Genomic DNA, 125,399 nt, shown 5'->3' with positions numbered 1-125,399 from the left:
CATGTCACTTGCCTTTTTTTACACTGATTTCCTCGCAATGCTTGCGGTAGGGTAAAGCAACCGCAAGCACTGCGTTAGCATCTGATGGTGCTCGATGCACCAATGTTTTATGACACTTCCTGGAGATGACGTGTGCTGGTGGGCGGCTCTGCCTGTGCGATTGGGCGTACGCTCAGACAAAGTGGCCGCTCGCTAAGACATGGTGGGCGTGCTTATGCCTTGGCGAGCATTCACTTCCCGTGGTGTCACTTTGACAAATTTGCATATACGCATCCAGCGAGCGTACGCAGATAGTGAGCGGGTCTGAATCAGGCCCTGTATCTCTACTTACCAAAATCTTCTCAGACGGTCCACTCACTTCTGCTGCCTCTTCTCCCTCTCACTCGGCCATCAGGATGACAGACTGGCGTTGGTGCTCCTGATCGCGGAAGAAGGTCATCAAGCTGTAGTACCACAGCGTTGGATGATAGACGTCGTCGGTGGCTGCTCCTGACCGCTTGGAATCGTCCACTTTCTTCCGTCCCTTGATGTACACCGTGCGCAAATTCTGGATTTTGTGACTGACTGTTTTGAGGGTAGCATCCTAAACAAACTTTTTTGGTGTACTCCAACAACTCCTCCAACGCTGCCAATTTTTGGGACTTAGGGCCTCATTCAGAGGCGGTCGGAGGATGCAAGCGGTCGCTCAGAAACTGGGCGACCGCTTGCATCCTGACCGCCCACCTCTGTTGCGGTCGTTAGGCTGTGGGTTAACACCCACAGCTCTAACGACCGCTCGGGTGATGGTCGTGATGGTCAGAGACCATCGCGACCATCGGGGCTTACTACGAGACCCTAGGGTAGGGTCTCACTTGTCGTAAGCCCCGGAGAGCTTCTGGCTCTGTCAGAGCCGGAAGCTCTCCACTGACATCACTAGTGATGTCAGTGGGCCTCCCCCAAACGGTAGGCGTTCCCATGGGAACGCCTCCGTTTGGGCTGCAACCCCCCCGGCCCGCCTTCCAAACGGGGCGAGTTGTCAATCAACATCGACAGCACGCCCCCTTTGGAAAAAGACCCGCTACGACCGGCGCTGTCAGTCGTAGCGGGTCTCACGCATGCGCACGAGGGAGCCAGCTCCCTTGTGCGCATGCGCACTTGACAAACATCGAGGCGGCCATGCGGTCGTAAAATTCACTCGCTACGAGGCTCGTGCGTGCACACTGGCCGGCCATCGACCCGCTTGCGAGCGGGTCTGAATCAGGCCCTTACTGCGGTATTGTCTACAGCTTATTCGCCATAGACATTCTTTGGACTGCAGGATCTCCAGGAATCCAGTGACAAATTCTCACTCGCTATCCATAGACATTTCTAGGAAGGAGAAAAATATGGACATATACAGTTTTAGAAATAATTGTAAATAGTTTTGTGAGTTTTAATGTTGATTTAAAAAAAAAAATGTGGGTAGTTTTTTTAAGTGTTTGTTCATGTTATGGTATTTTTATATTTTTTTTACAGGGTTTTAATATGTCTGTTATGGTATTTAAATGTTTTTTTTACAGGGTTTTAATGTTTGTTTATGGTGTTGTAATATATTTGTTATGGTCTTTTAAAATGTTTGTGGTGTTTTCATATTTTCTAGGTATTTAATAGGTGGCCCGTGACATTGGTGGGCAGCGGGTGGCTCACACTGGGGGACAGGGTGTATAACGCATGGCCGAGCCACCGCCCGCCTTATATAAGCAGGCGGTAGCTTGGTCATGCATTTATAGGGGGACAGTGGGTGGCTCACATTGGTGGGTAGGTTCGTGGCTCACATTGGTGGACAGGGTATATAATGCATGGCCCAGCCACTGCCCTCCTCATATAATTGGGCGGTGGCTGGGTCATGCATTTATAGGGGGACAGTGGGTGGCTCACATTGGGGGACAGGGCGTATAATGCATGGCCCAGCCACCGCCCACCTCATATAAGCGGGTGGTGGCTGGGTCATGCATTTATAGGGGGACAGTGGGTGGCTCACATTGGGGGACAGGGTGTATAATGCATGGCCCAGCCACCGCCCACCTCATATAAGCGGGTGGTGGCTGGGTCATGCATTTATAGGGGGACAGTGGGTGGCTCACATTGGTGGGTAGGTTGGTGGCTCACATTGGTGGACAGGGTGTATAATGCATGGCCCAGCCACCGCCCGCCTCATATAAGCGGGCAGTGGCTGGGTCATGCATTTATAGGGGGACAGTGGGTGGCTCACATTGGTGGGCAGTGGGTAGGTGGGTGGCTCACATTGATGGACAGGGTGTATAATGCATGGCCCAGCCACCGCCCACCTCATATAAGCGGGTGGTGGCTGGGTCATGCATATATAGGGGGACAGTGGGTGGCTCACATTGGTGGGCAGTGGGTAGGTGGGTGGCTCACATTGGTGGACAGGGTATGTAATGCATGGCCCAGCCACCGCCCTTCTCATATAAGCAGGCGGTGGCTGGGTCATGCATTTATAGGGGGACAGTGGGTGGCTTACATTGGTGGGCAGTGGGTGGCTCACATTGGGGGACAGGTTGTATAGTGCATGGCCCAGCCACTGCCCTCCTCATATAATTGGGTGGTGGCTGGGTCATGCATTTATAGGGGGACAGTGGGTGGCTCACATTGGTGGGCACTGGGTAGGTGGGTGGCTCACATTGGTGGACAGGGTGTATAATGCATGGCCCAGCCACCTCCCGCATCATATAAGCGGGCGGTGGCTGGGTCATGCATTTATAGGGGGACAGTGGGTGGCTCACATTGGTGGGCAGTGGGTGGCTCACATTGGGGAACAGGGTGTATAATGCATGGTCCATTCACCGCCCGCCTCATATAAGAGGGTGGTGGCTGGGTCATGCATTTATAGGGGGACAGTGGGTGCAGTGGCGTAACTATAAATTTTGCTCCCCCATGCCAAAAAAGTTTCAGGCGCCCCTCCCCCCCTTCCCCGCCCAAAGATCAGACACACCCAAAGACGACGTTTAAGGTGTGTGGTTACATGATACAGTAACGTGCCTTACACATTATGACACACTAAGTAATGCCACTTATAACACAGTGTGCCACACCGGAATGCCCCTTACAACACATTATGCCACACAGCAATGCCCCTTACACATGCCACACAATAATGCCACGTATAACACATAATGACATACAGTAATGCCCTTATAACAAATTTATGCCACGCTGTAATGCCCCTATTTCACATTATGCCACACTGTAATGCCACATACAACACATGCCACACAGTAATGCCACATACAACACATTATGCCACACAGTAATGCCCCTTACACATTATGCCACACAGTAATGCCAAATACACATTATGCCAAACAGTAATGTCCATTACATCCCACCCTGACAGATCTACTTCACCAACCCTCCTCTCTGCTCCTGCCAGTCTGTCACCTCAGCTCAAGACAAGTTGCACAGTTTTTATGTCCGTGTAGAACCAGATTATTGGGCACATAGGGCCTGATTCAGACCCGGACGCAAGTGGCCGTTCGTACGTTAGGTGAACGTAAAGAAATATTTAAATTCAGGCACACGCTCGTATTTTCGTTCGCATCAAAACATCCTCCCCAAACTCAGGCGACCCCTCCTCTAACTAACGAGCGTGCCAAATAGCGAGCGTACATCCCCGAAGTGGCTTGAAGGGAACGCACGCACTAGTACTACCCGGAAGTTGGCCTGAGACATTTCGATTAACTGCTCGTGTATTCTGCCTACCTCCCTCAATCGTAACATGCCAATCAATATATCAATTAGCTTAATTGGTGTTTTCTGGGTTTTTTTACACAATGCAATAAACTTTATTTATGTCCGTGTTTGTGTTTACCCGCAGAATACGTACGGCTTAAACATTCGCTTTTATTTGTCAAAATCCATGTTAACCCCTATAAACTAATTGGTATATTTGTTTTTAGCCCCGCATATTTCATGGAGTTCATTTTTTAATGTAAATTTGCTTACGCAGGTCACTGCATTAAGCCTATCATAAGTCTCCTCAGATTTCTGGCCCTGTCGAACACATGACTCATACACTAACCAATAGAATTGCTCCTGTTAATATCCTAAATACATTAGCCAATCAGAAAATTTTTGAGCACTTTATCAAAAATTATTTTTTTGCCAAACTCCATTGCCATCATGAGAGCCTCCGCATTCACCAGGCGCGAGCTGCTGGTGCTTACGGAGGTGATGGATCGGCGGATAACCAGCCAGCCTCCACCCATCACCAACCGGGAGAAGCGATCCGCATATGCGGAGGTTCGGGCCCGCCTGCGCTCCTTCGGCTCACGCCGCCATATCGGGCAGCTGGAGCGCAGGTGGTCGGACCTGCAATGGCGGACGCCCCGCTTGCTGGCATGCTTTCGCATGCAGATCGCTGCGAGTAAGTTTAATGGTTTGTGGTTTTCATGTTTGTCTTTGTGGCCCTAACTGCATGGCCATGTTTTCCCTGTCTTTCATCTTTATTCATTCTCCTCATATCTGCATGGCCATGTTTTCCCTGTCTTTCATCTTTATTCATTCTCCTCATATCTGCAAGGCCATGTTTTCCCTGTCTTTCATCTTTATTCATTCTCCTCATATCTGCATGGCCATGTTTTCCCTGTCTTTCATCTTTATTCATTCTCCTCATATCTGCATGGCCATGTTTTCCCTGTCTTTCATCTTTATTCATTCTCCTCATATCTGCATGGCCATGTTTTCCCTGTCTTTCATCTTTATTCATTCTCCTCATATCTGCATGGCCATGTTTTCCCTGTCTTTCATCTTTATTCATTCTCCTCATATCTGCATGGCCATGTTTTCCCTGTCTTTCATCTTTATTCATTCTCATATCTGCATGGCCATGTTTTCCCTGTCTTTCATCTTTATTCATTCTCCTCATATCTGCATGGCCATGTTTTCCCTGTCTTTCATCTTTATTCATTCTCCTCATATCTGCATGGCCATGTTTTCCCTGTCTTTCATCTTTATTCATTTTTTTTTTTTGGGGTGGTTTGGGGGTCATTTGAATCTGAATTTGTTTGCGGATTGGTGTTGGATCTAACCACAATTTGTTTACCATCTTTTAGGGGCCCAGCGAAGACTACGCCATCAGCGTCCCGCCAGACGGCGAGCACGGCCACTCTCCCCCACCCCCAGCCAACACTCCAACTCCACTCCTTCCCCTATTCCCCCCTCCTCCCCAGCCTTCCTACACCCTCAGGCAGATTTTGCTGGACTCCTTCCCCTCCGTCCCAATTCCCCCTCTCCTCCAACCACCCCTCTTCGAATGACCCCCTTTCCCGGAGTCGGTCATTACTCCGCCCCGATCTTTGGGGAATGGACCCACCTCCGAGGAGGACGATGGAGGGCCTTCTGTAGCTGGCGTTGGGTCTTCCGGTATGTTTTTTTTGGTGTTTTTTTTTCAACACAAACTGTTTGTTTTTTGTTTTTAATTGTATGTTTTGTGTTTGTGTAACACAAAAAAAGTGGTTTTGGTGGTTTGCCGTAACCTGTTCCTGCTGTTTTCAACATACACATAGCACACCTGTCTGAATTTGGACATAGGCCTTGTATTTTTGCCCTACACCATTTTAGTGTGATGAATTTTATTTTTTTATTTTTTTTATTTAAAAATTGTTTTTTTATGTGGTTTCACTATTGTTGTATTAACCCCCAATTTTTTCTCACCCACAGAGGAACAGAGGCTTCGGGCCAATTTAAGAGGATGTGTGGCCCAGATGCACAGCCAAATCATCGGGGTGCTGGTGGTCCTTGACCGTATGTCGGTCCTCCTTAGGGACTAGTTTTTTTTGTGTTCACCATTCTGTTAATAAATTGTTTTGTTTGAAGTTACGTTCTGGCTCATTCGTTTTGTCCCAACCACATATATAAAAAAATTTATTAGCAACATAACAAAATTGACAAAGTGGTCACTCACAAACAAAACACACAGTGATAATCTCAAATACAACACATACCAAAAAAAAAACACAAAAAAAACAATCAAGAACTGGTTGACGAAGGACCATGCCAACGTGATTCCACATATATGGTGTGTCAAGAAGTGTTCCCGAATATAGCCACAAAATATCCACATACAGGTTTGGTAAGGGTAGCAGGAAGTAGTCATCATTGGAGTGCCAAAGATTATGTCAAAAAACGGAAGAGGGAGAAACAAATTAGCCAAAAATTAGATGCTCTCCAAAAAACCCAACCACATTAGGTATCAACACTGGTTTTTGACAAATAATTACCTAAAAAATCTGGCCACCACAGCATCGCGTATGGCCCCCCCACATACTGACCTCCGACCAACCTCGGGGGGGCCATCCTCAGGTAAGGCATCCTCTGGCTGCATTGGGACACCACTCCTTATGGCGATGTTGTGAAATATCCCACACAGGACCACAATTTTCGAAACCATATCCGGCAAATACATGAGTTCGCCACCAGAGCGGTGGAGGCATCTGAATCGGCCTTTTAAAAGGCCGATACAGCGCTCCACCACTTGCCTGGTGGCAGTAAGTGCGGAATTATACTCACTTTGTGGCCCTGGTGTGGGAGCCAAATAAGGAGTGAGCAGCCAGGGCGTGCAAGGGTAGCCAATGTCTCCTGTGAAAACGAAAAGACAACATCAGGCTCACTCTGTATGTAGCTTAACATTGTAAAGTACTAAAGGTCTCCACTTACCCAGAAGCCACGCATCACCAGCTTGTAGGTTGGTTAATTTGTGCCATATCCCTGATTGCCGGATGACGAAGGAGTCATGTGCACTTCCTGGTAATTTTGCATTCAGGGACAGGATCTGGAGGGAGGCATCACATACCACCATTACATTGAGTGAGTGATAGTGTTTCCGGTTTCTAAATATTGCCTCCAGCCGTGCTGGAGGCTGAAGTGGTATGTGAGTACCATCCACAACCCCTATGATGTGTGAGAGGCCAGCAATTTGGTAAAAATTGGCCTTGGCCACACTAAGGGCACCCATATCCAAAGGCATTTGAATAAAATGATGGAGGTGCTTGAAAAGTGCCTCCATCACTGCCCTCAGGATCCGGGAAAAGGAGGATTGTGAGATGCCCGCCACTATTCCCACTGTTGTTTGGAACGATCCTGAGGCACAGAAATGTAACACCGCCATTAATTGCGTAAGTGGTGGAATTGCTGTAGGACTGTCAATTTGCCGCTCAAGATCACTCTCTATTAATGAGAGAGTGTCTATGATGATTTTTGGAGGAAGACGGTATCGTCTTAAAACCTCATCATCTGGCATTCCAAAAAGGGTGACACGTGTTTGAAATATCTGGGGCCTTGCACGCCTACGATGCCTACGCCTGGGACGAGATTGAGGTTGGTCGGCTTCCGGGAGCAGGGCCAGAACAATCCGACCCAAATCAACCTGAAATGACAACATTGGAAGGTCAGCCTTTTTACAACACCCACTAAAAATACATGTGACTTTGCTTTCAAATACCATCCATGCTTACATGCCGGGGTATAGTCATGATATGTTGTCACTGCAAATAATAACAACAAAAATATACATCATTTTATGCTGGCCATGTCATTATCACAAATTTAAGCAACACAAAACATAAAAGGGGACACACACACATTTGGCACAAGAGCAAAATTACGTTACACACACTACGCCAAATAGAGGCCAAATGTAATCAACCAATGCTCCAGGCGACAAAAAACATTATTAAGGGTTGAATACACATTTCACAATGCGCAAATTAGTTCGCAAATACAGGGCACAATAGCAAGTAGTAAAAATGCGCTAATTAGTTCGCATATACAGGCCACAATAGCAAGTAGTAAAAATGCACTAATTAGTTCGCATATACAGGGCACAATAGCAAGTAGTAAAAATGCGCTAATTAGTTCGCATATACAGGGCACAATAGCAAGTAGTAAAAATGCGCTAATTAGTTCGCATATACAGGGCACAATAGCAAGTAGTAAAAATGCGCTAATTAGTTCGCAAATACAGGGCAGAATTTTGGCGGCCAAAAATAATTACAAAAAACACAGAGTTCGATTTGGCAAAAAACATCGTCACATGTGGAAGGCCAAACAAAGTTGCGTACAGACAAACAAGAACATTCCCTAAACAATTTAACACATGAACTTACCAAGAGCTAATATCTAAGAAACCGGACCAAAATGTCTTTGGGGCAGAGCCAAAAAAAAACCTACGAGGGATGAAATGACGAAATAAAAAAATGAGACAAAAAAACACCACAATGAGAGACAAATTGCACCAAAGTTATACTTCCCCAAACTTACCAAAACTGGAAACGATCCAAAAAACCAAAAGTGAAAAAAAAGGAAATGAACACCAAGAAAAACCGCTAACACCAAAAAAAAAAAAAAAAAACGCAATCTCCAAAACCAGCCAACAATCAACTCCAACCAACGTAACCTCCAACATTCAATAAATGCCACCTCGAGTCGAAACGCCACAACCCATAAATAGTGTTTAGTTTCCCGCCCAAATTAAGGAAGGATCAGAGGAATGCACAATCAATGATGCGGCCGCAAAATAAGGACGCATGTATAAATACGTCACAAGACAAAAACACAATTCTGGTGTATTTCAAGTTGGAACAACACACATGGATACAGACCAGGAAAACAATGGACAACAGTCCCGCGGTAAGTATTTCATGCATTTTGACTCAATGATTAATTCTACACATATTATTGTGCAAGTTGGGAATTTGAGATTTCTTCAAATTACCCCAAATAGGTGAGGAGGATGACATGGAAGAGGCTGCTGGGCCCAGTAATCCGGGCAAAGCTGCCAAAAAGAAAAGGCAGCCACAATTCACAAGAAAGGAGATGGAGGTTTTGATTCAGAAGTGTGTGGACATCCTGCCACAGGCAGACAGGAATATGAGTGCAAGCCAGAAGTGGAGAATGTGGGAAGAGGTAGCTGTGGAGGTCAATAGGGTGGGGGATTATGTCCGTCTAGCCCGGGATGTCAAACGGCGGTAAGTAAACACTTGACCACCCTAAAACCAACAACCCAATCACATAAAAAGTAATGGTTCCAATTTAACCCACAGATGGCAAGACTTCAAATATCGGCTGAAACAAAAAATGGCACACAGGGCTAGGCATGCAAGGGTGACAGGTGGAGGTCCCACCCCTGTGTCATTGGAGTTTACAGATTTAGAAGAGCTGGCACAGGGGTGTGTGCAGCCTGTGGAGGTGTTTGGCGTGTCCAACATGGATACGGACATGCCAGACTTTGCGGCTCCTCATGTTGTCCCAGGTAAATGTTGTGATGTCACCAACTGTGAAATGTTATTGTGCCAATATGTAGATTCTAATGTGAGTCTTTTCTCATTTTTCCAACAGAGACACAGGCGGATGAGTCTGCTCCAGAGGGGAGCTTTGGCCGCAGAATTTCTGCTGGCTCTGCAGGGGAGGAACCAGTACATCCGGCTGAGGACCCTGCAGAAGCCAGTCCAGGGCAATCCCCCTCGCAGGCAGTGTCCCTCCTCACAGAACTCAATTTAAAATCGGATTTCCATACAGAGATTCTGCAGAGGATGGACGCCAGTCTGGTACAGGTGGCTGAGGCCCTGGAGCAAAATGCTGCGGCCAACGAGAGCATTGGTAAGGCCCTGGCGGAAAATACCAGGGCCAACATCCGCATCGCCACTGCCCTGGAGCAGCTCGTTCGCCAGCACATGGTGGAGCCGACCTCCCTTCCTGCCGGAACATCAGGATCCTCCACCTCTGGCACAACATCAGCCAATCCTCCAAATGTGCCTAGCCCTGTGCCTAGTCCAGAGGACACAACATCTGCCTCTGGACAGGCCAGCCCGATGACATCCCGGACCCGGTCTGGCGCCCTCCCTCCCCCAGCCAAACGGGCGAAAAAACGGTGACACCATTGGCTACTTTTCCCACACTCCTTCTGTGCTTGCCTCATATTCCTTTCTGGGAAAAACTTCCCTCTCCTTTCTTGTGAATTGTTTTTAATTTTTACATTTACGTTTATTCAAAAATTATTGTTTGCACAATTAATAAATATTGTGGAACACTGCCCAAAATGTTGTAGTTCAATATGTTTTTTTTTTATGGGTGGATACAAATACATTTTGGAAAAATGGACGACTTTGTATTCTGACATTCTTTACAAAATGGGTTTCTTTTAATCCTGGCCCACAAGCCAACAACGGTCAAAAACACAAATTACACATTGTAAAAAAAGTGTTCGTTAAGGAACGTTTTAAACATTACCTAAGGAGTAAAAAACACCTTGCAAACACAAAATGAGGGACCAAACCTAAACATGATGACATTATTGTTACAACAGTCCAAAAACGAACACATTGCGGCCAAAATACACCCCCACAAATGTACGCTAATTGATTGTGTAATCCTGACATTAGCAGCTATGATTTCCACCTGCGTTCGGTTTTGTGCTATCCAAAAAAACTGCTTTCCAAACACATACCAAGCCGGTTTTCAATCCAACACTAATTGAGTATCTGACAAGCCGTGATTAATCGATGCAACATCGTGGAGTGCCGGGACGGAGGAGAAGGCCATCGCCACTGTGGTCGAGTTATCCAGCCCCTAAGCTGTGCGAGCATTTTGAAGGGAAAGAGGATCATCCAGTGACGTATGAGTTTGTACGAACACATTTGACGTTCGCATTTGTTAATGTATGTACGCCCCAAAAACGCCTCGCCACGCCTGCGTTTTTCCATCTCCACCCCCGTCAATGCCCAAAAACGGCCTGTTCTGTCAATCACATTTGACATGTCACTTCCTGTACGCTATTTGATGAACGAGCCAAAAAAAACTCGCAATCAGCCGTACGCACATGCGCAGTGTAACACCGGCGCATGCGCGGTTAGTCAACATCGGAACGCAACGAGCGTACTGCCTCTAACGAACGGCTCTGAATAAGGGCCATAGTTTATAACCTGTGTATCAAGTTAGTGCCCCTTATACAGTGCCCCCTGTAGTTGTGTCCCAAAATGCAATGCCCCCTATACTAGTGCCCCTTATGCAATGCCCCCTGTAATAGTGCCCATTATGCAGGGTCCCCTGTAGTTGTGCCCATTAAAGTAGTGTCCCCTGTAGTTGTGCCCATTAAAGTATTGCCCCCTGTAGTTGTGCCCCATATGCAATGCCCCCTATACTAGTGCCTCTTATGCAATTTCACCTGTAATAGTGCCCCTTATGCAATGCCCCCTGTAGTAGTGCCCATTATGCAGGGCCCCCTGTAATTGTGCCCATTAAAGTAGTGCCCCCTGTAATTGTGCCCATTAAAGTAGTGCCCCCTGTAATTGTGCCCTTCTAGTAGTGCCCCCATAGTTGTGCCCCTTTTAGTAGTGCCCCCTGTAGTTGTGCCCCTTCTAGTAGTGCCCTCTGTAGTTGTGCCCCTTCTAGTAGTGCCCCCAGTAGTTGTGCCCCTTTTATTAGTGCCTGCTGTAGTTGTGGCCTCTCCTGTAGTTGTGGCCTCTCTAAACCTCTCCCCCCTCCCCCCGTCCGTACTTACCTGACTTTGCGTGTTGTCATCTGGGCTGTCTCTCCCGCTGCCACGCTGACTGGATCTAAATAGATCCAGCAGACGCGGCCGCGCAAGTTCCCCAGGTCGCGGGTGACGTCATGACGTCACCCGCACACTGCATTACTGGGAACACTGGCCTCTGAAGTGATCGGAGGCTTCCTTAGCCTCCGATCACTTCAGAGGCCAGCGCTCACAGTCGCAGTGGCGTAACCACTGCCCCCGTCGCCCCCAAGCTACCCGGCGCCTCCAAGCCACCGCGAGGGCTGCGGGGGCAGTAGTTACGCCACTGAGTGGGTGGCTCACATTGGTGGGCAGTGGGTAGGTGGGTGGCTCACATTGGTAGACAGGGTGTATAATGCATGGCCCAGCCACCGCCCTCCTCATATAAGCGGGCGGTGGCTGGGTCATGCATTTATAGGGGAATAGTGGGTGGCTCACATTGGTGGGTAGTGGTGGTGCATTAATGCAGCAATATACTTACCAAACAAATAATGTCCAGACTTGGGTGTGCAGGCTCTCAAATCACATCCTTCCTTCTTCAAACCACAATGCTGCACAAGATGGCGATTGGGCGTGTACAGGGTCCTGTCAGTTAAATTAAGCGACGTACGATGGATCGTGCGATACATCGTGACTAAAAAGTACTCACGATCGGCACCACATTGTGTCACAGATTGGCAAATCTGCCCTACAGTACGGCAGATCTGAAGATGCGATGTACGACCAGCAGGTACACGCATCGGCAATGTGAGTGGAAACTGTGTAAAAAATCACCAAGTGTTTAGGCACCTTTAGAGAAGAAGCGCCGGGGGTGTGGTGAGGAGAGGGAAGGGATCTCCTCCTACTCTTTTCCGGCCGGACTGCCTATCTTCTCCCGCGGCAGCCACCAGCATACTATTATGAGTCAGTCTGACTCATTATAGTACCTGGTTTTCCACTGACTGCGGGCCTTTTCATTGCGGCGGGCTCTGGTGCTGCACCACCATTAGTTCCTCATGACCCTGGAACGGCCCTGCGGCACCCCCTCAAATCTGTTGCCCGGGGCACACGCCTCCCTAGCACGCCCCCCTAGTTGCGGCCCTGCCACCCCCCACTCTTCAATTCCATTCTTCCCTATTGCTTTTAACCCACAAGACTGGCATCTTCCAGTGTTTCCATAGGCAAACACCTTAAAAAAAAAACCTTTAGTTTCAGCTCCAGTTTTTTACTCACCCAGATCATGCTTTAACATGTATCCTATATATTGGTGCCTCAGATTAAGATCTAGCGTTATCTTACCATAAAGGCAAGATTATTAAATGCTTCTCAGCCCTTGGGCATACTTCTTCCTGCAAATCCTTCACTCTCTTGGTTTACGTGGCACTGCCCTCTCCTGGATGTCTTCCTACCTCTCTGATCGTTCCTTCTCAGTCTCCTCTCATGACTCGGTAAAAAACTAGGAAAGGGGGAAAGGGGGTATTGTTGCACAGACAAAAATGGAACCTGAAATATAATTCACTATGACCACTATTCCTATTAATAAGTAGCTGTATCTAAAAAGAATGTACTAAGGTAGTGGTGGTGCTCACTAGAGTCATGGATAATGAGGAAAAAGAAAAAGAAAAACGAAGAAAAACTCTGTGACGTGAGCACTCTCTGAAATATTGGAAGCAACTAAAACATTACTTTTATTTCTACAATTAGAATAAATGTCCCATGTCAACTACTGGGTATGGCAATTTAGGTAATTGGATACTAACAAGACAAAAAGTTATGCAGACAAAATTAACATAAACAGACTAATGGAGCGTACACACGGTCAGATTTGTCAGACTTGTCAGATGAACAACTGAACGATTAAACGATTTGAACGATTTGAACGATTGAACGATTTTTGACTGCATTAAAATGAATGGAATCGTCCAAGTCTGACTGCAAACCCATCAGATGTCAGATATCGTTATCTGACAAACGGGAACGCGCATCGTTGATCGTCCATCGTTCAGGCATGTCAGATATGAACGATTTTCCTTCAGATATGAACGACTGAACGATTTTTAAATCGTTATCGTCCATATCTGAAGAAAAAATCTGATCGTGTGTATGCACCATAACATGTATACTAAAGATTAAGGGTGACATCTTGCAGATGATACATTGTAGACATCTTATTTGATATATTGTATTATTTATCTGGTATTACACATCTGTGGGACATTAGCCTCACATTTACATGTATAGGACAATTACCTCATGTATGCATAGGACCTGGTGCTCTGAGGTCCCACATTGACACCTTATAATCAGTGATTGTGCCTATAGCTGGAGTATCATTCATTCCATAAGAGTTACTTAACTAACACCACGGTGTTAATTCTACTTGCCTAATAACAATGTGCTGCTCCCTCATTAATATATTTCTGAACAAGTATAACAGATTTTCTTTGATTATATCTTTTTTTCTTTTCATATAATTGTTCTGAATTCTCATATTGTTTGATTGAAATACTGATCACTTAAGTACTTACTATTTGAGTCTCCTGCTGTGTATTGCTCTGAATGTTTAGGTATAATCTCAGATCAGTACTTCTCTCATCAGGTGTCCTATGCCTTGAGTATGACACTTGAAAGCAGAAAGGAACACCTGAGCAACATACCGCTCACTCTTTATTCTTCATAGGGTATAACCGTCCTTGTCATGCCACACTTCTCACCAAGGGCTATCAGGACAGATGATTTGTGGTAGAACTGAGAGTATCGGTCCTGTTCCCGAACTATTCTCACATTCTTATCTCTTGAGAATATAGACTAGCCAATCAGGCTATTTTTTCATATTAGCCATCACACCTCCATTAGCATTAGTCTCATACTATTGTATCCTTTTCATTGATTGGCTACCATCTCAGAATAGTGGTCCTGTTATTGAGCGTCCTATACGTTGGTAAGACACCCAGACACTGGGCCTGATTCAGACCCGCTCGCGAGCGCTCGCAAGCGGGTCGATGTTGGGCCAGTGCTATGGGTCTCGCTACAAAGGGGGCGTGCTGTCGGTGGTGAGTGACAGCACGCCCCCTTTGGTGGGCGTGCCGGGGGCGTGGCTGGCCAGACGGAGGCATTCCCTACCGTCTGGGGCCGGCCCCACTGACATTACAAGTGATGTCAGTGGGAGTGCTTTTGGCTGTGATAGAGCCAAAAGCACTCCAGGGCTTGCGGCAGATGAGACCCTACCACAAGGGTCTCGTCGCAAGCCTGATGGTCGCAATGGTCTTGACCATCGCGACCATCTTTTTGGCCGCTCGCTATAGCTGTGGGTGGTCACCCACAGCTATGCGAGCGGCCAGGAGGCCGCTCTAAAATCAGGAAGGACGGCCCTGATTCAGAGCGAGCACTCTGTCAGAGCGTCCGGCTCTGAATCAGGGCCACTGTGACTATGTCTGAGTAACGTACCACTCATTTCTGCTGTTTCCAAGGGTGCATGCATGCAGCAAGCTCTTCAGCTGTCCCATAGATGACCTTGTTCAGGTGGGACTAAGATGAGTTCCTAGCAGCTACTTTTCTCCCTGACTTGTCTGTTTTTTCCTCTTTGAGGTTATTAGTGACTGTGATACTTTATTTCATGAAGAGCTTCTATGTGCTGCTTCTTTTTCAATTTATGAATATCAACTATAGTGTATTATGATCCCATTAAGGTTTTTCTGATATGATTATTATCTATCTTCTTGATATTTCGCCAGATGTTCAGCTTATTGTAATTAATCTTGAACTGTCAATTTATGTTGAATTGTCATATTGAATAACATCTCTAATATATGACTCTATTTTAAGTTGTTAGAGGCATATATACCTTTAGATGTCACCTAATCCTTAGTATACATGTTAGTCTGTTTATGTTAATTTTGTCTGCATATCTTTTTGTCTTGTTAATATCCGATTACCTAAATTGCCATACCCAGTAGTTGACATGAGATATTTATTCTAATTGTAGAAATAAAAGTTATGTTTTAGTTACTTACAATATTTCAGAGAGTGCTCATGTCACAGAGTCCTCTCATGACTCCTCTTCCCCCCCACTTCCACTAACAGTAAGCGTTCCCCAAGGTTCTGTTCTCCTTTTCTCCTTATATACGTCCTTTAGGTGAACTCATACACTCTTTCGACCTCCAATATCATCTCTGTGCTGATGATACTCAAATTTACCTTTCCACCCCTGAGCTCTCCCCCTCGCTTCTTACACATATCTCCAACTGTCTTTCTGCTGTCTCTTCATGGATGTCCCAGCGCTTTCTTAAACTTAACATGTCAAGTCAAGACTGAGCTCTTCCCATCCTCTTCCACTACCTCACTTCCCACAATTACATTATCTATTGATGGCACAACTATATCCTCTAGCCCCAAAGTGCGCTGTCTTGGAGTTATCCTAGACTCCTGCCTCTCCTTTAAACCACACATTCAGCACCTCTCGCAGTCCTGCCGTTTCTACCTAAAAAATATCTCCAGGATTAGACCCTTCCTCACCCAGGATGCCACTAAAACCCTCATCCACTCGCTGGTCATCTTCAGATTGGACTACTGTAACTTCGTAGCTGGCCTCCAAGTCTCTCATCTCCCTCCACTACAACTGGTCCTCAATGCTGCTGCTCGGCTCACCTTCGTCTCCAGACGTTCTACATCTGCTTCCCCTCTCCTTCAAACTCTACACTGGCTCCCCTTCCCCTTCAGATGCCAATTCAAGGTTCTTACATTTGCCTACAAAGCCCTCACCAAATCCTCTCCCACATACATTTCTGACCTTTTCTCCCGCCCGCCCACTTCGCTCAACAAATGCATGCCGCCTCTCTTGCCAACTGATTACTTCCTCCCACTCCTGCCTCCAAGATTTTGCCCATGCTGCTCCCTACCTTTGGAACGCTCTCCCTCTCTCTATCAGACTCCCCACCTCTCTACAAATCTTCAAACGGGCTCTCAAGAACCACTACTTCATCAAGGCCTTCCAGCTCTCATCCTAACCCACTTCATGCTCTTTCCTTCCTATCTTCCCCTTCTGTATCACGCCTGTCTGTCTGCCCCTCCCCTTTAGAATGTAAGCTCTCACGAGCAGGGACCTCTTCCCTCAGGTGCTTCTCTTTACATTTTCTTTTACTTCTTACTCCCCATAAGGGCACCTAACACTTGACTGCCAACTCCTTGCTGCTTATTGTGCGTGCTTTAATTGCTATTGCAGATAAATCGAGTCCTTGTCCTGCACTATAATTTACTTGTTTCTTGTTCATTTATTAGTTTTATGTACTATGTAAGGTGCTGTGGAACACTTGTGGTGCCATATAAATAAAAGATAATAATAATAATTATTATGGAAATTAGTGCCAGCTGAACTTTTATCTATGGAAGAAAAGAAATGTAGGCACCTGATTTTGTGTGGGTTATAGAAGGCTAAACCATGCCACTGTTTTTGATGCCTATACCATGTTCAGGAGAGATGAACTGCTGTAGTGTGTAGTCCAGGCCTATTATATAACCACTTTTAAGGGGACCCGCCATATGCCCTGCGCTCTGTCCAGTCCTGCCCCATGTTACCGCTACTCCACTCCCTGCTCTGACTGCTGCTCATGCCATGCACCACCCTCTTCGCTACACCCTGTTCGGTAATCCCAACACCTCCCCCTGCTCCCATACTTGCCCCACTCCTGGTGGCCGGCCAGGTCCTCCTCTCCTGCAGCGCTGGTTCTGTCCTGTTTCCCTCGTAGTGGGAGTCATTAGATGGGGAGCAACCTGCCTGGCTCCCACTCCGCATGCATGTTGGGGACGGGACAGACCATACCAAGTTATTATATAAATTATGGATCTCAAAAGTGGGTACTGACAGATCCCTTTAACATCTGAGGCCTAGGAGCAGTTCACCTTTATCACCCCATTTGAGTGGGTGGTTGATAACCCTTTATCCCACAGGGGGAGATGTACTAAGCCTTGGAGAGATAAAGCACCAACCAATCAGCTCATAACTGTCATTTAACAGGGTATGTTAAAAAATTTTATTTAGGAGCTGGTTGGTTGGTAATTTATCTCTCTCCAAGGCTTAGTACATATACCCTGCAAACTTAAATATAAAATGCGTGGTCTGGGGAATACGATGTGTTTGTGGTGAAATCGATCATGTTGGAGGATAAACTATAAGACAAGACACGCTGAGGGTTGCAATTTGTTCTGTATAAAAACAATTGCATTTGAGGTAAATTATGCGATAAGTATGTGGTGTAAAGCTGGGTACACACTAAACGATGTGTGTACCCAGCGATTCGACACACGACCCGGCTGCCGACGGGCCGACATATCGGGTGGTCCGTACACACTGAGCGATCCGGTGCCCAACTGCCCGATATGCTGCCCCCCCGCATAGTGCTGCATGGGATCGTCAGGCGCATGGTCTGGTCTTATGCTGCATACACACGGTCAGATTTTGTTAAAGATCTGAATGATAACGATTGTAAAAATCGTTCATATCTTTGACATATAGAGCATGCATCGACCAACGATGAATGCGTTCCCGCATGTCAGATAATGATATCTGACATCGACTGTGTTTGCAGTAAGATTTGGACGAGTTCATTCATTTTAATACTGTCAGAAATCGTTCATCGTTCACGGAATCGTTCAAATCATTGATGAAATCGTTCAAATTGTTCATCGTTCTTCGTTGATCTAGCACAGTGGTTCTTAAACTTGGTCCTCAGGAGCCCGCATAGGTCACGTTTTCCAGGTCATCCAGCTGGTGCACAGGTGTATTCATTACTCACTGACACATTTTAAAAGATCCACAGATGGAGATAATTATTTCACTTTTGATTCTGTGAGGAGACATGGAAAACATGCACTGTTTGGGGTCCTGAGTACTGAGTTTGAGAACCTGTGATCTAGCAAGTTTGACCGTGTGTATGCACCATTACATAGACCCTCCAACATGACCCCTTTCATCCGGTACAAAAATCTCTGCTCCTGGACTTCCTTCTAAATTGATGATTGCAGACACCTGTGGTTAATCACCTGTCTCATCTATTACCTAGTTCAACACAGGTGTCTGCAATCATTAATTAGGTGGAAGTACAGCAGCAGAGCATTGTGTACCGAGTGGGAGGAGTCATGTTAGAGGGCAGGTTTAACATGCTGCACATAAGTTCAGGCGATGAGGTTGACGACCCCACGGGAGCGCACACTACACATATTTTAACGATTTGTGGTCCGATGTGTCGGAATCTGCAAAATTGTTAAGCTGCATACACACACAACGATTTTGTTACCAATGATTATATGAACGATTATCTGTCAGATTTTTTAAAGTGTAATGAACGATTTATTGAACTACACACAATTTTTGTAACTTCTCTTAATGAAAATCGTTCAGTTGGTCAGTCAGAATGAACTACAAACGGGAACGCGCATGAACGATAATCGTTCATTGTTATAACTCAGAAGCTGAACGATTTTTTCAACGATTGAACGATAACGACGTCATTATAGTTAAATAGTTAAAACAATCGTTACGTGTGGATGCAAAACAGGAATGAGTGTCTTGGATAGCGCTAATTGTTAGTAGAGCCTTATTGAGAAGGGGATATATATAAAATACCCATCTGATTCAGAATTAAAAAACAATTCAAGAAACATCACAATGAGGAATCGGGGTCCAGATAATGTCTCACCAATGTGGTAAACTGCGGTGGGCTAGTGCTAAGAATTAGCAACGGGTCCCGGGCCTTAATAGCTCGGCACCACCGCAGAAAGCTTGGTAGTCCAAATGGAAGCTGGATCCCCAAATGTTCCTCCTGGTTCACAAACTTACACCGCAAGTTAGAAGAGCCTTCTCAATAAGGCTCTACTAACAATTAGCGCTATCCAAGACACTCATTCCTGTTTTATTCTATTTGTTGAAGTTGGTATTACTTCATTTTGTGTACTTTGGAGCTGCAAAATTGTATTTTTTAGTGCAGATTAAGGGCTACTCATTTTTTAATACTGTTACATGTGTATGCACCTTTAAAGATATTGGGTGAGATGTACGAAGCCCAGAAGCGGTATCAGCGCACGTTATGTGCACTGATACCGCTTCTCCCCGATGTATGATCAGGGGTCTGGGCGGTAAATGACAGGGGTGCTATGCCCTGTCATTATCGGCGCTGCTATCTACAAGATAGCAGCGCCAATAGCCTGGGGCCATGTACAAACGGTCATACCGCATGACCGTTCGGCCGGCTGTAGTTATCGACAGCTACAGCCTGGCGCCAGCCTATCCCCACAGCAGGGATAGCGCGTCGCTGCTGGGGCTGCTACCGGCTCCAGGCTGCACGCGGGGATCTTGCGATACTTGTGAGATCCCACGCATGCTCAGTGGAGCCGGCCGGGACAGAGACACAGCGCATCAGCACTAGGCTGATGCGCTGCGGTCTCTAGCAGGTAGCACCGGAGGGGGGAGTTAACGCTCCCTCTCTCCGGCCGATGTGATGTTCTTACATCTCATTGGTAGTGCTTCCTGCTTCGCCTCGGTAAAGAGGCGAAGCGGGAAGCGTTATAGTGGCACGGTAAGTGCCGCTATCATACATCTACGGTAGATGTATGATAGTGCAGGATGTTAAGCTGGGTACACACTACACAATGGGGTAGATTCCCCATTGTGTAGTGTGTACCCAGCTTAACATCCTGCACAGTCCCTACATTATCCTTTTTTGATAAACATCAATCATCATCAAACATTACTGACTTATGACTGATCCACAGATATCTCTGAGAATATTAGTATGAAAGAAAATACATTTATTTAACTGACTTGAGTTGCTGTCCTTAGAGCATCCAGTCTTTAATATAATTACTGAAGTTGGTCTTCGGAAAAATGGCCGCCGTGATAAAGACAGGAAGTGACATAGCCTAAGTCCTCTCTGCTCTTTGCCCACGGAAATTTCCTGCTTGCTGAACATGCCTGCGGATCAAAGCACCTGGGGCACCGGGGGGCCACTACTGTTCGTGCGGACCCGGGGGCCCCTGACTCCAAGGCGCCTCCTGCTCAGTTCCCCGCCGGCGCTGGACTGGGTGCTCTTGGGTGTCCGGAGCAGGAGGGCGCCATTACCTCGGGGGCCACTACTTGTCCGGAGGGGAGAAGTGCTATCTGAAAACGGGGCCATAATTCTGGACACCAGGCCCACCTTGCAGGGCATCCTGGGGCCACACACTCGTCTGAGTGTTATCGAGCTGAAGGAGGACCACAGTGGGATGGGGGGAGATGGGAGACCCCTGTGGGTGCAGGAAGAGACCATGGGGGTGCAGGAGGAGGGGAGAGACCTGGAAGGGCAGAAGGATGTAAGATCCCGGGGAGGGCTGGATGGCCGGACACCCCTGGGTACGCTGGAAGAGGGGAGACACTGGGGTGCATTGGAAGATGTGAGACCCCGGGGAGGGCTGGAAGATGTGAGACCCCAGGGAGTACTGGATGACAGGAAACCCCTAGGTGTGCAGGAAGAGGAGAGACCCTGGGGTACACAAGATGATGTGAAACCCCAGGGAGGACTGGAAGAGGGGAGCCTATGGGGGCAACAAGAACGGGTCCCCCGAGGTGGGCAGCAGGAGGAGAAATTTGAGGTGAGGCATAAAAAAGGGAGATCCCATTGGGTCCAGGAAGGGAGCATGAGGTGGGGAAACGGAGACACAAGAGGCCATGGACAGGGCAAGTTGGTAAAGTGCCCACAGGAAGACTCTGTACCCATAGGGAGGCATTTAGGTGGGATGGTCGGTGGGTCAGCAGGTGCTGTGAGTTCACCTGGTGGAACACATTTTCTGGATTTTAGTGCGTTTGGGTCAGATATTCACATTCCACTGGTTTCCAGCTTTGCTCGAGGAACAGGCCCTTTAAGACTCCGTGTGGCTCCTGTAGATGCTGAATCACTAGTTAGGGCCGGGAGGCTGCAGGAAGTGGGGGGGCCTTCGGATCGGGGTTCCGCATTGTGGGTAAGCAAGAACCAGCTGCGGGAGCTGGGTCTATTTCACCGTGAGTGGGTGTGGGTGTCCTTACCAGAGGAGGACAAAAGCACAAATGTTGCCAGGAAAGAGCCAGCTCCAGTGGACACCTTGGCTGGAGGGAGAAAACATTTAGCTATGATATTAGCTGCAGAGCTGTGGCTGGGGCACCCCCACAAATACAGCCATCTTCTGAGTACCCCGAGCATGGCAGGACGAAGTGCGCCCACATGCACTGGCAGCATTGCAGGAGGCACCGCAGTCATCTCTGCTGTTCTCAGTTTTAACTTGACAACTGGAACAAGTTCCGTCAATGAAGTTCTCATAGAGGTGAGACCATATCTCAGGACTGATTGAATGTAATAAAGGAACTGTAGAAAATGCGTTTCCCTTCACTGGTGTAATGTTCTTCATGTTCAGTGCTAGGGCCTCTATTATGTAATATAACAAACAACACATCATAGGCCTGTATTCAGTTTGAGGCGAAAAGTCCAGACTTTTCGCCTGTTTTCCAGGAGGAAAAGTATTGTGCGCGTGCCCCCTGATCCCCGTATTAAATTTCAAAGGACGCGAAAACGGGACCGGCAAAACTGGAAGCGGCAAAAAAACCTGGGAATTTTTGGGAAATCATCCGTGGACCCCCCTAAAGATGTCCAGAAATGAGAGATCACTAAATAGCCGCAGCAGACGCATACATGCGGCTTTGTAAAGGTGATTAAGAATAGCATTTAGGAAGTTTTTTGGGGAAAAATAAATATGCCCATCAAATTTGGGGTACATGAAAATGGGTGCAAGCATATTTTTAAGTCCCTAAAATGATTTAAAAAAAAATCTTAAAAAATTCACCTGCCGCTACTACCCGCAATGAAGAAAACACCTGCCGCATATATGGGAACCCCTCTGGAATTAATTTAGCTATTTTAGAAGTTCCCTATTTTTATTTTTTTTTTCACCCCCAAAATTAAAGTAATTTTTTGGGGGTGTCCTGATTTTTTTTTTTTTTTTTACTTTTTTGACCCAGATTATTTTTAGGGGACACTCCCAGGGGTGCAAGCTATATATTTTTTTTAAGTCTGCACCCCTAAACCCAATTCTGCACTTTTTTTCGCCAGCTACCTGGAGGAAACTTATCCCCGTTTTTTACAAATACTTTTCGCACCGGCGAAAAGTCTTTAATTGAATGAGGGGAAAATTGAAATAGGCGAAAATGACGTCATCGGTTTCCGCCTCAAATTGAATACGGGCCATAGTGTGGTGAGGAGGCAGGAGACCTGCATGACCCGACCAAGCGAATACATCTCTTTAATTGCTTCATTAGGGTAAAACACAATGTTATTAAAGTGAGGATATGTGATCGCAAACTATAGCAATCCAACATGTTTTAACCCTTCGCAGATATCAGCCATGTCCATGTAATTGCACATTTTAATTGATGGTATTGTCTTAGGAAACCCAAAAATGAAAGTATAACTGTGCATGTTGGCAACAGCAAGTGATCCACAAGATGGCAGTGTATTCAGAGCTCTAAGGGCAATAAAGAGTATTCTGCATGGGTGCAATAAATTATTTCCTTGCCTTCTTTGTAAATGAGGGAAGTAGGGTGACAATGTTGTAATTTACAATAGGACAGCAGCTATGCCTGAGTGTATAGCAAATGTAGATGTCAGAGGAGCAAGCAGGCAGTGTTCTGTGCTCTGTATGTCAGAGCTAGTGACCACGGTGGGAAAATTTTCTGGGGCTCATGCAGAGTAGAACACTAGGGGGTATATTTACTAAAGTGTGGGTTTTTAGAAGTGGAGATGTTGCCCATAGCAACCAATCTGATTCCGCATATCATTTATGGGGTTGTAGTCGGCATCCCTGTGTGCTGGATGCCGACGGTCTGAATGCCGGTGCCAAAATCCCGACAGGACGGGATCCCGGCACCAGTATCCCGACCGCCGGCCTCCCAAAGGTAAGTACCGGGGAGTTAGGGGGAGGGTTAGGACGGGTTAAGATTAGTGTGCGGGGAGGGGGAGGTTAGGTTTAGGTACTAGGGGGGAGGATAGGGTTAGGGTAGGGGCTAGAAAAATACTTACCTGTCTTCCCTATGGGTGTCAGGATTCTGGCTGTCGGTATTCTAACCAGCGGCATCCCAACAGCCGGGATTTCAAACCCAACCCAATTTATCTAGCACCTTCTAGAAGATAATAGCTAGAATCTGATTGGTTGCTATGGGCAACATCTCCACTTCTAAAAACTCGCACTTTAGTAAATATACCCCATGGTGTCTGATTCTGAGTCGGGTGCAAGTCCATATGCGGACAGATCCTGCGGATATCTGCAAACTGTGCCTGTGCTGTAGAAAGTAATCGCCGACTGCACATGGGTTGGGCCACGCATATACGCACACGGACGGTGATTGAGGGCATGGACGGTCTGATCTACCCATCGATGGACTGCTCTTTCTGAGAGACGGGCCAGAATAGATCCGTCTTGGAGCGTCATGGCACTGTTGTGGGCGTGTATGGCCAACCAGTGCTCATTCGGTGAGTGCGACGTAGATGAGACAAACGCAAATATACAAATGTAGTCAAGGCCCTAGATAGATAGATTAATAATCAATTAACAGGGTGTGATAATAGCAGCACACCTAGGAGAGGTATGCCAATCCTCTATGGAAAAAGATAAATCACAAATCTGGGTGGTGCTTATACGGAATCGGTATGTTCAAATCCCAGCAGCGGCAGCCCGACAGAGGAGGAAATCCCGATCATCCCCAGGTAAGTATAAACTATCCTAATTTTACCCCCTAACCCTCCTTTAGGGTGCCTAACCCTCACCACCACCCCCCCCCCTGCCTGTGCCTAATCCCCCCTCTAAGTACCTAAACCTAACCCCCCTTCCCCGCCGCCTAAACCTAAGTCCCCCGGGAGGGTGCCTAACCCTCCCTCCCCCTAGCCTAACCCTAACCTCCCGGGGGGTGCCTAACCCTACGTCCCCCCCGGGAGCCCTAAACCTAACCCTCCCCCCACGCGGCTGTCCGCACCCGGCATCCCTTCGATCGGGATGCCGGGCGCCCTTCTCCCGGCGTCTGTAAAATGACAGGCGTCTAGATTTAGACGCCTGTCATTTAACCCTCGCCGGGATTAAGTAGTCTGGAAGCCGGCCCCATTCCGTCTGCTGGCTTCATAAACGTATACCGCTTATACACACGCAGACACATTTATTCAGATAGAAAAAGAGAATTTTAATTCAAGTAGCACATTAATGACTCCTGGGAGTGGGTCAATAAAAAGCAGCTTGTCACAAGCAATAACATAAAACATATAAACTACACATCATTTAAACACGGGCCTTGCCCATAATATAGCTGTCTCGCTTGGTATCAGCACAGATAACATAGAGACAAATTAGGTATCAATCACCATTGGTATGCTAGGTGAAAAAAAATTCCTCTCTTTGCTCCAAAGAGGGTAATTTTAACAAGCACACAATTAAAAATGTCCTCTAGGCTGGGTACACACGTTCAGATTTTCTGTCCAACCACCCAACTAGTTGATTGGTTGGAATGAAAATCTGGTAACGTATGGGAGTAACTGATGATCAGCAATTTGCTCCTAAATGCCAGAAAACAGATGAAAATGGCCGTCAGACAAGTTTGTTAAATGTTTGATCTAAACAATTTGTTCAAACAACAGTTTTTGTCCACTTTCCGGCATTCGGGAGCAAATTGCTGATCGTCATTTGCTTTCATACCTTACCAGATTTTCATTCCAACCAATCAACTAGTTGGATGGTTGGACAGAAAATCTATACGTGTGTACCCAGCCAAATTTAGTGCTAGTCAGTCAGTCTCAATGCAGCTGACATTCTGAATCCTGTAATGTAAATACAACGGCAATAGTAAACCGAATCTAGTCATAGGATTCATTACCCCAAAGATAGTGGATATGGTAGTCGTCTGTGCTGTTATATATCTGGCACTGTATGGTCCACCTGGACCAGCAGTAATAATGCAGGCACAGCAGGGGTTTAGGTGCTGTATCCCGCATGCTTCTTGCAGGTGGGCAGCCAGCTCTTCAGGCAGCGTGCAGAGGCCAGTATTACATAGGATGATAGCAGCAGTGCTGGGTGAAGCTCCATGCCAGGATGCGTGAGTCGGGCAAACACTGCCACTTCCACAGTGTAGCTGACAGGTGCAAGTAATCAGGGCCTAATTCAGCAAGGATCGCAGTTGCTTATACTCACACAATCGGACGATTGTTTCTCACTGCGCATGCGCGAACCAGACGTGTTCGGGACTGCGATCGCAGTGACCACGCAGACCCATCGCAGAGTGATTGACAGGAAGTGCCGTGGGTGGTGACAGGTGGGTGGTTGGGCGAACGCAGGTGTGCCAGTGCGTTTCAACAGCGATGCATTGGCGTGCATTACCAGACACAGCCACTTGCGATACCAGACGCAGCCTGATGCCTCATAGCGTGCGCTGAAGTAAGCAATTCCTGAGTGAGGTCTGACCTGCCTTATATAAGCGAATGGGTCCGATGTTACCAATTGTTTCGCTATGTTGCCAAAGTATATGTATGTGTGTAAGGGAAGTGGGCGACCTTATGTTAGGCTGCAGTCGTGATGCGAATGCAGACATTTGCATATCCCCGCTAATATTAGCAAATGCGTTGCATGCGTATAAGCAGAATAGCGATCCTTGCTGAATCAGGTCCTCAGTACCTTCTAAATAGATGGGACGCCTGCTTCTGACGGATCGTTAGCTCTCAGCATGGTCCAATACTAAAGATGACGGGCTGCAGATAGAAAAACATCGGGCGGCCCAGCCTTTCGCATGAAGGTGGACAGAAATTCTGTATAGACAGGCGGATACTTACATTAGCATAAGGTAGTATGCGGGCTGCCGCCGGGGGGCGAATGGAATCGGGGCTGCAGATGCCTCTGACTCAGGTCCTATCCGTTTGCGGAGCGTACCTTGCGATGCTTTTACACTGCGCATGCTCCGTAACCTAGTATGGGCGATGCAGAGTGGTACGCATCTCTATTGGGCATTCTATGAGAGCCTGTTGGTGGAATTGCGGGCTTTGCAGGGCCTGGTGACAATTTAGGGGTACAATTCCGCATATGGAAGAATATACGCATCTGCGCACTCTGGGCCTGATTCAGAGCTGTACGCTAATGCAAACGCATTTGCGCATTTTGCCGCTTAGCAATCGCTAAAATATGCTAATGCATCAGCCGGCGGAACTTGCATTGAGACGCCCACTGGAGCCCTCGGAGCTGCTCGCAGCTGCGTACACAAACGCAGTATTGGACGCAGATCCTGAACACATCGACTCCTCGAGTGCGTCTATGGTCACTCAGAATGGCCGTGGTTACTAAGACGCTGGAGCTTTGTCCTGTGCGTGATCACAGACGCTGGTTTGTACACGCCCAGGATCGCCCGCGTTTTGGACGGAACTCCCCGTAACCACCCACAAAACGGTCTCCTATCAATTGCGCGTTAAGCCTCACATCGAGCTTGATCGCAATTCATTTGCTGCACGTGCGCAGTGCGGCTGTCTCGCATGCGCAGGCCACCGATAATCGCTCAACTGTGAAAATCGTCTCAGCGTTCAACTCTGAATCAGGCCCTCAATGTGGGAGCCATTTAGTTCAACTCTGCAACACTCCTGTTTCTACCAGACACAAGATTTGACTGGTGAGGTTGGCAGAGGAAGTGAGCAGCTTGTGGCGGCATTTGGCGTACATGTGCGTGTGCTGTTGGCTAGCTTGCATACATAGGATGAATAATCAGTAATAATAATGTATTTCACTATATAAAAGTCATTGTTAACTGCCTCTCAAAGCTTTTGCTTCTGTATCGTGGGTGATTTCTTGCCATTTTCCATGTAGTAAGCCTAAATCATCCACCACAACTGCACTCTACCCGCTGTTTGTGTCCATCACTGGGTCCGCTACAACTGTTCAGCTTAATTCCTTATAACTTCTTTACCTATATATATACAGTACCAGTCAAAAGTCTAGACACACCTTCTCATTCAATGGTTTTTGTTTATTTAAATTATTTTCAACATAGTAGATTAATACGGAAGTCATCAGAACTACGAAAGAACACATATGGAATTATGTTGTAAACAAAAAAGTGTTAAACAAATCAAAATATGTTTTATATTTTAGATTCCTCAAAGTAGCCCCCTTTTGCTTGGATGACAGCTTTGCACACTCTTGGCATTCTCTCAATCAGCTTCATGGTGTAGTCTCCTGGAATGGTTTTGAATTAACAGGTGTGCCTTGTCAAGAGTCAATCTGTGGAATTACTTGTCTTCTTAATGTGTTTGAGACCATCAGTTGTGTTGTGCAGAGGTAGGGCTAGTACACAGTGGACACCACTATTTGACTACTGTTGTAATCCATATTATGGCACCAACCACTCAACTCAGTAAAGAGAAACGACAGTCCATCATTACTTTAAGACATGAAGGTCAGTCGATACGGAAAATTTCAAGAACTTTGAATGTTTCCACAAGTGCAGTGTCAAAAACCATCAAACGCTATGATGAAACTGGCTCTCATGAGGTCCGCCCCAGGAAAGGAAGACGCAAGAGTTACCTCTACTGCAGAGGATAAGTTCATTAGAGTTACCAGCCTCAGAAACTGCTACTTAACAGCACCTCAGAATAGAGACCACATAAAGTCTTTACAGAGTTCAAGTAGCAGACAAATCTCAACATCAACTGTTCAGAGGAGACTGCGTGAATAAGACCTTCATGGTCGTATTGCTGCGAAGAAGCCACTACTGAGGATGAATAACAAGAAGAAAAGAATTGTTTGGGCCAAAAAACACAAGGAATGGACATTAGACCAGTGGAAATTTGTACTTTGGTCTGATGGTCCAAATTTGAAATTTTCGGTTCCAACCACCGTGTCTTTGTGAGACGCAGAGAAGGTGAGCGGATGGTTTCTGCATGTGTGGTTCCCACTGTGAAGCATGGAGGAGGAGGGGTGATGGTGTGGGGGTGCTTTGCTGGTGACACTGTTGGTGATCTATTCAAAATTCAAGGCACACTTTACCAGCATGGCTACCACAGCATTCTGCAGCGCCATGCCATCTTATCTGGTTCGCGCTTACTGAGACCATCATTTGTTTTTCAACAAGACAATGACCCCAAACACAACTCCAGAAGATGTAAGGGTTACTTGACCAAGAAAGAAAGTGATGGAGTGCTGCGTCAGATGACCTGGTCTTTACAATCACCCGATCTAAACCCAATTGAGCTGGTTTGGGATGAGTTGGACCGCAGAGTGAAGGAAAAGCAGCCAACAAGTGCTCAGCACCTCTGGGAACTCCTTCAAGACTGTTGGAAAACCATTCCAGGAGACTACCTCATGAAGCTGATTGAGAGAATGCCAAGAGTGTGCAAAGCTGTCATCCAAGCAACAGGGGGCTACTTTGAGGAACCTAAAATATTATTATTACCAGTTATTTATATAGCGCACACATATTCTGCAGCGCTTTACAGAGAATATTTGGCCATTCACATCAGTCCCTGCCCCAGTGGAGCTTACAATCTATATTCCCTATCACATGCGCACACACATACACACTAGGGTTAATTTGTGTTGGGAGCCAATTAACCTACCAGTATATTTTGGAGTGTGGGAGGAAACCGGAGCACCCGGAGGAAACCCACGCAAGCACAGGGAGAATATACAAACTCCGCACAGGTAGGGCCGTGGTGGGAATCGAACCCACAACCTCAGTGCTGTGAGGCAGTAACGCTAACCGTTACATCATGTGTGCTGCCCAAAACCTATTTTGATTTGTTTAACACTTGTTTGTTTACAACATAATCCCATATGTGTACTTTCTACTACAGGGTCCATAGGGTATCCACAGGATACCTTGGGTATAGGCGATGGCGGCAGCATCGGGCACCACAGAGTTAAATCTTTTAGCCTCCCAGGATGCACTGGGGTCGCTCCTCTATACCCCACCCCCTAGCCAAGGCCATCAGTTTTCGTCGGTGCCCGGCCAGGAGTCGGAGCACATGTCGCAGAGTGGGGCTGTTACAGCCCCTGAAGATCTTCCGAGGCAGCTGTGGCTGCACATATAGAGCAGACAGCATGGACAGTCTGTTCAGACGTCCATGCTGTCTCTCCTTCACCCCGCCGGTACCAGAACGCCGGCACCGATCCAGGGATGCTGGTGGGGGTCTGGGGTCACGGCTAGCGGTAACCCTGGACCACCCGGACTGTGGCCGGATCTAAGGGGACAAGGTAAGCGGCGGGTACCCGCCGGAAAACACAGTCCTCAGTCCCCAGGCAGGGGGCTCCCTGGGGACTGGCTTGCGAGTGGAGCCAGGTATTAACCTGCGCTTCCACAAGCCCCAGGGACAGCGGGCCGCGGCTGAGCGGTAATCGTCCGGCGTCCCTGGGGTTAAATGCATGCCAGGGGTGCGTGCCTTGCCTGTTTACAGCCGGTGCCTTCCCCGCTGCACAGTGCCTCCACAGTGTTCTGGCGGGCTGTGTTCAGTGTTCCTCCCCCGGGGCCCGCCTCCTCTCTGCTCCTCGGCGGCCATTTTACCTGAATGTGCAAGCGCTGCTGGACGCTGAAGCTGGTGGCTGTGTGGTCCGGGTCCCCCTGCATACCTCTCCTTCAACTAAGGTAAGGTCATTGTATGCTGCGCTGTTTCCTACCAGGCTCTGGTCTGTGTAGTTGATCTCAGCGCTGGTAGTGCAGCATGTTATTTCTGCATTGTATGTGACTTATTGCTAGCGCTGTGACTGTACTTTCACTCTGACTATCAGCCTTTTTACTATCCAGCCCTTGCGGTGCGGTGCTGCAGGGAAGTCATGCCTCACTATAAAAGTTTATCTGTGAGGGGAGTCACATACACTCCGTTACACTCTTTATGTCTGAGAGTGAACGTGAATTTCCACTATGGCTACAGTGTACCACTTGTAAGGTACCAGTAGCAGAGGGTGATTTAACCACTGGGGGTTTATGCAGGGCATGTTTTCTGATATCACGCCCAATTACTGTGCCGGCGTCTGTGCAGGAATACCCTGGCCTTATTTTGCTAAGGCACTTATACCCTTGTGGGTCAGCTGGCCACAACCCCGGCGTTACCATCTGTGTTTCCCCAAATGGGTTATAACGGCAGTCGGTAGGGTTCTCACCAATACAGGGGTGCCCCAGGCAGCTGGTGATACCCCAGTGTCTCCCGCTCTTGTCCACCCAGGTCTCGCTGGAACCTGCGTGTGTAAGTTCACTGTCCAATACGGTACGGCACCGAAGGGACGTGTTGCAGGGGAGTCATCATTGAGCCTGTAGTGTATCAGAATGTTCTGCATTATAATGTTGCCATGACATCTGATGACGGTGATATTTTGTTTTTGACCTTTCAGACCAGGAACCCCTTCGTACTAAAAGGTGGAGTCTAAGTAAAAAATATATGTACCAGGCCTTCTACGGGCAGTCCGTGCGGTCTTGGTTATTAAGGATAACGATCCCCCCCCGTGCCCAAAACTTAATATGCCTTCTTTAAGGATATTAAAGGGGAAGCCACTGCGTTCCTCTATCTGGTCAGTGTTGGATCATTTAGAGAAAGTGTGGAGAAATCCGGGTAGAAGGTGCCAGCCTCAGAAATGTTTGGCTGTCGCATACCCCTTTGCGGATAATTGTTTTTCCAAGTGGGAAACTCCGCTTCAGGTAGTTTCTCATGTAACACGCCTATTGAGGAGTGCTGCGTTACGCATGTCCTCCATGTCCTTTTTCAAGGGTGCACGGATCGTAAGGTCTAAATATGCCTAGATTCTCTTTATTCCCTTGCTGGAGGGGCGTCCGGACCGGCTATGGTCGTGTGTTCGGTGACCAGAGCCATGGAGCGCTGGGCTGATAGCTTGGAATTGTCTCTGGACTCTGACTCGTCGCCGGTATAGGCAGAGTTGGTGGCCAATCTCAGAGACTAAACCACGTATATTAATCAGGCAGCCTTGGACATAAGTTTCCTCGCTTCCAGATTCTTCTCAGCAGCCGTGGCAGCTTGCCGCTCCCTATGGTTGCTCTCTTGGACAGCGGATGCAGATTCCAAATAGAGTTTGGAATACTTGCCCTTTCATAGACAGGTCCTGTTTGCACCTCATTTGAATTGTGGATACTCTGGCAGCAGCTAAGTCTGCGTGTCTGCCATCAGCTGCGGTCCCTTCTGGGTCTGGTGCTTCGTCCTTTCGGCCCTATGGGACCCAGGGTAAATGCAAAGTGCAGTCCTTTCCTAGGCAGTCAGCAACCAGGATATCGGCCTCTCCAAAGCAGCAGGCTTAGAGTACAACACGTCCTACTCCCAACTCGGACGATAAGCTTTCGGTCTGACGGGCCTCCCCTTGGGGGGACCCCTAAGTGGGAGGCCGGCTTTTTCACTGTCCCAATGCGGGGATCTGACTACCGTGGTCACTTGGGCCAGAGAGGTATGCCTCTCCTTCCGGCAAAGGCCTCCCAGACGGTTTTTCACTACAGGCCTTCCATCAGACCAACCTCCGGTCCCTAACAGGTCTTTCAGGGTTCCTCGGTTCAGGATGGAGGCTCTTCATTCCATTGTATTGGCAATGGAACCTGGGGATTTCAGGGTGTCTCTAGACATTCAGAATGCCTACCTGCATATCCCTATTATCTTAGCGCATCAGCAATTCCTCGGGTTTGCGGTGCTAAGCCGCCATTTCCAGTTTCAGGCACTGCCCTTTGGTCTGACCACTGCGCCTCAAGTATTTACTAAAGTCATGGCGGTCATGGCAGCCCACCTGCGGATGCAGGGGGTCCGCCTGTTGTCCTATCTAAGCGACCTCCTGTTGTTAGCAGGGTCTCCTTGAATCCTTCAGAGCAATCTGCTACTAAATCTGTCTGTGCGGCAGAATACTGGTTCGCTGATAACCTTAAAGAAGTCCACCCTAGTTCCCTCATTGAGGATGCTCCATTTCGGAGCCCTGTTGGTCTTCCATCTCCTGGGGATCTTTGTAACAGAAGACAAGATCTCTGCATTACAGGCAGGAATACGCAGTTGCCTTCGCAGCCGTCGGTTGCCTGTGCACTCAGCAATTAGGTTACTGGGCTCCGTGTGGTCGATGTTCGACGTGGTGGAATATGCCCAGTTCCACTCCAGGCCTCTGCAGCAGTTGATCCACTACAGCTGTGAGGGGTTGCCCAATCGGATAAAGACATAGACATTTGTGCTTTCTCCGTCGGTACGTCTGTCTCTAGCCTGGTGGCTGCGGACTGCTCACCTGGACAGGGGGCGTCCCTTTTGCTTTGCTGACTCTGTCCTTCTGACGGGTGCCGGTCTCCGAGGCTGAGGTGCAGTGCCAGGTCCACACTTCTTTCAAGGAAGGTGGACGCTAACAAAATCTGCACTTCAAATAAATCTCTTGGAATTTTGGAACGCCACCACGGTGAATTTCATAACCGCCAAGATGGAGCCCAAAGTCCTGCAGCTCTGACATAGGTGTCCCGCATTCTTGCTTGGGCGGAGGTCACTCTCCCTGCCATTTCAGCAGTGTTCATACCAGGGGTCCTCTACTGGAAAGCAGACTTCCTCAGCCGTCAAGACGTGCATCCAGGGGAATTGTCTCTTCCCCGGGAGGTATTTCAACATCTGGTAAACAAATGGGGCCTTCCAGACATAGACCTCAGGGCCTCCCGACACAACAACAAGCTGCCTGTGTACGGGTCAGGAACTAGAGACGCAGAATCTCTTCTGGTACACGCTCGTCGATCAGATGGACCTTCAGGTTTGTGTACATATTCCCTCCGTTTTCCCTTCTTCCTAGACTGATTGCCAGTTTCAAGCAAGAAAGCGACACGCTTCTGTTGATAGCTCCAGAGTTGCCCAGACGGCACTGGTTCTCAGATCTTAGGGGGTCTCTTAGTAGACACTCCGATATGGTTACCTTTACATCCGGACCTGTTGTCTCAGGGTCCTTTCCATCTCCGGACCTGGATAATCTGTCTTTGACAGCGTGGCTGTTGAGACAGCCCTCCTAAGGTCCAGGAGTTTTTCCGGCTCTGTGGTTAACACCAAAGCTGGAAAATCTACTTCTACAAGAATTTACCACTGTGTGTAGCATACTTTCTTTGGTGTCGTCCTAAAGGATATAATCCTCAGGTCTTTAGGATATCCAGGGTTTTGGCTTTCCTACAGGCTGACTTAGATCACAGTCTTCGTCTTGCTTTACTGAAGGGGTAAATTTCTGCCCTATCAGTCTAGATTCAGGGTAGGATTGCTACACTTCCTGATGTCCACGCCTTTATGCAAGGTGTACTTTGTATTCAGCCTCCCTTCATCCCACCAGTGGCTCCTTGGGATTTGGCTGTGGTCTTAAGAGCTCGCCAGGGACCGCCATTTGAACAGCTAGGCTCAGTGGATTTAAAATGGCTTACAGCTAAGGCTGTATTCCTTTTGACCATTACTTCTGCTACAAGGGTGTCAGATTTGGGGTCTCTCTCAGGTCGCCCTTTCTGATTTTTCATAGTGACAGGACGGTGCTTTGCACTTGCCCTGGTTTTCTACCTCTGGTGGTATATAGTTTCCGCATTACTAAGGAATCATAGTACTGGCTTTCTTTCTACAGACCTCTCCGCTAGTGAGGCCTCCTTAGATGTGGTATGTGCTCTAAGGATTTATGTTGATCGTACCAGTTCCCTTAGGAAATCGGACTCCCTGTTTATCCCCTATGGTTTCCATAAGATGGGTTGGCCTGCCACTAAGCATACTTTGGCAGGATGGATTCGCATGGAGTTTTCAGAGGCTTACATTCATAAAGGCTTTCCTGTTCCATCCTCTGTTAGAACTCATTCTACTTGGTCTGTGGGTCCGTCGTGGGCAGCTCACCGTGGTGTCTCTGCTGTTCAGCTTTACAAGGCAGCCACGTGGTCTTCTGTCCATACTTTTTGTAAGGTATTATGCTTTTCATACCTTCGACTCTCAGGATGCTTCCTTCGGGCGGCGGATTCTCCTTCCAGCACAGGAGCATCCCCACTCTTAAAGGATACTGCTTTGGGACATCCCCAAGGTATCCTGTAGATACCCTATGGACCCTGTAGTTGAAAATAAGAGATATGGTAAGAACTTACCTTTGTTGTCTCTAATTCTACGAAGTCCATAGGGTTCCACAGGACTCCCGCCCTGTCGCACCTGTACTGCAGATGGGCTTTCATCTGGTCGCCGGTATTTCCGTCTTCCTCTGGTGAGAACGTGATTCTTGTGTGTTCCAGACTTTCTTCTCTTTTTCTTCTCCTCCTCTGGCCTATGGCTTGTTACGAAACTGATGGCCTTGGCTAGGGGGTGGGGTATAGAGGAGCGACCCCAGTGCATCCTGGGAGGCCAAAAGATTTAACTCTGTGGTCCCCGATGCTGCCGCCATCGCCTTTACCCAAGGTATCCTGTGGAACCCTATGGACTTCGTAGAAATAGAGATAACAAAGGTTCTTACCATATCTCTTATTTTCTTAGTTTTGATGTCTTCAGTATTAATCTACTATGTTGATAATAATTTAAATAAACAACTACCATTGAATGAGAAGGTGTGTCCAAACTTTTGACTGGTACTGTATATAGAATAAATGATCTTCCTGCAGTTCACTGTATGTTCTGTGGTGGGTTTCATTTCCAGAGTGGAGGGTATAGTAATAGTGTTTGTACTATTAGTAGATCTCTGTAACTGTATTCTGCTGATCTGCCAGCACAGAATTTCTTTCCTTTATGTCCTGTACCCAGCGCTACAGCAACGAGCCCACAGAAGGAAGTCGATCTTCTCTTGTTGAGCCTCCATATGCAAAGGCGCTTTATGTAGAGGTGGTGAAGTCTCCTTGTTACAGCACTGAAGACTCATTCCAAAATGCTCTGTACCAACACTTCAAAACACCCAGGTCAGGTCTCTCTTCTTGTTTCATATTGTCTCTCACTTATAATCTGACATGTCTCTGACCCTGTCCTTCATTCTGCCTCTCCTAAAGATCCCTGTCCTTCTATCTGCCTCTCCCGGAGATCCCTGTCCTTCTATCTGCCTCTCTCAGAGATCCCTTTACTTTGTTCTGCCTCTCCCGGAGAACCATGTTCTTTTTTCTGCCTGTCCCGGAGAGCCATGTTCTTTTTTCTGCCTGTCCCGGAGAACCATGTTCTTTTTTCTGCCTGTCCTGGAGAACCATGTCCTTCTTTCTGCCTCTCCTGGAGAACCCTGTCCTTCTTTCTGCCACTCCCGGAGAACCCTGTCCTTCATTCTGCCTCTCCCGGAGAACCCTGTCCTTCATTCTGCCTCTCCCGGAGAACCCTGTCCTTCTTTCTGCCTCTGCTAGAGAACCCTGTCCTCCTTTCTGCCTCTGCCAGAGAACCCTGTCCTTCTTTCTGCCTCTGCCGGAGAACCCTGTCCTCCTTTCTGCCTCTGCCGGAGAACCCTGTCCTCCTTTCTGCCTCTCCCGGAGAACCGTCCATCTTTCTGCCTCTCCCGGAGAACCCTGTCCTTCTTTCTGCCTCTCCCGGAGAACCCTGTCCTCCTTTCTGCCTCACCCTAGAACGCTGGTTCTCACACTTAGGGCCTGATTCAGAACCGTGCGCTGGGCAACAATCGCTCGCAGCCGGATGATTTTTGCAAACTGCGCATGCGTATAAGTCGCAGTGCGCGAACCAGTCACTGCGATCGGGAGATGATCGTTCTCTGCATATTGCCAGAGCGCTAGTTTGAGTGACAGAACGGGGCGTATGTGGGTGGTGACTGGGGATGGTCTGTGTAAACGGGGTGTGCTTGCACTAGCACAGGCGTGGCTGGGTGTTTTTACACCAACTTAAGAGTGTGAATAATTAACACGCAGCGTCAACATATGCGTCATACGAGAGAAATAAAGGCAGCGGTCTAGAGTCTACCTTAAGCACTGCGTGGTGGTTCGATGTCGCCCAATGGTACCAATGTTTTCATACACTTCCTGGAGATGACGTCTGAAAGTAGGCGTTTTTACTCGTGGCTGGTGGGCGTCTAACTTCACCCGGCGATCGCATATTCAGACATAGGAGGTGTCCTCATACCTTAGTGTGCGATCGAATCATTGGTATATTTTTGTTCCTTATGGCAGCGAACGAGTGCAGCATAGTGAACGGATCTGAATGAGCTCCTTAGTCCTCAGGACCACCAAACAGTGCATGTTTTCCATGTCTCCTCACAGAATCACAAGTAAAATAATTAGCTCCACCTGTGGATCTTTTAAAATGTGTCAGTGAGTAATGAATGGAAATGTGCACTTGCTAGGTGACCTGGAAAACGTGATCTGTTTGGGGTCCCGTGGACCGAGTTTGAGAACCACTGTACTAGAACTCTGTTGTAGACCTATTTCTGTTTCTCCATTAGAACCCTGGCCCTCATTCAGAGGCGGTCGGAGGATGCAAGCGGTCGCTCAGAAACTGGGAGGCCGCTTGCATCCTGACCGGCCGCCTCTGTTTCGGTCGTTAGGCTATGGGTTTACACCCACAGCTCTAACGACCGCTAGGGTGATGGTCGCGATGGTCATAGACCATCGCGACCATCGGGGCTTACGACGAGACCCTAGGGTAGGGTCTCACTTGTCGTAAGCCCCGGAGAGTTTCTGGCTCTGTCAGAGCTGAAAGCTCTCCACTGACATCACTAGTGATGTCAGTGGGGCCTCCCCCAAACGGCAGGCGTTCCCATGGGAACGCCTCCGTTTGGGCTGCCACCCCCCCCGGCCGCCTTCCAAACGGGGTGAGCTGTCAATCAACATCGACAGCTCGCCCCCTTTGGAAAGAGACCCGCTACGACCGGCGCTGTCGGTCGTAGCGGGTCTCACGCATGCGCACGAGGGAGCCGGCTCCCTCGTGTGCATGCGCACTGGACAAACATCGAGGCGGCCGTGGGGTCGTAGACCGTACGGCCGCCTCTGAATGATGCCCCCTGTCCTTCTGCCTTTAACTAGCACTTATTTTTACCTCTCTCCTAGAACCCAGCCCTTATTTCTACAGCTTCCCTAGACCTCTGTCCTTATTTGTGCCTCTCACCTCTAGAATGTTGTCCTTCTTTTTCCCTCTACTGTATAATCCAGCCCTTATTTCTGCATCTCCTAGAATCCAGACCTTTTTTCTGCCTCTTCCCTAAAATCTTACTGTTAATTCTGCATCTCCCATTGAACCTTTACCTTAGTTCTGACTCTAGCTCAGAACCCTTATCTCCACTCTCCTTGCTTATTTATGCCTCTCTCACACTTCTCAATCCTTATGTCTCAGGGCCTGATTCAGCATGGAGCACAAGTCTGCATATGCATGCACCCGGCCGCTGTGAAAATATGCTAATGAACCCAATCGCAATGACACAGCAGCACAAGAACCAGACGCCCACCACTACATAATGCCGCCCACTTCCCTTTACTCGCATCCGCAATACCTCGCTAGACAGCAAAAACATCGGTGACATCAAGAACCATCGAATCCATTAGCATAATAATGGTTGACCTGACCTCACTTAGGATTTCATCTAGAGCTCTGGCTGCGTCTTCTGTCGCAGGGGCTTAATTATGCATGCCCCTGTAATGGCGTTCAAACGCACTGGCACTGTCCACCCCCAGTCACCACCCCCAAACGGTCACTTCTTGTCAATCAATCTGTGCTGAGACTGCGAGCTCCCTGCGATCGCTTCCTGATCGTAGCAGCCGGTTCGCGTACGCACACTGCGAAGCATGAGCAGAACGCAAACATCAGCCCGGTGTGTGCGAATTCGCGGTTGCGTTCCTTGCTGAAAGGCCTTCAGTCTGCAGTAGGGGACACAGACAAAGGGCCTCAAGGCAAAGCCAAGGGTCAGTCCTTTCCACGGCAACAGACATCAGCCAAGGCCTCCAAGCCTAGGGCCAAACAAGCCTGGGCTACTAGACGTCCACCTGCCAAGTCTGAGGACAAGCCTGCAACCTGATGGGGCGGGCCACTCCCTTCATTGTGCCCAAGTTTGGCATCAAACCATGTCAGATGCCTGGGTAAGAGAAGTGGTCTCTCCTTCCTGAGGTGACCCCCCCAACAGTTCTTTTGCACAGGACCTTCATTGGACTCAACCAAGGCCCTGCTACTCCAAAAAACCATTTAGTCCTTACAGAAAGCAGGATTAATAATTTGGGTCCCCTCCTCACGGAGCAAGGGCTATTATTCTACCCTTTTCTTAGTTCAGAAGCCCAATGGGTCTCATCGGTCTATCCTCAACTTCAAGTCTCTGAACATGTTTATCAGAGTGCCCAGGTTTCATATGGAAACCCTCCTTTCCATTATTCTAGCTATGGAGCCTGGACATTTTATGGCATACCTAGACATTCAGGACGCTTACCTACATGTATCTATAGCACCTTCTTATCAACAATATCTCCGGTTTGCTACACTGCAGCAACATTACCAATTCCAGGCTCTGCAGTTTGGCCTCTCAACGTAAACCAGCCTCAGCCTGGATATACCACAGAATATGGCATATATATTTGCAATGGTGTGCTCCACGAAACTATGACCCTCAGGTCTCTAAGGTTTCTAGAATTTTTGCCTTTCTTCAAGCTGGATTGGATCTAGGCCTCCAACTATCATCTCTGAAAGTGCAGGTCTCTGCTTTGTCTATCTGGTTTCAGCGCAGAATTGCTCCTATACTGGATGTTTACACCTTCATGCAGGGTGTTCTATGAATACAACCTCAATTTGTCCCTCCTGTGGCTCCATGGGATTTGTCAATGGTGCCGCAAGAACTTCGGGAACCTCCATTCGAACTCCTGGAATCAGTGGATGTCAAATGGCTCACTGCAAAGACTGTTTCTTCTGGCTATAGCATCTGCCCATAGGGTATCAGATTTAGGGTTGCTTTCATGTCGCTCCCCCTTTTTGATATTTCATGAGGACAAGGCTGTTCTTCGACCATGCCCAGGCTTCCTTCCCAAGGTGGTTTCTCGCTTCCACCTGAATGATGAAATTGTGGTTCCGGCCTTTAATTCACCAGGATGTGGTCCTTGCTCTAAAGATCTACGTGGACCGTACTGCTTCCATCCGGAAATCGGACTCCCTCTTTATCCTATATGGATTCCACAAGAAGGTATGGCCAGCTAACAAACAGACTTTGGCTAGATGGATTCGCAGACAGGCCTTCCTGTGGTGACTACAGTCTCTGCTCATTCTACTTGCTCTGTGGGTCCCTTGTAGGCAGCCTGGAATGGCTCCTCAGCTGAACAGCTATGCAAGGCGGCCACATGGTCTTCTGTCCACACCTTTCTTAGGTTTTATGCCTTTGATACATTTGCCTCTCAGGATGCTTCCTTCGGGTGTAGGGTTCTCCTATCAGCTCAGGAGCGTTCCCGCACAACTGCTTTCGGACATCCCCAATGTCTCCCTGTGGAGCCCTATGGACCCTGAAGAAGAAAAGGAAACTTATGGTAAAACTTACCTTGGTTAACTCTCTTACTTCGAAGTCCACAGGGCACTCGCCCTGATGCTCCTAGCTTTTATGGGTTTACTTCACTTGGTTACTTGTTTCATTCTCTGTGTGAGAGTGTGATTCCTCAGTGTTCCAGTCTTCCCTCTCTCCTAGTCTGCTCCTGCCTTGGGCTTGTTAATAAAACTGAAGAGCCCTCAGGCTGTGGGTGGGGTATAGGGGAAAGAACCAGTGCATCCTGAGATTGAAAAGCTTTGCTGTTGGTGTCCAGTCCTCCAGGTACAACCTACACCCCAATGTCTCCCTGTGGACCCTATGGACTTCGAAGTAAGAGAGTTAACCAAGGTAATTTTTACCATAACTCTCCTTTTTTGACCAGGCATGTCTCTTAGGTGGCAATTATTCCCCATAGATATGATTACCACTAAAACAAGACAGCCCTTTATATGGAACTCCCTAGTGGAACCTAAATGTATGTTTGGTTTTCACATTAATGGAGGGGCTAGTGGTGCTGTCCTCGTGTACTCACAATCAAGGAAACATCACTATACTCCATGGATCTGTCCAATGGTTTCTATTATTCTGGTCCCATATTTATATTTTATGAGGTCCAACGGAAGGGATTTAGGGAATTCTGCCCCTGAATCAGGACACGTTGCAGTGATACCAGTTCCCTCTGTTTGCAGATGGCACACTCAACCAAAGTGGCTGACCCTTCTTAAGTGGAACCTCATAGGCTGTCCATGGACCGGTTTGTAAAGCAGTTTCCTGGTCATCCCCTCTTTCTATTTTCAAAATGAAAAAGTGGACTTGAGGATGGCTCTGCCGAGAGAGAAAAGATAATATTTGTACATGCAAATCCGTACATGACCTAGCTGTAGGGGGTCACAACATCCCACCCAGACATGCATCATTCTACTCTGCTCTTTGTCTACTTGCTGAGGAGGAGCAGGGGGGATATAGTCCCGTCTGACTTGGCTGAGATTTAATGCACTGTCTGTGCTCCGTACAGCCTGAGAGAAATGTGATTATTGGTAATCCTAATTTTTTGGCTTGTTTTATGTGTTACCAGCATAACCCAGAACTCTCTCTAAATTTTAGGTCTGTTCAAGTGGGCGATATCCTGTGTGTGTCATGTCTCTCACATGCCGAATTTCTGAACAACAAATTGCAGATCCCGGTTAGGTTTGTAATTTTATGATGGCTTCTTGACTATGAATGTGAATTCAAATTGAATTGCAGGAATGTAGCTCCCAGTTTAAGTGCCCGGAGCTATTCAATTGCTCGCATGGTAAACCCTCAGTAATGGGTTTAGTGCCGAGTGTGATGCAGTCACTTGAGTAGCTCCGGGGACTTAACCTGGGAGCTACATTATCGCAATGCTAATTGCATTCCCCTTTTAGTGTCCAGACACCAGCGTACATCCTAAAAAAAGGGATTTGCCCTCCAGCACACTAGCAAAATCAAAAATACTTAAATCCTACATGATAATAGAGATTCAGAGGTATTAGTTACATACATTTGCCAATATATGAATAAGCGCCAGGCCAATCGTTGAGGCTCCTCTATACTGGCGTCCCTAACATTAAGGGGTTCACGGCCGAGAAGCAAGGCACCCCAAAAAATTCCAGCCAAGGACCATCCCCAGGGCATCACACGAAAAGGGGAAAAAAGGTGATAGTGAAGTGTTAAGGATAGATGTGTAAGGATAAATCAATAAGTGTTAATGAAATGTGAAAGAATGAAAATGACATAAATAATATACAAACAATTAGAGAAGTGATAAAAATATTCTATGTGAATTAAGTGGTGATGCCATGAGAAAGGTCCAGCCAGAACAACCCCGGGGGCCCCACTCCCAAACGCACACCCCAAAATAATAATTGCTACATAATAGTACCACCCACTCTGGGTCATATAATTACAAATTGGTGTACTGCATGATAACAGCACATGTATGAGCTGAGAGCTAACTTACCTTGGAGGTACCCCCAAAAAAAACAGTGTACATCCTACTAGGTGACCCTGTTCATGTTGGGTCTAGTGTGCATCCCACCACTAATGTGCATGTATGTCTGCGTGTTCACCTAACTTCTAGTGTGTATATATTGTGATAGAAGCACTGGTAAAGTGGTTAATGGCAGATTAGTTTGTCCTAGGTTTTTGGCCTATGTGTTTTAAACCCCCAGGAAAAGTCTGCTCTGCTAAACAGATTAGAGTGTCGGCCTTTGGTAAAAGCCGGATAATGCGTCCTGGGGGTTGTGGATGTGAGAGTGAAGGGAGGGCTCCATCCACAAGGCCGCTTCGGCCTTTTAACTCACCTCTAGTATGTATATATGTACGGGTTCATCTCTCCTCTAGTATGTTTGTATATGCTGATTCATCTTTCCTCTACTGAGTGTATGTTTAACTCACCTCTAGTGTACGGGATCATATATACTCTTATATGTATGCATGTATGCTATCATCTTGCCTTTAGTGTGTATGTATGTACGTATGTGCGGGTTCATCTCTCCTCTAGTGTGTATGTATGTGCGGGTTCATCTCTCCTCTAGTGTGTATGTATGTGCGGGTTCATCTCTCCTCTAGTGTGTATGTATGTGCGGGTTCATCTCTCCTCTAGTGTGTATGTATGTGCGGGTTCATCTCTCCTCTAGTGTGTATGTATGTGCGGGTTCATCTCTCCTCTAGTGTGTATGTATGTGCTGGTTCATCTCCCCTCTAGTGTGTATGTATGTGCGGGTTCATGTCTGCTAGTGTGTATGTATCGCACATGGGATGCGGTCAGGATCCCGAACACTGGGATTCCGGCGGTCAGAATACTGGGGTTACGGGAAGAGGAAGGGGTTAGGGTTATGCACTAGGGGAAGGGTCAGGCGGTTGGAGGTGGGGGAGGGGGATTAGGTTAGGTTTAGGGTGCGGGGACGGTTAAGTTTAGGTACTGGGGATGGAGGGAGGGGTAGGGTTAGGAGTACTTACCGTTAGGCAAGGATTTTGACCACCGGGATCCCGAGCATCGGCATCCCGTACCCATCCTATTGCACGTATTTACTCTAATGTGTTTGTATGTGCGTGTTCATCTCTCCTCCTAGTGTGTTTGTATGTGCGTGTTCATCTCTCCTCTAGTGTGTATGTATGTGCATGTTCATCTCTTCTCTAGAGTGTGTGTTCATCTCTTCTCTAGTGTGTATGTATGTGCATGTTCATCTCTCTTCTGGTGTGTTTGTATGTGCGCTTTCGTCTCTCCTCTAGTGTGTATGTATGTGCGGGATTATCTCTTCTCTAGTGTGTGTGTGTATGTGCGGGATTATCGCTCGGCTAGTCTATATGTATGTGCGGGTTTATCTCTCCCCTAGTGTGTGTATGTGCGGGTTTATCTCTTCTCTAGTGTATGTGCGGGTTTATCTCTTCTGTAGTGTGTTTGTATGTGCGGGTTTATCACTCCTCTATTGTGTATGTATGTGTAGGTTGATCTCTTCTCTAGTGTGTATGTATGTGCGGGTTTATCTCTCCTCTAGTGTGTGTGTGTGTATGTGCGGGTTTATCGCTCCGCTCGTGTGTATGTGCGGGTGTATCTCTCCGCTAGTGTGTATGTATGTGCAGGTTTATCTTTCCGCTAGTGTGTATGTATCGCACTTATTTACTCTAGTATGTATGTATGTGTGGGTTTATCTCTTCTCTAGTGTGTGTGTATGTATGTGCGGGTTTATCGCTCGGCTAGTGTATATGTATGTGCAGGTTTATCTCTCCTCTAGTGTGTGTGTGTATGTGCGGGTTTATCTCTCCTCTAGTGTGTATGTATGTGCAGGTTTATCTCTCCGCTAGTGTGTATGTATCGCACTTATTTACTCTAGTGTGTGTGTATGCGGGTTTATCTCTCCGCTAGTGTGTATGTATCGCACTTATTTACTCTAGTGTGTGTGTGTGTATGTGCGGGTTTATCTCTCCGCTAGTGTGTATGTATCGCACTTATTTACTCTAGTGTGTATGTATGTATGTGTGGATTCATCACTCGGCTAGTGTGTATGTTGGTGCAGATTCATCTTTCCGCTAGTGTGTATGTATCACACATAGGGGTAATTTTACTAAGAATCGAGTAATGAGTTTTTTTAACAGTGAAAAAACAAAACTCACTTCAAACTCACTCGAGTTTGTCTTTATTAAATTTGCGAGATGAAAAAAAGCCAAAACTCACATGAGAATGCAATGTCACCAAAACTCACACAAACTCGAATCTTAGTAAATTTACCCCATAGTGTGTATGTACTGTATGTATGTGCGTGTTCATCTCTCCTTTAGCTTAGATGTATCTCTCCGCTAGTGTGTATATATCACATATTTACTCTAGTGTGTATGTAAACTAAAAAAAAAAAAGCTAGAGAGGATATAGAATAAAAAAACAGTAATTTATTGCTTTCTAATGAGGGCCTACACAGAGTCTACTCTATTGCATACTTCATACACAATAATGTATCAACAAATACAAGAAAATAAAGATAAAAAAAATCAAAATAACAGAATACATGCACGTAGTAAATATATTAAAAAGGTCATCCGGTAATCTATATCACAATCATATTGCTGCTCTGTAATACTGTAATAACAGGCAATTAATGAAGGACCAGAGAAAAAAAATATCATGGAGGTGTCAAGCTACACAATTAGCCATGGTATATCCCCACAATGAAATTCTTCTGTGTGGATTTGATTTCCACCAGAATTGGGGGTAAATCTACTAAAGGGAGAGTTTGTAGAAGTGGAGATGTTGCCTATAGCAACCAGTCAGATTCTAGCTATTATCTTCTAGAAGGTGCTAGTTAAATGTTAAGTAGAATCTGATTGGTTGCTATGGGCAACATCTCCATTTCTAAAAACTCTCACCTTAGTAAATTTACAGTAGCCCTTGGTGTCAAGTCCAAATTCTAAAGAATAAATAAAAGTGTTATTCACCTCCGCATATACACAACATATGCCGTCCCTAATTGTGGGACGTAACACCTGCATTATATAAATTTTTTGAGCTGTGCAATATGTTAATGACCTATAAATAAAGGATAATAAAATGTGAGATTCTCACCTATAATACTATACACATCATGTAGAGTTTGACAGGTACAATTAGGGATATGTAAGAGTTGTACACATAATTATTATAAATAAAGGAATATATTATTTTCATTGTAAAAATTAATAAATGGCTTTGTCAGAAAATGTGATTACAAATAATGTGCTTGGTCAGACGTACAGGTTCCATTCATCACCCCAAGACATGGAATTGTGCTGCTGAGTGTATGGCTTGTGCATACGTTCTATACTCTCTGGGATGTGACCTTATGTCTGCTTGCGGCCAGAACCACCGGTGACGCTGATAATCCAGCGTTATGTATTGGTGGTTAAATGTCCCCCGTTTCCCTATAGACACTAAGCCCACCAGTGTGACTCTCTAGGTGTCCTGATCTCTACTTCAAGGTACGGAGAATAGAAGGACGAGATGGAGAGCCGGGGAGCCCAGGATACGTGGCTGACACCAGTCACACCACTCTCTATCAGGTGATGTTACCCTTGGAGAAGCAGGATACTATGTGTTTGTTATATGCACTAATGTATGGTAAACACTCATTCTGCCGTCCTCCAACAGGTGGGCAGCGCGCACAGCTTTGTCCCCTCCTTTCCTTCCCGTGATGGCCACGTGTTTTGGAGCAGTTTGTCACCAGCAGGTCTGTCACATGTAGTCGATGACATGTGCCGAATACTCCAACCTCATCTACAGAGCATGTAAGGCTTACGAATTCACTTTTATTTTGTGGTTTTCTAATACCTGATTATCACTAATTATCCTGTTTATGTCCTGGACTACCCAACATGTCATCTGCTGTTGGCTTGTCCGTTTTTTAAATGACCACTCTGGGGCACTATGTATAGGCAAACAAGGGGTTAATGTATATTTGTGAATTAGCTTGTTCTTACCATAGGGGGAAAAAAAAACATTTGTTATTGCCCAGAGAAGGGTAAAAAAATTTACCAAAATATTTACCCATCACTCCGTGGGATAAAAAGAAATGTATAGGGGAAAGCGTAGTCCAATTTATATTCCTTATGGGAATGATAGTAGATTAAAGCAGTACTTCCCCTATTTTCAGACCTCTGTAATAGCTGAAAGTAACAAAGTAACAGGTATTAGCCATATAATTATCTCTATTAGAAATCAGTCTCACTTACTCATAGTTCATATGTGTTTGCAGGAAATTATACCATATTGTGTGGTATTTATGCCAAATCTCTGCTGTGAAAATGATTAGCATGCCAACAAGCCCCTTTCAAGGGGAGATGGATCAAGCCTTGGAAAGAGATAAAATGGAGTAGTTGCCCAAAGCAATCAATCGGCATCTAACTGTAATTTCTCCTTCATCCACCAGGGGACACTGGAGATCTAGACACTGGGGTATAGACGGGTGGATGAGAGGAGCTGGAACTTTAAGTCTTTTAAGTGTGAGTGACTCCTCCCCCTCTGTCCCCTAGAAGCCCCAGTTTTAGAAATGTGTCTGAGAGAGCCGGTCACTTGGGGCTGAGCTGAGCCCAAAACTCTGTAATTATGGTTGCCACCGTGTTCTAGACTCGCACGCCGTTACGTCGGCTCATTCTCATCGCATCTGGTCAGCTTATGTGACCAGGTGTGCAGAGCAGGGTTTTTTTCCCCAACACTGCTTCTGTTTTTCCTGTCTCCTTCTCTTCTTCTTTTTCGGGACATGGATGCTGGCTTACGCCTCGGTTCTTTCAAGGTTCAGGTCTCTGCATTGTGTATCTTTTTCAGCGCCGCCTAGCCTTGTTCCCTCAGATTTAAGCTTTTCTTCAGGGCAGTTCGAATAATACAGCCTCTGTTTGTCCTGCCTACATGTCTGTTGGTTCTGATGTTCCTACAGTCTTCTCTGTGCAAGCTTTTTTTTCAGGATGTCTGTGTAGAACTCAGTGCCTTTCCGTCTCCCTGCCTACGGTGATTTCAGCCTTCCACATCACCCAACAGATTGTGTTCTGGTGTGGTCGGATGGCTCTCTGTTGTCCCTCTCCTTGGAGGGTTCTTCGGATTTATGGCCCGTACAGCAGCCTTGTGGAAGTCCGTTTCCTTGTTGTCTTTTGATTGCTGCTAACGCGGTTGGCCTGCTTCTATATGGAAGGAGGGCCAGATGGATGTGTTTGGCCTTCCGACAGGTGCATGTTGTTAGGTTCCTGGCCTCCGCCGTTTTTCCTTTCCTACGCTTTCCACTCGTGCGGTGGGTGCTTCTTGGACTGCCTGTCATTACGCCTCAGCAACTCATTTTGCCGTGCGGCCACATGGTCCATGGTCCACATTTTTGTTGTTTCTATAGTGTTTATACTTTTGTGGCCTTAAAATCTACTTTTGGTCGCAGGGTTTTTTGCAGGTTACTCAGGACCCTCCCACCCGGGTGAGGCTAACTTTGGGCTGTTCCCAGTGTCTAGATCTCCAGTGTCCCCTGGTGGATGAAGGAGAAAATAGGATTTTGGTACTTAACAGTAAAATCCCTTTCTCCGATTCCACAGGGGACACTGAACGCCCTCTCAGCTCTGCTTTACCAGCCGTTGTGTTATATTTTACATTTATTGTATACACTATGTTGTTCTGTGTGTTTGTTTCTATTCGGCTTTGCCGTTCTTGTGGTTTGATTCCTTCTCATATGTCTTCTGATTCTGTTTCAGTCTTCTCGGGCTCCATTTTTCTAACTGGGGATTCTGGGGGATAGAGGGGGAGGAGTCACTCACACTTAAAGATTTAAAGTGCCAGCTCCTCTCATCCACCCATCTATACCCCAGTGTCTAGATCTCCAGTGTCCCCTGTGGAATCGGAGAAAGGGATTTTACTGGTAATTACCAGAATCCTATTTTCTTCTTCTTTTCCTTAGGGGACACAGGGACAACGTTGGGGAATAGGGCTGTACAGGAGGACTTTGCACCAACAGTTAATCTCTCTAAGCTTTATCTTATTTTATTTTTACTTTATTTGAGTGGGCAGCGCAGAGCGTCCTATAGGATGCTCAGCACTTCCGCGCCATCAACCCCAGGAGCCGTTGGCCTCAGCGCTAGCAACCAAGTCAGCGACCTTGGTCGGGTCCTTTACAAACGCAGAGGGCTGCAGGTAGACACCAGAGGAGCACAGTTAAGGCGACTCCCAGCTTGCAGGGTGCCGCATTGGTATTGCTTCACCCGCCGGCGGGTCTCTGACAAGTGGGGGGCTGGGCCGCCCGCACTCCTGCTGGACTACAAGGGCAATAGGTAACTGGGCACTGCTATGGTGGCGGCCATTTGCCCTGGAGGATCTCTGTCAAAGGCGGGAGGTGGTCTCTCCCTGTTAGCTCCTCCCCCAGGCCCTGGTGCGGTCCCTCACGGAGGCTTCCCGCCGGAGGGTTTTTTTTTCTCCGAGGGGGTCAGAATTCTCGCTTACCTGGACGATCTTCTTATCCTGGCCCACTCTCCGGATGTCCTCAAGGAACATCTTCGTCTGGCGATAGATCTGCTCCATTCTCACGGGTGGATTATCAATTGGGGAAAGTCCTCCTTAGTTCCATCTCAGCAGATGCTCCATCTGGATGCCCTACTAGATTCAACTGTTCAGAGAGTCTTCCTTCCGGAAGACAAGATTCAGAACCTTCTGGCCAAGGTGCACAGATTCTTTCATCACCGCCGAGTGTCCATTCACTTCTGCATGCGGATCTTGGGCTCCCTGGTCTCCACCTTTCTACATAGTGGAGTATGCCCAGTTTCACTTTCGTTTTCTTCATGGGGAGGTCTGATGGAATGGTTCCTATCTCCAGGTCAGGTCACAGACCATCATAGTCTCTTGGGAGGAATGGCTCTCCCTCTTGTGGTGGCTCCAGAGGTCCCACTCGGACCAGGTCTGACCCTTCTGGATTGGGCCTTTCTTACCACCGATGCACGTTTGCATGTGTGGGGGGGCCATAACCTGCCAGCAGTTATTTCAGGGTCGGTGGACGGTCTGTGTCTAGCGCAGCCGCTCCTCCAGCATCGTCCAGTCCAGTTTCAGTCCGACCGCTGGAGCAACTCCTCTAGCCTCTTATAACGCTGGGTAGGTGTTCGTAACAATCCAAATGCCTCAATCTTGTGCACAGTGGGCAGCTCCGGTAATAGCAATACACAGCGGGAAGCTCTTGAAAAAGTGCCTAGATAGGAGTGAAACGTGTCAAAGGGGTTAACTTCAGACACTGCTGCTACTAACCATTGTGTGCCTTCTACTGCCTGAGCTGCCCGCTGTCTATTGCTATTACCGGAGCTGCCCGATGTGCACAAGATTGAGCCAATTAGATTGATACTAACACCTGCCCAGCGTGGCAAAAGGTAAGTGGGGTACACTCACTGGAGAAATGCGCGCAGAATGTGCAAGCTGAGAGCCCGCTGCAAACCCCCCTCCCCCTTCCCGAAGCATGGATTTACCGACACTCGGAACAGCACTTTGCTGCTGGGTGAGCCGCGAGGCTCCAGAATTTTATCTTATGGGTGACTCTTAATACACGGAAGCAAGTACTGGGAGATCTGAAAGCTGGTGAGCAGATTTCTATATATTACATATCCCTACAAAAAAGATCACTCAACGGAGGCTACATAATCTTGGATTAAAGCACACAAGGGACTGTGGGCCTGATTCAGACCCGGTCGCAAGCGCTGAGCGCTCGCAACCAGATTGATGGTGGCCCAGAGCGCATGCGCACGACGGATCCGGCTCCGTCGTGCGCATGCGCGAGACCCGGATAGCGACGGCCAATCCGTCGCTCCGGGTCTCGTACCAAAGGGGGCGTGCTGTCACTCAACATCGACAGCACGCCCCCTTTGGTGGCTGCCCAGACGGAGAACGCCTACCGTCTGGGGTTGGCCCCACTGACATCACAAGTGATGTCAGTGAGAGAGCTTTCTGCTCTGTTTGAGCCGAAAGCTCTCTGGGGCTTGCGGCCACGAGACCCTACCATCATCATGGCCGCTCGCTATAGCTGTGGGTGGTCACCCACAGCTATGCGAACGGCCAGGAGGCCGTTCTAAAAAAAAAAAATAAAAAAAAAAAGACCGGCCCTGATTCAGAGCGAGCGCTCTGTCAGAGCGTCCGGCTCTGAATCAGGGCCTGTGATCGTTTATTGGAAACCTAAGGTCATATATTATACAAAAGTATATATGAGCAGCACTGGACATTTTTTTTACTATTTTATAGAGCATTATGTGATAGTTTATAATTGTCTTTTATGTATATAACAATTTCTGGATTGTATGTGAGGCTTATTGTTTTAATGGTTAAGAAAAGTCTGATATCTTAATTATCTATCAAGCATACGCATGTTTTCTTAATGTGTCATTTTAGTATAGGCACAGAGCAGTCCATTCATTATAAATATGTTTTCCTGTGGTGTTTTTTGGCCAGATTAGAAGCTGGCTCTTGGACTAGCAGCAGACCTCACGTTCTATTCTAGTATTCGCTATTTGCCTGTTTAGTACTAGGATTTTTCTCTGAATAGTTTAAACGTTCTCTTTCCAGTGGGAGATGTATCAAACCTTGGAGAGAGATGAAGTACCGACCAATCCGCTCCTAGCTGTCATTTTACAGGCTGTGCTTGAAAAATGACAGTTAGAAGCTGATAGGTTGGTACTTTATCTTTCTCCACTTTATATCTCTCAAAGGCTTGATACATATCATCCCAGGGAGACCATGGAGGCGGCAGTTTGGTGCAGTGAAATGTGTAGCAGTTTTGGGTTTTTGGAGATCGGTACTATACCGTCCTCTAATACCTGATCATGAGACAGATTTGTCATCGGTGAGATGTTCTTGGGTTAGGAGTCTGGGTTCTGTACTGTGCAGACCTCTACTACCAGATTGTGACATACTTGTTTTCTCCTCATAGGAGAGAGGTTCTTGGGGTGGGAGGCCGAGTTCTTCTCTCCGGTCCACAAGGAAGTGGTAAAGTGACCGTGGTGCGTGCCGTATGCAGCCGACTGAACCTACATCTGTACCAGGTGAGGGACCAATGTCAGTTATGTGCAAACTTAGTAATTTAAACTTAATTTCCTTATAATTATATCAGAATTTTTAAAATCTCACTAGACACAAAGTTGAGTGTAGGCAGTTGGATAAGTGTCTGTATTACCAAGTTCTTTAGTTCTCTAATGTTGGGACTTGTGAGTGACGGTGTCATGCTTAATTTCTCAGAGTGTGAGGCTGGACAGAGGGAGCAGTGCTGGCAGTGTGACATGTCTCCTCTGTATATCTGTCAGGATGAGTGTGCGAGGCTGTATGGGGGAGAGCACTGCTGGCAGTGTGACATGTCTCCTCTGTGTATATCTGTCAGGATGAGTGTGCGAGGCTGTATGGGGGAGAGCAGTGCTGGCAGTGTGACATGTCTCCTCTGTGTATATCTGTCAGGATGAGTGTGCGAGGCTGTATGGGGGAGAGCAGTGCTGGCAGTGTGACATGTCTCCTCTGTGTATATCTGTCAGGATGAGTGTGTGAGGCTGTATGGGGGAGAGCAGTGCTGGCAGTGTGACATGTCTCCTCTGTGTATATCTGTCAGGATGAGTGTGCGAGGCCGTATCGGGGAGAGCAGTGCTGGCAGTGTGACATGTCTCCTCTGTGTATATCTGTCAGGATGAGTGTGCGAGGCCGTATCGGGGAGAGCAGTGCTGACAGTGTAATATGTCTCCTCTGTGTATATCTGTCAGGATGAGTGTGCGAGGCTGTATGGGGGAGAGCAGTGCTGGCAGTGTGACATGTCTCCTCTGCGTACATCTGTCAGGATGAGTGTGCGAGGCTGTATGTGGGAGAGCAGTGCTGGCAGTGTGACATGTCTCCTCTGTGTATATCTGTCAGGATGAGTGTGCGAGGCTGTATGGGGGAGAGCAGTGCTGGCAGTGTAATATGTCTCCTCTGTGTATATCTGTCTGGATGAGTGTGTGAGGCTGTATGGGGGAGAGCAGTGCTGGCAGTGTGACATGTCTCCTCTGTGTATATCTGTCAGGATGAGTGTGTGAGGCTGTATGGGGGAGAGCAGTGCTGGCAGTGATATGTCTCCTCTGTGTATATCTGTCAGGATGAGTGTGCGAGGCTGTATGGGGGAGAGCAGTGCTGGCAGTGTGACATGTCTCCTCTGTGTATATCTGTCAGGATGAGTGTGCGAGGCTGTATGGGGGAGAGCAGTGCTGGCAGTGAGATATGTCTCCTCTGTGTACATCTGTCAGGATGAGTGTGCGAGGCTGTATGGGGGAGAGCAGTGCTGGCAGTGTGACATGTCTCCTCTGTGTATATTTGTCAGGATGAGTGTGTGAGGATGTATGGGGGAGACCAGTGCTGGCAGTGGGACATGTCTCCTCTGTGTATATCTGTCAGGATGAGTGTGTGAGGCTGTATGGGGGAGAGTACTGCTGGCAGTGTGACATGTCTCCTCTGTGTATATCTGTCAGGATGAGTGTGTGAGAGGCTGTATGGGGGAGAGCAGTGCTGGCAGTGTGACATGTCTCCTCTGTGTATATCTGTCAGGATGAGTGTGCGAGGCCGTATCGGGGAGAGCAGTGCTGGCAGTGTGACATGTCTCCTCTGTGTATATCTGTCAGGATGAGTGTGCGAGGCCGTATCGGGGAGAGCAGTGCTGACAGTGTAATATGTCTCCTCTGTGTATATCTGTCAGGATGAGTGTGCGAGGCTGTATGGGGGAGAGCAGTGCTGGCAGTGTGACATGTCTCCTCTGTGTACATCTGTCAGGATGAGTGTGCGAGGCTGTATGTGGGAGAGCAGTGCTGGCAGTGTGACATGTCTCCTCTGTGTATATCTGTCAGGATGAGTGTGCGAGGCTGTATGGGGGAGAGCAGTGCTGGCAGTGTAATATGTCTCCTCTGTGTATATCTGTCAGGATGAGTGTGTGAGGCTGTATGGGGGAGAGCAGTGCTGGCAGTGTGACATGTCTCCTCTGTGTATATCTGTCAGGATGAGTGTGTGAGGCTGTATGGGGGAGAGCAGTGCTGGCAGTGTGATATGTCTCCTCTGTGTATATCTGTCAGGATGAGTGTGCGAGGCTGTATGGGGGAGAGCAGTGCTGGCAGTGTGACATGTCTCCTCTGTGTATATCTGTCAGGATGAGTGTGCGAGGCTGTATGGGGGAGAGCAGTGCTGGCAGTGAGATATGTCTCCTCTGTGTACATCTGTCAGGATGAGTGTGCGAGGCTGTATGGGGGAGAGCAGTGCTGGCAGTGTGACATGTCTCCTCTGTGTATATTTGTCAGGATGAGTGTGTGAGGATGTATGGGGGAGACCAGTGCTGGCAGTGTGACATGTCTCCTCTGTGTATATCTGTCAGGATGAGTGTGTGAGGCTGTATGGGGGAGAGTACTGCTGGCAGTGTGACATGTCTCCTCTGTGTATATCTGTCAGGATGAGTGTGTGAGAGGCTGTATGGGGGAGAGCAGTGCTGGCAGTGTGACATGTCTCCTCTGTGTATATCTGTCAGGATGAGTGTGTGAGGCTGTATGGGGGAGAGCAGTGCTGGCAGTGTGATATGTCTCCTCTGTGTATATCTGTCAGGATGAGTGTGCGAGGCTGTATGGGGGAGAGCAGTGCTGGCAGTGTGACATGTCTCCTCTGTGTATATCTGTCAGGATGAGTGTGCGAGGCTGTATGGGGGAGAGCAGTGCTGGCAGTGAGATATGTCTCCTCTGTGTACATCTGTCAGGATGAGTGTGCGAGGCTGTATGGGGGAGAGCAGTGCTGGCAGTGTGACATGTCTCCTCTGTGTATATTTGTCAGGATGAGTGTGTGAGGATGTATGGGGGAGACCAGTGCTGGCAGTGTGACATGTCTCCTCTGTGTATATCTGTCAGGATGAGTGTGTGAGGCTGTATGGGGGAGAGTACTGCTGGCAGTGTGACATGTCTCCTCTGTGTATATCTGTCAGGATGAGTGTGTGAGAGGCTGTATGGGGGAGAGCAGTGCTGGCAGTGTGACATGTCTCCTCTGTGTATATCTGTCAGGATGAGTGTGCAATGCTGTATGGTGTATTAGTGTTGCTAGTGTGACACTTCTGTTTGTATTTCAGGTTGAGTGTGCGAGGCTGTGCAGGGAGAGCAGTGCTGCCAGTGTGACTCGTCTCCGCACTCTTTTCTCTCGTGCCTGGGACTGCCGACCCTGTGTGCTGCTGCTTTGTCATGTGGATCTTTTGGGGAGGGAGAGAGATGGTTCTGGAGAGGACACCAGAGTCCTCTCCACTCTTAGCCATCTTCTTCTAGAGACAAATTCCACAAACAGGTATTAGCTCTGACTTAAGTGATGCAGAGTGCAAAATGTTTAGCAAAAGCTCCTGTATCTTTGTCTGTGACTCTCAAGGTTTCGGGGTTCAGTCTCTTCCCTTCCCTGACTTCACTCTGCCCTGATTTAGACTTAGGAGAAGATCTAGGTAAATGATGTAAGGTTATACCTGGATGAACCATGTTGTGATCCTGTACATGGGGTGGAAATGCAGCTTTTCATTTTGCACGCACGGAACATTCTGTCTGCTTTTGCTTGTAGCACAAATTCTGGGCAGCTTTGTGATTTATAGGCCCGTCACCATCCCATCTCTGAATCTGCCTGCACAGTTTAGGTTGTCTGTGTCTGTAGCGAGCACGCTCTTCTGAGATCACACTGTCTGTGTCCGTAGCGAGCACTCTTTCCTGAGATCACACTCTCTGTATAGTATATAAAGTGAGCACTCTCCTGAGATCACACTGTGGGCCTGATTCAGAGTTGGGAATAGAGGGCCTGATTCAGACCCGCTTGCGAGCGCTGAGCACTCGCAAGCGGGTCGATGTTGGCCGCATGCGCACGAGGGAGCCGGCTCCGTTGTGCGCATGCGCACGAGGGAGCCGGCTCCGTTGTGTGCATGCACGAGACCCGCATAGCGGAAGACCTTATGCCCTACTGCTCCACGGGAGGTTTCTGTCCTCCATGAGCTCGCCTTAGGACACCTGCGTTACGGTTTGACAGGTGTACCGCCCCAGTCAAACTCCCCACCCTGGCAAGCCGTCGCTATGGGTCTCGCTACAAAGGGGGCGTGCTGTCGATGGTGAGTGACAGCACGCCCCCTTTGGTGGGCGTGCCGGGGGCGTGGATGGCCAGACAGAGGGATTCCAATGGGAACGCCTACCATCTGGGGCCGGCCCCACTGACATCACAAGTGATGTCAGTGGGAGTGCTTTTGGCTCTGATAGAGCCAAAAGCACTCCAGGGCTTGCGGCAACGAGACCCTACCACAAGGGTCTCGTCGCAAGCCCGATGGTCGTGATGGTCTTGACCATCGCGACCATCTTTTTGGCCGCTCGCTATAGCTGTGGGTGGTTACCCACAGCTATGCGAGTGGCCAGGAGGCCGCTCTAAAATTCAGAGGGAGGGCACTGATTCAGAGGGAGCGCTCTGAAAGAGCATCCGGCTCTGAATCAGGCCCAGAGGGAGATTTATCTCTCTCAACTGTGAACCTGAACAAACCATATTGCAATGCAAGGGGTGTAAATACATATATGTTTTTACATGTGGGGTAAATACTGGTTGATTTTACATGTAGCCCACAAATGCTGCACAGCTTTATTATTACAATTTAGATGTCAGTTTGGACACACTCCTCCCAAATCTAAATCTCTCTGCACATTTTAAATCTGCCCCCCCCCCCCCTGCAGTGCAGCATGGTGTCACCAAGATGATCAGTTGAGAGAGATACATCACTCTACTCCCAACTCTGAATCAGGCCCTGTGTCTGTAGCGAGCACTCTCTCCTGAGATCACACTGTCTGTCTGTAGTGAGCACTCTCTCCTGAGATCACACTGTCTGTCTGTAGCGAGCACTCTCTCCTGAGATTACTGTTTGTGTCTGTAGGGATCTGCCGTTAGTCGTTGTAGCTACCTCATCTCGCCCACAAGACATCCCCCTGGACTTGCACTCGTGCTTCCTCCATGAGGTTTCCCTGAAAGCTCCATCAGAAGACCAGCGCGTGTCTCTCCTCACAGTACTGACCGCCCCTCTCCCACTCAGCAGAGACGTCAGCATCACACACCTAGCGCGCCGGACAGCTGTGAGTACAAGATGAGGATATAATAAAGGTTTTACAAATGTGATGTACAAACACTGCATATGCTGTCTTTATAAATAAGAAACTGTGCATTCAGCAAGAATGAATAAAGAGAATGCAGGTCCTGATCTCAGGGGATTACGTTTTTATCTAACACAAAAGAAAATGTATGATGATCACATGTTTATAGAGATGTTCTTGAAAACTTACTTTGTAATTGTTTTCTCTGCTGAAGCGACATTGAGGTACAATATCGGCACCACGACTTCACTGCCCATAGATATGCTGGTCTCCAACTCCAGCCTGACAGGTGACTCCCCCATATTCTGGGAATGGAATTTGGCTCCAGAACCGGGGTCTGTATCAGGTTGTACAGAATCCATGATGATCTAGAGGTTGGGTCAGCTGGGGCTTATTGACAATAAAGAGTATATTTACTTAAGTGCAGGATTTTAGAATTGAGATGTTGCCCATAGCAGCCAATCAGATTCTAGCTATTATCTTCTAGAAGGTGCTAGGTAAATTATATATACAATCTGATTGGTTGCTATAGGTAACATCTCCTAAATATGCCCCTGAGAGTCCACTAGGGACTAGAGTGACCGTGCCGACCATCATTAGGAATGTCTGCCATCTTGAGACTGGGCTCTGCCAAGATGTCTGTGTTGAAATTGTATTTAAAGAGCAGTAGAGCCCGTGAAGTGTAAGTGTGTGTATGTACTATTAAAGTGTTAATAACTGAATGTCCGCACAGTTGAATGAAGTAGTTAAAAGTTTACTTCAAGTATTCATAAGAAAAATGATAACCGCATACGAGCCAGCCCTTTTGTGTGTCGCAGCACAGAGTAGCCGCTCCCAGAGGTTTCCTAACATATCTCCAGTCAGGCTGATATTTATTCACTTCAGACTTTCTACGCCACAGGTTCTCAAACTCGGTCCTCAGGACTCCAAACAGTGCATGTTTTGCAGGTCTCCTCACAGAATCACAAGTGAAATAATTAGCTCCACCAGGTGTTGCTGAGTAATGACTACACCTGTGCACCTGCTAGGCGACCTGGAAAAAGTGAACTGTGTGGGGTCCTGAGGACCGAGTTTGAGAACCTCTGTTCTACGCTAATACATTATAGGCCTAATTATTCATAGCACGTCACTCCAATTCCAAGAAATCGTCAGATAACAGCCCTTAAACAATTGCCTCAATTACTATTGTTCGTAAGGGTTCATTATGTAACGCAGCCTGTCTATGATTGGTTTTTAGCTGTCATTCTACCTTGGAAATGGTCATATTGTCATCTTTCAGGTTCTCTCCTGCAGTTTGTTGTAGAAGTAGCCCACTCGTTAACAATATTTGACAATTACATCAGATGTCATCATAAAACATACTTTCTACTTCAGGGTCCATAGGGGGTCCACAGGGTTGACCTTGGGGTATAGCTGGATCTGGATCCACGGGCACCACGCAGTTAAAGCTTTGCTGCTCCCAGGATGCACTTGGGTCCGTCCTCCTCTATACCCCTCCCCCGGCCACAGGCACCTCTGTTTTAGTTGGTGCCCGGCCGGAGTCGGGTCACCCTGTTGCAGTGGGGCTGTTTTTAGCAGCCCCTAAGCTTTATTTTTGAAGATAGAAGATTTAATTTTTTTTACTCTTCAGAGCGGCAGCATCAGACTGTCCAGCTGGAGGTCCACGCTGCCGCTCCAACAACCCCGCTGGCGCTGCGACGGGGATCGCAGCGGGACCCCGGAGTCAGTACTAGCGTGGCTCCGGGACCTCCCACTGACTGCTGCCGGGCTCACGGGGATTCAGCGCTGCAAGCGGGGGAAATGCAGTCTCTAGCCGCCGGTCTCTGGGGACAGACCGACGGCGCTAGTAGCGGCGGCGGGCTCCCCCCTCTGCAGGCATACCCCGCGCGTCCGCTGGACCACCAGGGAATAATGGCTGGAGGGGAACCAGCGTCCCTGGGGTTAATTACTAGCCAGGGGAGGCAGCCTTCCCTGGTTTAGCGGCTCCTCCCCTCAGCTCAGCGCGCCTTCTCTCACGTGTCCTGGCGTCGCTGAGCTGTTCTTCATGCGGCCACTCCTCCTCAGAGCTCTCCGGCGGCCATCTTCAAGGCTGTAACGCAGACTCCCAGGCGGTGCATGGACCGGTCCCCCTGGGTACCTCTCCTCTGCAAAGGGACAGTGTACGCAGCGCTATAGCTCTCCCAGACACTGAATCTGGGAGGTTGATTGTAGCGGAAGGTGCGGTGAGTCAAATCCTTACTGCATTGTATGTGACTTTTGCTAGTGCTGCTGTCTGTGACTTATTTCTAACTTACTGTCAGCTTGTACCTATCCCTTTCCTTTTCCATACGGCCCGACAGGTGTGTGGGGGAAGGGCTTTTTTCTGTGGACCTCGCTTGTATAAATCAAGTATTTGCGAGGTTGGTCACATACAGTTGTGTGCTGCACACTTCCATATTGTGGGCTGTTTGTGTTGCATGCTGTGAGTGCGGAGGTGTTTTCACCATATTCCCTCTGGTAATACGTTTTCATTGAGCATTTCTGTATCATGTCTGATGAGGAGACTGAGCACTCTGGAGCTCCTGTGCTGTTTTCCTGCAGACGCTGTGCTGCTGGAGTTGATAGGGGGGATCTATCTCAGGATGGTCTGTGCGGGCGGTGCCAGCTGGTGCCTGGCCCCTCTGTGCCCCCTATTTCACAGGATCCTCCTTGGGCGATGTTTTCCCAGGTGTTGGCATCTATTGTGGACCGTTTAGCGGGGCCGGCTGCGGTGCCTGTTAGGGCGTTGCCCCAGCCTAACATCCCCCATTCCCCGGGTATTCCGCATTTATTGCAGTCTCCCCCCGGGTCTCAAACCGTGGGTCCTTATGCGGGGGTGCCTGTGTATGTCCAGTCCCCCCCCTGTGACTCAGCAGTCGATGGTGCTTTTTCAGGGTTATCCTCATGCTGCGCCTCCACCTTGGGTGAATGTACTCTCCAGCTCTGTGCAGAGTCTGGCGGCCTCATCCTCTGTTTTTGTGTTGCAGAGTGATTTGCCCCCTAAGGCGCCCAAGCGTCAGGTTGTGAGTTCTCTAACAGTGCAGCTGTCGGACTCGGATGTGTCTTCGGATGATGGAGAAGTTCATGAAGACACTGACTCTGACGCCGCGGCCCAGGAGATGGAGACTAAATCTTCCATTATTGTGCCGGCATTGGTTAGGGCGGTGCGCGCTATCCTTCATATAGAGGATAATGCAACGGCCCCTAAATCTAAGTACCCTAACTTTAAAAAAGCTAAGGTTACGTCGAGTGTCTTTCCCTTGTCTGACCAGTTGACGGATCATATGGCGGGGGCCTGGCAGTTGCCCAGTAAGAGATTCCAACCATAAAAGAGGTTGGCATCGAATTATCCTTTTCCTGAAGCGCATTGCAGGAAGTGGGAAATTCCACCGGCTGTGGATTCCCACGTCACTCGCTTGATTAAGAGCGCTACGCTCCCATTACCGTCTATTTCCTCTTTGAAGGATCCCACAGACAGGAAGGTCGAGATATGTTTGAAATCCATTTACTCCCTTTCAGGGGCGGTGGCGCGCCCGTCCATGGCCATTTCATGGGTGGCTAAGGCCATTGATAGCTGGGCTAACGCTTTGGACGATACTTTTCCAGAGGATGCTCCGGAGATCCAGAGAGCGTTAATTGGTCAAATGAGGGATGCCGCTTCCTATGTAGGGGAAGCTTCGTTGGATGCTAGTCTGCTGACCTCTAGGGTGTCGGCTGCAGCTGTGTCTGCTCGTCGGTCCTTGTGGCTGAAGTCTTGGCGAGCAGATGCGGACTCTAAAAGGAGTCTGGAGGCATTGCCTTTTAATGGTGAGTTGCTATTTGGTCCGGACTTGGACAAAATAGTGGATACCTTGGCTAAACCCAAGTCGGCCTTCCTTCCTTCGGGTTCAGTGCCGGCTAAGGTTCGGAGCTCTGCCTTTCGGTCCTTTCGGGTTCAGGTAAGGCCAAGGGTCAGTCCTTCCCGAGACATTCGGCGACCAAGGCTGCACCCAAGCCCAAGAAGCAGGCATGGAGTGCTCGGCGCCCTTCTTCCAAGCAGGAGGATAAACCTGCTGCCTGATGGGACGGGCCTCTCTCTGGGGGACCCCAGAGTGGGAGGCCGACTTCTCCTATTCGCCCAGTGTTGGCACAATACCACCACGGATGCCTGGGTTCGAGAACTAGTCTCTCAGGGGTACGACCTGTCTTTTCGGTTCAGGCCGCCCCACCAGTTTTTCTGTATGAGTCCTTCTCTGGACAAGACCAAAGCTGTCCAGATTCAGGTAGCTATAGAATCCTTGCTACAAGCAGGGGTCATTGTTCCCGTTCCGCAGCCTCAGCGCGGGACGGGGTACTATTCTACTCTGTTTCTGGTGCAGAAACCCAATGGTTCTCATCGCCCTATCCTGAATTTGAAGTCTCTGAACAAATACTTCAGAGTTCCCAGGTTCAGGATGGAAACGTTACGTTCCATCATTCTGGTGATGGAACCCAGGGATTACATGGTCTCCCTCGATATCCAGGACACCTATCTCCATGTGCCGATAGCCACGGCTACGTGGGTGTTCACCAAGGTGATGGCAGTTATGGCTGCCCACCTTCGGGGTCAGGGTATACGGCTGTTGCTGTACCTGGACGATCTTCTGCTGGCAAGCTCCCCAGAGGTGCTTCTTCGACATCTCCACCTGACCATTGCTTGTTTTCAAGCACACGGGTGGTTGATAAATTGGAAGAAGTCCTCTCTGATCCCATCACAACGGATGGTCCATCTGGGAGCACTTCTGGATTCTGGTCAACAAAGGATTTTCTTGACTCCGGAAAAGGTGTCCTCCCTACGACTGAGGATACACAGTTGCCTGAGCAGTGTCGGTCCATTCAGCAATGAGAGTCCTGGGGTCCATGGTGTCGGCATTCGACATGGTGGAATTTGCCCAGTTCCATTCCAGGCCCCTGCAGGGGCAGATTCTATCGGAGTGGAACGGGTTACCTCACCGGATCCGATCCCAGATGCTGGTTTTGTCCCCGGAAGTGCGCCGGTCTCTGGCGTGGTGGCTTCAGTCAGCTCATCTCGTCCAGGGTCGCCTCTTTTGGATGCCGGACTGGGTTCTGTTTACGACAGATGCCAGTCTTCGGGGTTGGGAGGCAGTGACCGGCTCGTCACTTCAGGGTCGTTGGTCTGCGGAAGAAGCTCTTCTTCCCATCAACATTCTGGAACTGCGGGCAGTTTATCGGGCCCTGCAGTCGTCCGGTCCCGCTCTTCACGGAAGGGCGGTTCAGGTGCAGTCCGACAACGCCACCACGGTGGCGTATATCAACCACCAAGGAGGAACTCGCAGTCGGGCAGCGATGTTGGAGGTGTCTCGCATCCTTGCTTGGGCGGAGTGTCACATTCCAGCGATCTCGGCAGTCTTCATTCCCGGAGTCCTCAATTGGGAGGCGGACTTCCTCAGCCGTCACGACGTGCATCCCGGGGGAATGGTCGCTTCACCCAGAGGTGTTTCAGCTACTCGTGGACAGGTGGGGGCTGCCGGAGCTGGACTTGATGGCCTCCCGTCACAATCACAAGTTGCCTGTTTACGGGTCAAGGACAAGAGACGCAGGCGCCAGTCTGGTAGACGCGCTGTCGGTGAAATGGACGTTTCACCTGGAGTATCTGTTTCCTCCGATATCCTTACTTCCTCGGGTTCTGCGGAAATTCAAGCAGGACGGCGGCACGCTCGTGCTGGTTGCTCCGGAGTGGCCCAGACGTCCTTGGTACTCCGATCTGAGGTGTCTCTCCATCGACGCTCCGTACCTTCTTCCTCAGCGTCGGGACCTGTTGTCTCAAGGGCCCTGCCTTTACCCGGATCTGGGTCGGCTGTCTTTGACGGCGTGGCTCTTGAGACAGCCGTCTTGAGGTCTAGGGGTTTCTCCAGTTCGGTCATTGGTACCATGTTTAGGGCACGCAAGCCTGTCTCCGCACGGATTTACCACAGGGTGTGGCGCACTTTCAGTGGTGTGAATCCAGAAACTATGATCCTCAGGTGTTCCGGGTTTCCAGAATCTTGGAGTTCCTTGAATCAGGTTTGGACCTTGGCTTACGCCTGGCCTCTCTGAAGGTTCATGTGTCTGCTTTGTCCGTGTGGTTTCAGCGACGGATTGCTACACTACCGGATGTTCACACCTTTTTCCAGGGTGTTCTCCGGATCCAGCCTCCCTTCGTGCCTCCTGTGGCTCCTTGGGACTTGGCGCTGGTGCTACGGGTCTTGCAGGGTCCTCCTTTTGAGCCTCTTGGTGGTGGACCTCAAGTGGCTGACGTTCAAGACCGTTTTTTCTCCTAGCAATTGCTTCTGCCAGGAGGGTGTCAGAGTTGGGGGCGCTTTCCTGTCGCCCCCCTTTTCTGATTTTTCATCAGGACAGAGCGGTGCTCCGCACTCGTCCTGAGTTTTTGCCCAAAGTGGTCTCAAAGTTCCACATTAATCAGGAACTTGTTGTGCCAGCTTTTCAGTCACCTGATCTTTCAGCTGGTGAGGCTTCCTTAGATGTAGTCCGGGCACTTAGGAAGTCGGATTCTTTGTTTGTCCTCTTCGGTTTTCACAAGAGGGGTTGGCCTGCCAACAAGCAAACGTTAGCCCTTTGGCTTCGTTCCGTTATTTGTGAGGCTTATGCACAGGAGGGTTTACCTGTGCCAGCCTCTGTTAAGGCTCATTCCACTCGTTCTGTGGGTCCCTCTTGGGCTGCTAGACGTGGCGCCTCCGCTGTTCAGCTGTGTAAGGCGGCCACTTGGTCTTCAATTCAAACGTTTTTGAGGTTCTATGCGTTTGACACCTTCGCCTCTCAGGATGCATCCTTTGGGCGCCGGGTACTCCTTTCAGCACAGGAGCGTCCCCGCCCTTAGTTGAACTGCTTTGGGACATCCCCAAGGTCAACCCTGTGGACCCCCTATGGACCCTGAAGTAGAAAACAAGAGTTATGGTAAGAACTTACCTTTGTTATCTCTGTTTCTACGAAGTCCATAGGGTCCACAGGGCGCCCGCCCTGACGCACCTGGCTTCAAATGGGCTGTGTGGCTGGTCACCGGTTTTCCGTCTCCCATTTCTGTGAGTATGGTTTCTTGTGTGTTCCAGTCTTCCTTCTCTCTGTTTAGTCTCCTCCTTCGGCCTTAGCTGCTTACCAACTGAGGTGCCTGTGGCCGGGGGCGGGGTATAGAGGAGGACGGACCCAAGTGCATCCTGGGAGCAGCAAAGCTTTAACTGCGTGGTGCCCGTGGATCCAGATCCAGCTATACCCCAAGGTCAACCCTGTGGACCCTATGGACTTCGTAGAAACAGAGATAACAAAGGTAAGTTCTTACCATATCTCTTGTTTTTCTAACTTATATAAATCCTTAATAAAATATAGTAATGCCTGTGTTTACTTACTAATTCTATAAAGCTCATATTTGTTATGTTAACGACCCTTATACAAATGCCATATCTATATATGACAATTATAGAAGCTGATTGGTTGCTATGAGCAACACCGCCACTTGTCTGTTTTACAAGCTTTAGTAAATCTACCCCGAAGTTTCATCTGTCTGTCACATTATACACATTACACACCCAGATATACTTCTGTGCACTCGTTATCTCTCCACCATTATAATATCTGAATATAGGGGAAAAAGTTAATGATTACATATTTCTCTATTTCTGTCTTTATACATCAGGGTTTCGTTGTGGGGGATCTCTGTGCATTGCTGTCAAAAGCCGGACGTCTCGCTTGTGCCAGAGTCCGAAATTCACGGTATGATTTGCTCTTCTTTTCCCCATATGTCTCCTTGTCTGCTACCACTACAGCATTATACATATGTGACCTTAATTTTCCTCACTCTGTCATAGGTCTCTCTTCTTGCTTTGCTTCCTTCAGCCTCTCACCTCTGCTGTGCTCATCCTCTCACCTCTGCTGTGCTCATCCTCTCACCTCTGCTGTGCTTGTCCTCTCTCCTCTGCTGCGCTCGGCCTCTCTCCTCTGCTGCGCTCGGCCTCTCCTCTGCTGCGCTCGCTCTTCAAGGCTTGACCTTTCCTGACTACTCTGTTTGGCCTCTCTAATTTTCTGCTCAGGCTATCTTTCTCCTTCTCTGCTCAGTCGCTTTCTCTCCTTCTCTGCCCAGCCGTGCTCTCTCCTTTGGCTCAGCCGTGCTCTCTCCTTCTCTGCTCGGCCGCGCTCTCTCCTTCTCTGCTCGGCCGCGTTTTCTCCTTCGCTGCTCGGCCGCGCTTTCTCCTTCTCTGCTCTGCCGCGCTCTCTCCTTCTCTGCTCAGCCGCGCTCTCTCCTTCTCTGCTCAGCCGCGCTCTCTCCTTCTCTGCTCGGCCGTGCTCTCTCCTTCTCTGCCCAGCAGCGCTCTCTCCTTCTCTGCCCAGCTGCTCTCTCTCCTTCTCTGCCCAGCCGCGCTCTCTCCTTCTCTGCCCAGCCGCGCTCTCTCCTTCTCTGCCCAGCCGCTCTCTCTCCTTCTCTGCCCAGCCGCTCTCTCTCCTTCTCTGCCCAGCCGCTCTCTCTCCTTCTCTGCCCAGCCGCTCTCTCTCCTTCTCTGCCCAGCCGCGCTCTCTCCTTCTCTGCCCAGCCGCGCTCTCTCCTTCTCTGCCCAGCCGCGCTCTCTCCTTCTCTGCCCAGCCGCGCTCTCTCCTTCTCTGCCCAGCCGCGCTCTCTCCTTCTCTGCCCAGCGCCTCTCTCTCCTTCTCTGCCCAGCCGCTCTCTCTCCTTCTCTGCCCAGCCGCTCTCTCCTTCTCTGCCCAGCCGCTCTCTCTCCTTCTCTGCCCAGCCGCGCTCTCTCCTTCTCTGCCCAGCCGCTCTCTCTCCTTCTCTGCCCAGCCGCTCTCTCTCCTTCTCTGCCCAGCCGCTCTCTCCTTCTCTGCCCAGCCGCTCTCTCTCCTTCTCTGCCCAGCCGCTCTCTCTCCTTCTCTGCCCAGCCGCTCTCTCTCCTTCTCTGCCCAGCCCTTCTCTCCACTATTCTGCTCATGAACTTTGCAGGCACATGTTCAATTAGGTAGGACCTGGTTCAAAACTTGTATCAATATCACAAGTTACAAGCATATCATAAGTTATGGTGAATTGTATGAACAGTATGATAACTTAAGAAAAGAAAACAGTTTACATAAAAAATATTGGGTATCCATACTTACTGAGAGAAAATCATCCCAGTGATGAACCTGGTATCTGGTTCTTTATGTACATGTATAATTGTGTTATACCACAGTGTTCTCACAGAGGCGGATGAGGAGGGTCTCTTGGCTGCTGGTTTTCCTATTACATCACTGGATTTGGATAATGCACTTTCTGAATTGCAAGAAGCTCATTCTCAGGAGATTGGTGCTCCCAAGGTAAGTCCAGAGTCTCCTTAGATCTGTGTCTAAGCTGGGGATTTTGTAAAGATTGGCAACGATGTGTCGCAGAAGGGGGTAACAGGATCGATGTGTCCCTGACGGGGGTAACAGGAATGATGCGGGTAACGGGAATGACAGGGCTGTAACTAGGGTGGTGCGACCAGTGCCATGGCACAGGACACCGCAGGGCAGGGGGCGCTATTTGGGCTTTCAATTTTCCTGTTTATCATCATTCTCACTTGTAGCTTCTTCTTCTTTTATCCCCAGCATCTCCTGGCCTCCCCTATCTCTTCCCTGGCCCTTCCACATGAGCCAATGGCCCTTTTCAGGTGCACTATCTTATGTCTCTATTTAAAATATGGGGGGTGGGGGGCGCCAATGCTCTCTCTGGCACAGGGCACCAAAAAGGTCTAGTTGCGGCTTTGGGGAATGATGGGTACCTGATGGGGGTAACGGGAATGATGTGTCCCTGATGGGGGTAACAGGAACAATGTGTCCCTGATGGGGGTAACAGGAGCGATGGGTCCCTGATGGGGGTGCCAGGAGCAATGTGTCCCTGATGGGGATGTTGGGTGGAACACTAGACTCTAGACTACACTCATTACATATGAGCTGATTCTGCGTTGGAAGCAAAAGAAAATAAAGTAAGGGCTGGTGTATCTGGAACTAACCATGCTGCAGTGCAAGGGGTGTAAATATGTTTATATTATATTTGCATGCAGGGTAAATACTGGCTGCTTCTGCATGTAGCCCCCAAATGCTGGACAGCTTTATATTTACACAGCAATTTACTGTCAGTTAGGACACGCCCCTCTCCTAAATCTCTCTGCACTGCCCCACCCATAGTGCTGCATGGTTTTACCAAGGTGCAAAGTTACTTGTTCCATTTTGCTTTGTTCCCAACTCAGAATAAGCCCCATAGCCTGAAGCTTTGGCCTGGAATCCATTGAAATGATTATTAATCGCCGTGGATATAAAATCAGCGTCAGAGACTGATTCCCCTTCGCTGTACTGCTGGCGGTTAGAGATTTTGTAATAAATAGGTATGTAGTTGGCTTGTAAAGTTTAGTCCCCCTAGAAAAATGTTACTTTCAAAATAATACCCCTTTAATAAATTATCATTAAAAAAAAACGTAGTGTCTTCTCCCATCATTTATAAACTTCCTGAAACTCCTCCCCCAGCGCCACAGTGCGATGGTACAAAGACATGACTGTTGTAATATATTCATTGTAATTAGACCTGTTAATGACATACGAGGGTTGTTCAAAAAGTAATGCCTAAATGCTCACAACTAAAATTTTATTATAGATACAGATTTGAAAATTTGCAGTAAAATACTTTGAAGTCTTAGTAACAGAATGACTCTACTCAAAAAATGTACCATCTGCCCTCAAACATTTTCTCCACCTCTCAACCCAAGCTGTGAATCCACTTTGGAAAAATTCCAGTGGTTGGTGTTTGACCCAGGAACGTATGGCGATTTTAACAACCTCTATGTCTTCAAACTGTTGACCCCGGAGACAGTATTTGAGAGGGCCAAACAGATGAAAGTCAGAAGGGGCCAAATCAGGACTCTATGGTGGATGTGGCATTATTGCCCACCCCATTTTGGCAATGGCCGCAGATGTTGCCATCGAAGTGTGAGGTCTGGCATTGTCGTGGTGTAAGATGACATTTGACAGTGGAATTGTTTACATTTTTTTGTGGATGGCTTCTTTCAGCTTCTTAAGTGTAATAATGTATCGATCACTGTTGATTGATTGCTTTGGTTCCAAGTAATCGATGAGAATAACACTTCGGCAATCCCAGAAGAATGTAGCCATAACTTTGTTTACGGATTGCTGTGATCTAAGCTTTTTTGGCCTAGGTGAACTTGGGTGTTTCCATTGTTTTGATTGGGCCTTTGTTTCTGGGTCATAAAGGAATACCCAGGTCTCATCTCCTGTAATGAAATTTTCCAAAAAACGTCTCAGGGTTGGCTTCAAAGTTGGTGAAAAGGTCATTGCACACTTCCACCCTCTGGGCCTTATGATCCCTGGTTAATTGCTTTGGAACCCATTTAGCACACACTTAACGATATCCCAAATCATTGATTAGTGTTTCTACAGTGCCATGGCTACATTCAAGTTCATCACTGATATCTCTGATGGTCACACGACTGTCTTTCTGAATCATGGCATCGACTTTGTGTTGGTTCTCTGCTGTCACTGGAGTTGATGGTTGCCACCACGAAGTTTGTCGCACATGTACAATTCTCCCGATTGAAAAAACTTCATCCACCTTCTGACATTGTTATAGTCAATTGTACGCTCACCACACACTTTTTCAGTCTTCTGGGGATTTCTGTACCACTGCAGCCTTTTTTTTCCAGAACTTCAATGATGGCTCTTTGTTTCATCTTGGATTCCTTGGTATTTCTTGGACTACCTAAACAAAAATACATATATAGCTAGCAGACATATTAAACTACAAAGTTTCAAATAAATGTTGCATATTATTTTAGAGTTATGAGCATTTAGGCACTACTTTTTGGACAATCCTCGTATTATTAAAGTAAATGTGTTCTTGGCTTAGATTAGATTTGGACGAAGTTCTGTCTCCCATGTTGGACCCTCCCACAACGACCATATACGGCGGTCTTGTTGTGTACTGTATGTTGCATGTATATGTCCTAGCTTTTCCCTGTTACTTCTATGTTGCCAGGTGCCTTGCGTGCGCTGGAAGGATGTTGGCGGACTACAGGATGCAAAGCGTCAGCTCTTGGACACAGTGCAGCTTCCCTTGGAGCACCCTGAAATGCTGTCCTTAGGGCTCCGTAGGTCTGGGATCTTGCTTTATGGACCACCAGGAACTGGGAAAACTCTGCTCGCTAAAGCTGTGGCCACTGAGTGTGACATGACGTTCCTCAGGTGACTGCCACGTTCCATTGAAATTTCTTTTTGTTGTACAAAAAGTATTCTTCTCATTGGTATCCATGCAAAATTATGCACTTAAAAAGGAGGAGGAGGATAGTACGGAGAAGTCACGTGAGTCTGGGATGTCTGGCACGTGAGCGAGACACGGACAGTCCTCCCGGCACTGGCTGATGAGGAGGGCCCTGGATGTGGGAACGGGATCCTGGGAAATGAGGAGCCTGGAACATGGGGGGTTGTGGTAACAGCTTATGTTTTTTTCCTACAGTGTTAAAGGACCAGAACTAATTAACATGTACGTGGGACAGAGTGAGGAAAATGTTAGAGAAGGTATCTATCTATCTATCTATCTATCTATCTATCTATCTATCTATCTATCTATCTATCTATCTATCTCTTCTTCTAAAACTCTTTTCCTCTCAATTTCTACTTCCTCTACTATCTCTTCTTCCATTCTCTTTATCTCCTAACTCCACCCTCTCTTTCTCCCGCCTCGACACACACTCTCTCCTTCCTCCACTCTTCACTCCCTTCTACATCAGGGGTATTCAACAGGCGACCCTCCAGTTGCTGAGTAACTACATATCCCAGCATGCCTGCCACAGTATTAGCATGCCCTAATAGCAAAACCGTTGCTGCTCTACTCTCTGTTTTTCCTTCTCCTCTCTCTCACTCACCCCTTTCTCCATCCTCTTTCTCTCCTACCTCCATTCTCTTTTTCACTCTCCTTCCTCCACTCGTTCTCTCCTACCTCCACACTCTCTTTTTTGCTCTATTCTCTCTCTCCCCTTCCTCTGTCTCTCTCCTCATGTTGTCCTCATACCTAAGCCTCCTGTCCTCTTGCACTCTGTCTGCGCTCTGTTTCTGGTCTCCACATGTCATTGTTTTATTCTGCCATGGTTGTTCTCTTCTTGCAGTCTTCTCTCGCGGCCGAGCGGCTGCTCCATGCATTATATTCTTTGATGAGCTGGACTCATTGGCTCCTAATCGCGGGAGGAGCGGAGATTCAGGAGGCGTCATGGACAGGTGAGACGATGTCTTGTATCAGACGTAGGACATGCCCCTCGCGATTTAATATGTTGCTGCCTCGGTTGTATCTCACCGTATGTACAGCTGAGAGGTTACTGTGGCACCCATAGCCGGGAAATACAAATGGGAAAACTGTTATGGTTGGGAAAAGCCTTATTAATTATCCAGTGAAATAAAAAATATATGTATATGCAGCTGCACTGACTGCGTTTAGCTCGGAAGGCACCGGACGTAACTATGCATCTTTTTGCTATATTTGCACATTAGAGGAGTGCCGCTTTCAAGACTGTGTATGTGTATGTATGTATGTATATATATATATATATATATATATATTATTATTTTTTTTTATTTATTTGTAATTGGGCTATTGTAATGAAAGTTTCAGCAAATGTCAGCAACAACCCATGCAATCCACACATGCAAAGGAATCAAAGCATAGATGTCCATAAATTAAGTTATGTGTAATCATTTGAAATGACACAGGGAAAAAGTATTGAACGCATGAAGAAAGGAAGGTGCAAAAAGGCATGGAAAGCCAAGACACCAGTTGAAATCTATCAGTAATTAGAAAGCAATCCTGCCCCTTGTCAGTGCAAATTAATATAAACTGGTTCAGTCCCAATTGATGGCCTATAAAAAGGTGTCTCATTACCAAGGTGTCACACAAGAAACATCTCATGATGGATAAAAGGAAAGAGCTCTCTCAAGACCTTCGCAACCTTATTGTTGCAAAACATACTGATGGCATTGGTTACAGAAGGATTTCTAAACTGCTGAATGTTCCAGTGAGCACTGTTGGGGCCATAATCCGGAAGTGGAGAGAACGTAATTTCACCATAAACCGGCCACGCCCAGGTGTTCCTAGCAAGATTTCTGACAAAGTAGTGAAAATAATTATCAGAAGAGTTGTCCAAGAGCCAAGGACCACTTGTGGAGAGCTTCAGAAAGACCTGGAATTAGCAGGTACAATTGTTTCAAAGAAAACAATAAGTAATGCACTCAACCGCCATAGCCTGTATGCACGCTCACCATGCAAGACTCCATTGCTGAAGAAGCTTGTTTAAACTTTGCTGCACCACATTTGGACAAGCCTGTGAAATACTGGGAGAATAAAGGACCTGATTCACAATGGAATGCAATTATGCTTATACGCACGCACAGAAGTTGCTAATATCAGCGGTGCTATTTAAATGTGTGCATTCACATTGCGAACGCAGCCAGACATAAGGACGCCCACTTCTCCTCACTTACTTCTGTATACTAAGGCAACATAGCGAAACCATCGGTAACATTGAGTAACATCGGACCCATAGGCACACTTGCACAAGCCCTGACCTTTCTCAGAAATTGCTAATATCCACGCACACTATCAGTGCTTTGACTGCTTAAGGCAGTGGTGTCAAAGCTCGGGCCCTCCAGCTGCAGTGCATCTACACATCTCAGCATGCAGTGCCACAGTTTTGCTATTAGGGCAAGCTAAAACTGTGGCAGAGCATGCTGGGCTATGTACCCACGAAAGCTGAAGTGCCCGAGTTTGACACTACTGGCTTAAGGCCATGTAGTGGCTAATTTATGCACGCCTCTGCAACGGCGTCGAAATGCACTGGCACGCCTGCGTTCGCCCGAACCCCCCCCCCCGTCACCACCCACTATCGGCACTTCCTGGTAATCACTCTGCTCTGGGTCTGCATATCCTCTGCAATCGCAATTCTGTTTGCAATTGCTAGTTCGCGCACACGCGCTGAGATGCATGCACAGATCGCAGCAATCGATCGATTGCGTGCGTCTTTGCAACTGCGTTACTTGCTGAATTAGACCCATAGTCTGGTCAGATGAGACCACAATTGAACTCTTTAGATGCCATAATACACACCATGTTTGAAATGGCACTGCACATTTCCCCAAAAACTCCATACCCACAGTGAAGTTTGGAGGTGGGAACATCATGGTGTGGGGCTGTTTTTCAGCATACGGTACTGGCATACTTCATGTGATTGAAGGTCGGATGAATGGAAAACTGTACAGAGATATTCTTGATAAAAATCTGCTGCCATCTACCAAGATGCTGAAGATGTAACCAGGGTGGACACTTCAGCAAGACAATTATTATTATTATTATCCTTTATTTATATTGTTCCACAACTGTTCCGCAGCGCCTTACATAGTACATAGAACTAATAAGTGAACAAGAAACAAGTAACTTATAGTACATTACAGTGCAGGACAGGGACATGATTTATATACATTGCTGCAATAGCGATTAAAGCACTCACAATAAGCAGCCGGGAGTTGGCAGTCACGTGTTAGGTGCCCTTATGGGGAGTAAGGAGTAGAAGAAAATGTAAAGAGAAGCACATGAGGGAAGAGGTTCCTGCTCGTGAGAGCTTATATTCTAAAGGGTCCCAAACACACAGCCAAGGACACTCAATTGGTTTCAGAGAGAGAAAATAACGCTGCTAGAATGGCCCAGCCAATCACCTGACTTGAATCCAATTGAAAATCTATGGAAAGAAGTAAAGATCAGAGTTCATAGAAGAGGCCCACGGAACCTCCAAGAATAGAAGTCTGTTTGTGTGGAAGAATGGACCAAAATCACACCTGAGTAATGCACGAGACTAGTTCCTCCATACAGGAGGCGTCTTGAAGCTGTCATTACCAACAGAGGCTTTTGTACGAAGTATTAAATAGATTTCAGTAAGCGTGTTCCATACTTTTTCCCTGTGTCATTTCACATTACTACACATAACTTAATATATGGACATCTATGGTTTGATTTCTTTGCATGTGTGGATTGCATGGGTTGTTGGTGACATTTGGTGAAACTTTAATTACAATAGCCTCATTACATATATATTTACTGAGAAAAATGTTGATGTGTTCAATACTTATCTTACCCGCTGTGTGTGTGTGTGTGTGTGTATATATATATATATAAAATATAAAGAGAGAGAGAAAGCGAAAAAAATGAAAAGAAAAAACAGTCAGTACGCTAATGAGTATTTTGACCAAAGTCTCAGGAGTCAAAGCTCCGATTGTTGTTCTAATTCAAAATATAAGTCCCTTTGTTCAAGAAATCAAATGTAACAAGAACGCCTCCGGGTTTCTTTCCAGCTGGATCATCTAGGAAGGGTTACGCCAAGTCACGCCCCAACGCGTTTTGTAATCGGACACAGACATTTTTACCCTGATGGGGCATGATTATCAGAATGAGATAATGGGATGGGGGGCACATTTGTAAAGGTGTTGTCTCCTCTGTGGAAGGGGCCTCGGACGTTAATACTACGCAGAACTTTGCAGCAGAGATTATCCTGTATTTTTATGGTGTTTTTTTCCCATTCAGTTGTCCCTGTGGCTAAAGAGTTGGCACCTCACAAAGTGCCACATGTAATAAAATACAGCCCCCTATCTAATGATTAGACATAGATTAAGGTTAATGTAATGAGAGGTATAGTTTTCTGTGACGGTTACACATTTGCGTCTGAGTTTGTGGAGGCGCCCCCTGCTGGGAGAACATAGGTGCTCCTACGGGTGCATCAGACTGATGTGTAATTTGGAGGCTTTCATGTGCCTGTACCGTGCAGTTAGTAGGACCCCATGTACTATATTGTATCATTGCTGCCTGAGGACTTTGTTGTGCTTCCTGTGTTATTAATTCCCTATATCTAGGTTGAGCTTGTGCCTAATAACGTTGTTTTGAAACCAGAAGCAGAAATCTTAAGGCGACCCCTAACCCCAGCTCTGGAGAGCGCACTCGGGCGCCATTACGGCCTGGAATGCGTTTCATATCTTCTCCTATCAGTTGGAGGACGCAGGTGTAGAACTGGGTCATAGAGAAGTAACAGTGGAGCTTCCATGTGGCCTTTATTACATTCTGTTCTTCTTAGTTGTGGAATATAAAAGAAATTAGAGATAAATGATAAAACAAAAGACATTTGGTTATTAAATGTATTTTTTTAAAAGACCCCATGTCATTAGTCTGATACTAATCAGAATATAGGTCCTGATTCAGCTTGGGTCGCAGGTCTGCGTTCGCACGCACCCAGTCGATGTTTGCGTTCCGCGCATGCGTATGTACCGCAGAGCGCGTGCGCAAACCAGCCACTGCGATCGCGAATGGGAACGCAGCAGATACGCAGAGACACGAAGAAATGAGTGACAGGAAGTGTTATTTGGGGGTGGAGATGGCGGGTGGTCATAGAATGCGTGCGTGCCTGTGCGTTTGAACGCCGTTACAGGGGTGTGCATAATTAAGCCCCAGCGACGGCATACGCAGCCAGAGCTCTACATGGCGACCGGAAGCTTCGCAGGTTGTGAGGCATATCAAGCTCAACCACAACTCTGCGTATGGGTCCTATATTACCAATGTTTTCGCTGACTTGTGGATGTATGTACTGGGAAGTGAGCTGCTTTATAAGCTGGGGGCATCTTGGTATAGCGCTGCGATCACATTCATTGGCATATTTTCGCAGCGAGTGGGTGCTTGCGATTGCTGAATTGCGAACCATGCTGAATCAGGCCCATAATCCATGACCCTGAGGGGTGAGTCTCCTGCACACGGTGGGAAGAACGTGCTGTCGTCATGGTGAATGCCATCTATTTTCCACATTTGGGGATATTATACAACACCCCTTTCCCCAGACTGGCGCTTACGTTGGGACCTTTCCCATATGCCCCCCTGTATTCTTGCTGAGCGCCTCTGCTGAGGGGGGTCACGGGCGGTGTTATTGGATAACACAGATCAGGCAGTGAGATAGGAGCCTCCACAGCACATTGCAACTCTGCACGGACCAGGTAACTGCCGATTGCTTGTAATATCGAATATATCTTATACCATATAATACACAGGGCTCATTTAATACATTAGTCTCCAGGCAAATTTCACATTGTGCAAAACACGAGAAGAAACTTTGATTTGTCCCTAAAGAAGAGCAGATTAGGTTTTATTTGGAGCAATTTGGTACATTTGGTTTATCTTTACATGTACACTATGAATTGGCTGTTGGGACAGGGTCCCACCTTAGGACTCAGTGAAGACTCTGAGCTCTGCTCATAGTAAATTATATTACAGTTATCAGTAACTCTGGTTATCAACATTTGGAGCCTGGCCAATATGTTTTAAGGCAGAACCAACTTGAAACCTATTACATATACCCTAATGTATCCTATGTAACCTTACCTCCCTTCCCCTAACTAAGTGCATCATTGTCACATGATATTAGCCTTATAGTGCTGGGGACATATATTTTATTATTATTTATTTGTTTTATAACTTTAACAAAGGCAGACGTGGTAACTGTCCGAGGTGTCTCCTGTATCTGAGCCTGGTAGGATCACTTGTAATGATGATTTGATGTCAGCCATACTAAGTTCACAATTGCAAGTGATCGCTAACTGTTGGGGTGCAGGAGTGAAATAGACGGGGTCCCCTTTATGGAGAGTTTCCAGATGAAGTGTCAGTGACATTGCTGGGCTTCCATAAAGAGACATGTTCTGTGATGATACAAGGGGCGATTCTCCATTCATTATACAGACGCTGCCAGCCCCTGCAACTATACATCCAGTTTCTATAGATCACAGTCACTCTAGTTACTAGCCTTGGGCAAAACACACCTACACACTCATATCCTTTACTAGTATCATTATCCTACCTACAAAGCAGCAGGAAACCTGTTAGACATATTACATTCGGAGGCTAGAGGTGTGCCCTGCTCCAGTGAGCTAACAACCTAAGGATAGGTACACATCAGACCGACGGGCAATCGGGACAATGATAGGGACGAATACCGTTCGTCCTGGACCATCCGTGATAGCCCGTACACACTGTGCAGTTTAATGAACGATGGAACAATATTTTGTCCCGTCCATCATTAAACTGCACCACCTTGTACACGATATTTTCTGATTGGCCATGCAGCCCGGCCAACCAAAAGAATTTGTGTACAACCCGCGGGAGCGCGCAATTGTGCTTACACACTGCACGATGCATGATTTGTCGTTCCAATTTGCCTGGAAGCGAGAAATCATGCAGATACCGTCCGAGTGTGTACTCACCCTAATGCTGGGTACACACTTAACGATGATGTGTCCCCAGCCGATGTGTCGCGCGGCGGGTCTCAGCGGGGGTGGCGGCATTGGCAAGTGCCGGGAGCGACGGCGCGCCATGTTGCCTTCGGTCTGACGGGCAATGTCGCTAATGACGTGCGGGAGCGTGCATAGTCAGCGACGTAGCGGGTACATACTGCCCGATGTGGACGATATGTGGACCCGGCTTATGAGTGCAGGAAATGCACAAGGTATAGAAGAAGCAGTGTGAGTACAAAGCATTAGGTGACACCAATAGAGCATTACAATGAGGGATGTCACTTTTCTTATACAGCTTGTACACAACCCCATAGGGCTGTAAAGAAAAGTCAGTGACCCCAGGGTTACTGTAAGTGCGGTACATAGCGGGGTGAGTCTAATTGATTCAACCCCTTGAATTGCTTAAAAATAGTAGAATAAAAGTCACATTTTCTTGACATTTTAACACAAAAAGATAATAATTGCTACCACTCTGGAGAGTAAGCATAAAGGTCATTTTACATAGGAGTTATTAATATGATCTGAAACAGGACCCCTGCCAGCATAGTCTGTACTAACGATAATGCAATAAAATGAAAGCTATAATTATTACCATCATCTCCTCCCTACTGCCTAAAGCTGCACCAAACCTTTAGGTTCTGCCCCCTTGCTGCGGATTTAGGTATTACCACTACTATAGCATCAATGTTTATAAGCCATGTCCTGTAATGTTCTGCAGTGTCCTTCATGCTGTTTCTGTTTTAATACTTTGTAGGGCTCTGCAAAGCCCTTGTGGCTCGATTTACATAAAGCATAATAATAACAATAAATGATAACTGTCTATTAACATTAATTTCTATGACCGTACATGTGGGCTAAATGCTCACTTTAATTACTGTATCTGTGATTTATTTACTGTCTGTATCAGTCTGTACTTGTGTAACATTGTCAGTTTTACCCCCTTGTGCGGCGCTCCGGGACCCTTGTGGCGCCTTATAAATAAAAGATGATAATAATGTTGGTCCAATGTGGAGAATCCTTAAAACATGCACCTTCAGGTTTCTCCCCAGGTATAAATGATGGTTTGGGATAGCTTTAGGCCGTTAGTTATAACATCTATAGCTGCAGAGTGATTCCTATACCTGTCTGCCCTGTAGAATATGTAGATTGGGTTCTAACATTGGGGCAGGACAGAGAATTGCCCGCAGGTAAATGTCTGACTTTGTGTATACAGGGTGGTTTCTCAGTTATTGGCCGAGATGGACGGACTGCACTCTTCAAACGATGTCTTCGTGATTGGAGCCACAAATCGTCCTGATCTCTTGGACTCCGCTTTGCTACGACCTGGGAGGTAGATTCCCCTTTCTGTACATTTTCCATCACCTATCCTACACTACCTGCATTGACTTGACCTTGGCTATGAATAGCAAATACACCTAAAAGCAGGCAAGCTAAACAACATCCTATAAGATCAGAATTTTACTTGTCTTTTACCATTTTTTTATAAACTGGTTTCGGGTTAGCTAATATGCGCCTAATATATAGTAAATACGCTTTACAATATTGTAGAGCCAATAAAACACTTTAGGATTTATTCTTTAATAATAAACATTGAAGGTGACGCTTCTAAGTGCTAATAATCACTATGAGTTATGTACCATGGAAGAGTGTGTCCTTGATGTGATTCTATTTGTCCGGCTCATGATGGTATCTTTTAGTACTTTAGACTGTAAGCGCTCACGAGCAGGGCCCTCTGTCCTCATGTGCTTTTCCTTCCCTTACGTATACCATTATCTCCTCCACACTGCCAGCAATGGCACCAAACCTTTAGGTTCAGCCGGCGATGCTTATTTGGATATTATGACTGCAGATGCAGCAGTCATTATAAACCTTGTAGGCTATGTTCTGCATTGTGTACTGTTTCTGTTTATTTACTTTGTATGGCGCTTAGGGCCCTTTGTGGCGCCATATAAATTAAGGATAATGATAATAGTATGGTTCTTAATGCTCAAGCAAAAGCCTTGTCAGTGATGGCATTATGTTTTTGAATAAACCAATATACAAAGGCGCTACTGATACTAATAAACCTCAAACATCAATTTTAGTACATAATTAATGGAACTATGATAAACTGCAGCTACCTAAAGACTGAGGAGCTGGACCTCAGAAAAAAACATATATGTATATAAAAAAACAGTGATAGGAGCGCTGTCTACAGATAGTAAATATAATTTATTGGGATGTAGTCATGCAGCCGCCGCTCTCAATGCCGACAGCGGAATCCCGGCAAGGGATTTAACATAGGTGCTGAAATAACAACGCAATCCCAACTCCGAGGACGCCAGCCCGATCGAAGGTAAGTCCGGGTTGGGGGGGTGGAAGGGGTGGGTTAGGTTTGCGGGTGGGGAGGGTCAGTTGGAGGTTATGGTTAGGCACCCCCAGGAGGGAGGCTTAGGCACTCCGAGGGATAGGTTAGGGTTAGGCACTCCGAGGGATAGGTTAGGGTTAGGCACTCCCAGGGATAGGTTAGGGTTAGGCACTCCCAGGGATAGATTAGGGTTAGGCACTCCCAGGGATAGAGTAGGATTAGGCACCCCCCCGGGAGGGTTAGGTTTTGGAAGCGGTAAGAGCGGGTTAGGGTTAGGCACCACTAAGGGAGGGTTAGGGAGGAAACAGGGGAGGTTAGGGTACTTACCTGCCCGAGACGGGATCTTCATCCTGTCGGGCAGCCTCCGGTATTTTGATCCTATTCCAATTTAGTAAATATAAGAAATAATCACATAAAATTCCTTTTGGTGAATTATTCAGATATCAACATTCGTCTACAAACAATCTCAATCAAATTTAGCTTATGTCTATAGACTTTATACACTTCTAAAAAATCAGACAACAAAACAAAATTAGAAAAAGCAGATCCTCCTTTGCCACATCAACTTTATAGAGGCTATGCATGGATTCCTCTGTAAATATCCCAATTGGTTAGATGTTAGTTGTCAGGTGGTTGTTAGTATGAAACCAGTCCTTCAGTTTGTACAAAGAAGCAAGTCTGCAGATCAGTAAGGTTAATAGGGGTTAGTAATCACTCTCTCCCAAATGCCCAGTCTCTAGTTAGATAATGACAATAGCTTTAGACCATGTCAGTAGTTATGTCTATGTAGTTGTATCACATAGACATAAGTTTAGTGCGTAGCAATAAACTCTAGCTGTGCACGGCTCGTTACCTTACTTCATCCCCACTGTGATTATATTGCACTCGTGCTGTGATATACTGCAGCCAAAGAAAGGGGGAAGTCTGTGTAGCTACTTCCAGCACTTACAGATTGTGTCACTGGTCTACAACTTTCCTCCGCTGCTGAAATCTTCCGGTCAGCAGCGTTGTTGCGAATGTCCTGAGACAATGCAGGAGCCGCGTCTCCAATACTCACGCAGACGTCGGCACGTGGTGTGGAGGATTTGAAACAACCGCTATTGGAGGTGGAGAGAGTGTGTGTCCCTGTGTAGACGTCACGGAGCGGGACTTGACGCGTTTCTCAGCCGAACACCAAGGACTGTTTCAGTAGAAGTCTTCTAATTATGTTTTATTGCCTGATATTTTTTATAAGTGTATAGACAGAAGCTAAATTTGATTGAGATTGTTTGTAGACGTCCGAATGTTGATATCTGAATAATTCTCCAAAGGAATTTTATGTGATTATTTCTTATATTTAATAATTTACATTTACTATCTGTAGACAGCGCTCCTATCAGTGTTTTATTATATTTTATATTATATTGTATTTTCTACTTCAGGGTCCATAGGGTATCCACAGGATACCTTGGGGTATAGGTGTGACGTCAGTCGCAGGGCACCAAAGAGTTAAGCTTTCAGCCTCCCAGGATGCACTAGGTCCCCCTCCTATACCCCGCCCCCGGGCCAAGGCACCTCAGTTTAGTTTGGTGCCCGGCCGGAGTCGGGTGCACCTGTTGGAGTGGGGGCTAGAAGAGCCCCTGAAGCTTTTTCTTCATGCAGCTGTGGCTGCACATCTGGATGAACAGCATGGACAGTCAGTCCTGACGTCCATGCTGTCTTCCCTACACCCCGCCGGTACCAGAACGCCGGTACTGATCCGGGGATGCTGGTGGGCGTCTGGGGTCACAGCTAGCGGTGACCCCAGATGCTCCGGACCATGGCCGGATTCAAGGGGGACAGAGGTAAGCAGCGGGGTCCCGCGGTGGGTCCCCGCTGATCACATGGTCCTAAGTCCCCAGGCAGGGGGCTCCCTGGGGACTGGCTGCAGCGTGGAGCCAGGCGACCAACCTGCGCTTCCACTACCCCCTGGGACAGCGGACCGCAGCAGAGCGGTAGCGCTGCGGCGTCCCAGGGGTTAAATGCATGCCAGGGGAGCGCGCCTTCCCTGTCTCACAGCCGGCGCCTCCCCCGCTGCACACAGCCCTCTCTGCACTGTGCTGACTGGTCCTGTGTCAGCGCTCCTCCCCCAGGCCAGCTTCTCTCTGCTCCTCGGCGGCCATCTTCTCTGCAACGCATGGTGAACGCTGCTGGAAGTCTGGAAGGAAGCATCGTGGTCTGGGTCCCCCCGCATACCTCTCCTCCGCTGTGGCTCAGGTCTGTGTATGCAGCGCTGTGTCCTACCAGGCCCTGTGTCTGTGTAGTTGAGTGATCAGCGCTGTTAGTGCAGGAATTGTTATTTCTCTGCATTGTATGTGACTGTGCTAGCGCTGCCTGTAACTTTTCTTCTCTAAACTGTCAGCTTTATTACTGTCCCTGTTCTTTCTGCTAAAGCCCTTGCGGTGCGGTGCTGCAGGGTGGTCTCTCGCCTATTTAATACTTAATTGGTGAGAGAGGTCACATACATGGTGCCATCATGTCTGAAAGTGATTTTCCCCTCCGGCTACAGTGTACCACGTGCAAAGTACCGTTAGCGGAGGGGGAGGGTAGCGCGGAGGGCCTTTGCCGGCAGTGTTTGTCCATGGCGCGGCCTATTACGGTTACAGCACCGGTACAGGAGCCGCCCTGGGCTTGTTTCGCTCAGGCTCCGCAGCCCGCGTTTACTCCGATGGGTTTGTCCCAGCAGTCTGTGGTGTCGTCACCCATGCAGGGGTTCCCACGACAATTGGTGGTACCCCACAGTCTCCCTATTTCCCCGCTCCCGGGTTCTCAGGAGCCAGCGTGGGTTAACTCCCTGACGAGTTCTGTACAGCACTTGTCGGATGTGTTGCAAGGGGAGTCTGTGATGCGGCCTCATAAAAGGCCGGTGGCGTCTCTGTCCGCTCCTTATGAGGATGACGAAGGGACGTCTGATGATGGGGAGATTCTGGATCCTTACGATCAGGAACCTTTCCATACTAAGGACGCTGATGCTAAGTCCAAAGTATATATTCCTGGACTTATTCGGGCGGTCCGCACAGCCTTGGTGATTGAGGACGAAGTTCCCCCAGCGGCTAAATCTAAGTATGCCTTTTTCAAAGATGTGAAGGGCGATGCCACAGTCTTTCCTCTTTCGGGTCAGTTGGTGGACCATTTAGAGGAGGCGTGGAAACAACCTGGCAAAAGATACCAGCCGCAGAGACGCCTGGCGGTGGCTTATCCGTTCGCGGATAATTATTTTGCTAAGTGTGAATCCCCTCCACAGGTGGATTCTCACGTGACCCGTCTTGTCCGTAGTGCCACATTGCCGATGCCATCCATGTCCTCCCTTAAGGATGCTACGGACCGCAAGGTAGAAATCTGCCTGAAGTCCGCTTATTCCCTTGCAGGGGGGGCAGCACGGCCGGCTATGGCCATTTGCTGGGTTGCCAGAGCGATGGAGCGCTGGGCGGATTCATTAGAGGCTTCTTTTGAATCCGACTGTCCGGCCGAACAGGCGGAGTTGATTGGCAATCTCCGTGATTCGGCCACCTACATCAACGAGGCGGCTCTAGACATTAGTACTCTGGTGTCTAGAATTTCTTCAGCAGCGGTAGCTGCTCGTCGCACCTTGTGGCTGCGATCCTGGAAGGCGGACGCAGATCCAAGAAAGGTCTGGAAGCGTTGCCGTTTACCGGAGAAGTTCTCTTCGGTCCGGATCTGGATAAGATTGTGGCCACGCTGGCGGCAGCCAAATCTGCTTGTCTCCCGTCGGCCGCTGCTCCTTCTGGTTCTGGACCATCGTCCTTTCGGTCATCTAGGGCCCAGGGCAGGCCCAAACCACAGTCGTTTCCTCGACAGGCTGGCCCTAAGAAATCGGTCAAGCCCCGGAAACAGGCATGGAGTACCAGACGTCCGGCCCCCAAGCCAGATGACAAGCCTGCGGCCTGACGGTCCGGGTCTCCCCTTGGGGGATCCCAGGGTGGGAGGCCGCCTGCTGCAGTTCTCCCGGTGTTGGTCGTTCACTACGACAGACACTTGGGTTCTGGAGGTGGTCTCTCACGGGTACGCCCTCTCCTTCCGGCACAGACCCCCGGCTCGATTCTTCACCACGGGTCTACCATCAGACCGGAACAAGGCTACGGAGCTGCGGAAGGTATTGCACACTATGCTCCAGGCTGGAGTTATAGTGCCTGTTCCATTCTCCCAGAGGGGCCAGGGTTTCTATTCAAATCTATTTTTGGTACAGAAACCCAATGGGTCATATCGTCCGATTCTCAACCTCAAAGCACTCAACAAGTCTTTGCGGGTCCCGAAGTTTCGGATGGAGACCCTACGGTCCATCATTCTGGCGCTGGAACCTGGGGCTACATGGTGTCATTGGACATACAGGACGCTATGGCGGTCATGGCGGCTTCTCTGCGGCTGCAAGGAGTCCGCATGTTGCCGTACTTGGACGACCTGTTATTGGTGGCAGGATCTCCAGAGCTCCTGTTACACCACTTGGACCTGACCATTGCACTGCTGCAACGGCACGGCTGGCTAATCAACTGGCAGAAGTCCACTCTAATCCCGTCTCGGAGGATTCTGCATCTTGGAGCCTTATTGGACTCGGGACAGCAAAGGATCTTCGTGACGGAGGACAAGATCTCTGCTTTACAGTCAAGGGTGCGCAGTTGTCTGCACAGCCGCCGGGTGTCCTTACACTCGGCGATGAGGTTACTGGGCTCCATGGTGTCGGTGTTCGACATGGTGGAATACGCCCAGTTTCACTCCAGACCTCTGCAGCACCTGATCCTGTCCAAGTGGAACGGGCTGCCTCAGTCTCTGAAGTTCCAGACGATTGTGCTCACCCCGGAGGTTCGCCTGTCCCTTGCGTGGTGGTTAAAGACGACCCACCTCAACAAGGGACGTCCGTTCTGGGTTCCAAATTGGGTCCTGTTGACAACGGACGCCAGTCTTCGGGGCTGGGGAGCAGTTTCGGGTCCACACTTGTTCCAGGGCAGGTGGACACCGACAGAAGCGGAGCTTCCAATAAATATCTTGGAACTCCGTGCGGTCTTCAATGCTCTCCTGCAGGCACAGCGGTTTCTCCAGGGTCACCCGGTGCAGGTCCAGTCGGACAATGCTACCACCGTGGCCTACATAAACAGGCAAGGAGGAACTCGCAGTCGGGCGGCTCTCGTAGAGGTCTCTCGGATCCTGGTTTGGGCGGAGCGCAATCTTCCGGCCATATCAGCGGTCTTCATCCCGGGAGTGCTAAATTGGGAGGCGGACTTTCTAAGTCGCCAGGACGTTCATCCAGGGGAATGGTCCCTGCACCCGGACGTTTTTCAACTACTGGTGGACAGGTGGGGTCTTCCAGAAATCGACCTCATGGCGTCCCGGCACAACAACAAGTTGCCGGTGTACGGGTCTCGCACAAGAGACGAAGGGGCGTCTCTGGTGGATGCTCTGTCCGTCCGGTGGACGTTCAGGTTCGCATACCTGTTCCCTCCGGTCTCCCTTCTTCCACGGGTAATCCGGAAATTCAAACAGGAAGGAGGGACGCTCCTGTTGATAGCTCCCGCGTGGCCCAGACGGCACTGGTTCTCAGACCTTCAGGGTCTGTCCGTGGACAGTCCTCTGCGGTTGCCGCTACGACCGGACCTTCTGTCTCAGGGTCCTTGTCTTCACCCGGACCTGACTCGGCTGTCTTTGGCGGCGTGGCTGTTGAGACGGCCATGCTGAGGTCCTGGGGGTTTTCCAGCTCTGTGGTGCGTACCATGTTACGAGCTCGGAAACCGTCTTCCGCGAGGATATACCATCGCGTGTGGCATACGTTCTTCCAGTGGTGTCGACCGAGAGGTTATGCACCGCGGGAGTTTCGTCTGTCTCGGATTCTCGCCTTCCTGCAAGCGGGACTAGATCATGGGCTTCGCCTTGCTTCTTTGAAGGTACAGGTTTCGGCCCTATCTGTCTGGTTTCACCGTAGGATTGCTACAATCCCGGATGTGCGCACCTTTATGCAAGGTGTTCTCCGTATTCAGCCACCTGTGGCGCCTTGGGATTTGGCTGTGGTCCTGAGGGCTCTCCAAGGACCGCCGTTTGAACCACTGGGCTCAGTGGATATTAAATGGCTAACAGCTAAGACTGTTTTCCTTCTGGCCGTTGCTCCAGCCAGACGTGTTTCTGAGTTAGGGGCTCTTTCTTGTAGACCCCCTTTCTTGGTTTTTCATGGGAACAGGGCAGTGCTCCGCACTCGGCCCGAGTTTCTTCCCAAAGTTGTTTCCCAGTTTCATGTTAACGAGGAAATAGTTGTTCCGGCCTTTAACTCACCGGGTCTTTCCGTGGGTGAGGCCTCTTTGGATGTTGTGCGGGCCTTAAGGACTTATGTTGACCGCACTTCTTTGTTTAGGAAGTCGGACGCTTTGTTGTCCTCTATGGCTTCTGTAAAAAGGGTTGGCCTGCTTCAAAGCAAACTTTGGCAGCCTGGATCCGTATGGCTATTTCTGAAGCTTATCTTCATGAAGGCCTACCGGTCCCTCCTTCTCTGAAGGCTCATTCCACTAGGTCTGTGGGTCCTTCGTGGGCAGCTCGACGTGGTGCCTCGGCAGTTCAGATCTGCAAGGCTGCTACGTGGTCTTCTGTCCATACCTTCGTGAGGTATTACAGGTTTGACACCTTCGCCTCTCAGGATGCTTCCTTCGGGCGGCGGATTCTCCTTTCTGCACAGGAGCGTCCCCACCCTTAAAGGATACTGCTTTGGGACATCCCCAAGGTATCCTGTGGATACCCTATGGACCCTGAAGTAGAAAATATGAGATATGGTAAGAACTTACCCTTGTTATCTCTATTTCTACGAAGTCCATAGGGTTCCACAGGACTCCCGCCCTGTCGCACCTGTGCTGCAGATGGGCTTTGCTCTGGTCACCGGTTTTCCGTCTCCCTCTGGTGAGAATGTGATTCTTGTATGTGTCCAGATCTTTGTTCTCTCTCTTCCTTCTCCTCCTCCGGCCTATGGCTTGGTAACTAACTGAGGTGCCTTGGCCCGGGGGCGGGGTATAGGAGGGGGACCTAGTGCATCCTGGGAGGCTGAAAGCTTAACTCTTTGGTGCCCTGCGACTGACGTCACACCTATACCCCAAGGTATCCTGTGGAACCCTATGGACTTCGTAGAAATAGAGATAACAAGGGTAAGTTCTTACCATATCTCATATTTTTCAACACTGGACATGTCATGCAAGATGCAGTACATCAATCTGTGTTTATATGTCTCTATGTGCCTTACTAACGATGAGATCGGTGATATAGGATCGGTGATATAATAATGAAATCCTTGTACATTATGTAACCCAGACAAAGCCTCCTGGGAAGTTTATGGCTCTCCGGGATGGAGGAGATGAGACCTGGAGAAATGTAACATATTCCTGTTATGTCCGCAGTGCCCTATGCCCTGAGTGACTGGTTCTGAGCGCTGGATGTTACAGGCCATGTTTACAGGCTCCTTATACAGTTGCGGTTTCCATGTTTCCCCAGGTTTGACAAACTTGTGTATGTCGGGATTAATGAGGATCGTGACTCACAGCTGAGAGTTCTAGAAGCCATAACGCGCAAGTGAGTATCAGCATGTGCGTCGGCTGTATGTGTATCATGTCTGCATGTTTTCATGGGACATCTCTGTAATGCTACACAGTTGTGTATGTTTTCTCCTTCATCCACTAGGGGACACTGGAGTTCAAGACAGTGGGGTATAGACGGTGGTAGAGTAGAGCCTGGCACTTTAAATAATTTAGAAGTGTGACTGGCTCCTCCCCCTCTATGCCCCATCAGCCCCAGTTTTTAGAATGTGCCCGAGAGAGCCGGTCGCACATGAGGCTGTCTCCAGCCTTTCTCATATAATTTTTATTTTTATTTAACAAGCTGAGGACAGGCAGGCTGCTTACTGTGGCAGTCTGCCTGCTACGTGGGAGCCGCCGGGAGGGCACCACACGGCTACTGCAGTCTGTGTCCGGTGACCCTGAGGGGGGACTTTAAACAGAGTCATCGGACTCCATGAGGACCCGCCACAACTGAAACCGGTTCGTGTCCGGGTTTCCTCATTTGCCCCCCTGCCCAGCAACCCGGCCGCAGCAGTCCGTAAGTATATCCCACTACTCCTGACTAGCTGGAGTGGTGGGCCAAAACGCTGGGCTCAGGGACAGCGCACACTGCATGGCTGTCACACACGGCTCCTTCCCCCTGCCAGTGAAAGTGGTAGCTGCTGACGAGACCTGCCGCTGCACTCGACAGTCAGCGTCCGGGTCTCTGGCTTATACCTAGCCATCCCCCTCCTATTAACGAGGGGATGGAGCGCGGGCCCCTGCAAGTGCGTGTTAAGCGGCAGTGATTCCGTGACTGTCACTGTGACGCCTGTTCCTCCCTTCTCTATATGGGAGTAGAAACGCTCGCCGCACCGCTGCTCACTAAATAGTGTAGCACAGGCGAGGTCCTGCCATCTGCCATTGGTAGTGTAATGGCGGGCTTCAGGACGAGTCCCTCTACATGAGGCAGCGCTGACAAGCAGCGCGATCCTTGGTGTAGCAGTACCCGCGTATAGAGGCTTCCCTTATTGAGAACAAGGGCCCAGCCTTATAAATGTGTCTGCTGATGCTCCCGTACCCCGCTCAGAAGGGCCGGGAGGAAGGTTGTCTTCCCTACATTACGCCCAGCCCACTTTTTCTTAGTAAGTGGGCAGAGGCGAGCCTTACAGTGCACGCGCGCGCACACACTGATAGCCGGTATTTTAGGGAAGGGCGCGTCATACATAATAGCCGCGCCATCTGTAGTCGGGCTCGTGCTCTAAGCCCTCATCTGAGAGCAGCGCGGTCTGCCGGTCTGTTAGCGCTGTTGCGCAGACATACTCGGCATTAGTCCCCCCGTGAAGGGACCTCAGAGGTACCTGGGAAGGCATCCTGCCGCGTCTAAAGCAGGCAGCAGCAGCCCCCCCAGTATTAAAATGGCGGCCGCACTCGGGGCAAAGCCACGCCCCCTTCGCGGCCCTAATTGCGGGCACGCAACAGCCCAACCAGCGGGGCAGCCACCACTGCCTACCGCTGGTTAAAGATGCAGTGCAGTGCAGACCAGCGCCTGAATGAACGCGGCTGCCTCCTAACTCCTGCAACAGGGTTAATTAATGCGACTCCCTCCCCCTCCCACGCTGGGAGTGCTGCTAGCACAAAAGTAGAAGTAGGAGGGAGTGCTTTTATAGTGCTAGCTACAAATAAGTATCAGCGCAGGGCTCGGATCTCTCCACGGCTCTTGCTGTGTGGAGTTTGTATGTTCTCCCGGTGCAGGCAGCACTGTCTTTGCTTAGGCTCATCTTAAGAATTAGCAACGCTCCTCATCTAAATCTCAGGAGGAGATGCCGCGTCCTGCAGCTCCTGGCTGGGCTGAGCAGGCTTCCCTGTTAGCTATAACATAGGGCTAATAGCCTTACGTTATACCAGCACAATGCGGCTCCCCGATGCAGCGCTGTATGACCATCACACTCCTGTCACAGCAGGACAGCATCACCGCTTTATACTATTAAGGGGGCTAGCAGCGCTGTGCTAACTGGAGTGTAGCAGTTTGCACACGCACAGCGCGGTATTCATGAAAAAGCAGCCCCCCTGCTTCCCTTTTAAGGACTGTAGTTACTGCCTGCACACAAGCAGTATAGCTCAGTGCACTACCTGCAGCAGGGAGTGCTTTAGCGTGGGTCTCTTACGCCTACCACACTGGGAGTGCTTCAGCGCAAAAGGTAGGGGAGGCCCTGTCCTTGTATAATAGGAGTTTAGTGCTAGCTACAGTGGATAGCTGGTTGCTAGCTGTATGGGCACTAGCCCAATTCCCTTTTGCACATAACACCACGTTAGGCGGTTCTGAAAGAGGCCAGTTCAGTCGATGCATCACAGCTAGAAGCGAGGGGTTGGCGAGACAGTCCCGCCAATGCAGCGCCGCTTGGCAGGCTTCCCTTCGTTCTATAACAAAGGGCGCCTAGCTTAATCTAATGGCTTGATATCTCAGCCTGTGAAGTATCATAGCCTCATGGTGTACTAGCTCTACTGTTCTGGTGCTGCTGCCAGAACTTATGGTTATAGCATACCCTTCACCCAGGGTTAGCACACTTTGGCGTCCCATCCCCAGGCTTATGCCTCACATGGGCTCGCCTTAAAGAGACTTCCCATGCATATATGTGGCAGCACATATACTACATTATAGGCTGGTCTTAAAACCTTTCACCATTTTTCTGTGCTTACCTTAGAAGGTATGCATATGTGCATCTATTTATATCTCATGTGTTCCCTTCGGCAGCACATACAGGAAGAGGTTAGTAACGTGCGGCTAGTGTAGTTGTTGGCATTACTGCCTCACAGCACTGAGGTAGTCTTTTTGATTCCCACTTCGAAAAATGGGTTAATCTGGCGCTAAAAGGGCTCACCTGCTAAGGCGAGTACACCTGTAACAGAAGGGTCCCAGGATCGAAACCAGTCTGGGACAGCACGCAGCTAACATACCCTGCCCCTGCGCAGTAGCAGAGTGACGGCCACACGCGGTACATGAGCAGTCCCCCTGCGGGGGGGTAAGCCACGGGTATGGTATGTATATATATATGTGTGTGTGTGTATATATATATATATATTATGTATATTGTATTTTATACTAGCCCTGCAGTAGAAACATATACATGCTGGAGTGAAAATTGTCCTTGGAGTTCCTTCCATGGCTTTAATTTTTGCTCATGTTCTAGTTTTACAATATTATCGTCACCTACTAAATTTGTATGTTGGTATGCGTATGCCTATATGGATATCGCTTCTTATCCTTCCCATAAGAGCAGGGGTAGGATCTGTTCTTATCAGTTTTATGTCTGATACCTAGCATATTGATAGAAGGCTGCGATTGGAGGCTGGACTCCTGATGCGGTAGTTGGTACAATAACTCCGCTTAACACGATCTCTCCCGGGGGATTGGGTTGTGTGTGTATATACATGTATATGTGTAGGAGGCCTATACTTCCACAAGCATTAGGTTACCTATAATACCACGCATGGGAAGCCGCCTGGGATTACCAGAAGCTGTAGGCTATATCCATACTATTATATGGTGGCTCTATAATCTAAGGTCATGTGCTGCAGCTTACATAGTGATAGTCACAATTCCCTAAGGCATTGCTTCTAGCATGGACCCTAGACATGTCACATGTATATAAGGATATATACTTATATAGCTCGGTTCATGTCAGTCTATATCTATGGCGCCCCGTTTCGGGGGACCTATTATCATTACAGTGATGCACTTGGTAGCAAGCTTGTAAGACGCCCATTCTTTGTATGTATATTTCCTAATAATTGGGAAACAAAAACCTGTTTTCTGTTTAACCCTACTGGGGTTATCACTACTGCTATCTCCCTTCTTTGCTTGGGATAACTAACGAGTTCTATGTCTAAGTACAGGTACCCTTCTCAGTATCGATTCCGGTACTCCATATTATTGTCGCATATCTCAATAGAATGAGTCTAAAGGGCCCTTAGGTACAATTCATATCTTGAAGGCCTAGGGCCACCTACCGATTTAGGCAGGGACAGACCTGGGTTATATTAGATTGGTGGGCATAATACACATTGTAAATATTTGTGTAAGGATACTTAAACTAGCAGACCGTTTTTGGGGTATAAGTATAATCTACAGATACACATCTCTAATGGAACAGGCTCAGGTATAGAGTCCTGTTTTACGACCTTCTTGTCTCCACTAACATTTTGCTAGTTTCCACAGTATTTTCTACTGCACATCTCCAGACTGAAGTATGTGCTGTAGGCCATTGGTCTTAGCCCACTGAAGCTACTCTCTATTCCTAATGTGGCGGGTTGCTTTGCGATAGAACAGGTCAGTGACATTCTACATTTCGGCCAGAGGGCTTCTGGTCGCTCACAGGTGAGAGCTTACCCACTAATGCCTCGGTAGAGGCTCCTATTTCATGTAAACTGACATACATAGAGTTCTTCTCCCTTACTGCCTCCTAGCAGCCATCCGCTCTTTTAATCAGTTGGCTCTACACTTTAGAATTTTCCTGGAGTGTGGGTGCATAGTTACAACATTGAGAACCAATTCTACTAGAATCTGTTGGCGTTATGGACCAAAGCACATCTCTGGGCTACTGCACATCTTTACATAGAAGTGTGACAGTCACTATGTTCCACTCAGGGGGCCTGGTGGGTTTTCCTGTTCAGTAGCTGTTGATATTTTTATCATACTGACAGGTATCTGACTGGTATCTTCCTGGTTTTTCTCATGCTATGTTCAGGCCAGCAGTTACTACTGCCTATGCACTTCCATCATGTTGGAAGTTGTACGTTGTTTTCTCTTTAGCGTCAGGGTTTCAGTTGCTGGTTTATTCCTGTTCTCAGCATTGGTTGTACTGCGGTCTGACCCTCTGAAAGGTATTGTAATCTCAATCCTCTCGAAGCCGCCTCATGCCCAGGGTGATCTCCACTCTTTGGAGATTTCTATGGTCTCATCCTTCCGCTGGTTAACAACTTTGTAGTACTTGGACTTCCAGAAGGGTTCAGGGCGACTGTGCGGCCTTGACTTTTACCTCCCTGTATACTCTTTGTGAGGAGTCTGTGGACTCTCTGTTTTTGTAGATTGGTATCGTTATACTTCTATCTATATGAGTTATGTCCAGCAGTGCTGGTATTCTGCTATCTGCAAAATGTGGCAGCTTCCTGTTTCCGACTCTGGTACGGTTTCCTCGAGGTTTCTTCTCGGGTTACTGCCCTTCTCCTATGGATTCGGGTAGGAGTTCTCTTCTCCCAACAGTCTGGCTTGGTCTGTTTTCAGCTGAGTTTACAGTGTTCTGATGCTTCTCATCTGATGGTGTTTTCTCGCTAGCCGCTTATTCCATTCGACTACTGTACGTTGTGGTATTCTGTGTCTGTTCCGCACGGAGTTCTGTTTGTCTCCTGGCTCACGACACTTGATTCTCAGCTCTTGCCTTCCGTTGAACCTCCGGTTCTATGCGGTCCCTGTTCGGTTGGCCGAAGGGTCGGCATGTTCTCCGCGCTTCCCACCCGGGAGGTTGGCTTTGGGACGTCCCCACTGTCTTGAACTCCAGTGTCCCCTAGTGGATGAAGGAGAAAACAGGATTTTGGTACTTACCGATAAATCCCTTTCTCCGATTCCACAGGGGACACTGGACGCCCGCCCGGCGCGGCGTACCTGCCTGTTGTGTGTCTTTATATAGTTGTGTGACTGCATGTGTTCCCTGCAGTGGTTTCCTCTGTTTTCCTTCAGTCGGTATTGTTCCGTTCTGTGGTCTTCTCCTTCTCCTCGTTTTCCTGTTGTCCTCCGTCTCCTCTCGGGCTCAGTTCTTAAACTGGGGCTGATGGGGCATAGAGGGGGAGGAGCCAGTCACACTTCTAAATTATTTAAAGTGCCAGGCTCTACTCTACCACCGTCTATACCCCACTGTCTTGAACTCCAGTGTCCCCTGTGGAATCGGAGAAAGGGATTTATCGGTAAGTACCAAAATCCTGTTTTCTGTACGCAAGGTTGTGGCTTCTGGTAAACTGTGTTACTATGCTCCAGGGAACAGTAGTATTTTATTAATATCAATTTATGTAGCGCCAGCATTTTTTACAGCACTTGACAATTGGTTATAAAAACATTAATAAAGCAAGCGTGGACATTTATAGACAGACAAGGTGGTAAGAGGGTGCTCGCACAGTCTATAGGTACATGAGTTTTATGCTGCGGATTCCCTAGGTTGATTGTTGAGAAAATGTATTTTGATAATTCATCTTGAATCATAAAGTTCTAATGGCGACTGGTAGCCAGGAAAGGATCGGTCACTTCAGTCTGCAACTTCCACAATGTAGCATAGCTGGAGACATTGGCCCTCATTCAGACCCGGTCGCAAGCGCTGAGCGCTCGCAACCGGGTCGATGTTTAGGCCCTGCGCAGCGGCCGCACTGCGCGTGCACAAGCCCCGGAGCGAGAGAGAAATTCTCTCACCCTGGAGCTCATTACAAAAGGGGCGGCTGTCGATGGTGATCGACAGCTCGCCCCGTTTTGTAGGCGTGGCGGGGGGGTGGTTTCACAAACGGAGGCGTTCCTTAAGGAACGCCTGCCGTTTTGTGGGCGGCTGCACTGACATCAGCAGTGATGTCAGTGGGGAGCTTCCTGCTCGATCAGAGCAGGAAGCTCCCTGGGGCTTGTGGTTGCCGAGACCCAACCTTAGGGTCTCGTCGCAAGCCCATCGCGACCATCACCCTGGTCGGTCGCTAAAGCTGTGGGTGGTAACCCACAGCCTAGCTAACGACCAGGAGGCCGCAAGTTAAAAATCAAGCGGCCGCCCACGTTAAAAATCAAGCGCCCCCCCCCAGTAATTGCCTAAACCTAACCCTCCCCCCTAGTGCCTAACCCTAACCCTCCACCCTTAGTGCCTAACCCTAAACACCCCAGGTAGTGCCTGAATCTAACCCCCCTGCCCGGAGCCTAACGCTAACACCCCCCAGGGCTCCTAAACCAAAGTCATGGCCCCCCCCTCTCCCGCGGCTGATACTCACCTGTCCTTACGATCGGGATGCTGGGCCTGATTCAGAGCCGGACGCTATTTGCGGACGGTCGTTCTGAAAAAGTGGCCGGATATTTAAATTAAGCGATCGCTCTTTGCGGTCTATTGACGCCTCTATGTCTGAACGAGCGAGCGAAACATGCGTTCGCTATTTTGTAAAGATGCCCCCTGGCCGCTCGCATCATACGTCATCTCCGCTATTTATTAGATTAATCGAGTACATCGAAAGGCGTATGAACTGCTCGCTATTCTTGTGGTGGCATTTTCCTACTGCAATCATGCGAGCAGTTCAGGCTAAAAGACACCCAACTGACGTGGTCGATGACGCTGCTTTGTTAATTATGCACACCCTTAAAACACCCGTTTTGACCGTTTGGCACGCCTGCGTTCGGATCTCCACTCCCCGTTTTCAAGCACCTTCCCCTGTTACCACCCACAAACGCCTCATCCTGTCACTCAAATTAGCAGGCATTCGCTATTTTGCGAGCACACGATTTCCGACCGCACCGACTGGTTCGCGCATGTGCATTACAACCCATACTCATGCGCAGATGTGCGAACATCGCTCGGAGCGAACGAGCGACCGCTTGCGAGCGGCTCTGAATCGGGCCCGCTGTCTGCCGGCATCCCGAATCATGGCGGGATTTCGGCGCCGGCATTGTCTCGGTGTTCAGGACTCCGATGCCGGGGTTCCCGCAGACGGCATCCCGCTTGTCGGGATTCTGTCCACATCCCCCGTCACCACCCCCCAAACCTTCTCTGCCTGTCAATCAATTTGCTAATGCCTTGCGTGGTGTCCGTGCATTCGCAATGGCGAGTTCTTGCACTGCGATGCAGGTGCAGTACGCAACAATCGACCAATAGCGTGCACATTAGCATTTGCGATCCAAGCTGAATCAGGCCCCGTGAACGCTGATATGTACGTTGCAAAATATTGGTTTTGCAGAAATTATATTGTAATAGGTGTGGAAACACCGTGATATTGTTATTATAATAAATGTGTGTAGGTGTATTGTGTCATGCAGCAGTGGTTTGTGTTATGCAGTGTATTGTGTGTAGGTGTATTGTGTCATGCAGCAGTGGTTTGTGTTATGCAGTGTATTGTGTTATGCAGTGTATTGTGTGTAGGTGTATTGTGTCATGCAGCAGTGGTTTGTGTTATGCAGTGTATTGTGTGTAGGTGTATTGTGTTATGCAGTGTATTGTGTGTAGGTGTATTGTGCCATGCAGCAGTGATTTGTGTTATGCAGTGTATTGTGTGTAGGTGTATTGTGTCATGCAGCAGTGGTTTGTGTTATGCAGTGTATTGTGTGTAGGTGTATTGTGTCATGCAGCAGTGGTTTGTGTTATGCAGTGTATTGTGTTTATGTGTATTGTGTTATGCAGTGTATTGTGTGTAGGTGTATTGTGTTATGCAGTGTATTGTGTGTAGGTGTATTGTGTCATGCAGCAGAGATTTGTGTTATGTAGTGTAATGTGTGTAGGCGTATTGTGTCATGCAGCAGTGATTTGTGTTATGCAGTGTATTGTGTTTATGTGTATTGTGTTATGCAGTGTATTGTGTGTAGGTGTATTGTGTGTAGGTGTATTGTGTTATGCAGTGTATTGTGTGTAGGTGTATTGTGTCATGCAGCAGTGGTTTGTGTTATGCGGTGTATTGTGTGTAGGTGTATTGTGTCATGCAGCAATGGTTTGTGCTATGCAGTGTATTGTGTGTAGGTGTATTGTGTGTTTGTGTATTGTGTCATGCAGCAATGGTTTGTGTTATGCAGTGTATTGCGTGTAGGTGTATTGTGTCATGTAGCAATGGTTTGTGTTATGCAGTGTATTGTGTCATGCAGCAGAGATTTGTGTTATGCAGTGTATTGTGTGTAGGTGTATTGTGTCATGTAGCAATGGTTTGTGTTATGCAGTGTATTGTGTGTAGTTGTATTGTGTCATGCAGCAGTGGTTTGTGTTATGCAGTGTATTGTGTGTAGGTGTATTGTGTCATGCAGCAATGGTTTGTGTTATGCAGTGTATTGTGTGTAGTTGTGTTGTGTCATGCAGCAGAGATTTGTGTTATGCAGTGTATTGTGTGTAGGTGTATTGTGTCATGTAGCAATGGTTTGTGTTATGCAGTGTATTATGTGTAGGTGTATTGTGTGTAGTTGTATTGTGTCATGCAGCAGTGATTTGTGTTATGCAGTGTATTGTGTGTAGGTGTATTGTATCATGCAGCAGTGGTTTGTGTTATGCAGTGTATTGTGTGTAGGTGTATTTTGTCATGCAGCAGTAGTTTGTGTTATGCAGTGTATTGTGTGTAGGTGTATTGTGTCATGCAGCAGTGGTTTGTGTTATGCAGTGTATTGTGTCATGCAGCAGTGGTTTGTGTTATGCAGTGTATTGTGTGTAGGTGTATTGTGCCATGCAGCAGTGGTTTGTGTTATGCAGTGTATTGTTTGTAGGTGTATTTTGTCATGCAGCAGTGGTTTGTGTTATGCAGTGTATTGTGTGTAGGTGTATTGTGTCATGCAGCAGTGGTTTGTGTTATGCAGTGTATTGTGTGTAGGTGTATTGTGTCATGCAGCAGTGGTTTGTGTTATGCAGTGTATTGTGTGTAGGTGTATTGTGTCATGCAGCAGTGGTTTGTATTATGCAGTGTATTGTGTGTAGGTGTATTGTGTCATGCAGCAGTGGTTTGTGTTATGCAGTGTATTGTGTGTAGGTGTATTGTATCATGCAGCAGTGGTTTGTGTGTGCACAACGGGTGACATCTGGGACACTTTTGTGGACATTGGGTCTGATTCAGATGTGGACGCTAATGCAATCGCAGCTGCCGTGCGAAAATATGCTAATGCCGCAGCCCCCTGGAAATGTATTGAAACGCCCATCGGTGGCTTCACAGATCCAAACAAGTGCGTGCAAACACGCAGCGTTGGTCGCAGATCCTTCGATAAACGTCCATCAGAGTAACTCTATGGTCATGCAGAATGGCTGCGGGAACTTAGACACTGGCGCCATATTTGCTGCGAACGGAATTGCAGATGTAGGCAGATACACGCCCTGAAAACGGTCACGACACATTTGCATTTTTGCCACCACTCCCTGTTACCTCCCACAAATGGCCCCTGTCTGTCAGTCACCAGCACATAAATCCTCACTACAACCGTAGTCTAATTTCATCGCAAATTCAAACGCCACGCATGCGCATTGCGGCTAATACACGAGCAGTTGCCCGATAATCGCTCCACTGCGTAAATATCGGAATTGCGTCCACACCTGAATCAGGCCCATTGAGCAGAGTGAGTTAGTTCTGAGGGGTCCTGGGTCCAACTGTTTAACTTTGAGTCCCTGTGACTCTTCACCCTTATTTCTGCACCATAAAACAATACACTGAACTTTCAGCCAATAGGAAATGTGAAAACATTATAGTTGTGAGTCTGACCTCGGGATTAATCTAGTTCATGGTCAGTGGAAAGTCTGAGTGTTCTCCCCCCTGTAATTATAGGCTGAACTGTCCTTGCTCTCATCTACTATCTGACACTATTATGGTGCCGCCAGACTGTCTCAGTGCCGGATGCAGAGTCTGACGAGTACAGTATTTCCTTTTCTTGCAGGTTTTCTCTGGATCCCGCAGTTGAACTATCCCTGGTATTAGAATACTGTCCAACTGCATTGACGGGTGCTGACCTCTATGCTCTGTGTGCAGACGCAATGATGAGTGCCGTTAAAGAGAAGATCAAGCGCCTGCAGGATGGTGAGCACCCGGGATTGTACAAATGGCAAAGGGTGGAACCCCAAAGTGGGATCGGGTGCAGGATGCAGGTGCTCCATAATATGATTGGAGTGGTTTAGGAGAACTGGAGAACCCTGCTTAGTTTGATGGGTCTGCTCATTGATCGGGGTTCTCCTTGTATATATAATTGTTATAGAAACCCCTAAGAGTGCAAAAATATGTATGCAGTCTGCCCTAGAGGTCAACCACAGTAGGGAGTTCCCAAACTCCCAATTGAACGTAAAATGATAAAAAGCAATAGTGATGACTTCAAACCACAATGAAATATATGTTCTAATATATAAGCCTCAGTATCATATGAATCATTCAAAAAATGCCAAATAAAAGCATTTTATTAACATATGGTAAAATAGCAGAATGTAAGAGGCATAATAGGACAAACGTGTATATAAAAAATAGGTCAGACATAAAAAATCCAAATGGAGTGTATAAATATAAAGTGCAAGATCACAAATTAGGCACAAATCGATGAAAAGGGGGAGATCCTACCCGGTTGACCAGCATCTAAAATACAGGGTAAGTCCGGACTACCCTGTATAGGCTCCAAAGGAATTTGTTCCCAAGCGGGAAAGGTTGTCCCAAACGTGAAGTACAGCATGTACAGTCCAGCCAACGCGTTTCGAGCTTCTCCTGAGCTCTTTATCAAGGTATGGATCTGTGAATGCTTGAGGTCCTCTTTATATACCCCCACTAAATGGAGGCGGGTTGAAAACAGGAAGTTCGCGGCCGCTGACCTTTGGAGCCTATACAGGGTAGTCCGGACTTACCCTGTATTTTAGATCCTGTGGCTCCATCTTCTCAACCGGGTAGGATCTCCCCCTTTTCATCGATTTGTGCCTAATTTGTGATCTTGCACTTTATATTTATACACTCCATTTGGATTTTTTATGTCTGACCTATTTTTTATATACTTTTGTCCTATTATACCTCTTACATTCTGCTATTTTACCATATGTTAATAAAATGCTTTTATTTGTCATTTTTTTAATTATTCATGTGATACTGAGGCTTATATATTAGAACATATATTTCATTGGGGTTCTCCTTGTGTTTATTGGTTCACTGATGTCACTAAATTTTGTTGGAAGCGTCATTTGAGGTATTGCACGCGCAGTTTTAGGTATCTGGACACCGAGCCATAAACTTCTAGCTCAGAGCTTTCGGCTATTACAAAGTCGGGTGATTACCTTCTGTTTTGTTGACGTCTCATAGAATCTGACTGACGGCTCACCTGTCCCTGCAGCTCTCGCATTACAAATCGTATAGGTCAACAGATATGAAACCTGTATTTTCTATTTTAGGCAACGTCTGTACAACAGATTCGTTTGCTGCCCGGAAGAGCTGGAATTACCTGACCTAGCTCCCTGTATATTGACCTCACTCCTCTGCTGCCTGCTCATGGCATGTAGCCTCTCCTAGATCCCTGATTTACCTTGTACTTGGTAACACCTTTGTCTGATAGCAGCAGCCTCTTTATAGTTGCTCCCAGAGAAGAAGTCCGATTTGCTAATTTCCATTTAATCTATAGCAGGAGGAATGAGGGGATGATGGAACACACCTCTATCTCACTTGTTACATCTTCTTTGGGTCAATTAATGTAGACCTTGGACATAGTAGCAGTGACCATGAGTTCCAGTCCCCAAGGAATAGGAAGGAGAGCCACAGGCTGCTTGTGTTCTTAGCTGGGAACTCATGTTCATCCATAGGGTCTTCAGGGATGGCATTAGGCGCTTGTCAGCAGGATGGCATGGGTCAACTATATAAACCAATCAAGGCAGTATTTTCAGTGCCCTGGCATTGGCAGAAATCAAATAGAATATATTTTGGTGGGCAGAAGGGCCTGAGGTTGCTGATGGCAATTTCCATCCAGGGAGTGGCGAATAGGGAGGGCAACTTTCTAAATTAGGATCATGGACCCTACAGAATGGTTGCTGTAGCCAGAGGTCTCCAAGCAGCGCATCAGACAATGGGGCTTCTGTAGGAATTGGTATGAAATGCCGCCGGCCGCATCGGTTCGATTCCCGTCAGCGGCAGCCCGACAGGAGCAGAGTGCGACGCAGCGGAAGCCCGACAGCGCTGCAAATCCCGATCGTGGATAGGTAAGTATTTACTAACCTAACCTAACCCCCCTAACCCTAACCCTCCTTAGGGGTGCCTAACCCTAACTTCCCCCCCCCCAAGTGCCTAACCCTAATCCCCCCTCTAAGTGCCTAACCCTAACCACCCCCTGCCCCGCTGCCTAAACCTAAGTCCCCCGGGGGGGTGCCTAACCCTAAGTCCCCCCTCGGGGGTGCCTAACCCTCCCTCCCCCTAGCCTAACCCTCCCGGGGGGGTGCCTAACCCTAAGTCCCCCCCGGGAGCCCTAAACCTAACCCTCCCCCCCCCGCGGCTGTCCGCTCGCGGCGCCCGGCATCCCTACGATCGGGGTGCCGGGCGCCGGTCTCCCGGCGTCGGGGAAATGTGGGCGTCTACATCTAGACGCCCAGCATTTCACCCTTGCCGGGAAATGGCAGTCGGGAAGCCGGCTGCCGGTATTTAGGCAGTCGGCTTCCCGATTGCCTCCCCTTCTGTAAGTAGATCTCATTGTGATGAGACCAAGGTCTACAGTACCGTAGACACTCATGGGACCTGTACGTGGCATAGCTATGATTCTGGTCTCTAAGTTATCTGTGACTGCTCCTCCACCTTCTTCTTCTCAGAATAGGCTGCCTGGAGTCAGGTTCCTCTATTATGCAAAACATTGTGCTTTGCCTTAACCTTTTATATAGATCCCCTTAATATCATGCCATGTTAGGCCGCTGCTTCTGCAACATAAGGGTTTCTTCATTACATAAAATTTTGGGTCTGATTTAGAGATGCACGTACATCAGGACCTGGTCTACGCACGTGCAGAATGGGTCCTGTGATTACGCTCGCAGACCCCCCACGCCACAGCATGATTGACGTGCTGCGGCGTTTGTGGGGGGGGGCCGGAGCGGGTGCGTAGCTGGTCACCTTTCCCGGAAACGGTGGCATGTCTCCCCCATTTTCTGGGAGGAACAAGGTCAGGGTCGGCAGATGCATATTCCTGGCCTCTGAAGTGACCAGCACACGGTCAGGCTGTGGGAAACTTCATGCTCTCGCTGCCTGACCAAAGGAGCAAGTTGCAATGGTGCTGGAAGTTGCAATGAAGCTGGAAGTTGCAATGGAGCTGGAAGTTGCAATGGTGCTCGCAGATGCAGCAAGGACGTGTCTGACACCTCCTTCTGCATTTGCATAAAGATGGACAATATTGCACAGCTGCTAGTGTGCACCTCAGCAATTTCGTCCATCTCTGAATTAGGCCCTTTATGTGTTCCTCTTCTCTTAGCATTTCTTTAGAGGGTCCTGGATAGAGGGCTGGCTCTCAGCTCTTATAGTTCATGTTTCGGTACTATATCTTCTATTCCGGGAGCTCCCAGCCTCTGTCACAGAGGTCTACCCTTTATTCAAAGGAAGGGCACACATGCAGCCTCCGTTTTACCACCTGGTTTAGCACTGGGACATCAGAAATTCTTCTACGGGGCATTAATTTGAGCTCCTGGCATAGGATCTGCTGAAAGCCCTTTTGTTAAGGTTATTTGTTTCCATATCATTTACTCAGACTGTATTATACGAGCTATTAGTGCAATCCTCCTTTCACTACTCCATATCACCAGTTTGCTGCCGATCTACCAGTTGCGGAATGGCCTGTGTGTCTCTTCGTGTCCTGTGACTTATTTATCAGTGTTCTGAATCCCTCTTATTCCTGGTTGCTGTAGTGAATCTGAGGCTACTTTCCTTGCGATTGTGGTAGGTAGAGGTGATGCCGACTCTTCTGTAATAAGATGCACTGCCTCCCATGTTTGTTGGGCTTTGTACACCAATTGACCGAGTAAAGGTTGTATCAGTAAGCAGCAAAGTTCATTTTAATGAGACATGAGCAAAAAGTGGTGACGTTTTTTTTGGCTCATCTCAAACAGAACCTACGAGTATCCGTAAGCTGTCATTACTGATGTTCACGCGATGTCGTCTGCTTATGTCTTCTCAGGAATGGTCGAGCCCGGTGCGGAGCTGCTTCTTCGCATGGAGCATCTGATTCAGGCCGCGGAGCGTCTTCACCCGTCTGTGTCTCAGCAAGAACTAGAACGATATGAAAAGGTCCACAAGCAGTTTTCCGCGACATCCACTAATATGTAACAGCCGCACTGCACAACGCCCGGATGATGAGTGGGTTATAGTGCAGTGATATTGCACAGGAAATCCGATACTGTCAGATTATAAGACTGACTGTAATCATTCCCCCTTCCATAGCTATACTGCTGAAATCGTGTACAATGTCCTGAGCCTTTCCTGCCTAACCTAATGTTCATTTCTGTATATATTCCTGTAATAAACATCTGTATAAATAGTGAGAAGTGATGTAATCAGTAGGATTAGGAATCACTTGTTTGTATATTATACCTGATATGACTTGGACAGATTAGTAGAATGACTTACTGTATATAGGTCACATCTATAACATGCACAGTGAGGGGAAAATACCCACCAGCGCTGAGCCCAACAGCCAGCGAATGACAGGTCCATAATACTAGACTCTATATAAGTTACAGTACAGGACAGGGCTTCATTTAAATGATACGCTGCAATAGGATGTGAGGATGATGGCGCTTTATCGTGTATATCACAGATGATTAAATGCTGTCTGACAACCCATCTTCTCTATATGCCACCTATACTGGTACGCTGTAGTCCTGCCTACCCTACCCACAATGATAAATTCAACCCCCAGTCATATTACAAGAACTGGCACACCATACCCATACCGATCAACCCTATGCACGGCTGTACTGCGTGCACTGGCACACCATACGGGATCGGTATGATTTACCGCCAGCCAAAACCTAGCCCCCCCTTTCCCGCTGCCTAAACCTAAGTCTCCTGGGGGGTGCCTAACCCTAACCCCCACCCTTCTCCTAGCCTAACCCTAAGTCTCCCCGCCCCCCAGAGGGGAGCCTCTAACCTAGCCCCCCACGGCTATCTGCGCCCGGCTTGCCTTCGATCAGGATGGCGGGCTCCCGGCGTAGGTAATATGACAGGCGTCGGGATTTTGACACCTGTCATTAGAACCTTGCCGGGATTATACAGTCGGGATGCCGACGGTCGGGATTTAGACTGCATACCCACCATACCAAACCCGCATTGATCCCAGCTGTGCTACACGCACCGGCACACCCTACCCCCCCACCTACACTACCTACATTGATAAACCCTACAACCAGCTGTACTACACACAATGGCACACCCTATCCCACCTACTCTACCCATACTGATAAACCTTACCCTAGGCTGTACTTCACACACTGGCTTATCCTAACACTCCTTACCTATCATACCCACGCTGATCAACCCTACCCTCAGCTGTACTACATGCAGTGGCACACCCTACCCTAGCTGATCCTCTGCTGATTCACCCCAGTTGACTATGACAGTACAGTTTGCTGTAGTATGTTGATCACTGAACGGTGCCGATCTCGTGCTGCAAAAGTTTTTTGCTTTTTTTTCAATAATAACAATAGGAATAAATGGGTTGGTACAACATCCCGGAGGTCAGAAACCCGCAGTCACAATGCTGGCTCCAGAATCCCAATGGTCAAAATCCTGATGCATGTTGGCAAGTATTCTAACCGTTCCCTCCTGCAGCCTAACCCTAACCCACCCCTTCCGCAGCCTAACCCTAACCGTCCCCTTCCGCAGCCTAATCCTGACCGTCCCCTTCCACAGCCTAAACCTAACTGTCCCCTCCCACAGCCTAACCCTAACCGTCCCCTCCCGCAGCCTAACCGTCCCCTCCCGCAGCCTAACCCTAACTGTCCCCTCCCGCAGCCTAACCCTAACCATCCCCTCCCGCAGCCTAACCCTAACGTCCCCTCCCGCAGCCTAACCGTCCCCTACCGCAGCCTAACCGTCCCCTCCCGCAGCCTAACCCTAACCGTCCCCTTTGGCAACCTAACCATCCTCTCCTGTAGCCTAACCCTCCCCTTAGTGCCTAACCCCAATACCGTAGGGATTCTGTCCGTCTGGATTCCGGCAGGGTGGGAGCCAAGAAGGTAATGAAATAAATATAATGTGAGAGGTACAACTAGTTATTTCTATAATTATATTTCGACAAATCCAAACTTAATTTTTTGCAGTGAGAATCAGGTCCTGTATTTCCTCCAAATGTTTTCTCTATCCCCACCGTCCTCCGTGCTTTGTGCCATAGAAAGAAGGAATTTGGGGAGATTGGAACTTTGTGTCTCAAAACTTCTGTCTGATTCCAGTTGGAGAGAGGCGCAGTCGGGTGTAGAACACTATAATCTCCCCCTCAAGTGAGAAAAGCAATAAAAGAATTATAATATAGGTATACAGCCTTGTGTTTATTTGTAATATTCCAACAGAAGAACAATTCTCCCATAGCAATCTCTAGTTCTAATCCTAACAAAACCCATATGCCATCCTCCCTCTGCCCCAACCTAGATAATGGTGATCAGAACAGGTGGACTATGTGACCTGTGTGCAAGGCCTCATTACAGCCACACCTGGAGCCTAACTGAGAGAATACTATCTGCTGAGCACTTCATAAGTTACCAACTATGGGGAAAACAAATTGCAATCATTTCTGCCGATCATCGTTGCCTTGTCCCCAACCAGTCTGCCAGAATGTATTATAATTATTATCCTTTATTTATGTGGCGCCACAAGTGTTCCGCAGCGCCTTACATAGTACATAGAACTAATAAGTGAACAAGAAACAAGTAACTTACAGTGCAAGACAAGGACACAATTTATACAAAATGTAAACCATCTCACAAACACACAGGAATGCTGCCCCTCCACCTTCATTTACACTCCCCTGAGACGGGTCCGGGTGCTGTCTCATGCTGCAGCCAAATCAAACTCCACAAACTGCTGGATGCGACAAACCCACACACGCAAGCGAAGGAGACGCTGTGGCTCTTTGCAGATCGCTCTATCATCTTTTCATTTCTGATTAAGTTTAATATGGTTTTAACTTAAAATGTGGTCACCATTTATTCTTTTTATTTTTTCTCCACCTGGAAGTTATACTTCCGCTACTTGCACACCATGCCAGATGTAACCTACGGAGTGCGCCCCAGATGGCTGCCTCGGATGGTTCATTCTTGGGCAGAATTAACAAACACGTGGATCTATTCATTCAGAGCATTTCATATTTCACATGTTTCATCACCCGTAAATCTCATGCCCGAACTGCATTACTATTTTCTGTATTTACTATTCCCTGTTTTGTAAAATGTACTTCCACCCTACTGTATGATATACTGGTGTGCTATACCTCCACTGTATTATATACTGGTGTGCTATATACCTCCACTGTATGCTATACTGGTGTGTTATACCTCCACTGTATGCTATACTGGTGTGCTATACCTCCACTGTATGCTATACTGGCGTGCTATACCTCCACTGTATGATATACTGGTGTGCTATACCTCCACTGTATGATATACTGGTGTGCTATACCTCCACTGTATGATATACCGGTGTGCTATACCTCCACTGTATGATATGCTGGTGTGCTATACCTCCACTGTATGCTATACCGGTGTGCTATACCTCCACTGTATGCTATACCGGTGTGCTATAACTCCACTGTATGCTATACCGGTGTGCTATACCTCCACTGTATGCTATACCGGTGTGTTGTACCTCCACTGTATGCTATACCGGTGTGCTGTACCTCCACTGTATGCTATACCGGTGTGCTGTACCTCCACTGTATGCTATACCGGTGTGTTATACCTCCACTGTATGCTATACCGGTGTGTTATACCTCCACTGTATGCTATACTGGTGTGCTGTACTACTGGTATGCTGTACCTCCTCTGTATGCTATACCGGTGTGCTGTACCTCCACTGTATGCTATACCGGTGTGCTATACCTCCACTGTATGCTATACCGGTGTGCTATACCTCCACTGTATGCTATACCGGTGTGCTATACCTCCACTGTATGCTATACCGGTGTGCTGTACCTCCACTGTATGCTATACTGGTGTGCTGTACCTCCACTGTATGCTATACTGGTGTGCTGTACCTCCTCTGTATGCTATACTGGTGTGTGCTATACTGGTGTGCTGTACCGCCACTGTATGCTATACTGGTGTGCTGTACCGCCACTGTATGCTATACTGGTGTGCTGTACCGCCACTGTATGCTATACTGGTGTGCTGTACCGCCATGGTATGCTATACTGGTGTGCTGTACCGCCACTGTATGCTATACTGGTGTGCTGTACCGCCACTGTATGCTATACTGGTGTGCTGTACCGCCACTGTATGCTGTACTGGTGTGCTATACCTCCACTGTATGCTATACTGGTGTGTGCTATACCTCCACTGTATGCTATACTGGTGTGTGCTATACTGGTGTGCTGTACCTCCACTGTATGCTATACTGGTGTGCTGTACCTCCACTGTATGCTATACTGGTGTGCTGTACCTCCTCTGTATGCTATACTGGTGTGCTGTACCTCCACTGTATGCTATACTGGTGTGCTGTACCTCCTCTGTATGCTATACTGGTGTGTGCTATACTGGTGTGCTGTACCTCCACTGTATGCTATACCGGTGTGCTATACCTCCACTGTATGCTATACCGGTGTGCTGTACCTCCACTGTATGCTATACTGGTGTGCTGTACGTCCACTGTATGCTATACTGGTGTGCTGTACCTCCTCTGTATGCTATACTGGTGTGTGCTATACTGGTGTGCTGTACCGCCACTGTATGCTATACTGGTGTGCTGTACCGCCACTGTATGCTATACTGGTGTGCTGTACCGCCACTGTATGCTATACTGGTGTGCTGTACCGCCACTGTATGCTATACTGGTGTGCTGTACCGCCACTGTATGCTATACTGGTGTGCTGTACCGCCACTGTATGCTATACCGGTGTGCTATACCTCCACTGTATGCTATACTGGTGTGTGCTATACTGGTGTGCTGTACCTCCACTGTATGCTATACTGGTGTGCTGTACCGCCACTGTATGATGTACTGGTGTGCTGTACCTCCACTGTATGCTGTACTGGTGTGGTATACCTCCACTGTATGCTGTACTGGTGTGCTATACCTCCACTGTATGCTGTACTGGTGTGCTATACCTCCACTGTATGATGTACTGGTGTGCTATACCTCCACTGTATGCTATACGGTGTGCTATACCTCCACTGTATGATATACTGGTGTGCTATACCTCCACTGTATGCTGTACTGGTGTGCTATACCTCCACTGTATGCTGTACTGGTGTGCTATACCTCCACTGTATGCTGTACTGGTGTGCTATACCTCCACTGTATGCTGTACTGGTGTGCTATACCTCCACTGTATGCTGTACTGGTGTGCTGTACCTCCACTGTATGCTATACTGGTGTGCTGTACCTCCACTGTATGCTATACTGGTGTGCTGTACCTCCTCTGTATGCTATACTGGTGTGCTGTACCTCCACTGTATGCTGTACTGGTGTGCTGTACCTCCACTGTATGCTGTACTGGTGTGCTGTACCTCCACTGTATGCTATACTGGTGTGCTGTACCTCCACTGTATGCTATACTGGTGTGCTGTACCTCCACTGTATGCTATACTGGTGTGCTGTACCTCCACTGTATGCTGTACTGGTGTGCTGTACCGCCACTGTTTGCTGTACTGGTGTGCTGTACCTCCACTGTATGCTATACTGGTGTGCTGTACCTCCACTGTATGCTATACTGGTGTGCTGTACCTCCACTGTATGCTATACTGGTGTGCTGTACCTCTGTATGCTATACTGGTGTGCTGTACCGCCACTGTATGCTATACTGGTGTGCTGTACCTCCACTGTATGCTATACTGGTGTGCTGTACCTCCACTGTATGCTATACTGGTGTGCTGTACCTCCACTGTATGCTATACTGGTGTGCTGTACCTCCACTGTATGCTATACTGGTGTGCTGTACCTCCTCTGTATGCTATACTGGTGTGCTGTACCTCCACTGTATGCTGTACTGGTGTGCTGTACCTCCACTGTATGCTGTACTGGTGTGCTGTACCTCCTCTGTATCCTATACTGGTGTGCTGTACCTCCTCTGTATGCTATACTGGTGTGCTGTACCTCCACTGTATGCTATACTGGTGTGCTGTACCTCCACTGTATGCTATACTGGTGTGCTGTACCTCCACTGTATGCTATACTGGTGTGCTGTACCTCCACTATATGCTATACTGGTGTGCTGTACCTCCACTGTATGCTATACTGGTGTGCTGTACCTCCACTGTATGCTATACTGGTGTGCTGTACCTCCACTGTATGCTATACTGGTGTGCTATACCTCCACTGTATGCTGTACTGGTGTGCTATACCTCCACTGTATGATGTACTGGTGTGCTATACCTCCACTTTCTACTTCAGGGTCCATAGGGGGTCCACAGGGTTGACCTTGGGGTATAGCTGGATCTGGATCCACGGGCACCACGCAGTTAAAGCTTTGCTGCTCCCAGGATGCACTTGGGTCCGTCCTCCTCTATACCCCGCCCCGGCCACAGGCACCTCAGTTTTAGTTGGTGCCCGGCCGGAGTCGGGTCACCCTGTCGCAGTGGGGCTGCAGGAGCAGCCCCTAAGCTTTATTTTAAAAGAGAAATTTTTTATTTTTTTCTTCTTTTTTTACACTTTTAGAGCGGCAGCATCAGACTGTCCTTTAGGACGTCCACGCTGCCGCTCCTTCTCCCCGCTGGCGCCGCGACGCCAGTACAGCTCTGGGGATCGCGGCGGGACCCCAGAGCCTGTACTAGCCGGGCTCTGGGGACTCCCTTGACTGCTGCCGGACGCGACGGGGATCAGGTAAGCCGCGGGTCGCCGCGTGCGGCGGCCCGCGGATACTTCAATGCAGTCAGGAGCCTCCGGTCTCTGGGGACAGACCGGAGGCGCTAGCGGCGGCGGCGGGCTCCCCCTCAATTGAGGAATACCCCGCGTGTCCGCTAGACCACCAGGGTATCAGGCTGGTAGCGGGACCGGCAACCCGGGGGTTAATTGCTAGCCAGGGGAGGCAGCCTTCCCTGTCTAGCGGCTCCTCCCCTCAGCTCAGCGCGCCTTTCAACTAGGGGTCTGGCGTCGCTGAGCTGCTCTTATCTCTCGGCCACTCCTCCTCTGAGGTCTCCGGCGGCCATCTTTACTGGCACATCGCAGACTCCCAGGCGGTATCAAGTGGACCGGTCCCCCTGTGTACCTCTCCCCTGCTGAAGGACAGTGTACACAGCGCTATAGCCCTCCCAGACACTGAATCTGGGCGGTTGATTGTAGCGGAAGGTGCAGTGAGTATAACTTTTCTGCATTGTATGTGACTATTGCTAGTGCTGCCTGTCTGTGACTTATTCTCCTTGCTGTCAGCTTATAACTATCCCTTTCCTTCTCCTACGGCCCGGCAGGTGTGTGGGGGAAGGGCGTTTTTCTGAGACCCTCACATATATAAAACACGTATTTGTGGGGTCAGTCACATACTGTTGGGTGCTACACAGTACCATATCTGGGCTGTTGTTTCGCATACTGGTGAGTGCGCGGGTGTTAAAACCGTAATTCCTCTGGTGATACCTATTTCTTGTGTATTTACGGTATCATGTCGGATGAGGAGACTGAGCGCTCTGTGGCTCCTGTGCTATTTTCCTGCAGACGCTGTGCTGCTGGAGTTGATGGGGAGGACTTATCTCAGGATGGTCTGTGCGGGCGGTGCCAGCTGGTACCGGGCCCCTCCAACCCCCCTGTATCACAGGACCCTCCTTGGGCGATGTTTTCACAGGTGCTGGCGTCTATTGCGGACCGGTTATCGGTCCCATCAGCGGTCCCTTCTAGGGCGTTACCGCAGCCCACCATCCCCCATTCCCCGAGGGTTCCACAAATGTTGCGGTCTTCCCCCGGGGCCCAGACTGTGGGTCCTTACTCGGGACTGCCTGTGTATGTGCAGTCTTCCCCAGGGACGTGTCAGTCTGTAGTGCCTTTGCAGAGTGTTGCTCCGACGGCTCCTCCGCCTTGGGTGGATGTTCTATCCAGCTCCGTACAGAGTCTGGCGGCTTCATCCTCGGCGTTTCAGTCTATGTTGCAAGGTGATGTGCCACCAAGGGTGTCTAAACGTCCGGTTGTGAGTTCACTAGCTGCGCAGTTGTCGGACTCGGAAGTGTCCTCAGATGATGGAGAAATCCATGAGGACTCTGACTCTGATGTCATGGGGCAGGAGGTGGAAGCTAAGTCCTCCATTAATGTTCCAGCCTTAGTTAGGGCGGTGCGGGCTATCCTACATGTTGAGGATGATGCGCCGGCTCCTAGGTCGAAGTTTCCTAATTTTAAAAAGGCCAAGGTGACCTCAACTGTGCTCCCCCTGTCTGATCAATTATCGGATCATATGGCGGCGGCCTGGCAATTACCTAGTAAGAGGTTCCATCCACAGAAGAGGTTGGCGGCGAACTATCCTTTTCCTGAAGCTCATTGCAGGAAATGGGAAACTCCGCCGGCGGTGGATTCCCACGTTACCCGCTTGATCAAAAGCGCGACGTTGCCATTGCCGTCTATCTCCTCTTTGAAGGATCCCACGGACAGGAAGGTGGAGACTTGTTTAAAGTCCATTTATTCTCTTTCCGGGGCGGTGGCTCGCCCGTCCATGGCTATCTCCTGGGTGGCTAAAGCCATTGAGGCATGGGCCAATGCCTTGGAGGATACCTTTCCTGATGAGGCTCCGGATATCCAGAGAGCGTTAGTGGGACAGATGCGGGATGCAGCTTCCTATATTGGGGAAGCGTCTTTGGATGCCAGCCTGCTCACTTCTAGGGTGTCGGCTGCAGCGGTATCTGCTCGGCGCTCCCTGTGGCTGAGGTCCTGGAGGGCTGATGCAGATTCAAAAAAGGGTCTGGAGGCCTTGCCTTTTAATGGTGATTTACTATTTGGTCCGGATTTGGACAGAATAGTGGATACTTTGGCTAAGTCCAAGCTTTTCTCCCTTCGGCCTCTGCGCCGGCTAAAGTGAGGAGCTCTGCCTTTCGGTCCTTTCGGGTTCAGGGTAAGGCCAAGGGCCAGTCCTACCCGAGACATTCGGCGACCAAGGCCGCACCCAAGCCCAAGAAGCAGGCATGGAGTGCTCGGCGCCCTTCTTCCAAGCAGGAGGATAAGCCTGCTGCCTGATGGGACGGGCCTCTCTCTGGGGGACCCCAGAGTGGGAGGCCGACTTCTCCAATTCGCCCAGTGTTGGCACAATACCACCACGGATGCCTGGGTTCGAGAAGTAGTCTCTCAGGGGTACGCCCTGTCTTTTCGGTTCAGGCCGCCCCACCAGTTTTTTTGTACGAGTCCTTCTCTGGACAAGACCAAAGCTGGTCAGATTCAGGTAGCTATAGAATCCTTGCTACAAGCAGGGGTCATTGTTCCCGTTCCGCAGTCTCAGCGCGGGACGGGGTACTATTCTACTCTGTTTCTGGTACAGAAACCCAATGGTTCTCATCGCCCTATCCTGAATTTGAAGTCTCTGAACAGATACCTCAGAGTTCCCAGGTTCAGGATGGAAACGTTACGTTCCATCATTCTGGCGATGGAACCCGGGGATTATATGGTCTCCCTCGATATCCAGGACGCCTATCTCCATGTGCCCATAGCACCGGCACATCAGCGGTATCTGAGGTTTGCTATCCTGAACCATCACTACCAATTTCGGGCGTTGCCTTTTGGCCTTTCCACGGCTCCGAGGGTGTTCACCAAGGTGATGGCGGTTATGGCTGCCCACCTTCGGGGTCAGGGTCTACGTCTGTTGCCGTACCTGGACGATCTTCTGCTGCTGGCGAGCTCCCCGGAGGTGCTTCTTCGACATCTCCACCTGACCATTGCTTGTCTTCAAGCACACGGGTGGTTGATAAACTGGAAGAAGTCCTCCCTGATTCCATCACAGCGGATGGTTCATTTGGGAGCCCTGCTGGATTCTCGTCAGCAGCGGATTTTCCTGACTCCAGAGAAGGTCTCCTCCCTGCAGCTGCGGATACACAGTTGCCTGAGCAGTTGCCGCCTGTCGGTCCATTCAGCTATGAGAGTTCTGGGGTCCATGGTGTCGACATTCGACATGGTGAAATTTGCCCAGTTCCATTCCCGGCCCCTGCAGGGGCTGATTCTATCGGAATGGAACGGGTTACCTCACCGGATCCGCTCTCAGATGCTGGTGTTGTCCGCGGAGGTTCGGCAGTCTTTGGCTTGGTGGCTTCAGACGGTGCATCTGGTCGAGGGGCGCCCCTTTTGGATCCCGGACTGGGTCCTGCTCACGACGGATGCCAGTCTTCGGGGTTGGGGGGCAGTGACCGGCTCATTATCGCTTCAGGGTCGTTGGTCCGCGGAAGAAGCACTTCTCCCCATCAACATCCTGGAACTGCGGGCTGTGTACAGGGCCCTGCAGTCGTCCGGCCCCGCTCTTCACGGAAGGGCGGTTCAGGTGCAGTCCGACAACGCCACCACGGTGGCGTACATCAACCACCAAGGGGGAACTCGCAGTCGGGCAGCAATGTCGGAGGTGTCTCGCATTCTTGCTTGGGCGGAGTGTCACGTTCCAGCGATCTCGGCAGTCTTCATTCCCGGAGTCCTCAATTGGGAGGCGGACTTCCTCAGCCGTCACGATGTGCATCCCGGGGAATGGTCGCTTCACCCAGAGGTGTTTCAGCTACTCGTGGACAGGTGGGGGCTGCCGGAGCTGGACTTGATGGCCTCCCGTCACAATCACAAGTTGCCCGTTTACGGGTCAAGGACAAGAGACGCAGGCGCCTGTCTGGTAGACGCTCTGTCGGTGAAATGGACGTTTCACCTGGCGTATCTGTTTCCTCCGATATCCTTACTTCCTCGGGTTCTGCGGAAATTCAAGCAGGACGGCGGCACGCTCGTGCTGGTGGCTCCGGCGTGGCCCAGACGTCCTTGGTACTCCGATCTGAGGTGCCTCTCTATCGACGCTCTGTACCTTCTTCCTCAGCGTCGGGACCTGTTGTCTCAGGGGCCCTGCCTTTACCCGGATCTGGGTCGGCTGTCTTTGACGGCGTGGCTCTTGAGACAGCCGTCTTGAGGTCTAGGGGTTTCTCCAGTTCAGTGATTGGTACCATGCTTAGGGCACGCAAGCCTGCCTCCGCGCGGATTTACCACAGGGTGTGGCGCACTTATTTTCAGTGGTGTGAATCCAGAAACTATGATCCGCAGGTGTTCCGGGTTTCCAGAATCTTGGAATTTCTTCAATCGGGTTTGGACCTCGGCTTACGCCTGGCCTCTCTGAAGGTTCATGTGTCTGCTTTGTCCGTGTGGTTTCAGCGACGGATTGCTACACTGCCAGATGTTTACACCTTTTTCCAAGGTGTTCTCAGGATCCAGCCTCCCTTCGTGCCTCCGGTGGCTCCGTGGGACTTGACGGTGTTACTGAGGGTCTTGCAGGGTCCTCCTTTTGAGCCGCTTGAGTCGGTGGAGCTCAAGTGGCTGACGTTTAAGACCATTTTTCTCCTGGCAATTGCTTCGGCCAGGAGGGTTTCAGAATTGGGGGCGCTTTCCTGTCGCCCTCCTTTTCTGATTTTTCACCAGGACAGGGCAGTGCTCCGCACGCGTCCTGAGTTTTTGCCCAAAGTGGTTTCAAAGTTCCACATTAATCAGGAACTTGTTGTGCCAGCTTTTCAGTCACCTGATCTTTCGGCTGGTGAGGCTTCCTTGGATGTGGTCCGGGCACTTAGAATCTATGTGGACCGGACTGCTTCGGTTAGGAAGTCGGATTCTTTGTTTGTCCTCTTTGGTTTTCACAAGAGGGGTTGGCCTGCCAACAAGCAAACGATAGCCCGTTGGCTTCGTTCAGTTATTTGTGAGGCTTATGCGCAGGAGGGTTTACCTGTGCCAGCCTCTGTTAAGGCTCATTCCACTCGTTCTGTGGGTCCCTCTTGGGCTGCTAGACGTGGCGCCTCCGCTGTTCAGCTGTGTAAGGCGGCTACTTGGTCTTCAATTCAGACGTTTTTGAGGTTTTATGCGTTTGACACCTTCGCCTCTCAGGATGCATCCTTTGGGCGCCGGGTACTCCTTTCAGCACAGGAGCGTCCCCGCCCTTAGTTGAACTGCTTTGGGACATCCCCAAGGTCAACCCTGTGGACCCCCTATGGACCCTGAAGTAGAAAACAAGAGATATGGTAAGAACTTACCTTTGTTATCTCTGTTTCTACGAAGTCCATAGGGTCCACAGGGCGCCCGCCCTGACGCACCTGGCTTCAAATGGGCTGTGTGGCTGGTCACCGGTTTTCCGTCTCCCATTTCTGTGAGTATGGTTTCTTGTGTGTTCCAGTCTTCCTTCTCTCTGTTTAGTCTCCTCCTCCGGCCTTAGCTGCTTACCAACTGAGGTGCCTGTGGCCGGGGCGGGGTATAGAGGAGGACGGACCCAAGTGCATCCTGGGAGCAGCAAAGCTTTAACTGCGTGGTGCCCGTGGATCCAGATCCAGCTATACCCCAAGGTCAACCCTGTGGACCCTATGGACTTCGTAGAAACAGAGATAACAAAGGTAAGTTCTTACCATATCTCTTGTTGTATGCTATACTGGTGTGCTATACCTCCACTGTATGCTGTACTGGTGTGCTATACCTCCACTGTATGCTATACTGGTGTGCTAAACCTCCACTGTATGCTATACTGGTGTGCTATACCTCCAGTGAAGTGCATCCTCCATGGGCAGGATGTACGTCATGTGGATCTATTCACACAGGGTACATCATACTGCCACACATTTCAGTTTTCCCATATATTCCTTGGGTCCTTGTATGGTTTATCTCCCACAGTGCAACCTTCGTAGTGCTCCCACCATGGCTTCCTCACCTGGTACACTCGTGGATGGGATGAAAAATACATATACCGGACTATTATGTTTGGATCCTACTCCGAGCATCAGGATTTTTGCAACCACCCATTTTGTGTCATCCCTTCTAGGTGTAACCTATTCCTCCCAGGGTAATCCTACGTAGTGCGCCCAAGACTGCTGCCTCATGTGATACCTTTGTGGGTGAAATATATAACCCATGGAAGTTATTTCCCAAAATGTCTGCACCAACCCTGCAATATGCTTATTGTGCTCTCTAGGTTTCGGTTGTTTTTAATTATCTCGGTGTGGTTTTCTATTCTTTTGCAACACCAAATCCTTGTACAATGTGCCATGTTTTCTGATGTCTGTAAAGCGACTTTGAGTCCTATGGGAGAAAAGCGCTATATAAATAAAATTATTATTATTATTATATACATTGCTGCAATAGTGATTAAAGCTCTCACAATAAGCAGCCGGGAGTTGGCAGTCACGTGTTAGGTGCCCTTATGGGGAGTAAAGAGTAGAAGAAAATGTAAAGAGAAGCACCTGAGGGACGAGGTCCCTGCTCGTGAGAGCTTACATTCTAAAGGAGCATTAATATGTCTTTGCAGGGACGGATCCTGCGGTAATTTGATTTCTCAGGTGCAAATGGGACTCGGCAGAGTAATGTGCATGCCGTTAAAAGATGGCAGCTGTCGGGAGTCAAACTCTGAAAAGCTAAGATTTTCAGAGCTCGTTATATTCTTCCAGATCGCAGTTCTGGCTGCTCAGCCAAGTGGAAATAGAGGAATCGCCGCAGATATCTCCAATAACTGCTGCGGATCCCTGTTCATACATACAGGGAAAACTTACCTAGTGCAGAAATCCTCAGAAAACTAGCAAGTTGTTTTCTGTAATTGTTTAATTGCAAAAAAAAAAACGGTTTTGATTTCTATCATTACACAATACATGTGACCCTCGTCTTCTCCTTTGTACGTAATAACAGCTATTGAAAAATTTATACTGACTACCACTGGACTAAATACCCAAACTGAAGTCATGCAGCATCGGATGTGGCCACAAGATATCCCAACTGGAATCCAGGAAGTTTATTGTCCAAACAGGAGATAAAGGAAGTCATATAAATACCTGTTAGAACCACAGACACCTAGAGCGGAATCTCCTGCAGTGTTTATTGCTTATCAAAGGGGATAATTACACTTTACAGATCCTCCACGGACATTCTGGCTCCAGTTACCCCTCTTTAGTAAAAGGTGATGAGTTACTGTAGGTTTCCCACTATTTTAGACAAAGGAATTACCTAGTCAAAGTATATGTGTTAGCTCTGCGGGAAAGTCTGCTCTTCCTTTATTACTGGAGACTCGTGGTCTCTGAGGTTCCCTTGAGGGGTGTGCTAGTATTGCTAACCGTGCTTGAATGTGAATCCTTTGTGGAGGGATAGAGACGGGCTTGGTGTCTGTAATCTCTTTAAGTTCCTATGCATTGCAATCTGTGTTTCAGAAGTGTTCCTGGTTTATCTGCATCAGTCAGCAACCATTTAAGTAAACTATGAAATCTTTGAGGGCAATTCAATCAGGGGTGAGTTGGGTACTATGAGCTGTTCTCACGGCAAACTCGCACCACAAATTTCAGTTGCAATCCAAACTTGCATTTACTTTACAGCGGAAATTTGTGGGGGGTTTTGCGCGCACACCCCCCTGAGCAGGTGAAAAGGTAGGGAAAATAGGTAAATGTAAAAATGTCGGCACACAGTGCAAAACGTTTGGTACGCCCCTCCCAACACTTAGAGTAGTTTTAACCACTTAACTGGCTAATATTCTATCCAAAAATGTTCCCAAAATTGTCTCTATTTTTTTAATGATCAAATTATGTAAATAATAGCTCTTTAAACCTGACACATTTCTTTTTTTTTTACAAAAATGCTAAATCAAGTTTAAGGGCCGTATTCAATTAGTTTCACACCTGCGATACTTTTTCGCCTGGCGAGGTTTTCGCCTACATCACTGGTTTTGTATGCAGAAAAGTATCGGGCGCGCACCCGCTATTCCCCGTATTCAGTTAGAAAGGACGCAAATGTAAAAAATGGTGAACTCAGTCTGACACCCCGCAAAAGATGCACTAGCATTGGGGATCACTATATTTGGGGTATTTAATTTGTGCCAATTAGCGCATTTACACAAGTGGTGAAGAATAGCATTAAGCAGTATTTTTTGGGGAAAATAACTACTCCCTGCAAATTTGGGGTACTTGAAAATGAGTGCAAGCATATTTTTAAGTAGCTAAAGTGAAGTTTTAAATCACGTAAAAAATACACCTGCCGCAAGCAGCTGCAAACAAAAGAACACCTGCCCCATACTTGGGGACCCCCTAGAAGTCTATTTCACTAGTTTTAAGTTTGTCCCCCAAAATGAAAGTACTTTTTTGGGGAGTCCGAAAGTCTTTTTATAATTTTTTTTACACAGTTTATCTTTGGGGTACTGTCCCAAGGGTGCAGTGGTGTTTCCCGAAGTTTGCACCCCAAAACCCCAATTCTACATTTTTTTTCCGGCTGGTATTCATAGGCGAAACTTTTCCGCCGATTACATTGCATTGACTTTTCGCGTACGCAAAAAATCTTTGGAATTGAATACGGGTATAAGTTTTCGCCTGGCGAAATGACGTCATCCGCGATACTTTTCCGCGGACTCGGACTTTTCGCCTCTAATTGAGTACGGCCCTAAATAGCTGTTATTTACATAATATAATATTTAAAAAAAATGAACATTTTTGATAAAAATAGTTTTGTATTTTACAAAAACAAAATACTTTACTGTGTTAGTGGTGGGGGGAATGGGTGGGACAGAGCAAGGGGGGTGGGATGGAGGAGGGGGGGCAGGATATAGCTTCGGGGACAGGTGGCAAAACAGGAAGGGGGGACGGCGGACTGGACAGAATGAAGGCTGGAATGGGGACAGAGACACAAAGTTATATATATAAAAAAAAAATAATATATATATATATATATATAATGTATACATAATTTACATACATCCACATTCACTGTGTGTGTGCATATATACACATGTATATGCATATATATTTTATATATATATATATATATATATATAAAATCTCATACATTCACATCACATACATATAAACAAGGTAGAGGGACTGGTGAGTGTGAACAATGAGGGCAGAGTGGAGCCACTGCTGCCAGGAGATGCTGGGCGGTATGGCTGTGCTTCACAGTGATGATCCGGAAACTCTGGGACCGGAGCCACGGCCAGCACCAGGCCGGGAGTAGTTTCATTGGGATGCTAGGGGCAGAGGTAGGCGGCTAGACGTGGCTGGATGTTAGGTCTAGAATAGAGTGCTGCAAGGGACCTGTGACGTCACACCCATGTGACCTGTGATCAAAGGGGGAGGGGCAAAGATGAGAACAGGGGGCCAAATGTGTCCCCTTGTGGGCTTGCTACACTCGTCACGCCTTGGGCACGATGGCTCGCTACGCTCACCTCACAAAAATTTATTCCCCCTCTATGCCCACGTGGATGGTAACACTGGAGCGGTCCGGCCCTCCTGCAGCGGCCACGTAGTTGCAACGTCACAGAGGTCCTTTCTCCAAATAGGATCTAGCAGCAACCGTGGCTGGATGGGGGCCTCTGTGTGCTGCGGAACTACCCGATCACTTTGGCCACAGTGATCCGGGACACTGGGGGCAGGGGTAGCTGCGGTTGCAGGACTGGGTGGGGGACTCAGTGTTCCTGCGGAACTACCCAATCACTGTGGCCACAGTGATCAGGACACTGGGGGAAGAAGTAGCCGCGGCTGCAGGGCTGGGTGGGGGATACGGGCTTTCGCGTGGTTACCCGATAACTGACCAGCAGTGATCGTGAAAAACTGGAGGTGGAGGCGCGGGTGCAGAGGGACCGGGAGGTCCCTCAGATATGGGCGACTGCCTGGTGGGTTCGCATCTGATGCGACTGTCAGGCAAGTGGTTAAATAGCAGAATTTGGCCAATAAAGACGTCAGTTTTCAGGTGAATTTCTCTTAAAAGCTCAATAAAGGGTATGATGATGTAAGACAGGCATATGGAGGTGTAAATGATGTGGGACAGGTACAGTACATGGAAGTGTAAATGACGTGGGACAGGTATGTGAGGTCAAAGATGTGATACTTGCATGGGTAGTTGTAAATGACGTGGGACAGGTACGTGGAGGTGTAAATGACGTGGGACAGGTATGTGATATCAATGATGTGATACATGCATGGGTAGGTGTAAATGACGTGGGACAGTTATGTGGAGGTGTAAATGTCGTGGGACAGGTACGTGGAGGTGTAAATGTTGTTGGACAGGTACGTGGAGGTGTAAATGATGTGGGACAGGTACGTGGAGGTGTAAATGATGTGGGACAGGTACGTGGAGGTGTAAGTGATGTGGGACAGGTATGTGGAGGTGTAAGTTAAGTGGGACAGGTACATGGAGGTGTAAATGATGTGGGACAGGTACGTGGAGGTGTAAGTGATGTGGGACAGGTACGCGGTGGTGTAAGTGACGTGGGACAGGTACGCGGAGGTGTAAGTGACGTGGGACAGGTACGTGGAGGTGTAAGTGATGTGGGACAGGTACGTGGAGGTGTAAATGACGTGGGACAGGTACGTGGAGGTGTAAATGATGTGGGACAGGTACGTGGAGTTGTAAGTGATGTGGGACAGGTACGTGGAGGTGTAAGTGATGTGGGACAGGTACGTGGAGGTGTAGATGACGTGGGACAGGTATGTGGAGGTGTAAATGACGTGGGACAGGTATGTGGAGGTGTAAATGACGTGGGACAGCTATGTGGAGGTGTAAATGACGTGGGACAGGTACGTGGAGGTGTAAATGATGTGGGACAGGTACGTGGAGGTGTAAATGATGTGGAACAGGTACGTGGAGTTGTAAGTGATGTGGGACAGGTACGTGGAGGTGTAAGTGATGTGGGACAGGTACGTGGAGGTGTAGATGACGTGGGACAGGTACGTGGAGGTGTAAATGACGTGGGACAGGTATGTGGAGGTGTAAATGACGTGGGACAGGTACGTGGAGGTGTAAGTGACGTGGGACAGCTATGTGGAGGTGTATTGATGGGAGAGGAATTTTTTAACAGATGATAGGTAAAAGTGTTTATTTCAACTTTTTGGAAAACACTGCATAATCACTGTACAAGCATGAACAGCCTGCTATATGCATTTGTCACTTTTTGGGGGTCCACGATGGTTTTCCCTCTTCTCCCAGTTTGCATCTCTGCTGCATTATTATGGTTATTGATCAAATATGCCTGCATTGTACAAATAGGCTGGTGGTATCTATTTTGTTTATTTTATTGGGGTACTGGCTTTAATCCTTGACTAAGGGTAGCATGGATGGTGTATTGATTAGCATAACTGCCTCACAGAACTAAGGTCTTGGGTTCAATTCCCACTACAGCCCTAAGTGTGCGGAGTTTGTATATTCTCCCTGTGCTTGTGTGGGTTTCCTTCGGGTGCTCCGGTTTCCTCCAACACTCCCAAAATATACTGGTAGGTTGTTTGGCTCCCAACAAAAAAATTAACCCTAGTGCGTATGTGTGAGAGCATGTGATAGGGAACATGGGGCCTGATTCAGCAAGAATCGCTATTCTGCTAACACGAACGCTACGCAGTTGCTAATATCAGCGGTGAAATGCAAATGTTTGCAATCACATTGCGATCACAGCCTAACATAAGGACGCCCACTTCCCCTTACATCCGTATACTAGGGCAACATAGCGAAATAATCGGTAACATCGGACCCATACGCACAGTTAAGGCAGGTCAGACCTCACTCAGGAATTGCTAACTTCAGCGCACGCTATGAGGCCTCTGGCTGCAATAATTTATGCATGTTCCTGCAACGGCGTTGCAACGCATTGGCACGCCTGCGTTCGCCCGACCACTCCCCCGTCACCACCCACAAACGGCACTTCCTGTCAATTCCTGTGCTCTGGGTTTGCGTAACCTCTGCAATCGCAGTTTGGATCGCAATTGCTAGTTCGCACACTGCGATGCATGCGTATTACCAACTGCGTTCCTTGCTCAATTAGGCCCATATATTGTAAACTTGACAGTGACTGGTGTGAATGGCTAAATATTCTCTCTGTAAAGCGCTGCAGAATATGTATGTGCGCTATATAAACAACTGGTAATAAATACAAAATAAATAAGAGGGATCCAGGTGATTTTAGTACTCTAACCGTATTGTCACAATTGGTAATGGGCTCTGGAATCATGCAAACAGCTCATCACAGCCATGGCCAGATTAATAATTGGATGGGATGACGACAGCGCCAGGCCTCCACATAAAAATAGGCCCATCAAAATGGCAGCAAGATAATAACCATAAATCATCAAGTAAAATTTTATTTCTATTTTCTTCACAAAATGATGCAATTTTTCTGGTTTTGCCATATAAGACCCCCGGAGTCATTCGGTCTGGCCGTCGGAGCTTTATTCTGCTATCCTCATCTGGATAGCAGGGTGCCTATAATGGCACCCTGCAGCCAGAATCTATGCCGCAGTGTTGCTTGGAGCGTCCTTAGGATGCTTCAGACAGTCACACCTCGGCCCTTACAGCTACCCGAAGCATCCTCAGTATGCTCCAGGCATTGCTGTAAGCACTGGCGATTGTGGCCCCGTCCCTGTGTGACATCACATGTAGGGGGAGCGTGGCCTGCACCAGGCCCGCAAATGAAGTTATATATATCAAAATGGCCCTCGGCAGAAAAAAGGTTCCCCACCCCTGGTTTAGGGAGTAGTATTGGCCACACCCTCACATCACTGTTTACACCCACACATCACGTGTCACAACTCTGCTTCTCACAATAGGCACTCGATCAATCAGGCCCATGTGGCTCTGATCAGAGCTTGTGACCAGTGAGGAGCCAATCACACTGCTTAGGGCCCAGCCAGTAACAGCAGGGGAAGTCCTGACGTCTGACTGCACCCATTCGCTGTTCCTGTCCCTACAGGAAATCTGTTTCCTGTCACTATTTCTACTAACAGTGACCCCCCCCCCCCCCTGAAATTGTAGCAGGTTGTGTCACTCAGGATGAGAACCTGCAGTGCTGGGCTGGAGACAGAAAGTCTTAGCTGCAACAGAGGGTATTATATTGAGAGACAGGACAGTAACTGTTCCTGGCCTACATCCAGACATCTGATTGTACCAACTTGTTTTACTGGCTCTTGATATCTCCATGACTGGACACCAAGGAGTTGAGTGGAAAAGGAAGCGGCCAACCCAACAAACCTACTGGCCAGCGATCTGGCAGGATAATGCCCACTATTGTCAGTCCTGCAATACTGTCAGAGATAGAGGGTCCCAACTGTGGTCCACGCCTATAGCTGCGGAGCCTTTACAAAGGGTCGGTGTGGACATCGTTGGACCAGTAGTTCTGCCAACTAGGTCTGGTAAATGGTCAATTCTCACAACAGTGGGCAATGCAATCAGACATCACAAGGCCGTGGGTTTATCAGGTGCTTATTCAGATAAAGTGGCTGATACACTCCCTCGTGAGGTTCCCATTGAACAGGGTGCCCAGTTCATGAGTGAGCTGGTGCAGTAGTATGTCTGGCCTCATTCATGGACAACTCTAAACAGCTCTATATGACCACCATGGAAACAGACATTGCGTGAGGTTCAATGAGAGACTAAAGCAGAGGTGTTCTCCAGTGTGATGGTCTCTCAGCCACTCCTGCTTTTTGCTCATTGAGTCAAACAGCAGGAAACTACTGGTTTCTCCCACACTTCATGCTCCTGTATAGTAGATCTTTTACCCATAGGAGTGTGAAGCGGACAAGACTATTGCAGATGTCCCCATTGTAGACCACACTCAGGCTCAGAAACAAGCCTGGGAATCTTACAGGGTTGGCACAGGTCATTCTCCAGGAGGCCCAGAACAGGTGAAAAGTCTGGTATGACTTTATTACTTATAGCACAGAATTGTACGTGGGGCAGAGAGTGCTAGTTCTTAGGTGTGCATGCACAAACAAGGTCTAAGCTGCCTGGGTTGGACTTTACACAATTCTTAACTGAGGTAGGGATACAAATTAGACAGTGACATTTCATAAGGGTCATAGCATAATTCAGACAAATGGTGAAAATGTATTGGTTAGCGCCATTTTTTGTTTTCCCATGGGAGATTCATGTTGTCCTCTTTCACCCACTCCCACTTCTTTCACAGTCCCTCCCCCTTCTCTATCACAGCTCCTCTATGTATTCTCATTCTCTCATTCACCCTAACTTCTTGAATTTCTCACCGCTCCTCCCACTTTGATCATAACCCCTCCCACTTCATCCGAACATCTTCAGCTCAACTCTACCTACTTCTAACCTTGTGTCCTCCTATGTTCCATTACTCTATCCGCACCCATTCCAACAAAGCTCCTCCCATGTTTATCAGAGATCCTTCGACCTTTAATCTGACTTTAATCTGTTGTTTCATTGGATGCGTAAATGTCACCATTCTATTGTAACTCAATCTATAATATCTCCTACTATTCTGTCCAAGCTCCTCTCATTGCTGCGTTACTCTTGCAGTGGGATTGGTGTCGTAGAACCGCCACCCCGGTATCGGCAATCTCCGGATATTGTTTTAAAGGACATATAATAAGGAAAAAAAAAAAAAACAGATCAATACATAGCAGACACCCTCATGTGTTTATTGATATAGATGTCTGTGCGGTGGATAAAGATCCAGGGAAATAAAAGTGCAACAAGTTGATTTTTAATTGTGAGGAAATTATTATCCAGACATCCTGGGCTCAAACCCTGAGACAAAGACAGGAATTAGTTGATTTCAGTATTTTACTAATTGTGTTGTTTCATAATTTGCCAATCATATTTATCTGGATCTGTGCACATTGATTACTGTTCTCCATCACCCCTCCACTATATGTCCTTCCCAGGTCACCCTCTAACTTTTCACCCCTTCCCCGTAGTATGTAAGTTCTTACAGGCAGGACCCTTCGCCCTCTTGTTCTTTCCTAACACACATGTCATTAGGTGCTCTTCTCCATTACCCATCTGTCCTTTTTCCCTAGGGTGACTCGGACACTGGGCCTGATTCAGACCCCTTCGCTATCTGCGTACGCTCGCTAGATGCGTATGCAAATTGGGCAAAGTGACGGGAAGCGTTCGCTCGCCAAGGCATAAGCACGCCCGCCATGTCAGCGAGCGGCCACTTTGTGTATGCGTACGCCCAATCGCACAGGCAGAGCCGCCCACCAGCCACCAGGGTTGGCTACCCTCCCGATTTGGGCGGGAGCCTCCCGATAATCGGGTGCAGCTCCCGCCTCCCCGGAAAGGCAGGCAAGCCTCCCGCGGCTGCCGATCACACCGACATCCCCCGCAATTTACTCCTAACCCCTGCAGCGAGGGCAGCCAGTGACGCGATTCGAGTCATTTTGGCCCCGCCCCCTGCCTCGCAATGCCTGTATTATCGGCATTGTGTAGTGGGGGCGGGGCCAAAATAACGCGATCATGTGACCCCGCCCCCGTGACGTCTACAAACGTCAGGTACCCATCCGGACACGCCCCCTTTTTGGCCATGCCCCCCGCTGCCCTGCCGATCTGGCTGCTGCCTCCCGGAAGGACCAGCCAGAAAGTCGGCAACTATGCCAGCAACACGTCATCTCCAGGAAGTGTATTAAAACATTGGTACATCAAGCACCATCGGATGTGAACGCAGTGCTTGAGGTAACTTCACCCTACCGCAAGCATTGCGAGGAAATCAGTGTAAAAAAAAGGCAAGTGACGTGTACTATGACGCTGCCTGTTAATTATGCACGCCTCTAAAACGGCGTTGAAACACTCTGGCACCACTACATTTGCATCTCCAAACCCCCGTTATTAGTGTCCTGCCCCTGTTACCACCCACAAAGGGCCTCTCCTGTCACTCATTACCCTGGGCTGTCTTTGCTGGGCGAGTGAGAGGGTTGCGATCACAGGGCCTGATTCAGAGCTGAACGCTCTGACCAGAGCGCTCGCTCTGAATCAGGGCCGTCCCAGCTAAATTTGGAGCGGCCTCCTGGCCGCTCGCATAGCTGTGGGTAACCACCCACAGCTTATGCGAGCGGCCAAAAAGATGGTCGCGATGGTCAAGACCATCGCGACCATCGGGCTTGCAACGAGACCCTGCGGTAGGGTCTCGCTGCAGCAAGCCCAGGAGTGATTTTGGCTCTATCAGAGCCAAAATCACTCCCGCTGACATCACTAGTGATGTCAGTGGGGCCGGACTCAGACGGTAGGCGTTCCGATGGGAACGCCTCCGTCTGGCAGCCACGCCCCCGGAACGCCCACCAAAGGGGGCGTGCTGTCACTCACCATCGACAGCACGCCCCCTTTGGTGCGAGACCCGAGCGATGAGTATTCCTCGTCGCTCGCCGGGTCTCGCGCATGCGCACGACGGAGCTCCCTCCGTCATGCGCATGTGCATTCGCCCAACATCGACCCGCTAGCGAGCGACCTTTGCTCGCGAGCGGGCCTCAATGACCCCCTCAGTGTGTAGTTTGCGCACGCGCAGAACGACACACATCGCGAGCGAGCGGCTCTGAATCAGGCCCACTGTTTTCTCACCCTATATGTTGGAAACAGGATCACTGAGTACTGAATTGACTCTCCTCTGTATGCTATTGCTAACTTCAGCGCCTTGCCCTAGATCTGCCCCTGTTACTTGTGGTGTGATTATTGGTATTTAGTCGATATCCTTACACTATGATCTGCCATTGCATATTGTAGTTATGCTCTGATACCCTGTTACTGTTTACTATTAGCCTGATTCTGATGTGGACGAAATGGCGATATTTACGTAGATTGAGAGATTATTAGCCATTGCCACACTGCACACGTACAGCGATTGAATTGTGATTCCGGTCACACAGGGGATTCACTTGCAAAGTGAGTAACGGAGGTAGTCAGCATTTGGGGGAGGTAACGGGGTGGTTAGAAAAATGCAGGCGTATCAGTGATTAAACACTGTTTTCAGGACTTGCATAAATTAGCCCCTGCGTCCTTACTCTCAGCAAGAGAGTCCTCTGCGTGTCTGGAGCCCCGCTGTGTCTGCGGCAGCTTAGACTTACTCAGAAGGCTGACAGCCGCCTGATCTGTGTTCAATGCTTCCGCTATTTCCAATTTTGTGCGTGCGCCGTGGATGCGAGATGCTTTCAGTGGGCGTCTCTAAGCACTGGGCGGTGAATGAGTCATTAGCATATTTTAGCAATTGCAATCCGTAAGAGATGGCAGCTGTGACTGCATTGCGTACATCACTGAATCAGGCCCTCTGTATGGCGCTACTTTGTAACACCTTATAAATAAAAGTTAATAGGAATAATTTCTTACAAGCATTTCTTATCTGATCAATACAACGTCACTAGCCAGAATGAGGACATTTTAAGGCCTTTAATTTCATCCCAGCTAAAAGGTAAGAATATATCAAGCAGAAAATTGCTAAACACATGAGTGAGGCCCTGATTCAGAGCCGGACGCTCTGACAGAGCACTCGCTCTGAATCAGGGCCATCCTTCATGATTTTAGAGCAGCCTCCCGGCCGCTCGCATAGCTGTGGGTGACCACCCACAGCTATAGCGAGCGGCCAAAAAGATGGTTGCGATGGTCAAGACCATCGCGACCATCGGGCTTGCGACGAGACCCTTCTGGTAGGGTCTCATCTTCCGCAAGCCGTGGAATGCTTTTGGCTCTATCAGAGCCAAAACCACTCCCACTGACATCACTTGTGATGTCAGTGGGGCCGGCTCCAGACGGTAGGCGTTCCCATGAGACGCCATCCGTCTGGCCAGCCATGCCCCCGGCATGCCCAACAAAGGGGGCGTGCTGTCACAATCGACCACGCGTTCCCTTTGTAGCGAGATCCATGCGCACTGGCCCAACATCGACCCGCTTGCGATCGCTCAGCGCTCGCAAGCGGGTCTGAATCAGGCCCTGAGTACACAGTAAACGATGTGCAAAGTAGAACTAGGTGAATTTCCTGAGGTTTAAACACATATGCGGCATATAATATGCTATTCTTAATTGGGCTTCTTCTATTTCTAATAGAAGTAGGAAATTGTAGTCGTCCTGTAGTTGGTCCTTGTAGTAGTTCTGTATAAGGACCTTTGAGTCATTCTGTAGTAGGTCCATGGAGTCATTCTGTAGAAGGACATTGTCGTCATTCTGTAGTAGGATCTTGGAGTCGTTCTGTAGCAGGACCTTGGAGTCGTTCTGTAGTAGGATCTTGGTCTTTCTGTAGTAGGACCTTGGAATTGTTCTGTAGTAGGACCTTGTAGTTAAGAAGTAGGAAATTGGAGTCATTCTACAGTAGGAATTGAAGTTGTTCTGTAGTAGGATCTCGTGGTCTTTCTATAGTAAGATCTGTTGTTGTTAT

General features: G+C 48.4%; 1 protein-coding gene across 1 annotated transcript; it reads left to right on the top strand.

Annotated features, from left to right (window-relative positions):
- Nucleotides 1–20,438: 20,438 nt before the first annotated feature.
- On the top strand, nt 20,439–100,509 carry PEX6 (peroxisomal biogenesis factor 6). Its single transcript, XM_088450695.1, has 17 exons — nt 20,439–21,850; nt 35,278–35,429; nt 41,048–41,131; nt 45,394–45,496; nt 45,585–45,721; nt 50,860–50,971; nt 54,037–54,245; nt 55,846–56,041; nt 63,744–63,820; nt 65,269–65,392; nt 68,100–68,305; nt 68,577–68,638; nt 69,226–69,334; nt 76,635–76,751; nt 85,263–85,340; nt 95,922–96,061; nt 100,149–100,509. The coding sequence occupies exons 1-17, from the start codon at nt 20,486–20,488 to the stop codon at nt 100,295–100,297; spliced, it is 3,420 nt and encodes a 1,139-aa protein (XP_088306821.1). The 5' UTR covers nt 20,439–20,485; the 3' UTR covers nt 100,298–100,509.
- Nucleotides 100,510–125,399: the final 24,890 nt, after the last annotated feature.

The sequence above is a fragment of the Taudactylus pleione genome, unplaced genomic scaffold (assembly GCF_031769625.1).
Source record: "Taudactylus pleione unplaced genomic scaffold, aTauple2 ptg000522l, whole genome shotgun sequence".
Classification (NCBI taxonomy): domain Eukaryota; kingdom Metazoa; phylum Chordata; class Amphibia; order Anura; family Myobatrachidae; genus Taudactylus; species Taudactylus pleione.
This window is presented reverse-complemented; position numbering and strand designations above follow the sequence as displayed.

Bases quoted from the DNA above. Each gene is read 5' to 3' on its own strand.
- PEX6 (XM_088450695.1), top strand. From the start codon at position 20,486: ATGCCTGCGGATCAAAGCACCTGGGGCACCGGGGGGCCACTACTGTTC. The intron at 63,821-65,268 runs GTATGATTTGCT...GTTATACCACAG, and splicing joins GCCAGAGTCCGAAATTCACG to TGTTCTCACAGAGGCGGATG. The intron at 68,639-69,225 runs GTATCTATCTAT...CTCTTCTTGCAG, and splicing joins TGAGGAAAATGTTAGAGAAG to TCTTCTCTCGCGGCCGAGCG.